At 44.1% G+C, this 103554-nt stretch overlaps 2 protein-coding genes, 1 long non-coding RNA gene and 1 pseudogene across 7 annotated transcripts; 2 read left to right on the top strand and 2 right to left on the bottom strand.

Moving 5' to 3' along the window:
• Positions 1–1103: 1103 nt before the first annotated feature.
• ACOT9 (acyl-CoA thioesterase 9) lies at positions 1104–40781 on the top strand. Of its 2 annotated transcripts, none has more exons than XM_070067191.1 (15): positions 1104–1284; positions 7460–7557; positions 11046–11091; positions 14267–14437; positions 14691–14728; positions 23050–23133; positions 24138–24241; positions 29568–29641; positions 36743–36810; positions 38067–38178; positions 38344–38434; positions 38736–38821; positions 39254–39341; positions 39893–40043; positions 40488–40781. In XM_070067191.1, exons 1-15 carry the CDS (start codon positions 1265–1267, stop codon positions 40574–40576), a joined length of 1320 nt encoding a protein of 439 aa, XP_069923292.1. In that variant the 5' UTR covers positions 1104–1264; the 3' UTR covers positions 40577–40781. The 2 variants fall into 2 exon arrangements, with proteins under 2 accessions (XP_069923292.1, XP_069923293.1); XM_070067192.1 differs by having other exon boundaries at positions 1122–1284; positions 7257–7557.
• Positions 21319–21959, bottom strand: LOC100346916 (protein mago nashi homolog 2 pseudogene; annotated as a pseudogene).
• Positions 40782–44316: 3535 nt separating the features above from the next.
• LOC138847695 (uncharacterized) lies at positions 44317–88508 on the top strand. Of its 2 annotated transcripts, XR_011385632.1 has the most exons (5): positions 44317–45082; positions 51508–51559; positions 80548–80670; positions 81742–81809; positions 88361–88508. It is a non-coding gene; the product is annotated as an uncharacterized lncRNA (long non-coding RNA). The 2 variants fall into 2 exon arrangements; XR_011385633.1 differs by lacking the exons at positions 44317–45082; positions 51508–51559 and adding an exon at positions 80064–80217.
• Positions 63875–82571, bottom strand: PRDX4 (peroxiredoxin 4). Of its 3 annotated transcripts, none has more exons than XM_017349935.3 (8): positions 82470–82571; positions 82053–82262; positions 76459–76576; positions 74009–74125; positions 70985–71107; positions 67834–67964; positions 66922–66956; positions 63875–63986 (listed from the first exon to the last, which is right to left on the bottom strand). In XM_017349935.3, the coding sequence occupies exons 2-8, from the start codon at positions 82255–82257 to the stop codon at positions 63936–63938; spliced, it is 780 nt and encodes a 259-aa protein (XP_017205424.2). In that variant the 5' UTR covers positions 82258–82262; positions 82470–82571; the 3' UTR covers positions 63875–63935. The 3 variants fall into 3 exon arrangements, with proteins under 3 accessions (XP_017205424.2, XP_008270671.2, XP_008270670.2); XM_008272449.4 differs by lacking the exons at positions 82053–82262; positions 82470–82571 and adding exons at positions 64547–64593; positions 79617–80032; XM_008272448.4 differs by lacking the exons at positions 82053–82262; positions 82470–82571 and adding an exon at positions 79617–79848.
• Positions 88509–103554: the final 15046 nt, after the last annotated feature.

Below are 103554 nucleotides of genomic sequence, written 5' to 3'. Positions count from 1 at the left end.
CTAATTCTGCCTGTAAAAAAAAAAAAAGGCTGTTATATTTGAGGAGTCTTTACGAAGTTCATGGAAAATGTATATTATGAAAAAAGTATGTATGGATTTCAAAATTTTTTTGCACCAAAATAAACATATCTTTAAATTTTATTTTCCAGGAACTTAAGTCCCCTTGTAGTCTCAGAAGACCACCTTTTCATTCTAGTAACTAGTTTTGTTCTCTCTTTAAGTCTCTTCACCACTTTTGAAATTGCTGATTTGTTTTCCTTCACTATAGAGTAAGCCCCTCGTCATCCAAGGGAAGGGATTTTTGTCTTGGTTTTCTTTTGCATTCTCTGTAATTGTGCCTGGCTCAATGCAAACCGCTCAGAGAATCAGGTCTCCAAATGAAATCATCTACTCTGGCCTTGAGGCTCTCTGGGTCAGCCAAGATGTCCAGCAGGGGGCAGGCCGACAACAGAAGAGGAAGTTTTTTCTCATTAGGTCAGTGGTTCGCAACGTTTGCTTACACTAGCATCACCTTGGGCACTTTCCGACAACTGCACCCATGACTAATTAAATCAGAATTTCCGGAGGGGGGCCTTGGCAGCAGTATTTTGGAAAGCTGCCCAGGAGATTCCAACGTGCAACTAAGGGCAAGAACCAGACTGGGAGCTGAGCCACAGGGATTAAGAATAACGGAGACAAAATGTACAGGGCTGACTCGCGCCTAGCTTCCAAATCACGCCCTGCTGGTTCTGCGTGGGTCATTTACTCTACAACGGCGGAGATAGGCCGGTTCTAGGGTGGGCAATAGGCCCTACGCAGCTGATTGAGCGGGGAAACTGCGCAGAGGCGGACTCAGGTTCCAGCCAATGAACGGCCAGGGACTGCCAGGCTCAGAGTGGCCCCGCCCCGGAGGAGCAGCCCCTCCCTCCTGACAACTCGTTCACCCTCAAGAGCGGCCCCGCCCCCGGAATCGCGACTCCTCCGTGGCCCCGCCCGCTCTCAGCGTGGCCCCGCCCGCTCTCAGCGTGGCCCCGCCCGCTCTCAGCGTGGCCCCGCCCCAGGAGGGGAAGCCCCGCCCACCGGACAACCCACCCCTCCCATCTCAGGAAGAGCGGCTCCGCCCCCGTGCAGCGTGGCCCCGCCCTCCCGTAAGGGCGTGGTCGTGGGGAGCGAGGTTCCATCTCGTGTTCGCGTTCGCTGGCGTGCATCTTTATCGCTCCACTTACCCTTTGTTGACCGGCGCGTGGGGCGCGTTCTCCAGCAGTTGGCACCGCGGCTTGGCGCGATGAGGCGGGCGGCATTGCGGTAGGTAGCAGGGCGTGGGAGGACCTCGTAGGACGCTGTCCAAGGGCGGTTACGTCCTCCGTCTCTGCTGGGAGCGGGCTGAGGCGGAAGAAGCGGGCAGGGGCGCGCTGAACTCACGCCGTGGGCATTTGAGTTTTCGGGGTAAAGGGCGCCCGCCCACTGCGAACCCGCCCTGACACTGGTCTGTCGGCTTAGGGCGGGGCACCCCACTCCACCTTAGAGACGTCTAGCCCCGGGTTTGATCTGCAGAGTAAAGCCTCACTTTTAGGGGAGGAAGCTGGGTGTTCCCTGAAATTCCTTTCTCTTTGCTCATCGGCGACGTGGTTGGAGACGATTGTGGGGTAGCGCCTGGGCAGAAAGCTCGTATTTGCAGTCCCACCAGACCGCTCCCGTCTTTGCCTTTCTTCAGAGAACACTTTTAGGGTTTAGCACTTGACCCACTTGGAATCTAACCTCAATGTGTTGTAACTTGGGTAGAGATTGCAGGGTATGTTTTGGTTGTCAGGGCCTTTAGGGTCTGTGTGACTAGGTTTCTGGTGCTAATTTGAAACTTTTCCTTTAATGAGTAGCAAGGCCTTTGTAAAGGGGGTGGTGGTGTTTTAATTGGACCACTTGGTCTGTAATCTTCCCAGCTGGCACAATTAAGGACTGATGGCTTTAGACTCCAGAGCTGTGTCGCTGTCCTCCACGCATGCCCCTCCCCGCACTTCTGCCTTTCCAAGTTCGTTCTTCTTGGCTGGGTCTCAGGGTGCTACACCTGTTCCAGTTTCTGGAGGCATCTACTGCCAGTGGGCCTTCCTTGCCTCTAACCCCCTACCCTCGGTGTAGCGCAGAGTTCCGATCCACATTGATCCCGCCAGTTCTCTTGCCCTTGGGTCTCTCTGCGCTCTCCCTCCACATTCTATCTGTGTCTATATTTCTATTTCTGTGTATCTTTCTCTCCCCCACGGTTCCTAGAGTCCTTGCTATCTGTTGAAAGGGTTCTCTGAATTTCCCTTTCTCTTGCTTACAGACAGCACTTTAAAAGAACAAAGCTTTGCTACATTATTCGAAGACAGGCTGAAAGTCATTGCAAGAAGGAGCTCAGTCGACTTTAGTTTGCATTGGCTGTATTGTGAAAGGCCTCCCACAGCCTCCATGGTCTGATTCTGAAATCTGGGAGGAACTGACCTCCCTCAGTTTGGAGGCTCTCCTTTGCACTAAACCCTGAGAGCCCTGAGTGCTTTGCTCACGAGTCCATGGAACCTGAAACGTGCTGTGGCAGTGTCTAGTGAAAGTTCACACATGAATACAGACACTGTGTAAGGATTAGGTTGATGAGTGGGCAACCTTCACAGCTTTTTTTTCCCAGACTCACAAGAGGCACCTGAGTTCATTTAGTCTCTAAATTGAAAATTGAGGTATTGCCTTAGACGGGGGTGGGGGGTGGGGTGGGGGGGTGGGGCATATGAGTGGCACTGCCTGTTACTGTCATGAAAACTTTTTCATATTGGGACTCAAGATGAAGCCGAGACATTTCTTTTCATACCTCCACGTGACTTGTGTGAATCTGCAAGCAGACCATGAAGAGGTTGGGCTCCTAGGTCTCTTGTTAATGGAAACGTTCAGTCATGGGGTCCTGGGGGCTGAGTGTCCCCAAGGCCGCTTAACGGTTCTTCTAAAGACCTAGAAGTTTTGATGTGAGACCCCTGAGAGCTGTAAGGGGATACGCCGCTAACCCCCAGGTACTGAGGTGTTGATGAAACCATTCTCCCGTCTCTTCACCCAGGTGCTCCATCTGCAATCACGCAGCACTCAAGGATGAGCATATGTTTTGAGAAATGGACAGTTAGGTGATTTCTTTGTGATATAAACAGAGATCTAAACAAACCTACCATGCACCTAGGCCACATGGTATGTTTGCCCCTAGGTTACAAGTCTGTACAGCATGCTACTATGCTGAATACTACAGGCAGCTGGGATGCAATGGGATTTATCTAAACACAGAAAAGGTACAGTAGAACAAACTATAAAGATTAAAAAAACGGTGCACCTGTACAGGGTGCTTACCATGAGTGGAGCTTGCAGGACTAGAAGCTGCTCTGGGCAGTTAGTCGGTGGCAAGTGAAGGGGAAGGCCAAGGATGTTAACGATGCGCTTAGGTTACACTAATTTCAAAACATTTTTTATTTCTTCAGTAATAAACCTTAGCTGACTGTAACTTTTTTTTTTTTTACAAAGGTTATTTATTTGAAAGAGAGAGAGAGACAGAGACAAAGATCATCCATCCACTGGTTAACTCCGCAGATGGCTACTATAGTCAGGGCTGGACCAGGCTGAAGCCAGGAGCTTCCTTCAGGTCTCCAAGCTCTTGGCCATCTTCCACTGCTTTTCTCAGGCCATTAGCAAGGAGTTCGACTAGAAATGGAGCAGCTAGGACTTGAACTGGCGTCCATATAGGATGCTGGCATTGCAGACACAGCTATACCCACTACATCACAGCGCCGGCCTCCAACTATAACTTTTTTTACTTTATAAACTTGTAAATTTTGTAGACTTTTGAACTATAAATACTTAGCTTAAAACACAAATACATTATACAACTGTACAGAATATTTTCTTTATATATTACTCTGTGCTTTTAATAAAAAACAAAAGATTTCATTTATTTATTTGAAATTCGGAGTTACTGAGAGAGATTGATCTTCTGTCTGTTGATTTACTCTCCAAAATGATTACAGTGACTGGGGCTGGGCCAAGCCGAAGCCAGGAGCCTGGAACTCCATCTTGGTTTCCCACATGGCAGGGGCCCAAGTACTTAGCCATCTGTTGCTGCTTTCCCATGTGCATAGCAGCAGGGACTTGACCTGGTGCCCATTTGGAATGCTGGTATTGCAGGCGGTGACTTACCCCACTGACTCACAGCACTGGCCCCTGTAGACTTCTGTTTTGAAAATACTTGATATGTGGGGTCGGCGCTGTGGCACAGTGGGTTAACGCCTGGTCTGAAGTGCCGGCATCCCATATGGGGGCCTGCTCAAGACCTGGCTGCTCCACTTCTGATCCAGCTCTCTGCTATGGCCTGGGAAAGGAGTGGAAGATGGCCCAAGTGTTTGGGCCCCTGCACCTGCGTGGGAGACCCAGAGGAAGCTCCTGGCTTCAGATCAGTGCAGCTCCAGCCATTGCAGCCAGCTGGGGAGTGAACCAGCCGATGGAAGACACCCCCACCCCGCCTCTCCTCTCTCTGTAACTCTGATTTTCAAATAAATCAACCTTAAAAAAATAAAAAAAAATTTAATCGTTACTTTGACTTTTCTGTTAAAAACTAAGGACTGAGTATTGTGGCACGCTGGGTTAAGCAGACTCTTGGGATGGCTGCATCCCATATCACAATGCTTGTTTGAGTTCTGGCTACTCTGCTTCTGACCCACCTTCCTGCTAATGCATCCCTGGAGGGAGCAGATAGTGGTTCAAGGGCTTGGCCCTCTGCCACCCATATTGGAAACCCGGATAGAGTTCCAGGCTCCTGGCTTCGCCCTGGCTCACCCCTGGTTGTTGTGGACATTTGTTTTGCTCTGCCTTTCAAGTAGATGAAAATAAATTAACGTTTTTAAAAGAAAAATGTTAAATGTTTAATATTTAAAAAAAATGAACACACACACGCTAGCCTAGGGCTACACAGAGTCAGGATCATCTTCAGCAGGGTCTTGCACTTGCACGTCTTGTCCCACTGGAAGGCCTTGGGGGCAGGAACAGGCCTGGAACGGGTATCACCTGTGATAGCAACGCTAGCTTCTGGACACCTCCCCAGGGACCTGAGTCCCCACTTGAGAAAGTGTCATTCTTTTCAGAAATACCTGGTGATTTGCATGGTTTGTTTCTTTTTTTTCATCGTGGATTTGCTTATAAACAGATAATGCACTATGAACATTCTTTGTTAATGAAAACCTTTCTGTGTTGGGGTCCATGTTCTAAAACCCTTTAAGGAGCTGATTGAGGTCTGCTGGAACTTCTGTACCATTTCACTGAATTTTCTTGGGGGTTCTTATGCATTTATCTTTCCTTTTGCCTCTTTTTCATTTATTCCTTCACTGGGTGATAGGAAAATTTTAGCTCCAGTATAATATTATGGGGATACCATTGTGTATGCAGTCTTTTTTTTATGGTGAAAAACATATTTAGAATGAGCCAGCTGGACTCCGTTCAGATGATCCCAATTTTGTTGGCAGCGTCCAGAGCATCGTAGTCAGGAGCCAGCACACACACGCCTTCTTCTCTCGGTCAGGGCTGATCAGGTGTTGACTTTGGCCACATCAGTGTCATAGAGTTTCTTCACAGCTTGTCTGATCTGGTGCTTGTTGGCCTTGACATCCACAATGAACACCAGCGTGTTGTTGTCTTCTGTCTTCATGGCCGACTCAGTGGTCCGGGGAACTTGCTGATGGCATAGTGGTCAAGCTTGTTGCTCCTGGGGGCGCTCTTCCGAGGGTATTTGGGCTGCCGTCGGAGGCGCAGTGTCTTGGGCTGCTGGAACATGGGCGATGTGCGGAGCTGCTTTTTCTTGTGGCTGTGGACGCCTTTCAGCGTTGCCTTCTTGGCCTTCAAGGCCTTCGCTTTGGCTTCGACTTGAGGAGGGGCAGGAGCTTCCTTCTTCGCCTTTGGCGCCGTCTTGGTGACAAGTGTATATGCAGTCTTTCATGGACCAAAACATCATGCCACAAATGACTGTATATAAAAGGGTAACCTCAAAAAGTTCATGGAAACGTGGAATTATAATTTATTTTGGTACAGAGACTTTGAAATCCATGCATAATTTTTCATAATATGCATTTTCTTGAACTTTTTGAAGGCCTTCCCCATAAGGGAGGTAGCCTGAGAATGTGAAAAGAGCAACTTACATGTGCACGTGTGTGTGTGTGTTGGGGGGGGCAATTAAAGGAATTGGGTTCTATCTAGACTTGACCAGGAAATGCACGCTCCTATTTCTGTTCTTTGCTACTAGACTAGTTGACTTGATGAAAGTCAAGGATTTGTTGTAGCAGCACACATGTGCTGTCAAGACTACATTTTTTTAAAAGATTCATTTATTTATTTGAAAGGCAGAGATAAGAAGGAGAAAGAAATCTTCCATCTGCTGGTTTACTCCCCATAGGCTGCAATGGCCAGGGCAGGGTCAGGCCGAACCCAGTAGCTTTTTCTGGTCTCCCACATGAGTGCAGGGGCTTGGGTTATCTTCCACTGTTTTCCCAGGCGCATTAGCAGGGACTTGGATTGAAGTGGAGCAGCCAGGACTTGAACAAGCACCCATATACCATATACCACAGCGCTGGCCCCTACATGTAGATTTCAAAATATTTTTGCCTGAATGCTTTTATTCAGGAGAAATTTTTATATGATAGTTGGAGCCCTAAAGAAAATTAAAAATACACTTTTCCTTTTTAAATTTTTGGTTAATCATAACTTATCCCTGTATTAAGTAGTGAGAATTGATGAGAGATTGGAGCTAGGAGGAGTGGCAGGCAGCATGTGTGGTTGGTGACCTTCAATGCCTTGCCTTCTTCAGCTGTGCCTCACCAGTCAGTCTTTAATCCGATATACATGTGTGTTACAGCGATATGATAATGTGTTTTTGGGAGCCAACAGTTAAACAATAGTGAACACAAATCAATGTAAACAATTTATTGTGGGAGAATCAGTTAGATTTGGATAAATAACTTCTGTTTTATTCTGTTGGAGATCTTGGAAATTTCTACTTAAGTCCAATAAATTCTTTGAGTCTGGGAATGGCTAGTTCAATGTTCAAAGTTGAATCAGTTATAATTGCACTTATCTTGTTTATTCAGGAAATACGGTGTGATAATCAAGAACAAAATAAATGTTCATAATTAATTTGCTTAGTTGTTTACCAAATCGATTCAGGGCTTCCGTAGCTGGTAAAATAGAGCAAGAATCAATCCATTAAACCTGTTTGCCATCTTTCATTTACTTTGTAGATAATTACTTAATCGGTCTCTGCTGGCAAGAAATGTTGAGTTGGAGAGAAGACTGTGGACTAACCTCGTATGCAGACATACGTACACTTGCGAAGCCTGACACTGTGGTGTAACCACATGCTCTGGGAGGAGGCGGCGTCTTCGGAGCTGTCAAGGAAGACGCTCTGGAACCTCTTCTAAGTGTGTTTCATCTTGTTTTATAGGCTTGGCGCCTTGAGCAAGGGGCTGCTTCCTCCTGGCAGAGGGCTGACTCAAGGCTCTCAGGACCCCAGGAAGCAGGGAATCTTCCACATTCGTGAAGGCAAGCATGGGTTTTCTCTCTTATGTCCACGTGGTGACAAACTGTTGTAATTTTTGGGAGATGTGTTATAGAATGATAGTGTAAGCTGAAGAAGCAAACATATGAAAGCTGGAAGTTGTATAAACATCTCATTTATAAAATGACCAGGGTAGCTGCATAATCACTTTGAGTAGAAATCACATTCAGAATTTGAGCTCCTGGTCCTTGGAGCCTTGGGGACTAAGCTCTTTTACGTGGTTTCTACTTCCTGTGTGTGGGTGCTGAAGGGATGGCAGAAAGAGATCTCTGGTGATGGGCCTGTTGGTCGTACCAGCCAAATGCTCCTAGTCCATAGTTTTCTTAGAGGGACTCTATCCATGCTTAATTGGAGTTCATTTCAGTTACTGATATTGATATATGCAAACTGTGGATTGCTTTTATTAATATGGGAGTATTAACTATAATTAAAAGAGTGACCTTTCAAGGATCCAAATTAATATATGGGTATGTGTATTTACTCATGTATATGTAAATGAAGTTTAAAATTCCTTCTTGGGGCCGGCGCTGCGGCTCACTAGGCTAATCCTCCGCCTAGCGGCGCCGGCACACCGGGTTCTAGTCCCGGTCGGGGCGCCGGATTCTGTCCCGGTTGCCCCTCTTCCAGGCCAGCCCTCTGCTGTGGCCAGGGAGTGCAGTGGAGGATGGCCCAGGTGCTTGGGCCCTGCACCCCATGGGAGACCAGGAAAAGCACCTGGCTCATTGCTCCTGCCATTGGATCAGTGCGGTGCGCCGGCCGCAGCGGCCATTGGAGGGTGAACCAACGGCAAAGGAAGACCTTTCTCTCTGTCTCTCTCTCTCACTGTCCACTCTGCCTGTCAAAAAAAAAAAAAATTCCTTCTTGGAAGGCACCTGCCACTCTCTGTATAATGACCAAACTGGTAATAATCATTTTTTATGTCACGGAGCACCAGTAATTGGTGTACTGTTTAGGGTACTTTTTTTCCGTTCTTTTATTTAATGAAGTCTGTTGCTCATAATTTCAACAAATAAATTTTTAAAATAACTCTGCCTTTCAAAAAATTTATATAGGGAGAGGGAAATGGGGAGAGAGAGAGATAGCTGTCTTCCATCTGCTGGTTCACTCTGCAAATGGCCACAATAACTGGGGCTGGGCCAGGGTCAGGCTGAAGTCAGGAACACCATCTGGTCTGTTGCTTTCCCAGGCACATTACCAGAGAGCTGGATCAGAAGTGGAGCAGCTGGGTCTGGTGCTGTGGTGTACCGGATAAAGCCACCTGTAGTGCTGGCGTCCCTTATGGGCGCCGGTTTGAGTCCTGGCTGCACCACTTCAGATCCAGCTCTCTGCTGTGGCCTGGAAAAGCAGTAGAAGATGGCCCAAGTCCTTGGGCCCCTGCACCCATGTGGGAGACCCAGAAAAAGCTCCTGGCTTTGGATCAGTGCAGCTCTGGCTATTGTGGCCAATTGGGGAGTGAATCAGTGAATAGAAGACCTCTCTCTCTCTGCCTCTCCTCTTTTTTTATTTAAGATTTATTTATTTATTTGAAAGTCAGAGTTACACAGAAGGAGAGGCAGAGAGAGAGAGAGGTCTTCCATCCGCTGGTTCACTCCCCAGTTGGCTGCGATGGCTGCAGCTATGCCGCTCCGAAGCCAGGAGCTTTGCTCCAGATCTTCCTACGAGAGTGCGGGGGCCCAAGAACTTGGGCCATCTTCTACTGCTTTTTCAGGCCATAGCAGAGAGCCGGATCAGAAGTGTAGCAGGCGGGACTCGAACCAGTGCTCATATGGGATGCCAGCACTGCAGGCAGCAGCTTTACCCGCTATGCCACAGTACAGGCCCCTCTGCCTCTCCTTCTCTTTAACTCTGACTTTCAAATAAATAAATAAACCTTAAAAAAAATGGAGCAGCCAGGACTTGAACTGGTGCTAATGTGGTGTGCCAGCATTGCAGGTGGTGGCCACAATGCCAGCCCCCAAAATCTTTAAACTCATGAGGAAAAAAGATCAGAAATGATATAAATTTACTAATGGGTCAATTTTGTAACTTTTTGTGATTTATTTGTAGTTAGAGTATGCACCAAATTTATTGTGTGTGCAGATTTATTATGTAGCCATATAAAATGCTTGTTAGTCTAACTCTATTTGGTTTTTGGATCAGTTTTTTTTAAAGATCTATTTGTTTGAAAGTGTCACAGTGAGAAGGAGAGACAGAGATCTTCACTATGGTGGTTTACTCCCAAGATGGCCACTACGGCCAGGATTGGGCCAGGCTGAAGCCAGCAGCGAGGAGCTTCTTCAGGTCTCTCACATGGGTACAGAGGCCCAAGCATTTGGGCCATCTTCAGCTGCTTTCCCAGGTGCATTAGCAGAGAGCTGGATTGGAAGTGGAACAGCTGGGACTTAAACCAGCACTCAAATGGAATGCCAGAGCTGCAGGCGATGGCTTTTCCTGCTACTCCACAGCACCAGCCCTGATCAGTTAGCTATTGAAAGACCAAGGATGACTATATTTCCTATAACTGGAATATCTATTTTGAAATGATAGTAGAAACACATGAATTAAACACATTTGAGGTACTATAGATTTGGTTTTTTAGTTTCGAATTACTATTATCTAATTGATTTTCCTTCTATTCATATAGCATGTTCATCTATACATGTGAATCATGGTGTGTATGGTAATTAGTATCGACTTTTAAGTGCTTGAGTTTTATTTTAAGCTAATTCATTCTTGTACTTTTGGGCAATGGGCATTAATTAAAATTATATAGCATTCTTTTCTTGAGCTAAGTCTTTGCTTCATTTTTCTGCCTTAAACTTTTCTAACAAGGAGGATAGTTATAAATATATAAGAAATCAGACTCAGGTTTGGAAATGAATATTAGTTTCTATACCAAGTAATTTGATCTACTTCCTGTGAGAAGAAAAAAATTAAGGTAGGAGGGATCCTGTTTGTAATTTCTGCATCATAAAGGGCTTCTTCTACTGCCACTGATAAAGCCCCAGTGGGTGAATAATTGAAGTTCCTTTTTTTTTTGTTTACATAACCCCCAGTGACTGGCACAGAGGTGTTCTTTTCTGCACTAGGCTGGTAGTGTAGTTGTTTCAGGTTTTCAAGAGTAGAGGCTGATCCCTTCCCTGAGCCATTTATTGTGGCATTAAATGGAGAATCTTGGGTCTTAAGATCTTTTGAGTGCATGAATCACTTTTCACAGTTCTTGAGCTCATTGCCACAATCCAGGTCTCATACGAAGATACTTTAAAAGTTCATGGAAAAATGGAATTTATGCATTTCTATTGGTGCCAAAATTTTTTTTGATGCAAAAAGTTTTTTCATAGTATGTAAAAAATGTATATTCTGAGGAAGTGATACATAGATTTCAAAAAAATTTTGGCACCAAAGTTCATATTTTAAATTTTGTGTCCGTGAACTTTTTGAAGTGCCTTCATAGTTCTCTGTTTGATGGAGTAACCTTTTATTTTTGTTTCAGTTCGAGATAAGTTGCGGGAGATTGTAGGAGTATCCACAAACTGGAGGTATGTATGCTGGTGTTTGTTCTTTCTTCCCCAAGGTGTTTTATGTTAGGCTGTGTTTAGATTCAGTTGACGGGGAGCCCTGTGTTTGAAGATGGATTAAGTTCTTTGGAGGAAAAGATCAGTATTGTAATGTACTCAGCAGTTGTATCATTATTAGAAAACAGTGGGACTTACAGATACTGTGTGCTTATCCAGGGACATCCAGATGCATTACCTCACTGAACCTCATAAAGAAATCGGTGACATGCTTATGGCATCTGTTCCTATTCCTTTTTTTTTTTTTTTTTACACATGATGAAACAAACTCTCAGATTAAACTATTTGGTGTCAGGGATTGGGATTGGAATCCAAGTCTCCTGGTTTTTCTATTTTTACAACTTGACCCCTCTATTGTTTCTTGTCCATTCACAATTAACCAGGTGTCCTATGTTACCTTTCACTGTCTCTCAGTATTTCCCTACTGTAAAGTGAGATCATATCCTTCTTTGTGCCTAGAATTTTGAGGCTAAAATGAATGAAAACAAAAGCACAAATGATCATGACATAAATTTTTCTATTGTTGGTACGGAAATTAATGACTTATTTTTAAGTCCTTTTTTTAAAATATGGAAAATAATTTGTAAAAGATTTATGTGTTTGAAAGACAGTGTTAGAGAAAGACACACACACATATATGCAGAGAGAGAGCGAGCAAGAGAGAGAGAGAGAGAGAAATCTTCTGTTTGCTAATTCACTCCCCAGATGCCTGCAATAGCAAGGGGTGGGGCAGGCTGAAACCAGGGGCCATCTGAGTCTCCCACAGGGTACAAGGGCCCAAGTAGTTGGGGCATCTTCTGTTGTTTCCCCAGGTACATGGCAGGGAGCTGGATCAGAAGCAGAGCAACTAGGATTCGAACCAGCGCTCTGATATGGGATGCCAGTGTCACTGACAGGAGCTTGGTACACTGGGTCACGACACTGGTCCTTTTAAGTTATTTATATGGAAAAACTTACTGAAAACTTGAAAGAATACTTATGTACTCACCACCTGGATTTAATTGTTAACATTTTGCCAAATTTTGCCAACATGCATACATTAGCGAAACCATTTCTAGGGAAATTATAGATAAGATGACATTGACTGAAGCATGCATCTCCAATAAGTAAATACGTTCTCTTACATAACATAATCAGCTTTCATTATCTCCAACAAATAAGACATTGTCTTATGTAACACAATTGACAGTAATTCCCTAATAGTAAATGTAATGCTCATCTATATTCAGATTTCCTCAACCATTCCCAAAATGTCCTTTAGGGTTTTTTAAAAATCATTAATGGGGGCCGGTGCTGTGGCATAGTGGGTAAAGCCTCCGCCTGTGATGCCAGCATCGCATATGGGCACTGGTTTGAGACCAGGCTGCTCCACTTCCGATCCAGCTCTCTGCTATGGCCTGGGAAAGCAGTGGAGGATGGCCCAAGTCCTTGGGCCCCTGCACCCGTGTGGGAGGCCCGGATGAAGCTCCTGGCTCCTGGCTTCAGATTGACCCAGCTCAAGCCATTGCAGCCATTTTAGGGAGTGAACCAGCGTGGAAGACCTCTTTCTCTGTCTCCCTCTCTCTACCTATAACTCTGCTTTTCAAATAAATAAATTAAATCTTAAATGCTCATTAAAAAAAACCACAAAGCTAAAAAAAAATAGTTAAAATCCAATGAAGGATTGCATGGTACATCTGATGGTTTTGATTTTGTGGTCTCCTTTAACCTAGAATAGTTGACAGTTACTGCCCACCCACCCCCAAACTTGTTTGTGTGAGCTTGACTTACAGAGATTTGTTGTGAGCTTGACTTAAAGAAGGTGTTTTTCTTGAGAAGATTCCACGTTTCACATTCCTCATTCCTGGTACCATTTTACTCGTAACTGTCTCCTATATATTTTTCGGCTAACCATTTCTGTCAGTAATATGTAATAAGATTAAGGTGAGAAAGACATTTTAATGAATGATGTCAACAATTTATTCCTTGTCCCTTTGTCTCTCTTATACCTTAATCCTCTCTTCTTTTTCCCCTTCTTGTCTTCTCTTTTCTTTTTAAATATTTATTTATTTGAAAGAGTTACAGCAAGAGAGGGAGAGACAGAGGAGAGAGATCTTCTATTTGCTGGTTCACTCACAAGATGGACCCAGTGGTTGGAGCTGGGCTAATCCAAAGCCAGTAGCTTCCTGTGGGTCTCCCACGTGGGTGCAGATCTTCCACTGCTTTCCTAGGCGCATTAACAGGGAGCTGGATCGGAAGTGGAACAGTTGGGACTCAAAGCAGAGCCCATGTGATGTGCCGGCTCTGCGGGTGGCAGCTTAGTCTGCTGAGCTGCATTGCTGGCCCCATCCTCTTTCCATGTTCGCTTCCTCTTGGGCTTTTGTTCTGCCTCCCATACTTCCTTCAGCTAGAGTTCATTTTTCCTCCTCTGTCTTTCCTGCAACTGAAGGCAGAGAGAAGCCCAGAGAAGGCAGAGGGACTCTGAGAATAGTCCAGATGAGAAACAAGACTGTGGAGTTGAGTGGCCTTGCTGTTCTTTATCTCTTGTGTATACCATGTATCCATCTCTGTATTTCAAATTTGGTTTCACTTATGCTATTCTTTGAGTAAACTTTTTAAAATTAATTCATTTATTTAACAGGCAGAATTAGAGAGGGAGAGACAGGTCTTCCATCCACTAGTTCATTCTCCAAATGGCTGCAATGGCCAGAGCTGGGCCAATCCAAAGCCAGGAGCCAGGAGCTTCTTTGCGTCTCCCACATGGGTGCAGGGGCTCAAGCACTTGGACCCTCCTCCGCTGCTTTCCCAAGCCATCAGCAGGGAGCTGGATCCAAGTGGAGCAGCTGGGACTTGAACCGGTGTCCATGTGGGATGCTGGCACTGCAGGTGGAGGCTTAACCTACTAACGCCACGGCGCTGAGTAAACTTTTTGATGAGGGCAAATAGATGGTTCATTCGAGTCTATCACTTTAAGTCCATTCTTATCTACAAGCCTAAGAAATGTCACCAGGAATGTTCCGTTTCACCAAGTGGCGGCTGGGTAGGGAGGAGGGAAGAGGAGATGAAGTCGGTCCAGACCTTTCTTTGCGCCTTTCACGGTGTCCCCGAGTTGGGGGGGGCACCGTTCCTGTGTGTCTGAAGCTCGCGTTCTTTGTGTCAGGGACCACGTGAAAGCGATGGAGGAGAGAAAGCTCCTCCACAGCTGTCTGGCGGACTCGCAGAAGGGCCTGCAGCCCAGGAGGATGAAGGACAGCTACATCGAAGTTCTCTTGCCTTTGGGCAGCGAGCCTGAATTACGAGAGAAATACTTGACTGTTCAAAACACTGTAAGGTAACGTGGCACTAGTTTTGTATTATTTGTGTTTAGTTTTTATTTTTAAATCAACTTTTAGGATGCAATTCACACACTGTAGAATTTGCCTGTTTAAGATATACAACTTTCTGGTGTTTACTGTGTTCAGAGAGACATGCAGCCGTCACTGCAATCAATTATAGAACATTTTCAGTGCCTCAGCATGTGTTTATTTTTAAAAGAAAATCGTCATGACTTGGATTTAACTAATAGTTTGTGCTCTCTTTCACAGATTTGGCAGGATTCTTGAGGACCTTGACAGCTTAGGAGGTACTGATAGTATTTTAGTATTTCTAATAGATACAGTATGTATTGGCTCCTGTGATGAAAAGACCTTTTCATTGTTTTTTTTTTGTTGTTGTTGTTGTTGTTAAGATTTTATTTATTTGAGAGGTAGAGGGCAGAGGGCAGAGGGCAGAGAGAGGTCTTCCATCCTCTGGTTCATTCCCCAAATGGCTGCAACAGCTGGAGCTGAGGCAATCCAAAGCCAGGAGCTTCCTCTGGGTCTCCCACACAGGTGCAGGGTCCCAAGCACTTGGGCCATCTTCTGCTTTCCCAGGCCACAGCAGAGAGCTGGATTGGAAGTGGAGCAGCCAGGACCGGTGCTGGCGCCCACATGGGATGCCAGCGCCACAGGCGGAGGATTAACCTAGTGCGCCACAGTGCAGGCCCTGACCATTTCATTCCTACCCTGTACAGATGAAGTTATTCTAAAAGCTTAGAAGAAGGGTGTTACTACCTTCGAATTGTCCTAATTTATTTCTCATGAATGTAGATTCCAGTTTTTAATGGCGTTATAATCTGAATGTACGTGCTTTCTAATAATGTTTAGAAAATAATCTTGGGGACCGGCACTATGGCTCACTTGGTTAATCCTCCACCTGCGGCACTGGCATCCCATATGGATGCTGGGTTCTAGTCCCGGTTGCTCCTATTCCAGTCCAGCTCTCTGCTGTGGCCCGGGAAGGCAGTGGAGGATGGCCCAAGTGCTTGGGCGCCTGCACCCGTGTGGGAGACCAGGAGGAAGCACCTGGCTCCTGGCTTTGGTTTGGCACAGTGCTGGCCGTAGCAGCCATTTAGGGAGTGAACCAACGGATGGAAGACCTTTCTCTCTGTCTCTCTCTCTCACTGTCTGTAACTCTACCTGTCAAATAAAGAAAAAAGAAAATAATCTTGAAGATAAGTTGAAAATATATTATAAAGAATTGTTCTTCCCTGAATTACCTGAGAATAAACTGCTGACACAATACCATATGACTCCCAAATATCTTTTTAAAAAAGATTTTATTTATGTGAAACGTAGAGTGACAGAGGGAGAGAGGGAGACAGAGAATGAATATGAATCTCTCTTCAATCTGCTGGTTCACTCTCTAAACGACCACAACAGCTCGGGCTGTGCGATTCTGAAGCCAGGAGCCTGGAACTCCATCTGAGTCTTGCACGTGGTTGTCAGGGGCCAGAGTACGGCGTCGCAGGCAGTTGCTTAACCTGTTATACCACAATGCCAGGTCCCCAGTATCTTAATGTGAATTTCCCACAAGCAAGGACATTATTCCATATAACTATAATACAACCATCAAAATGGGAAATTCACACCGATACATTATACTGTCTAATCCTCAGATCCCCTTGAGCTTGTGCTAATAGACGTTTATGGCAGAAAGATCCAGTTCTAAATCACTTGTTGCATTTAGTTGTCATGTCAGTGTTACTTTATGAATCTTCCCTTGACTTTCATGAGCTTAGGAAAGTTCCAGGCCCACTCTTTTTTTCTTTTTAAGATTTATTTGAAAGATTTATGGAGAGGCAGAGGCAGATGAGAGAGAGGTCTTCCATCCACTGGTTCACTCCCCAGATGGCCACAATGGGCAGAACTGAGCCGATCTGAAGCCAGGAGCCAGGAGCTTCTCCCACGTGGGTGCAGGGGCCCAAGGACTTGGGCCATCTTCTACTGCTTTCCCAGGCCATAGCAGAGAGCTGGATCGGAAGTGGAGCAGCTAGGACTTGAACCGGTGCCCATATGGGATGCCAGCACTGCAGGTGGTGGCCTTACCCACTATGCCACAGTCCCAGCCCCCAGGCCCACTCTTGTGGATTGTCCCTTACTTGGGCTTGTCTGATGCTTCCTCATGATTAGCTCCAGGATATACATGTTTGACAAGAATGTCTAGGAGGGATGCTTTGTTCTTTCTCTTGTTTTTAACTTTGGGAATGGAAAAGAGGAGCAAGTGGAAGAGAGCAGGGCATACGTCAGCTCTTGGTCTTGGGGTAGCATCTGCAACTCAGTCCCCAACATCCAAAAGAAACAAGCATACCAACAAGCCAGAACCATGCTTTTTGTCTTATTGCATACTATCAAGGATAGGATTATTATTGCACCACTATCAAGTGGTGGCATGATTTTGATTTGTCCCATTATCGATGATGTAAACTTTGATTACTTGATGAAGGTGATGCGTGCCGGACTGATTTTTTTTTTGACCTTTTAACATTAAATTTCTTTTCTTTTTCTTTTTAGTTTTTTTTTTGAAGATTTATTTATTTGAAAGTCAGAGTTACACAAATAGAAAAGGAGAGTTAGAGGCAGAGAGAGAGGTCTTCCATCTGCTGGTTCACTCCCCAGATGGCCACAATGGCTGGAGCTGCGCCGATCTGAAACCAGGAGCCAGGAGCTTCTTCCAGGTCTCCCACGCGGGTGCAGGGGCCCAAGCACTTGGGCCATCTTCCACTGCCTTCCCAGGCCATAGAAGAGTTGGATCAGAAGTGGAGCAGCTGGGATTAGAACCGGTGCCCATATGGGATGCCAGCACTACAGGTGGCGGCTTCACCCACTAAACCATAGCTCCAGCCCCTAGCTTTTTTAAAAGCAGTATTTTTCATTTTTTGACAGGCAGAGTGGACAGTGAGAGAGAGACAGAGAAAAAGGTCTTCCTTTGCCGTTGGTTCACCCTCCAATGGCTGCCGCATCCGGCGCACTGCACTGATCCGAAGGCAGGAGCCAGGTGCTTCTCCTGGTCTCCCATGGGGTGTAGGGCCCAAGCACTTGGGCCATCCTCCACTGTACTCCCTGGCCATAGCAGAGAGCTGGCCTGGAAGGGGGGCAACTGGGACAGAATCCGGCGCCCCGACCGGGACTAGAACCCAGTGTGCCGGCACTGCTAGGTGGAGGATTAGCCTATTGAGCTGTGGCGTTGGCCCTAAAAGTAGTTTTTAATAGATCCAGCGTGATTTGTAGATACACTTTTTTTAAACTTTTATTTATTAAATATAAATTTCCAAAGTACAGTTTATGGATTACAATGGCTCCCCCCATAACTTCCCTCCCACTCGCACCCCTCCCATCTCCCGCTCCCTCTCCCATTCCATTCACATCAAGGTTCATTTTCAATTATCTTTATATACAGAAGATCGATTCAGTATATATTAAGTAAAGATTTCAACAGTTTGCACCCACACAGAAACACAGAGTGTAAAATACTGTTTCAGTACTAGTTATAGCATTACTTCACATTGGACAACACATTAAGGACAGATCCCACATGAGGAGTAAGTACACAGTGACTCTTGTTGTTGACTTAACAAATTGACACTCTTGTTTATGGCGTCAGTAATCTCCCTAGGCTCTAGTCATGAGTTGCCAAGGCTATGGAAGCCTTTTGAGTTCGCCGACTTCAATCTTATTCCGACAGGGTCATAGTCAAAGTGGAAGTTCTCTCCTCCCTTCAGAGAAAGGTACCTCCTCCTTTGATGGCCCCGTTCTTTCCACTGGGATCTCACTCGCGGAGATCTTTCATTTAGGTCTTCTTTTTTTTTTTTTTTCCAGAGTGTCTTGGCTTTCCATGCCTAAAATACTCTCAAGGGCTCTTCAGCCAGATCCGAATGCCTTAAGGGCTGATTCTGAGGCCAGAGTGCTATTTAGGACATCTGCCATTCTATGAGTCTGCTGTGTATCCTACTTCCCATTTAGATACACTTTTAAAAAAAAATGATTTTATTTATTTATTTGAGAGAGAGAGTTACATACAATGAGAGGGAGAAACAGAAAGGTCTTCCTTCTTGTGGCTCACTCCCCAAATGGCTGCATTGGCCAGAGCTGCGCCGATCCGGAGTCTGGAGCCAGAAGCCTCTTCCAGGTCTCCCACATGGGTGCAGGGGCCCAAGCACTTGGGCCATCCTCTACTGCATTCCCAGGCCACGGCACAGAGCTGGACTGGAAGAGGGGCAGCCGGGACTAGAACCAGTGCCCATATGGGATACCGGTGCCACAGGCAGAGGATTAACCTACTGCACCATGGTGCCAGTCCCTGTAGATACACTTTTATTTATTTTTTTCTTGCTGGAAACCAGATGACATTTATTTTTTAATTCTACATTTATTCCACATCTTGAGAATAACAAAACTAATACAAACTTTGCCAATGCTACTAAAATAGTTTAAAAACTTTTGCCTGTGTATTCACCATTCTCTTCCCATTTTTGATGGTTGCATCATATCTGTACTTTTTTTTTTTTTAACCCTCAGCCTTAGTTTTGATGGTCACCACCAATCCATTTATCTGTCTAGTCTTCCTGGTTTTCTAAAGTTTGTTGTTTTGAAGAGTCCTTAGAAAGGCTTTTGAAAACAACAGTTCTTCTTCTTCTTCTTCTTCTTTTTTTTTTTTTTTTTTTTGACAGGCAGAGTGGACAGTGAGAGAGACAGAGAGAAAGGTCTTCCTTTTCCGTTGGTTCACCCTCCAATGGCTGCTGGGGCCGGCACACCACGCTGATCCGAAGCCAGGAGGCAGTTGCTTCCTCCTGGTCTCCCATGCGGGTGCAGGGCCCAAGCACTTGGGCCATCCTCCACTGCCTTCCTGGGCCACAGCAGAGAGCTGGACTGGAAGAGGAGCAACCAGGACAGAATCTGGTGCCCCAACTGGGACTAGAACCCGGGGTGCCGGCGCTGAAGGCGGAGGATTAGCCTATTGAGCCGTGGCGCTGGCCAAGTTCTTCATTTTTTACATTCAGTAATAGTTCTTGCCTTATATTGAACTGTAAATTTTGCTAGATGTAAAATCTTTTGCTCACTTTTTTTCCTTTATTATCTTAAATATGCTACAATGCTTTCTTGCAGCAGAAGGCAATGCTGTTACAAACAAGTGTTATGATTTTCTTTTGCTTTTAAAGTCATGGGTTTGTTTTTGATTTTTGTCTGGATGAATAAAGCCTTCTGCTTTTTCATTTAGGGTTAAATAATTTTATTAAAATTTTTTTCAGCATTGGGATTTTGGAGTAAATATTCTCAGTTGTGCTCTTTGGACACTGACATCAATTTTTCTTTCAAGAATACTTTTTTTAAGTATAGTGTTTAATACTTATACATTTCCCTTTTAATTTTCTTCTACAAGGACTATTATTCATATGTTGAATATTCTTTGTCTTTATTCTCAATGTATTTTGAAGTTTATATCCTTTTCGCTTTTGTGTTAAGAAATTTTATGTAATACTGATTTGCACTTGTGTTTTTCCTGGTTTACTCGTAATATTTGAATGTAGATAAACTTTTTTTTTAGTCTTTTTTTTAATTTATTTTTTTATTTAGTAAATATAAATTTCCAAAGTACAGTTTATGGATTACAATGGCTCCCCCCCTCGCCATAACTTCCCTCCCACTCACACCCCTCCTATCTCCTGCTCCCTCTCCCATTCCATTCACATCAAGGTTCATTTTCGATTCTCTTTATATACAGAAGATCGATTCAGTATATATTAAGTAAAGATTTCATCAGTTTGCACCCACACAGAAACACAAAGTGTAAAATACTGTTTCAGTACTAGTTATAGCATTACTTCACATTGGACAACACATTAAGGACAGATCCCACATGAGAAATAAGTACACAGTGACTCCTGTTGTTGGCTTAACAAATTGACACTCTTGTTTATGGTGTCAGTAATCTCCCTAGGCTCTAGTCATGAGTTGCCAAGGCTATGGAAGCCTTTTGAGTTCGCCGACTTCAATCTTATTCCGACAGGGTCATAGTCAAAGTGGAAGTTCTCTCCTCCCTTCAGAGAAAGGTACCTCCTTCTTTGATGGCCCCATTGAATGTAGATAAACTTTTTAAGAACATGATGATATTCCCTTCCTCCCTTCCTTCCCACCCTCTTTCCTTCTCCTTTTTTAAAAATTTTTTGAGATAACATATCTTAAAATTAAGTTACAGTACATTGAGATTTAATGCTATAACGAGTACTCAAACAGTATATTTCATTTTGTGTTTCTATGGGGGTGCAAACTGTTGAAATCTTTACTTAATGTATACTAAACTGATCTTCTGTAAAAAAAAAAAAAGTATCAATTCCCAACTTGACTCTCACTGGGATTAAACATGACAATAGGTCTGATCTGATTTCATCATTATTTAAAAAATCATCTATTATTTTCCACTTTCTGTTTCTGTGTGGGAGCAAACTGTTGAAATCTTTACTTAATGTATGCTAAACTGATCTTCTGTATATAAAGAGAATCGAAAATCTTGATGTGAATGGAAGGGGAGAGGGAGTGGGAAAGGGGAGGGTTGCGGGTGGGAGGGACGTTATGGGAGGGGAAGCCATTGTAATCCATAAGCTGTACTTTGGAAATTTATATTCATTAAATAAAAGCTAAAAAAAATTAAGTTACAGTAAAAAAGCTTAATACTTTCCATCAGACTTCTTTTTTTTCAGGCTTTAATATGTTTTTTTGGAGAAAAATTTCAACAAAACATGGCTTTTATTTACAGAATTTAATGTGTGAGGGAACTGTCCAGCCCACTTGGACCCAAGTGAAGATAACTACTGAGCCTGTTTGTGTATTTTCTTATTTTGAATTTATATACAAAAAAGGTTTTTCATATTCATAAAAATCCCAATATTGTAATGCCAAACCCTCCCTTATCCACCCTCAATTAAATATATAAACAGCTTCAAAAGTACGCAATTAAATTGGTTTACTCTTGAAGTGTAATCCAACGAGACTGAAAACTAAACATTTCAGATCCTGTACCAAATAGTAAAATACATGAAGGCCTTCAGGATCCTTTGACTGATTTACATCAATAAGAGAACCTATTTTTGATGTTGTAAAAGAAATGTGTTCATCACCAATACCAATTTCAAGCTCCTGTCGGCCAACCCTGTCAGGAGGAGGTCACCAGGCATCATCTTTTGAAATTTCACTGTCATCAGTAATCCTCTTCAGTTCTTCCATTACACTCTTGTGCGTATGAGCCTCTTTTTCTGGTCATGACATCATTTTTATAATTACTATTGTTGGCATATCTAAGCTTTCCGTCCGGCCGAAACTCGAACTCCAGAAACTCCTGTCCAGACTTGCCCTTGTGCCCTACATAGTAGCGCAGGTAGAAATCACTAGCCATAGACATCTTTGCTCCCAGAGAAGCCTGCCCAAAGCCTGGCCCCAGACTTCTTTACTAGTAATTTACTCTGTTTCCCTTTAAGGAGGTATCATTAGATCTTACCAGAATAACCCATTCCTTATCAGACTTTTTTTTTTTAAAGAAGGCTTTTATTTAATGAATACAAATTGCATAGTTACAGCTTTAGGAATATAGTGGTTCTTGCCCCCATACCCGCTCTCCCTCCCCTACTCCCGTCCCACCACCTCCTTTTCCCAGCCCAATCAGACTTTTTTTTTCTTAAAAAAGATGTATTTATTTATTTGAAAGAGTTACACAGGGAGAGAAGGAGAAGCAGAAGGAGAGAGAGGAGGAGGGGTGGAGAGAGGGAGAGAGGTCTTCCATCTGCTGGTTCACTCCCTAGATTGCCACAACAGCCAGAGCTGTGCCGATCTGAAGCCTGGAGCTTCTTCCAGGTCTCCCATGTGGGTGCAGGGGCCCAAGGACCTGGGCCATCTTTTATTGCTTTCCCAGGCCATAGCAGAGAGCTGGATCGGAAGTGGAGCAGCTGGGACTTGAACTGGTGCCCATATGGGATGCTGGCACTGCAGGCAGTGGTTTTACCCACTATGCCACAGCACTGGCCCCTCAATCAGACCTTCAATTTATTATTTTTAGATCACGGTGAGCTCAGGGATTCCTATTTTGTTGAATGGGTTATAATATGTTATTGTCATCTATTTTTATGTACAAATCATCCCAGAACTGTCTCAGTCCCTATTAAGCTACTCTGTAGGTCATTTTTTTCCCCAACGTGTGCTGTTCATTGTTTGGGCATTTACTATCTGGTGCAGTAAGATGTTTTAGGTTCATCTTGTACTTTCCTCATATAATCCTAAGATCAGCCAAATTTCCAAGGAACCCTGGATCTTTTTAGTGATTTCTTACTCTGATTTGGGCACGGTATCTCTGTAGAGGGGTGACAAACCCCTTGGCAGGCCTGAGCTTTGATGTTTGGTTTCCTCACTGAATCTAAAACTGAGAGAGCAGTCAGATTAGGGCATCTCCAAATCTTTTCAGTATACAGAAGTCTGTTCTAGAAAAATACCACTAGTGGTGTATTGAGAATTGGTTCTTGAAAGCAAGATGAAACGTTTTACAGATTTCAGGAGTAAATTATAAATGCTGCGGGATAATTTTGTTCCTCTTTCCCTACAGTTCTCATTTGTTATATGCACACCAAAATTCCTTCCGCTAAGATGTCTCCTTTATCAATAGTTACAGCCCTGGTGGACAAGATTGGTAAGTGATATCATATTCTATGCATCCTTAGAATTCTTTTTTAAATTTATTTATTTGATAGGCAGAGTAACAGAAAGATGGAGGGAGAGACAGGGAGGGAGGGAGGGAGGGAAGGAAGGAGAAGGAAATTTTCCATCTGCTGGCTCGTTCCCCAAATGGCTCGAATGGCCAGGGCTGGGCCAGGCCAAAGCCAGGATTCTGGAATGCTCTCCAGGTCTCCCATGTGGGTGCAAGTACCCAGTCACTTGGGCCATGTTCCGTTGCTTTCCCAGGCACATTAGCAGGGAGCTGGATCGGAAGTGGAGCAGCTGGGACTTGAACTGGCGTTCATGGGATGCCGGCATCATAGGCAACAGCTTAACTCGCTGCACCACAGTGTCAGCCTTGAAGAATTCTCTTTTGCTTTTAAGGATTTATTAGTTTATTTGGCAGTCAGAGTTACAGAGACAGAAAGATCTTCGATCTGCTGGTTCACTCCTCAGATGGCCTGAGGCAGGCCAAAGCCAGGAGCCAAGAGCTTCATTTGGGTTTCCCACAGGGTAACAGGGCCCAAACACTTGGGCCATCTCCTTTTTTCCCCAGGCTATTAGCAGGGAGCTGGATTGGAAGCAGAACAGCCGGGACACAAACCAGTGTCCATATGGGATGCTGGCATTGCAGGTGGCAGCTTTACCTGCTATGCCACAGAGCCAGCCCCCAAGAATTCTTCTGTTATTGTGAATTTTAATGTACATGCACATCTGAAAATATCTGTGATGTACCATACCAAGATACTGGTTATAATTAGGTGGGAGGATTTTGCATGATTCTATTTTTATTTTTATATTGTTGGCATTGTCTACATTTTCCAAAAAGACATGCAAATTTCTTTTGTTTGTGAAAAATAGCCATTTTAGTTGTGAAGACAAGAAAGAAATATAGTAGAATTTAGCAGAGTTTCTAAGGAAGTTATACAGAAGATTTTTTATATGGCTTGAACCCAGATTGATTTTCTGTTTTTGCAGATTTGTGCAAGAAGAGCTTAAGCCCGGAGCAGGACATTAAGTTCAGTGGGCACGTTAGCTGGGTAGGGAAGACATCAATGGAAGTGAAGATGGAAATGTTCCAGGTCTGTCTGCCCTCTGGAGATTGTCTGTTCAAAAACCACCAGCTGGTCTACATGGCAGGGGAAGCTTATGGACTTCTATCCTGAGATAAGTGTATAGCTCACACTTCTGCAAAAACGATTGAAATTCATGGCATACAGGTGGCAGGTGGTTCATATCTACCTCCTGGACAAAGACTGACACATTATTTGGTGTTTACATTTAATATTTATTACTTTCTGATCAAATACAGCTCCATGTTGAGGTGCTTGTCCTGGTCTTGTCTAAGAGAATTTCACGGAAGTCTGGTTATGTTAGGGGTGAAGTGGGTTGATCTGGGTGTTTAGTTTCCTGGGGCCACTGTACCACAAAGTGCCACACAGACTGGTGGGTTAAAAACAGCAGAAAATCACTGTTTGAGTTTGGAGGCTGGCAATCACAAATGAAGTTGTTGGTCTGGCCATGCTCCTTCTGAACCCTGGACGGGAGACTGCCTCCTGCGTCGGGTGCTTTGCCAGCAGTCCGTGGCATTCTGTGGTTTGCAGCTAATGAGCGTGAGCATCTGCCTCCACCCTCACGTGGCCTTCCCCTCTTACATGTCTCTGCGTTTCTCATTAGGACACTAACATTCGACGAAACCCCTGCTCCCCACTCCACAGTGACCTCCTAATAACTAAGTATGTCTCTTTTGCCCAGATCATAATTCCACATAAAGTCACGTTCACAGGTATGGGTGTTAGAACTTTCATATACCTCTTTTGGAAACCCAGTGTAACCTGTATCAGTTGTATGGACTGTTAGAGCAGTTAGGAATGGCCCCTCTAATGTGCAAAAAGCTGAATAGCTATGTTAAATAAATACATTTGACAAGAAAAGTACCTCAGAGATTAACAGCACAAAAACCAAGTCATGCAGAGAACGTCCAAGATTTCCTTTCAGGAAACTGGCTTACAGATGACTGATTTGGTCAAGCCAGCATTTCTAGTAGACCTATGATCCAGATACACTTTTTTTTTCTGCTGTGAATTCGGAAGCATTTCACCTTTTGATGAAAAACACAACCTTCAGGCTTGAGGGAAAACTCTGGGGCTTGTTCTGTAGTAATTAAAGTTACTTGCCGGGGCTGGTGCTGTGGCGTAGCTGGTAAAGCTGTCGCCTGCGATGCCGGCATCCCATATGGATGCCAATTCCAGTCCTGGCTGCTCGACTTTCGATCCAGCTCTCTGCTGTGGCCTGAGAAAGCAGTAGAAGATGGCCCAAATCCTTGGGTCCCTGCACCTGTGTGGGAGACCTGGAAGAAGCTCCTGGTTTCGGATCAGCACAGCTCCAGCTGTTGCGGCCAGTTGGAGAGTGAACCAACAGGTGGAAGGCCTCTCTGTCTCTCTCTCTCTTCCTCCTCCGCCTCCTCCCCCCTCCCCCTCTCTCTCCCCTACCTCCTCCTACTTTCTCTGTGTAACTCTGACTTTCAAGCAAATAAATCTTTAAAAAAATTCTTGCTGGCACCGCGGCTCATTAGGCTAATCCTCCGCCTGCAGCGCTGGCACACCGGGTTCTAGTCCCGGTCGGGGCGCCAGATTCTGTCCTGGTCGCCCCTCTTCCAAGCCAGCTCTCTGCTGTGGCCCGGGACTGCAGTGGAAGATGGCCCAAGTGCTTGGGTCCTGCACCCCATGGGAGACCAGGAGAAGCACCTGGCTCCTGGCTTCGGATCAGCGCGGTGCGCCGGCTGCAGCGGCCATTGGAAGGTGAACCAATGGCAAAAGGAAGACCTTTCTCTCTGTCTCTCTCTTACTGTCCACTCTGCCTGTCAAAATTCTTAAAGTTACTTGCCAAATAGATAATTTTTTTGTTATTATCTATAAGCAATTGAATTCTTCAATTGCCATATTGATATAACTGACAGTAATCTAGTTTTTATTTTTTTTTTTAAAGATTTATTTTGAAAGTCCAAGTTACAGAGAGAGAGGGAAAGACGGAGAGAGAGATCTTCAATCTGCTGGTTCACTCCCTAGATGGCTACAATGGCCAAGGCTGGGCCAGGCCAAAGCCAGGAGTCTCATCTGTGTCTCTGATGTGGGTGGCAAGAGCCTGAATAGTTGAGTCATCTGCTGCTGCTTTTCCCAGGCCAGGGAAGTTGGATACGAAGTGGAGGCCCCAGGACTTGAACTGGTGCCAATATGGGATGCTGGTGTTGCTGGAGGCAGCTTTTTCTGCTATGCCACAATGCCAGCCTCAGTAATACTGTTTTTAAAACATCATAAAATTGCTGGAGATGCTGCTATGATTTGTCTGCACTCTTTTTGGAATAGTCTTGGTTAATTTCTAGTTTGCTCAGTGCCAGGCATAGGTGATTCCTGGCACAGGACCTGCCTTCTAGAGAATCTTGACAGATTGAATCTTGGACAAATAGGCTGAAAAAGATACAGGCATTACTGAGAGAGAAAGCTGCCAAAAATCAAAAGCTGATAACAGAATCAGTGTCAGACAAGTAAAATCTTTTGTTTTAAATTCACATTCTTCATTGGCCACTTGACTCCTAACTGCTGACTTGAGTGATCTTTATTCCAGAAAAGTGACTAGGGTGAACACACTGCCTCGGGTTTGGGTAGACCTAGGTTTTAATCCCAGCATTGCTGCTACTTAGCTGTGTACTCGGGGACACTACTGAACTTCTCTGAGCCTCTGTTTTTATCATGTGAAATGTGGAAATAGTAATAGGACCATGTTATATGGTTGTGGTAAAGGGTGAAATGGAAGGAAGAACCCAGCTCTTGGAAATTGCTGAAATTCTTGGAGCAGTGCTGTCATACGGTAACCACTGCTGGTAATAATGTTATTTTACTGTCAAAACAGTTGAGGTGATCCCAAATCTGTCTTCTGCCCCTGACCTTCCCCTTGGCCCTGTGTTTTATTCAAGTCCTCAATGTCTCTCCTGTGAACACGTTGACTATCTTTTTAATTAGTATGCCTTTCTCTAGTCTGTTGTTTGTTGATTTTACACATTTTTGCATAGTAAATCTTCCAAAAGCTGTTCTTGAATCATAATTTCTCTTCTCAAAACCACTCAGTTATCATGTTGTGTAGATTCAAGTTTAAACTCCTTGGATGAGTAGGGATCCTAGCTGCTCTCTGTCTGTATTCGCACCGCTCGGTCTGTATTCCCACCGCTCGGTCTGTATTCCCACCTCTGGGTCTGTATTCCCACCGCTCAGTCTGTATTCCCGCCTCTCGGTCTGTATTCCCGACGCTCGGTCTGGATTCCCACCTCTGGGTCTGTATTCCCACCGCTCGGTCTGGATTCCCACCTCTCAGTCTGGATTCCCGCCTCTCGGTCTTTATTCCCGCCTCTGGGTCTGTGTTCCGTGTGGCTTACCGTTTTTATGCTTTCCTTAGTGCTCACTGCCAGACACCGCGTGTCCAAAGAACAGGGAGTTACGCATCTTTGTGTCCCCACAGCTTGGTGCTAAAAGATGTTCATTATAGTTAACTGATTTGAACAGTGAGTGAGTGAATGAGTATCTTTGCTTATGCATTGTCCTTTGCCTAAAATTCCTTGTTCTTTGCTTTGCGTTTTCACACCCCACTGTGCTTCAGGGTCACCTTCCCTAATCCTTCCAACTTACAGAACCTGTTCCTTCCCTGGGACTCCTTCCCTGCACCTGGCACTTTGTCCTGTAGAGCTGTTTACAGACCTGCCTTTTCCTTTCTACTGTACTACACCCTCCTCTACAATAGGCCTTGGGTTCGAGTCTTAGCCCACTTCCTGAAATTCACTTAGCAATTACTAAGCACCAGTTCTGTGCTAGGCATGCAGCAGTGAGCCAAACAGGCAAAGTTCCTTGCTCTTACGGTTGACATTCTAGCAGAGCTCGGTAATGACCTGCCTCACTCATTCACTGGCCATCACTGAGGAAGTATCTGCTCTCTGCTAGCCTTTGGTGCTGATGCTAGGGTTGCAAATGCGAAGAAAAGTGCTCTTTGTCCTCAAGGAGCTCCCAGGAAGATAGCTCTATAAATGCAAGATTATGATATATTATTGTGGTTGTTTCTCAGCTGTAGGCATTGTGTGTGGGAGAATTCTTTGTTCTGTAGGCTTTTCTCCTGCATTGCCAGGCATACAGTCCCCTAGCCCCCCTCCACCAGTATGGCCCCTAAATCATGTGACCCACCCCCCAAACCACCTCTGCACATTTCCAAAGGTGTTCTACGAGAGTGGCGTCCGCCTTTCTTACATGGAGAGTCACTGTGGAGGGAGGACTTGACTTCCATTAAGGTGGCTGAAGATGAAGGAGGGAGTGAACTATGATCTTGGCCTGGGGACTAGGGGTGGGAGAGGGGAAAGGGAGTGTTCTGAAGAATGAGGCTGGCGAGGGAAGGCATCAGCAGAGGCGTGGATGGAGGCGGTCAGCAGCCCGCTGTTTGCCAGGGCCATGGCTGGGGGAGAGAGTGCAGGTGTTGTGGGCAGTGTCTGCTGAACAACCGGAGGGGAATCCTGGGCTCTGTTGTAGGGGAGTTGTGTGCCGTGCTAACAGATGAGCCCAAGAACTGGCCTAAAGGGAGGGATTATTGAGAGGTTTCAATAGGGCAGTGGCTTACTGAGGTTGGTAAGACTTGCCAGAGTTGAGGGCGAAGGCAGTGAAGTTGTGAACAGGTGGTAGTGATGAGGCTTGTGGCATCTGTCGAGAGAGCTGAATACACTCGCAGGTTAGAAATAGATTCTGTCACTACCTTGTGATGCAACTCCCCTAGAAATACAGACTTCCAGGAGATACATAAACACATAGAAATCTCAAAGGCCTGCGCATTATAAATATTTACCTTGATCCACAGGGTCATTCCCGGATCTTTCCCCTTCTTAGGAGTGCCTGTGCTCAGCTAAGGAGGCATAAACCTGTGCTGGCAGTTGGCATAGCACAGTTGCTGGAAATCCTAGTGTCTGTGAGCACAGGGGGAGGGCCGCTTGGATAGGTATGCCCTCAGGAGGATACGTAGGCCCTGAAGGATTCTGTATGGTGTGGGCAAGTTGAATGCTGACGATGCAGGAGGTCCCTCTGTGATCCTTGCCCCTGGGTCCCTAGTTATGTGCAGCTCCGAAGCCTATCCCAGCACTTCCCACCAGTGCCCTGTTTGAGTTTTGAGGTGGCTTTCTCCTCCTTGGTGGTACTGCCATTCTCAGAGCCTAGCACTGCGCCTGGCTCAGGGAAGGCCCTTAGCAGGTGGTGGTTAGTGAGCGTACTTCTATGTTGCTAATTTCACACTTCTCCAAGCATGCATGCTATCTGTTAGAGTTGCAGTAGATTTTCCTAGAACATGTATTTCTTACATTTGTATTTTCTTTCCTTTGTTTTTCAGTTGCATGGTGATGAGTTTTGTCCTGTTTTGGGTGCAACATTTGTGATGGTGGCTCGTGATTCTGAAAATAAAGGGTAATTAGTATTTTTTCATAATTCTTTATTTTGAAGAATTTCAAAGATGCATAAAACTAGAGAGAGCGCTATAATGCATGCCCCTATACCCACCATCTGGTCCTTTTATGTCTTTAAATATTTATTTATTTGAAGACAGAGAGGAAGAGAGGGAGAAAGAACATCCATCCAGTGGTTCACTGCCCAAATTGCCATAGCAGCCAGGGCTGGTCCAAGCCTGAGCTGGGATGCTGCTGTTGCAGGCTGCGGCTTAATTTGTAGCACCACAATGCTGCCCCTGTTTTTGATGACTTTTTGAGGAGCACTGGTTGGGGACTAAAATGCACTGATTGAGGAGTGCCTGCTGTGTTTCTCATGGTGACCCTGGGGTTTCGAAGGGCTTATGAGGTGGAGTACATAGGTGGCAGCTGTCCTTGTCCTTGTGACATCACAGCAGTGTGCTTTTTTTTTAAAGAATTTATTTATTTAAGAGGTAGAGTTACAGAATGTGAAAGGGAGAGACAGAGAAGTCTTCCATCTGCTGGTTCACTCCCCAAGTGGCCACAATAGCCAGAGCTGGGCAGGCCTGAAGCCAGGTGCCAGGAGCTTCTTCCAGTTCCCCGACGTGGGTGCAGGGGCCTGAACACTTGGGCCATCTTCCACTACTTTCCCAGGCCATAGCAGAGAGCTGGATCAGAAGTGCAGTAGCTGGGAGTCAAACCAGCGCCGATGTGCTATGCTGGCACTGCAGGCCGCGGCTTTACCTGCTACGCCACAGCACCAGCCCCACAGCAGTGCACTTCTATCAGCAGGACTTCCCTTGTGGATGTCATCACCTGGTCATAACAGTGTCAGGTTTTTTTTTTTTTTAAAGATTTATTTATTTATTTGCAAGTCAGAGTTACACAGAGAGGGGAGAGGGGAGAGAGAGAGAGAGAGAGGTCTTCTGTCCGATGGTTCACTCTCCAATTGGCTGCAACAGCAGAGCTGTGCCGATCCGAAGCCAGGAGCCAGAGCTTCTTCCGGGTCTCCCACATGGGTGCAGGGGCCCAAGGACCTGGGCCATCCTCCACTGCTCTCCCAGGCCATAGCAGAGAGCTGGATGGGAAGTGGAGCAGCCGGGTCTCGAACTGGCGCCCATATGGGATGCCGGCATCTCAGGCCAGGGCATTAACCCACTGCGCCACAGTGCCGGCCCCCAACAGTGTCAGTTTTAACATTGTGGTCATATTTTTGTTCATCTGTTTTTTTCCTTTTTTGTGTATCTTTATTTAAAAAAAAAGATTTATTTATTTGAAAGGCAGAGTTAGAGGGAGGCAAGGAGGGAAAGAGAGAGAGAGAGATGCTGGTTCATTGCCCAGATGGCTGCAATGGCCAGGGCTGGGACATGCTGGAGCCTAGAGCCTGGAGCTTCCTCTGGGTCTCTTACATGGGTGCAGGGACGCAAGTACTTGGGCCATCCTTCAGTGCTTTCCCAGGCACATTAGCTGAATCAGAAGTGGAGCAGCCAGGACTGGAACTGGTGCCCATATTTGATGGCGACCCTGCAGATGACAGCTTTACTTGCTATACCAAATCCTAGCCTCTCTCTTCCTGTGTATTTAAAAAAAATTTTGTCAGGTAGCAACTGCATATCTTTATTGGGTACAGTGTGATGCTTTGAGATATTTATACATTGTATATTGATCAAATCTCTTGTCTTTAAAGAAAATATATAGTATTTTAAAGTAAATCCCAAATATAATGAATTTCACTTCTATTTTAAAATTATCTGTCTGTCTAGAATTATCTCTATCTATCTATCTGTCTATCTAGAATTATCTATATCTGTCTGTCTGTCTGTCTATCTATCTATCTATCTATCTATCTATCTGTCTGTCTACCTACCTACCTGCCTACCTACCCGAAAGGCAGAGAGACAGCTATCTCCCATCCACTGGATCACTCCCCAGATGCCTGTGACACCTGAGGCTGGGCCAGGCCAAAGCCAGGTATAGCCACTTAGGTGGTAGGGACCCAAATACTTGAGCCATCATCAGCTGCCCTCCAGGGTACATGTTAGCAGAAAACTGGAATCAAAAGTGGAGCTGAAAAAAAAGTGAAGCTGAGACCTGACCCCAGGCGCTGTGATATGGGGTATGTGCATCCCAAGCAGTGTCACTTTTTAAAAAAATTTATTTATTTATTTGAAAGAGTTACACAGAGAGAGAAGGAGAGGCAGGGAGAGAGAGAGGGAGAGAGGGGTCTTCCATCTGCTGGTTTGTTCCCCAGATGACCACAATGGCCAGAGCTGGGCTGATTCAAAGCCAGGGGCCAGGAGCTTCCTCCAGGTCTCCCACGTGGTGCAGGGGTCCAAGTACTTGAGCCATCTTCCCAGGCCATAGCAAAGAGCTGGATCAGAAGTGGAGCAGCTGGGACTTGAGCTGGTAACCATATGGGATGCCGGAGCTGCGGGCAGCAGCTTTACCAGCTATGCCACAGCGCTGGCTATTAATCTTTTTTTTTTTGACAGGTAGAATTATCGACAGTGATAGAGACAGAGAGAAAAGTCTTCCTTCCGTTGGTTCACTCCCCAAATGGCTGCCACGGCCAGCACTGCGCCCATCTGAAGCCAGGAGCCAGGTGCTTTCTCCTGGTCTCCCATACGGATGCAGGGCCCAAGCACTTGGGCCATCTTCCACTGCCTTTCCAGGCCACAGGAGAGCTGGACTGGAAGATGAGCAACCGGGACTAGAACCCAGTGCCCATATGGGATGCTGGCACCACAGGTGGAGGATTAACCAAGTGAGCCACGGCACCGGCCCCTATTCTGTCTTTTTTTTTTTTTTTTTTTGACAGGCAGAGTGGACAGTGAGAGAGAGACAGAGAGAAAGGTCTTCCTTTTGCTGTCGGTTCACCCTCCAATGGCCGCCACGGCTGGCGCACTGCACTGATCCGATGGCAGGAGCCAGGTACTTCTCCTGGTCTCCCATGGGGTGCAGGGCCCAAGTACTTGGGCCATCCTCCACTGCACTTCCCTGGCCACAGCAGAGAGCTGGCCTGGAAGAGGGGCAACCGGGACAGAATCCGGTGCCCCGACCGGGACTAGAACCTGGTACGCCGGCGCTGCAAGGCGGAGGATTAGCCTAGTGAGCCGCGGCGCCGGCTGCCCTATTCTGTCTTTAAGTTAACTGATTCTATTCTCTTTTATCTCAAGTCTAACACAGAGACATCTAACAAGTTTTAAATTTGGTTATTGTGTTTTTCAGTTTATAATTTTTTTAAGATTATTTATTTGAAAGGCAGAGTTACAAAGAGGCAGAGAGAAAGAGAGAGGGGGAGGGAGGAAAGAAGGGAGAGGTAGGTCTTCCATCTGCTGGTTCACTCCTCAAATGGCCGCAACAGCCGGAGCTGGGCCAATCTGAAGCCAGGAGCCAGGAGCTTCTTCTGGGTCTCCCACACAGGTGCAGGGGCCCAAGGACTTGGACCATCTTCCACTGCTTTCCCAGGCCATAGCAGAGAACTGGATTGGAAGAGGAACAGCTGGGACTTGAACTGGCGCCCATATGGGTTGCTGGCCCTGCAGGTGGCAGCTTTACCCACTATGCCACGGTGCCAGCCCCTAAGCAGTATCTTGACCTCAGTGCCAAACACCCATCCTGACATTTCACCTTCAAATACTCAGAGTTTCATATAGGCATCTTTTAAAAAATAGCTGCATTACTGCCATCATGTTTAACAAAAATAATAGTAAATCATTTACATGTTGTTATATTCGATTTTCCCCAAGTGTCTTTTTAATAACTTGTTTAAAATCAGTATACAAATAAGGTCCATATATTACATTTGATTTTTGTGTCTCTTAAGTCTTTTTTTTTTTTTTTTTTTGTTAACAGCTTTATTGAGATGTAATTCACATTCTACACCATTTACCCGTTGAAAAATGTGGAATGTGATGGCTTTATGTATTCATAGAGTTATGTAGTGTCTTGAATCTGTTTTAATCCAGAATAGTGTATTTCTCCACTGTCCCCTGATTGCTTCACATGATTAAATTATTAAAAGCCTGTATGCCAGTGCATTTTCTGTTGCTATAACTGCATTGCACAGAGGGGTTATAATTGATAGCGAGCGGAGATTTATTTCACTCACACGTCCAATAGCAAGGTGCTGGCATCTGGTGAAGGCCTTCCTGTTAGGCCATGAAAAGGTGGAGGACACCTCAGAGCCAGAGCAGGCGCGCAGGCTTGGGTCTCTCTTCCTCCTCTTAGACAGCCGTTCATGCCATCCTGGGGCCACATCCTTGTGACCTCATCTACTCTTTATTTTTTTTTAGATTTATTTATCTTGAAAGAATTACAGAGAGAGGGAGAGACAGAGAAGTGTTCCATCTGCTGGTTCACTCCCCAGATGGCTGCAGTAGCTGGAGCTGGGCTGATCCGAAGCCAGGAGCCTGGAGCTTCTTTCAGGTCTCCCACGTGGGATAAAGGGGCCCAAGCCCTTGGGCCATCTTCTGCTTTCCCAGGCACATTAGCAGGGAGCTGGATCAGAAGTGGAGCAGCCGGGACAGGAACTGGTACCCGTATGGGATGCCACAATGCTGGACCCTTTTTGGGGGTTTATTTTATTTATTTATTTTTTTACCTCATCTATTCTTAATTGCTTCCCAAAGGTTTAATTACTGTTGATATATGAATTACATCTCCAAATACCATTAACATATGAATTTAGGGATTAAGTTTCCAACTTTTGGGAGACAAGCTCAAACCATAGCAGGCTGGATCAATTGTTTTATTCAGTCCTCCTTTCTGGATTTGTCTTCTTACTTGCACATTGCTTTAAAAAAATTCTTTTAAAAAAATTTATATGGGGTCTGTGCTGTGGCATAGCAGGTAAAGCCACTGCCTGCAGTGCTAGCACCCCATATGGGTGCTGGTTCAAGTCCCAGCTGCTCTACCTTCAATCTAGTTCTCTGCTGTGGCCTGGGAAAGCAGTAGAAAATGGCCCAAGTCCTTGGGCTCCTGCACCTGCATGGGAGATCTGGAAGAAGCTCCTGGCTCCTGGTTTCAACTCGCATAGCTCCAGCCATTGCGGCCATCGGGGGAGTGAACCAGCAGATGGAAGACTTGTCTCTCTCTGCCTCTCTGTCACTTTGCCTTTCAAATAAATAAATAAAAAGAAAGTGGATTTAAAAAAAATTTATGTATTTGGAAGGCGGAGTGACAGAAGGAGGTGAGGAGGGAGACACACACACACACACACACACAGGTCTTAAATTCTCTGATTCACTCCCCATATGACTGCATCAGCCAGGTCTGGGACAGGCTGAAGCCAGGATCCAGGAGCTCCATCTTGGTCTCCCAACTAGTTAGCAGGAGCCCAAGTACTTGGGCCATGTTCTGCGGCCTTCCCAGGTACATTAATAGGGACCTGGATCAGAGGTGGAGCAGCCAGGACTGGAGCTATCACTCTTGGCTGTTGAGAGCATTTGAGGAATGAACCAGCAGATGGGAAATCTTTGTCTCTCTCTCTCTCTCTCTCTCTCTACCTTTCAGATAAATAAATGGCTACTCTGTGATGTGAGCGATTAGTAAGTCTTACCGTTGGGACTCCTCGCAGCTGACGTGCTGTGGCTGTTGGCTGGTCTGGGCTCCATTTCCAGCCCTGAAGGCATCACTTTAAGGCTCTTTCCCAGCTCACACATCTCCGTTCTTCCGGCTGCCATTTCAATTCTTTGTTTTCTTGTTGTTTTATCAAAACTTTGGATTTTACCACAGGGAGGTACTATTACTTAGTTTTTTATTTTGAAAAATTTGATGCTTGCAGGAAAGTAGAAAATTAATCCAATGAATCCCCACATGCCCTTTCTAAACTCCACAATTAACATTGTACTACAGTTGGTTTATTCTGTCACTCTTTCTAACAGGGTCATTCTCCACCATAACTTCAATGTCTACTATATCCAAGAAATTAACAGTGATCCAATTCTGTTACCTAATGTATGATTCATATTCAAATTTCAGAATTGTCTCTTAAAATGTCCTTTTTAACTTTTTCCCCTGTTAGGATCTGACCAAAGATCATGTATTTGCATCTGGCTATGATGTTTTTTAAGGTATTGTTACTTACTTGAAAGTCAGAGTTACAGAAAGTAAAGGAGAGACAGAGGGAGAGATCTTCCATCTGCTGGTTCATTCCCCAGATGGCTACAGTGGCCGGGGCTGGGCCAGGCTGAAGCCAGGAGCCAGGAGCCAGGAGCCAGGAGCTTCTTCCAGGTCTCTCACATGGGAGCATTCTCTGCTGCTTTTCCCAGGCCATTAGCAGGGAGCTGGATCAGAAGTGGAATAGCTGGGACATAAACCGGTGCCCATATGGGATGCTGGTGTTGCCTGTGGAGGCTTTACCTACCGTGCCACAACGCTGACCCCTACCATGTTTCTTTTTAGAATAGTTACCCTACCAGTTTCTCTCTTTTTAAAGAGATTTATTTATTTGAAAGGCTGAGTTAAAATCACAGAGAGAGAGAGAGAGAGAGAGAGCAGCAAAGAGAGAGCGCTTCCATCTGTCTTGTTGACTCCCCAGGTGACCACAGTGGCTTGGGGTTGGGCTAGGCAAAAACCCGGAACTTGTTCTAGATTTCCCATGTGGGTACAGGGGCCCAAGCACTTGGACCATCCTCAGCTGCTTTCCCAGGCACATCAGCTGGGAGCTGGATCAGGAGTGGAGCAGCCAGGTCTGCAACCGGTGCCTGTATAGGATGCCGGCCTCTCAAGTGGTGGCTTAATCTGCTACATCACAATGCCAGCCCAACACTTTATTTTAAGATGTAATTTTGGAGAATCCAAGCCAGCTGTCTTGTAGAATGGTTTACAACCAATAATGGGACTTTTTCCTCATGGTTAGAATCAGGTTCAATATTCTGGAAGCAGCAGGATCCCTTACATGGTGTGAACTTGTGCATGTATGGCTAAGTCTGTATCTGGAAGACTCCCCTGGTTGTTTCCAGTGTCCATGTGTTAGGTGGCTAGTAAGCATTACCCAAAATGAAAAGCAGACGATCTTCAAAGTGGTGGGGTATTGTCCATGTTCAATTTTTTTTATTAGAGAATGACACATCTTCAACTCTATTTTTGTTCTCTTTAGGCCAGCATTTGTAAATCCACTCATCACTGAAAGCCCAGAGGAAGAAGAACTCTTTAGACAAGGAGAAGGTATATTAATTTCTTCCTAATAAAATTAGTTTTTAAAAGTTATGCTTAAGTATTCATTTCATTTATTTGAAAGGCAGAGTTAGGAAGAGATTGGTTTTCCATCTGGTTCACTCCCCAAATGACTGCAATGGCCACGACTGTGCCAGGCTAAAGCCAGGATCCTGGAACTCCATTCGTGTCTCCTACATGGGTGGCAGGGGCTCAGGTATTTGAACCATCCTCTGCTGCCTTCCCAGGCGCATTAGCAGGGAGCTGGATCAGAAGTGGATTATCTGGGACTCTAACTACTGTTCATATAGGGTGCTGGCATCACAGGCTGTGATTTAATCCCTGGTGCCACAGTTCTGGCCCCAATAAAATACTTCTTAAAATACTGAAAAAGAAATTACTTAACATTATATATGGGTACCTGTGTGTGGCACAGTGGGCTAAGCCACCGCCTGGGCTGCTGGCATCCCATATGCACACCAGTTAGTGTCCTTCATGCTGTAGTTCCAATCCAGCTTCCTGCTAATGCATCTGGGAAAGCAGCGGGAGACAACCCAAGTACTTGGGCCCCTACCACCCACGTGGGAGACCTTGACAGGGTTCCAGGCTCTTAGGTTTGTCATGGCTGAGCCCAAGCCATTGTGGCCATTTGAGGAGTGAACCAGTGATGGAAAATCTCTCTGTAACTCTGCCTTTCAAGTAATAAAGGATAAGTACCTGGCTCCTGCCATCGGATCAGCGCGGTGCGCTGGCCACAGCATGCCGGCCGTGGCGGCCATTGGAGGGTGAACCAACGGCAAAAGGAAGACCTTTCTCTCTGTCTCTCTCTCTCACTGTCCACTCTGCCTATCAAAAAAAATCCTTAAAAAAAAGATTACATATGAATGCTATACCATTCAGATGTTTTACTCATGCCAAGAATTTATTGAAATTAAAATACCTTCCCTTTTGTCTTTTGGCGTCCATACTTTGAATGATGTTATTGATCAGACTGTTTATTCAGGTAATTTGTTTGCTCATTTTTAATCAAATGGAAAACGTGTCTGGTGGGTGACTGCAAGTCAAGGCTCTGGCTCCCAAGTGGTGTCACACTGAGCTAACGTTTCCATCTGAGAGCGAGGACTCGGGGGAAGCTTCATATGGCCTCAGCAGCCTTCTCTTAGATGTATGTGTGATTTCCTGTAGGATTTTGTAAGGTCTACAGGTATCGCAGGGCAGCACTAGTGTGTCCCTTCCTGAGCCTCGCTCTTTGTTCTCCTGTGTTGCAGTGAACAAGGGGAGACGGATTGCCTTTAGCTCCACATCATTACTGAAAATGGCTCCCAGCGCTGAAGAGAGGACTACCATACATGAGATGTTTCTTAACACGCTGGATCCAAAGTAAGTTGGGCTGGTGAGATTACAGATTGGCAAAAGACGCAGTCCTTGGTTTTCTGTAGAGCCACACTCGCCTCAGTGTATTGGGAGTTGTCTACGAGTGTTTGCTTGTTCCGCATGTGTGAAAGCCTGGCACTAACGGGGTTTCATTAATCTCCATTTATGTAGGACAATAAGTTTTCAGAGTCGTGTTTTGCCCCCTAATGCAGTGTGGATGGAGAATTCAAAACTGAAAAGCTTGGAAATTTGCCACCCTCAGGTATTATAATTTCATGTGAAATCTGAATAGGATAATTTGCAGTTGTGACACGTGTGTACGATGTGATGCGTCTTAAAGCTGACCTCTGTCCCGTTACCATTCATTCCTTTGTTCTGAATGTGAGGGCCACCGTAAGTTTGTATAAGGTCTTCAAAAGGTTCATAGGAAATGGAATCAAAAGATCAGTTTATTTTGGTGCTGAAACTTGAAATCTGTGCATGCTTTTTTCAAAATATGTATTTTCCGTGACCTTTTTGAAGAACATTTGTATTTATTAATGTTTACTTTATGTCCTATATAGCAGCGGAACATTTTCAATCGAATCTTTGGTGGTTTCCTTATGAGAAAAGCATATGAACTTGCGTGGGCTACCGCCTGCAGTTTTGGGTGAGTTACACTTGGAGTTAACTTTCAAGAAGCAATTTATACACCCCCACCCCTGAAGTCAAACATTTTGGACCTGTCTGGATGCGTTTGGGAATATGTTACAGTTTTAGGTGAATACTACACTGATACTACCTGGGTTTGATCTTGGTTTTAGAAGGCCATTGCTCTGACTTTGTAAATTAGTTCTTTAAAGAGCTAGAGAGAAAGATACGGTGATAATACAAAGAAGAGAGGAGAGAGAAGATAGAATGATTCTGCCCCGATCCGGTCACGGTGGTATTTTCTTACCATTCCTTTCTGGAATGATCATTTTCTCTTGTCGAAGTTGCTTCTTGGTTCATTTTTTGTTTTACTTCAGCTGGTTGTTGGAGAAAAAAATGTGAGATCATGTGAATTTTTCCGTTTACCTCAAATTCTGCCTTTGCCTGACAGTGGTTCCAGACCATTTGTGGTGGCAGTGGATGATATCATGTTTCAGAAACCGGTTGAAATTGGCTCACTGCTGTTTCTTTCTTCACAGGTAGGTGTGCAACGAGAGATAAAATACCATTTTTTGGTCACTGGGGCCTAGAACAGAAACAGAAACTTCTATATTGTGAAGCCTCTGTCTCCCTCCCTCCCTCCCTCCCTCCCTCCCTCTCTCTCTCTTTCTTTCTCTCTTTCTCTCTTTCTTTCTTTCACAGGCAGAGTGGACAGTGAGAGAGAGAGACAGAGAGAAAGGTCTTCCTTTGCCGTTGGTTCACCCTCCAATGGCCGCCGTGGCCGGCGCACCGCGCTGATCCAATGGCAGGAGCCAGGTGCTTATCCTGGTCTCCCATGGGGTGCAGGGCCCAAGCACTTGGGCCATCCTCCACTGCACTCCCTGGCCACAGCAGAGGGCTGGCCTGGAAGAGGGGCAACCGGGACAGAATCCGGCGCCCGGACCGGGACTAGAACCCGGTGTGCCAGCACCGCAAGGTGGAGGATTAGCCTAGTGAGCCGCGGCGCCGGCCTGAAGCCACTGTTTTTCTTATGACTGCCTCCCCCCCGCTTTAACGCAGCTGACTAACCGCAGTGTCTGCAATCTCTTAGGTGTGCTTTACTCAGAACAACTACATCCAAGTGAGAGTGCACAGTGAAGTGTCCTCTCTCCAGAATAAAGAGCACGTGACCACCAATGTCTTTCATTTCACATTCATGTCGGAAAAAGAAGTGCCCTTGGTTTTCCCCAAAACATACGGAGGTAAGCAACAATTATGGCTTGTCCCCGATGCAGGGAAGAACCTCTAAAGGAATTCTTCCCATTTTAGGTTGTTGCAGGAAGTGCGTCAGTGTCTTTCCGCACAGAGCATCTTTAGGTTTTACCTTTGAGCTTCTGTAGCCCTGCAGGCCAAATCCCCTTGCGCCTCTCAGGCAGCTGTTGGTGCTCTGGCATCTGGCTGCTGACTGCAAGGGCTGGTGCCGGCACAAGCAGCCACTGGGAGCCAAAGACTGGTCCAGGCAATGAACACGGACCGGCGTCGCGGCCTGCTCCCTTGGGAGTGTTGCTTCTCCCCTGGACAACAGCACATCCCTGTCACTGGTTTTGTGTTGTCATTGCTGCCCCAGTGTGTCCAAATAGTCACATGTGTGTAGGATGTTCTGAGTTTCTGTAAGTTTCTCCAGGGTTATCTTTCTTGTGTTTCAGAGTCCATGTTGTACTTAGACGGGCAGCGTCATTTCAGTTCCATGAGTGTGCCGGTGACCTTGAAGAAAGACCAGGTTGTGGAGCCATAGGAAAACCTCATTGAGAACCAGCACTCCACCTGCGGTGACGTCATGGCGGATGAAGGCCTGATCAAGTGTATTGGTTTTAGTGTTGCTTCTTATCCTCCATAGAGGAGGAGAATGTATTTAGGGTTCAGGATAATCAGAAAAGCAGAATGAAAGAGTAGATGGGACTGAGAGGACAGAGTTTTTAAACAATAAATACTTGGAAAAATTTTTTTAATTGTGAGCTTTCCATGCTGCCTCTTGTCTGCTAAAGGAATTAGGGCAAAATGCTTTTTTTTTTTTACACAGATGTTGCATTTTTATACACATACTAAACTATCCTTATATAAGGTTTCCTACTAGGGTATTTGAGTAACTTTTTTTTGAGATTTATTTATTTATTTGAGAGGCAGAGTAATGGAAATAAAGAGGAAAGGATTGAGGGAGGGAGGCGGGGGGAGAGAGAGAGAGAAAGAGAGAGAGAGAGAGAGAGAAAGAGAGAGAGAGAAAGAGAGAATTGATCTTCTTTCTGTTGGTTTACTCCAAATGGCCACAACAGCCAAGGCTAGGCTAAGCTAAGCTAAAGCCAGAAGCCCAGAACTAAATCCACATTTCTTATATGGGTAGTAGGTGCCATTTTCCATTGCTTTCCCAGGCATATTAGCAGAGGGCTGAATCAGAAGTGGAGCAGCCAGGACTTGAACTGGTGCTCATATGGGATGCTGCTATTGCAGGTAGTGGCTTAACCTGTTGTGCCACAAAGCTGGCCCCTAAGGAGCAGGGGTTTGGTGCAGTGGTTATGATGCCACCTGAGGGGCCTGTGCTGTGGCATAGTGGGTAGAGCTGCCGTCTCCAGTGTCGACATCCCATATGGACATTGGTTCGAATCCCGGCTGTTCCACCTTCAATCCAGCTCTCTGCTATGGCCTGGGAAAGCAGTAGAAGATGGCCCAAGTCCTTGGGCCCCTGCACCTGCATGGGAGACCCAGAAGAAGCTCCTGGCTTTGGATTGGCACAGCTCCAGCCGTTGTGGCCAATTCGGGAGTGAACCAGAGGTTGGAGGACCTTTCTCTCTTTCTGCCTCTCCTCTGTGTAACTCTGACTTTCAAATAAATAAATCTTAGAAAAAAAACATGGCACCTGAGATGCTTGCATCCCATACCAGAGTGCCTTGGTTCAAGTCGTGGCTCAGATTTTGGTTCTGGCCTCCTGCTAATGTACACCCCGGGAGGCAGAAGATGATGGCTGAAGTGCTTGGGCCACGTGGGAGACCTGGGTTGAGTCCCTGCCTTCGGCCTGGTCCAGCCCTGGCTATTGCTGGCAATTGGGAAGTGAACCAGCATATGCAATCAGTCAGTCTCTGTCTCTGTCTCTTTGCCTTTGAAATAAAATAAAAGGTGGCTAATGGGTTTTGTTACTTGGAGAGTTTGTTAATGTGTTAAGTGGAATACAGTATGTAGAGACCTATTGCATGCTGCTGTATACATTATATATTAAACCATTTGTTGCTACACAGTGAGCCTTTTTCTAGATTTTTTTTCTTTTATTATCATAAACTGTTGGAGTAGATATCCTAAATACCTGAAACATTTGAACCCCCCTCTCACCCCCTCCCCCACACATTATTTCCTTAGGAAAAATGTGAGGTGAGCTATCTAGATCAGAATGTATTAGTCAGCTTTTGTTACCACGAGGAAATACTTAAGGCAGTTGATTAACAGTTTCTGGAGGCTCCAGTTCAAGATTGGGTGGCCTCACTAATTTGGCTCTGTTAAGGGCAGAGGATGACAATGATGGAGTGCATGCAGAGGAAGGATCACATGGCAGGCCAGGAAGCAGCATGGGTGGACTGAAACTCAGGCTTTTGTAACAATCCTCTCTTGAGAATTTAGGAGGTCACATAAGAACTACCTTCTGACATAAACATGTTCCCAGTGACCTAAGGGCCTCCCACTAGGTCTCGGCTCCTCTAATGGTTTCACCAGCTTCCAATAGCACTACCCGAGGAACCAAGCATTTTAACACATGGGCCTCTGGGGGAAACATTCAACGTTGAAATTAATATCTAAACCCTAGCAAGTAGTATACACATGGAAAACTTTGAATATATTTCACAAAACCCTCCAGAACTGTTGTACGTGTTTATTTAATATTATTTCCCTGAACTTTGTTAAATGTTTTCTTTTAAAAACATCTTGGCCATTTGATAGATGTAAAGTGACATATGTTAATGCCTTTCTTGGAAATCTGAGATTGAACTTAAAGTGCTTATTGTCTTTGTTAAATTGTTAAAGTAATTTTGGATATATGAATCTGTTAAAAATTTATTAGAGCATTCTTATCTGCCAGTTCACACCCCAGATGCCTGCAGTAGCCATGGCTGGGCCCAGTCCAAGTCAGGAACTGAATCCAGGCTTTCCACTTGGGGGCAGGAACCCAACCGCTTGAGCCATCAACTACTGTCTCCCAGGATACATGTTTAGTAGGAAGCCAGAACTGAGAGCAGAGCAGAACTGGAACGCAGGCACTCCAGTATGGGATGTAGGTGTCCTAACTGGCGTCTTCAATGCTACACCAAACATGTGCCCCTGGATATCAGAATTCTAACCCAGAAGTTGTTTATGAATCCAGATATTGTAGAAATTTTTATTTTTAAAACCTTTTGTAGGAACAGATTTCATGTATTTTATAGTTATAATTCTAAGAAGATAACCATATTTTCCTTCCTCCCTATTTCTCCATCTAGTCTATAATCACAGGTTTAATGCACCACTCACCATAATATTCAGCCAGTAAACAGTACAAAGACCATGATTCCACAGGAGTATAAACAGGTGCTAAAAATGACAATCATATCACAAGATGTCCGATTCATTCCCATACACTTTTTGTATTCTGTATTAACTGTCACATATCAGATAAAACAATTCTTATTTTGGGACTGGCTTATTTTACTAAGGATAATGATTTCCAGTTGCATCCATTTTGTGGAAAACGGTTAAGATGAAAAACTGTAAAGGATCCATAGGTTCTGGATTATTAGTATTTTGTCCCTCTTTCTTAACGAATCAAATATATGAGGCCTTTTTATTTAATTTTCTTTAAAAATTTTGAGAGGGAGGGAGGGACAGAGATCTCCCATCTGCTGGTTCACTCCCCAAATGCCTGCAGGTAGCTGAAGCCAGGAGCCCAGTGAGTGTCAGGAATTCAAGTATTTTGTGCTTCCAAGAATGAGCATCAGCAGGAAGCTAGAATGGAGAGCAGAGCTAGGACTCCAGCCCAGGCACTGTAATGTGGAATGCAGGTGTCCAGTGACCTAGCTGCTGTGCCAACGTCTGCCCCAAACTTTTTAAATGATTTTCAGATTCTCAACACCTGCACAGCTTTAATGCTTTGGGAAATAAACATTCTTACATGCCACAAAATAAAAGGAAAAAAGCAGCAGTACATTACATTTCATTGATCAACACAGAACATTTTTTAGTTTCTAACAAATAATATGTGAAGCCCAAATATATCACACCATGGACTGCTTCCTTCTTCCTTTTTTGGTCATGGACTATTCTGGGAAGATTTAATTAGAGAACTTTGAGTAGTTCTAATGGTCTATTTTTTTTTTTTTTTGAGAGGCGGAGTGGACAGAGACAGAGAGAAAGGTCTTCCTTTGCCGTTGGTTCACCCTCCAATGGCCGCCACAGCGGGTGTGCTGCAGCCGGCACACCGCGCTGATCCGATGGCAGGAGCCAGGTACTTTTTTTTTTTTTTGACAGGCAGAGTGGACAGTGAGAGAGAGAGAGAGAGAGAGAAAGGTCTTCCTTTTGCTGTTGGTTCATCCTCCAGTGGCTGCCGCGACTGGCGCACTGCGCTGATCCGATGGCAGGAGCCAGGTGCTTCTCCTGGTCTCCCATGGGGTGCAGGGGCCCAAGCACTTGGGCCATCCTCCACTGCCTTCCCTGGCCACAGCAGAGAGCTGGCCTGGAAGAGGGGCAACCGGGACAGAATCCAGCGCCCCGACCAGGACTAGAACTCAGTGTGCCGGCGCCGCAAGGCGGAGGATTAGCCTAGTGAGCCGCGGCGCCGGCCAAGGAGACAGGTACTTATCCTGGTCTCCCATGGGGTGCAGGGCCCAAGGACTTGGGCCATCCTCCACTGCACTCCCTGGCCACAGCAGAGAGCTGGCCTAGAAAACGAAAAGTAAATTACTCTTAGAAAAATATTGCTTTGATGAGAAGATAGATTTAGGTCTGTTTTAGACAAATTTAGCTAGTTTGTGACTAATCACAATTATTTCTTAGAGGGCACTGTTTTTGAGAAAAACTAATTTTTAATGTTGTTATTTAAAAAGCAGAGCAAGAGAGTTTCCATCCGCTGGTTCACTTGCCAACTGCCTGCGACAGCTGCGACTGGGCCGAACCAAAGCCAGGAACCAGGAACTCCACCCGGATCTCCTACATGGGTGGCAGGGATCAAAGCATTCAGTCTGCTGCCTTCTAGGGTGCATGAAAACAGGAAGCTGGATCAGAAGCAGAGGTGGGCCTCGAACACATGCACTCTGGTATGGGATGCAGGCATCTCAAGCAGTGGCTCGTCCTGCTGCACCACAATGCCCACCTCTCTAAATTTTAAGCTAGCACCAGACTCAGACCCTTAATCACCCAATCAATACTGACATAGATGCCATCAAGTGTCCAAAGTTTTAATAGAATTTCCATTACAAAATTTGGATAAGAAAACCTTAATGACATAAAAATCTTTACAAACTTAAACTAGAATTAGCTCTAGGACATTTTATTATTTTAAATTTTAAAAAATGACGTCAGCAGAAATGTTCTTGAAAACTGGCTGTTCCACTTCCGATCCAGCTCTGTGCTGTGGCCTGGGAAAGCAGTAGAAGATGGCCCAAGTCCTCAGGCCCCTGCACCCTCATGGGATACCTAGAAGAAGCTCCTGGCTCCTGGCTCCGGATCAGTGCAGCTCCAGCTGTTGTGGCCATCTGGGGAGTGAACCAGTGGATGGAAGACCGCTCTCTTGCTCTTGCTCTTGCTCTGTCCCGCTCTGCCTCTCTGTAACTCTGCCTTTCAAATCAATCAATCTTTTAAAAAAGAAAAAAATAAAAGGCAGAGATATTGAAAGATCCAATCTGCTGGTTCACTTTCCAAATGAATTGTTAAGAAGCTGGGAGCCAGGAAGTCAATGCAGATCTCTGTAGGCATGATGGGGACCTAACAGCTTGAGCCATCAGCTGCTGTCCCCCAGCCGCCTACATTCCACAGGAAGCTGAATAGGGAACTGGGAGTGGAACCCAGGCATCTTAGCCACTAAGCCAAATGCCTGTCCCTAAAATGTTTTCTCTCTATCTGGCAAAGAAAGAATGAGGGGCCGGCGCCGCGGCTCACTAGGCTAATCCTCCGCCTAGCGGCGCCGGCACACCGGGTTCTAGTCCCGGTCGGGGAGCCGGATTCTGTCCCGGTTGCCCCTCTTCCAGGCCAGCCCTCTGCTGTGGCCAGGGAGTGCAGTGGAGGATGGCCCAGGTGCTTGGGCCCTGCACCCCATGGGAGACCAGGATAAGCACCTGGCTCCTGGCTCCTGCCATCGGATCAGCGCGGTGCGCCGGCCGCAGCGCGCCGGCCGCGGCGGCCATTGGAGGGTGAACCAACGGCAAAGGAAGACCTTTCTCTCTGTCTCTCTCTCTCACTGTCCACTCTGCCTGTCAAAAAAAAAAAAAATAAAATAAAATAAAATAAAAAAAAAAAAAAAGAAAGAATGAGGGAGAATACCCCGCCAAAGCATACCTGCTACTCCATTCCAGAGGTAGTTTTGGATCATCCATTCAATTTCCCGTGCCCCCAAACTCAATTTATCCTGCCCAGCCTCATCCCAAGTCTTAACTCCTTTTGCATAAAAAAATCTAATTTCCTTTCAGTTAATTTCCAGTTTTCTAGAAAGCAGGTTTGTTAATTTTATTGTTCTTAATTCATTTTAAATAAAAGGAAATTCTATATTAAAAAATTCAGTTAAATTCAAGATGAAGATTAGATTACTTCAGTGTTGTGGAGGATACTTTTCCGCTTCTCTAAATATGTAGGAAAGCATGGAGAAAACCTACACTTTAGAGTCTGCATAGGTTCCATAACTAATTGGTGTAATACATCCTTGATTTGATTATTATTCATGAAAAGAAAAAACCCCACAAAGGCTGTAAAACATGTATTTTTGGGAAAGAGAATGATACTTGAAGGTTTCTTGCAGTTGGCCAAAACACTTTAGAATTTTTTTTTTATGAATCTGAATAAAAAGCAACTCAGGACTGGGGAATAGCAGACCAAAAGAGGTATGGTAGACTCAAGGCATTTTTATCCCTCAGCGGACCGCCACAGTGCATCACAGTTACTAACAGTGGGAAGGATAGGAACCCCTATACATCTGTATACTCTTCCGTGTAATCAGTCTTTTAAAGGCAGTGAATCCAGCTACTGAGCAGAAATTAATGACATTTATCCATTCTATTCTAGAAAAGAGCTTCACAGTCTAGCTTTACAAGATAACGGAACACTCCCTTTACCCACACCACCTTTTCTGTGTCTCTGAAACACTTAAAGACTACTTTTCTACGAATTACCAGCTTCCGGAATGAACACTAAGAGGCACATTATGGCTGTTTCTGTTATCTTTAATGACAATTAGATCCGTAGGGTTTCCCCCATTAGCAATAGCATGCTTCAACAGGATCTTCAAATCACGTTGCTAATTGTCATCGGTTGAACCTTTCTGAGATTCAAAGGCTTTGACTTTTGAAGTCCCAGCCTTTGGATTCTCCCTCTGTGCATTTGCAAGAGAGGAGGCAGCACACAACTGGTATTCATCCAGGGATCCTTTCTGGCGGTTTGGCTTCATTGCTCTTCTGTTCTCCTCTTCCTGAAGTTTTGATGCCAACAGCCAGTCTTGTTCTTCCTGCTTGTGTCTTTGGGCAAGTAGACACTCCGTGGTGATCAGTCCCTCGAGATATTCTGCTTCGTCTTGAGCTGAGGAGGAACTTGATGACAATTGCCTTCTTTTTGCAGAGAAGCACGAATCCTTGACATCTTTAAATGGAGGTTCTTGATTTTTTCTTTTGGCAACGGCTTTCCGGGCGGTGCATGAAGACTCTTTATTTTCTTTCTTAACTGTATTGTTTCCGGTTATGTGTGTGATCTGTGACACAGAGGCAGCAGGTTCTCCCAAGGAGGGAACTTTGGTTTGAAGTCCGTCTCTGCCAGGGTTGTTCGGTCTCATTGTGATTCTTCCCTCAACGCAAATTCTTGTGTGATAAGGGTGGTTCCACAGCAGAGATGGGCCTGCGGAAGAAGTTGCAGCCTGTTCCGCAATTTCATCGCTGATTCGCGGAGGACGTGTTGGCATATCTTTTTCAAAATCCGTGTCTTGCCACGCAGGGTTGTTCTCATTACTCCTGTCACTTTTCTTCCATGTAGGGTTCTTGATTTCTTGTACACTTGCAGCTTGGGATGTTGACCCAGATTGAGAGGTTGGTGACAAACAGGCCTGAGTATCTCCGATGTTTCTCTTTTTGCCTTTGCATTTCCTTGGCGAAGTGGTTGGAACTGGTTCAGGTTCTGCTGATTGTGGGGGAGAGGTCGTGTTGCTCGTCCCACAGGTACTGGTGGTATTCACGTTTGGCTTTGTTCTTGGCGCCTCCCTTTTCGGTCTTTGTTTCGGCTGGTTCTGTTTTCTTCCTGCTTGCCGTCTTTGTTTTTCTTCCTCCTCCAACTGTCTCTGGACGTAGTCTTCATTGGCTTTGTTCTCTTCTTCCTGGGTGAATTGGCATTGTGCCTCCATCTTAGATTTTTCTTCTTCATATTCTCTTCTTAGTTCTCCTGGTTCACTTAGATGCACTGGATGACGATCATTAATTATTTCCGCTAATTCTTGCCCAGATTCCCTAAGCCTACACTCCATTGGATAGCGTTTCTGAATCAGTTGCCATAATTCAAGATTCACAAGGGAGTTTTTTGCAGCGTGGCGTCGAGCCCATGAAGACATTCGGCGGCGACAGAATGGACAGCAGAGGTTTGCCTTTTCGATGGTTAACTGAAAGCAAGGCTTACAAAGAGTATGTTGACAAGGCAGAGTTACAGGCTCAATCAGGATTTCTAAACAGATCTGACATTGGCAATCTGACAGAGATGGTACGCAGTCTTTCGGAACAGACATTATAACACACCAACTTCAGCCTCCTTACCAGGTTAGGGTGCTCACATAGCCCTCCGGATGTCGACTGCCTGGCTGCGGCTCTGGTAATACCGCTACTTCCGCCTGGGCCCCCAGATTTCCTGTTTATGGTTGCCGTGGGAATGATTGTGAGCTCATCAGGTCCCCCAGAGTGTAGGTGTCCAGCGCAGTTGCCTGAGATTGTTCCGCTGCCCTGCCCCTCCCCCACTGCTGTCACCAGTACCACCCCTGCTAAATGCCAGCCTGGAGCTTCCGAGAGAGAGTTGGAGATTGTTTTGTATTGAACAGTCTGTGCTGAGGACCCGGTTTTACTTCAGGCCATTTATTACCAAGTTCTTAGGCTTATTTTATTTGATTTTTCCCATAAGCTGTGATGCCCAATTTATTCAAAGCTTGGAACTATTTTTAACTTTACTAAAACTTAGAAAAATATTTTAAATTGACAGATGATGATTGAATGTTTTTATTTTTGCTTAGCTATTCCTTCATTATGCAATCTTTGAGGATAGTGTCTTTATCATTGCTTTCTTTAAAAGTGTTCACTCCTCTTTCACATGCTTTGGATTGTGTTGGGTGTTTTCACATGAGGTTGTATCGCTCCATGGTCACCAAATACTCTGTCTACGTATTCCCTTTTGTACCTGCTTTTTCTCTGGTATGATCTGCCTTCTCCCACCTCTTTGAATAGAGCCCGGAGCTTGATTCCTGAAGAACCAAAGCTTTCACCCCATTACCTTTATATTTTACTATTTTATTTTCCATGCTATGAGTCTGTACAATTTGTTTTTAGAAAGAGTACTTGATTCTGTGGGATGCTGGGCTCCTCTGGGAGGTTCTTTTGTGCCATGTGGAATTGGCTGGTACCTCAGCTGGGGTACTTAGGATGGGCTGGGGGGTTCTCTAGCAGGCTGATTGGATATCTTTTTAAAAATGTGATGCTCGGGGTTAGCACTGTGGCAAAGCAGGTAAAGCCACTGCCTGCAGTGCCGGCATCCCATATGGATGCAGGTTCGAGACCTGGCTGCTCCACTTCCAATCCAGCTCTCTGCTATGGCCTGGGCAAACAGTAGAGGATGGCCCAAATGATTGGGCTCCTGCACCCATGTGGGAGACCTGGGAGAAGCTCCTGGCTCCTGGCTTCGGATCAGCCTAGCTCCAGCCATTGCAGCCATTTGGGGAGTGGACCAGTGGATGGAAGACCTCTCTGCCTCTCTGTGACTCTGCCTTTCAAATAAATAAATATTTTTAAAAAGTGATGCTCCAACTTTTAAATATTTATTTATGTATTTCCAAGGCAGAGAGACGGAAACAGAGAGAGATCTCTGATCTGCTGGTTCGCTCCCCAAATGCCGTCAGCAGCCAGGGCTGGGCCAGGCCAAAGATGGGAGCCAGGAACTCCATCTGGGTCTCCCATGTGGGTGGCAGGAACCCAAGTACTTGAGCCATCACCACTGCCTCTCAGGGTGCACATTAGCAGGAAGCTGGAATCAGAGCCAGGACCCAAACCCGGAACTCCAATATGGAATGGACCATCTGAAGCCGTATCTTAACTGCTGTGCCAAATGCCTGCTCCTGGTTGGATTTCTTAAATGGTGGCTCGAGGGCTCTGAGAGCTGTCATATAGATTCCCAGGTCTTAGCCATGCCATCTTCCTGCCTCTCAAAGCCATTTTCATAGAGGGAATTCACAGCGTTGGCGCTGAAGCTGTCGAGGATTAATAGTGGGAAAATGGCATCCGCTGGATATTGAGAAGTTACTGGTCAGAAAACATAGTTTCAAGAAAGTCATGGTGTCTTGGTTTAGATGGTGAGGGGCCAACTCATTTCAAGCACCCAGATGTCTTTCCTTTGGTGAATTCCTTACTGGTACCAGCAAGATGCTCATTTTAAAATGTTTTATTTTTTATTTTTAGAAAACATGCATTTGAAAGGCAGAATTACAAGGGGGGAGGAGGAGAAAGGCGGGGGAGAAGGAGGAGGAGGTCTTCCATTTGTAGTTCAACTCCCAAGTGGCTACAATGGCCAAGGGTGGGCCAGGCTGAATCCAGGAGCCTGGAACTCCATCCAGGTCTCCCATGTTGGTGGCAGGGGCCCAAGTAGTTGGGTCGTTAGCAGGGAGCTGAATTGGAAGTAGATCATCTGGGACTTAAAACTGCTGCCCACATGCTCAACCCACTATGCCACAATGCTGGTCCCTAAAAGTTTTGTTGATGTGCAACATTGGAAAACACTGGAAGGCGGAAGCCTCCTTGGGTGTTTCATAATGCATGTTACCTTACTAAGGAGTGAAAACAGGGCCATACAAAACCCACTCAACTTTTAAAATCAGCTTTTGTGAAACCTTTTTGACCTCAAACCTATTTTTTTAAACAACTATTAACAAATAGCACTAAGAACTTTTATGACTTTTGCAAATCTGAGATCATACTTTGTTTTTATTTTGTAGCATGAAAAGACAGTCTAGTGTATTGTCCAGCCAGTAAGTTTCCATGCTTCTTTTGCTATGAGGGGTCAGATATTAGTGTTAAGTGTCTTACAACCAAATTTAGGATGACACTTTAGATCTGACTGACCTTCCTAGCTTGTAAGGGTTGACAGTCTTGCTTTTTAACAGGAGTGTAATTGCTTGCTGTCACTGTTGATATTTATAAAATGTTAACTCAGAGCAATGCATTTACTTTTATACAAATTCTGAATAACAACATTTTAGCACCATGCTCCTCTTTACAGATGAGAAGTAAAGGCTGAAAGGAACTGCATGTACATCAGGAGGATGGTAAAGGTTAGTTTGCATTTTGGTTTATGGAATACAGGTTTGTGTTCTTGATTTGTGTTTCTGAGTAAGAGTTTTGCTAAAATTCAGTAATGCTTTGAGATTCTTTATTTGGTTAAAGACCACAAGCTAACTTAATGTTAGAGAAGTATGGTAGAAACTTGGCAAAAAAAAAATCTCTTATGAGATGTAATCATTGGGGCAGGTGTCATGGGTAAAAGCCACCACTTGTGACACCTACATCACATATCAGAGTACCCATTACAATCCCACCTGTTCTGCTTCTGATTCAGCTCCCTGCTGTTGCACTTGGGAAAACAGTGGAAGATGGCCCAATTGCGTAGGCCCCTGTCAGACCCATGGGAGACCCGGACGGAGTTCCAGATTGTTATCTTTGGCCTGACCCAACCCAGGCTATTGTGCCATTTTGGGGAGTGAACCAGTGTATGAAAGATTCATTCATTCTCTCCCCCCTCCTTTCTCTCTTTCTCTCTTTCCCTCTCCCCCTCTCCCTCCCTCCCTCCCTCCCTCCCTCCCTTTCAAAAAACAAACAAAACACTGCTCAACCAGGACCACAGAGCCCTGCTGAGCACTGAGGCGGATCCGGAGCCTCTGTGTGCAGGCACTGGTTGGTGAAAGGGACTGTTCACTTCTGGGTTTTATCAAATTTTGGCACTGAGCTCCAAAACAGTCCTGTGATGGAGTCTGTGCCGTCTGCCCAAGGTTGCAAAAGGAGTGACAGGCAGCCCCTTAGCTACTCAGGCCCTAGGTGTGTCACGAGGCACTCCTGGGGCTCAGTCACCTGGCCAAATGCAATGGTAGTGGTGCACACCAGCTCGGCAAGAAGCCCAAGCAAGTGTTGTCCTTATTGCGGCAATCCAGAGACTCTTGCAGGCAGTGGCCCAGTGATGGTAGCTCTTAAGATCTGCCCAGTGTTAGGTTTTACCAGCCTGCGGTGGGAAGTGACCAATTGGGATCAATATCACGGGTGGTGAAAGAATTCACCAGAGCAGTCAGGGAGCGCGAATAAAGGCAGAGTTACTGAATACTGGAGGGAGCAGTGGGCAGGCCAGCCAGAGGCTGCGTGTTGGGCAGGAGCTACAATTTGAGAGGCGTATCTAGGGCAGGCAGCTTCCTCAGAGCTCTGTTGAGTTTCCCTTTCTTGCAGTCCAACAAGTTTTTCCACCAGTCAGGAAATTTGCCTTTTTGGACGGAGCTGAGATTTCACTGCTGTTGGCTAGGGACTTTCCCCATCAGCCTAGTGCCCCAGGCGGGTCACACACAGCCCACCACTGATTTCCAAGTCACAATTTCTTGGCCCCTTGCTGTTTGCTCAAGGTTGGAGGAAGGTGGTAAAGGCAGCCCCTGGCTGCCCAGATTGGCCCCAGGATGGTCATACCTGGGTCCCACAGTCCTTAGGCCCCACAAAATCCTGGGGTTACCATCTAGGCCTACCTGAGGCTGGCAGTGGCACATAGCACAATGAGTCTAATGTATGGGGCACTGGTGTCTGCTTGATGCCAGGCAAGTCTAGAAGCTCATTCTGGGAACACTGGGTGGTAGAGGTTTTTGGCCTTTACCAGGTGCTGGATTTCAGCACAGTAGGCCTGGCTTTGAGCTCCAGGCCATGGTCCTAAGCTCCCTCTCCCTCCTTCTCCATGTGGCTGGAGTTTTCCTTTCTCCTGATGGTTGAGGGAGCGGTGGCAGAGGCAACTTGGCTGCGGAGGTGCCAAATAATCACCCCATGGAACAGGTAAGGGCCTGGCGCGGGGAGTAGTGGGCTTGGCCCTGGGATTCAGTTCACTCTCCCTCTCCCATATGGGAGCTGTCTCTCTACACTGCACTCCTTGGAGTTGGGGGAGGGATGACACAGCAGCTCCTTCCTTCTTGTTCTCTTCAGTGTAACTTTTCTTAGGATTATAACAAGACAAGCTATTGTGATCTCTCACCTGGCTTCTGCAGCTCTGGTGAAGGTGAGTCTGTGTGTGTAGCTGTTCACATTGATGTCTCTGCAGCTAACCAGTCACTGGTGCGTCTTACTCAGCTGCCATCTTGGAAAATTTCCACCTCATTGGAAAATTTCAATTCCTAGATGTTTGGTTTCTGGTACCTTATTTTGCTCTTTAGGGGAGATCTTGATTTCTTGGAAGTTCTTTTTTTTAAAAGATTATTTTATTTGAAACACAAAATTACAGAGAGAAGGAAACACACACACACACACACACACAGAGAGAGAGAGAGAGAGAGAGAGAGAGAAAGAGAAAGAGAGCAAAAGAGAGAGAAAACATGCTTCCATCATTCCCCAAATGGCCACAATAGCGCAGTAGTTGAGGCTGGGCCAGGCTGAAGCCAGGACCCAGGAACTCCATAATCTGGGTCTCCCACATAGATGACAGGGGCCCAAGCACTTGGGCAATCTGCTGCTGCTTTCCCAGGTGCATTTGCAGGGAGTTGGATTGGAAGTGGAGCACCCGGAACTCGGACAGGCTCCCATTTGAGATGCTGGCATTGCAGGCAGTGGCTTACCTGCTAAGCCACAGTGCCAGCCAGCCCCTCCTTGGATGTTCTCAATGCTTGTTGGGATACATCATCTACACATTGAAGGCTTAGTTATACTAATCTGGCTTCCTTTGTCATTGTCTTTGTAGCAATTCTGTTCAGTCCATTGATTTTCTCTGAGCCTATGGCTTCTTTTTCCTTTTCTGCACCAGATAACAGCCTAAGTCACAGTTTGCCCCAGGTCCACTATCAATATATTTTTATTGAGTCAGTCATATAATTCCCCCCAAATTCAAATTTGTCCCAAATCTGCAGTTGATATATTATTGAGCAGGGTGAATGCCTAAAAAGAGGTAGTCTATCCCTACAGGCCTCTTTGTGGGCCTGTGGTAGGTTCAATCTCAATCTCCTTGTCCTGTGTCTGTCAGTATCATGGTGCTAGATCACATCTGTGGCCTGAAGCCCGGCAAGACCAGTGCAGCCTGGGAGTAGGAGCAAAGCTCACCTGCTGTGGTCTCTCTGTTGCTCTGAGGGGCTCCCTGCCTGATGCTACTCGGTGATGTTGGCTGAGGTAAAAGACTGCTCAACCAGGATCACGGAACTCTGTTAGGCCCTGAAGCAGGCCCAGAAACTCTGGGGACAGGGACTATTTTAAGATATGCTAGGTTTCATCAGCCTGGAAGTGATTTCCAAAACGGTCCTTTGTTTCCTTGTGTCTGGCCAAGGTTGGAGGAGAGGTAAAACAAGCAGCCCTTTAACAACTCAGGCAGGTCGCAGGTGGATCACCCCTGGGCCTCACAGTCACCAGGCTCTGTGCCGTCTTAGGAGTGCACCCTGGCCATGCACGAGGCTGGTAGTGCTGTATGCCAAAACAGTCCTGTCTTAGCAGAGCGCTGCTTTCCACCTGACGCTAGGGCAAGTTCAGAGACTCTACCCACAGGCACTTGCCTAGAAATAGGAAATCATTAGGATCCGCACAGCATTTTGCTTTACCAGTCCAGCAGAGTCTCAGGACAGAGTCCTGTGGCCCTTTGCTGTCTGCCCAAGGTAGGAGGAGTATGATAAAGGCAGCCTCAGGTTGGTCACACTCGGGTCCCACCGTCGTAGGTCCCCACAAGTCTGGAGGGTGTCTGTCTAGCCTGCTGGAATCCTGCAGTGACACAAGCCAAGGTGAATCTGAACCCCTGGAGCTCAGGTTCCTGATCCTGGGGGAAGTCTAGAGGTTCAGTCTGTGAGTACCAGCTGGGGGTAGAGGCCTGTGGGCTTTGTCATGTGCCCAGTCTCAGGGTGGTAGGCCTGGCTTTGAACTCCCAAGGTGTGGGCCTAAGCTCCCTCTCCTGACTTTCCATGTGGCTGGAGTTTCACGTTCTGCTGGCAGTTGGTGGAGGGATGGCAGAGGTCATTTGACTATGGAGTCTCCAAATACTCCATAGCCGTGGGTCTGGTGGCCGGGCTGGGGGCTCAATTCCATTGAAATTTTTTTGCAGTGGGCCTGGCCCTGGGATTCAGTTCACTCTCCTTCTCCCAAGGGGGAGGTTTCTCTTCACACTGCACTTCTTATTTTTTTTTTTTTAAGTAAGATACTTTAAAAAAAAAGATTTCATTTGAGAGGTAGAGTTATAGACACAGAGAAAGAGGCCTTCCATCCACTGGTTCACCCCCCAGATGGTCACAATGGCTGGAACTGAGCCAATCTGAAGCCAGGAGCCAGGAGCTTCTTGCAAGTCTCCTGTGCAGATGCAGGAGCCCAAGAACTTGGGCCATCTCCCACTGCTTTCCCAGGCCATAGCAGAGAGCTGGATCGGAAGAGGAGCAGCCAGGACTAGAACCACTGCCCATATGGGATGCCAGTGCTGCAGGCGGAGGCTTAGCCCACTATGCCCCAATACTGGCCCCACACTGTGCTTCTTGGAGCCAGGGCAAGGGTGATGCCATCAATTCTTTCCTTCTTGCTTTCTTCCATGTGACTTTTCTTAGGATTAGAACAAGATGAGGCATTGTGGTCTTTCACCTGGCTCCTGTAACTCTGGTGAAGGTGACTTGGTGTGCATATACTTGTAGACATTGATGTCACTGCAGGAAGGGGGTTGTCGGAGCCTCTTACTCAGCTGCCATCTTGGTTCTGTCAAGGAGATGAATTCTGTCATCCATTACCAGTACATTGGTATTGTCACCCTATGTATCTTTGTATGACAGCAGACATTTAAAATCTAAATCCTGCACTTTTGGAAGATGTTCTTGAAATGGAAGAAGCATAGATTTTTTTTTTAAAAAGATTTAAACAATTTTTTAAAATTATTATTTTCATTGTACGTATTTATGGGATACAATGTGATAAGCTGGTACATATATTCAAGATATGATGATCAAATCAAGTTAACATTTCCATCTCCTTAAAGATTAAAACAAAAATTTTGGTTAATAGTTAATAATTGTATATCTGTATGGAATAAAGTGTGCTACTTTAATAAATATATATAATACATATTGATCAAACCAGGATCTTTTTTTTTTAAGATTTATTTTTGGATTTGAAAGGCAGAGTTACAAAGGGAGAAGGAGAGGGGCTGGCGCCGTGGCTCACTTGATTTATCTTCCGCCTGCAGCACCGGCATCCCATATGGGCACCGGGTTCTAGTCCCGGTTGCTCCTCTTCCAGTCCAGCTCTCTGCTATGGCCCAGGAAGGCAGTGGAGGATGGCCCAAGTGCTTGGGCCCTGCACCCGCGTGGGAAACCAGGAGAAGCACGTGGCTCCTGGCTTCAGATCGGTGCAGCACCGGCCGTAGCAGCCATTTAGGGAGTGAACCAATGGAAGGAAGACCTTTCTCTCTGTCTCTCCCAGTCTAAATCTGTCTGTCAAAGAAATAACAAAAGGAGAGGGAGAGGGAGAGATCTTCCACCTGCTGGTTCAGTGGCCAGGGCTTGGCCAGGCTGAAGCCAGGAGCCAGGAATTGCATCCAGGTCTCCCACATGGGTGCAGGAGCTCAAGCACTTGGGCCATCTTCCACTGCTTTCCCACATGCATTAGCAGGGAGCTGAATTGGCAGTGGAACATCTGAGACAAAAACCAGCGCCCAGTTGGGATGCTGGCATCACAGGCAGCAGCAACCTGCTACACCACAATACTGGTCCTGATTTACCTCTTATCATTACTGTATGTTTGGAGCCTTGGAGCTCCTGTCTTCTTCTAACCAGTTATCATAATATGCATTTTCCCTGTCTTTTTGAAGATCCCTTCATATACTTGGATTTTAATTTTTTTTTGCACCAAAATAAAGTTATCTTTTTATTCTATTCTCCACAAACTTTTGGAAGTACCCTGTAGCATAATGCAGTGGAGTCTCAACCATGGGTTAAGGATGGCTGAAGTCTTTTTGCCATGTCTTTCAATTTTCCTTTTAGACTAACATTTTTTGCTGCAGTTGTAATTGGTTCTCTAAATTGCGATTTTTTTCTTGTCCATCCCTTGGCAAAAATAATGGATTTTCTATAAAATAGGTAACAGGAAAGAGGAATTTAAAATATGGATTTGGCTTGGGGGCCAGCATTGTGTCATCTTGGGTAAAGCCACTACGTGCAATGCCAACTTCCCATATCGGCTCTGCTTTTAGTCCTGGCTGCTCCAGTTCTGGTCCAGCTCCCTGCTAATGGTCTGGTAAAAGCAGCAGAAGGTGGCCCAGGTGTTTGGGCCCCTGCCACCCACATAGGAGACCTGGAAGAAGCTCCTGGCTCTTGGCTTCGCTTGGTTCTGCCCTGGCTGTTGAGGCCATCTGGGGAGTGAGCCAACATATGGAAGATTTCTCTCTCTCTCTCTCTCTCTCTCTCTCTCTCTCTCTCTCTCTCTCTTTCTCTCTCTGTGTGTGTCTGTCTGTCTGTCTGGTCTCTTTCTCTCCCTCTCTTTCTGTCTCTATAACGCTGCCTTTCAAATAATCAAATCTTAAAAAAATAAACCTTAAAAATAGGAATTTAGCAACTTAAAAAGTGGGTCTAAGGGTTGCAGTGCTTTGAAATGAAACTGTTGTGAGATCATTTGACCTAAGGGGATACATCTGAGGTGGGTTTGGGCATCCTTTGGTCCAGCCAGTGGGTTACTGGGCAGTGTGACTCATGAAAAATTGTGCTGGCCTGAGTTCTGGGAGCTGGGTGCAGAATTATTCTCTTCAGGTTTTGTTTGCTCTTCCATTAAAGGAGGGGCACCCTTCTTGTTCCAGAGCACACCGCGCTGATCCGATGGCAGGAGCCAGGTGCTTCTCCTGGTCTCCCATGGGGTGCAGGGCCCAAGGACTTGGGCCATCCTCCACTGCCCTCCCGGGCCACAGCAGAGAGCTGGCCTGGAAGAGGGGCAGCCGGGACAGAATCCGGCGCCCCGACCGGGACTAGAACCCGGTGTGCCGGCGCCGTTAGGTGGAGGATTAGCCTAGTGAGCCGCAGTGCCGGCTCTGTGTTTTGATACCCATGATCCAACCCCCCTCTATTCCCCTTCCCCCTACTCTTCTCAATCTCTAGGAATCACTCTTCTAAGTTCAGACTATTGTTTTTTTACTTCCACACATGAGAGAGAACATGTGATATTTGTCTTTCTGTGTCTGTTTATTCCAATTTACATAATGTCCTCTGGGTTCATCTATGGTATCGAAAATAACAGGATTTCACTCATTTTAAATGGCTGAGTAACATTCCACTGTGTATACATACACATTTTATTTATCCATTCATCTATTGGTGGGCACCCAGGTTGATTCCGTGTCTTGGCTGTTGTTAATAGTGCTGCAGTGAACACAGGAGTGCAGGTATCTCTTTCTATACTGATTTCATTTCCTTGGGATATATACCCAGAAGTGGGATAGTTGGATCACATGGTAGCAAGATTTGTAGTTTTAGTTTCCTGAGGAATCTCTGTACTATTCTCCATAATGGCTTTATTAATTTGATATGCCACCAACAGTGGCATATCCACATCCTTACCAGCATGTTATTTTTTTGTCTTTTTTATGGTAGCCATTCTAATAGGAGTGATATGACACCTCACTGTGGTTTGGATTCATATTTTCCTGATAGCTACTGATGATGAGCATTTTGTGTGTGTGTGTTTGTTGGAGATTTGTATTTTTTCAGTTGAGAAATGTCTATTCAGATCCTTTGCTGATCTTTTAAAAAAAACTTATTTATTTGAAAGTCACAGTTACGGGGGAGGGGGAGAGAGAGAAATCGATAGATCAGGATCGAGCGAGAGCTACCATCTACTAGTTCACTCCAGGTTGGCCATAATGGCTAGGGCTGGGCCAGGCCGAAGTCAGAAGCCAGGAGCTTCTTCTGGATCTCCTACACAGGTGTTAGGGCCCCAAGCACCTGGTTCATCTGCTGCTGCTTTTCCCAGGCCATTAGCAGAAGGCTGGATCAGAATTGGAGCAGTCAGGATTTGAACTGGCACTTGGATGTCAGTTTCATAGGCAGCAGTCTTACTTGTTATGCTGTCCCCTCCTTTGCCCATTTCTTAACTGAGTTATTTGTGTCTTTTTATTGTTGTTCTGGCTGTTACTCCTTTATGAGATTCATAACTTGCAAATATTTTCTCTCACTGTTGGTTGTCTCTTCATTCTGCTGATTGTTTCCTTTTTTTTTTTTTAAAAAGATTTATTTGTTTATTTGAAAGGCAGAGGTAGAGAGAGAGGGAGAGAGGGAGAGAGAGAGAGAAATCACCCATCCATTGGTTTGGTTTGCTCCTCATATGGCTGCATTGGCCAGGGCTGGTCCATGCCAAAGCCAGGAGCTTCTTCTGGGTCTCCCAAGTGGGTGCAAGGGCCCAAATACTTGGGCCATCCTCCACTGCTTTCTCAGGCTATTAGCAGAGAGTCAGATTGGAAGTGGAGCTGTCAGGACACGAACCAGCACCCTTATGGGATGCTGGCATTGCTAACAGCCGCTTTACTCACTACGCCACAATGCCCACCCCTCTGATTTTATATAAGCTTCTTGGTTTGATATAATCCCCTTTATCTATTTTTTTGTTTCCTGTGTTTTTGGAGCTTATCCAAAGAATCCTTGCTTATGTCTGTTGTCTTGGGGTGCTTCCCCAGTGTTTTCTTCTTCTGGTAGTGTCAGATCTTTCATTTAGATCTTTGCTCTGCTTGATGTGATTTCTGTATAGAGTGAGAGGCAGTGGGAGAGTCAAGTAGCAGTCTTTTGTATATGGGTATCTAGTTTTCCCAGAATCACTTAATGAAAAGACTGTCTTAGTTTTAGTGTATGTTTTGGGGACTTTTGTTAAATTGACTGTGGATGGGTGCATGGATTCATTTACTCTTTTAGTTTAGCCTGAAAGGGGGCTTCTGGACTTGGCAAGTCACTGTGAGGTTTCCATATGGTGAGTGAGTGCTATCTCTGGTCGGGATATGGTGCAGTGCACTCCCTTTAAAAGAAAGCTTGAAAATCTCGTGTCTGATGTCAAGGCTAAAGAGTACAGATGGCCAGGGCTTGAAGTTAATTCTTAACATCTGTCTAGCCTTGGCCACATACTAGTCTCCTAATCCTAGTCAGTTAATTCTAAAGTATGTACCATTTCCCAGCAGATACTTTTGAGAGAGGAAGACCAGTCAGTGCTTTATCGCTTGAGGTTGTGTCATAAGTACAGTAGTCCCTCCTTATCTGCAGGGGATAAAATTGCTGGATCCACTGACTGTATCAAAATTATATATGTACTGTGTTTTTTCCTATATGTACATATCTTTCATAAACCTTCTAAATTAGACACAGTATGAGATTAGCAAAATAACTAGTAAGAATATATAATGTACTGTATTAAGTAAAATCAAGGTCACTTGAACACAAGCACTTTAATACTTTGATAGTCGACACAGTTACTAAGTGACTACTGGGCAGGTGGCATATACAGCGTGGATATGCTGCACAAAGGGACGATTCACATCCTGACTGGTTCAGAGTGGGATGGCTCCATATTTCATTACTCTATCAGAATGGAATGAAATCTAAAACTTATGAGTCGCTACTTATGAGTCGTTATTTCTAGAATTTTCCATTTAGTATTTTTGGACTGTAGTTGACTACAAGTAACTGAATTGTGGAAAGCAAAACCTTGGATAAGGCAGGCTACTGGGCTGTATTTTTTCGTAAGGACTACTAACACATGATATGATCTTCAGTGGAGAAGTAGGAAATGGGGGTACAACTCCCATCTCCTGTGGAATCCTCATTTACCCTACCTTTCCTTGTAGTTTCTGGGAGCCTCTGCAAGTGTTTGTGCATCTAGCATTTGTTTCACTGTATTGAAGTTCCTTCTTTTACATATTGGTTGTGTGTGTGTGTGTATGTGTGTGTGTGTGTGTGTGTGTGTAAGAGAGAGAGAGAGAGAGAGAGAGACTGACCGACCCATCCCTTGCCCATTGGTTCCCTTCCCAAATGTCTGTAATATCTGGGACTGGGTCCAGGTCAAAGCCAAGAGTGGGAACCTCCATCCGGGTCTCCCACGAGTGGCAAGAACCTAACTCTTTAAGGCATCACCTGCTGCCTCCAGAGTGCACATTAACAGGAATTTGAAATCAATAGCAGAGCTGGGATTTGAACCCAGGCATCCTGATAAGGGATACAGGTGTCCTAAATGGAGGGTTAAAGGCTATGCCAGACCTCCTGCTGCACAGGTAGCTACTAAACCATACTTGTCTTGTTGGCGTCTCTCTGGAGATGTCACTACTGACATCTCGGGTCAGGTAATTCTTTGTTGTGGGTCTGTCCTTTGTATTGCAGGCTGCTTAGCAGCACCCCTGGCCCCTGCTTATTAAATGCCAGTAGTGCTTCTCCAGTTTTGACAACTGGAGACATCTTCAGACATCAGCATGTCCCATGGATCCAAAATCTTTCCTCTTACCTACGCTGACAAACATCTTCTGGGAAGTGCATCCTAGTTAGGTCGGGGCTTGTCCTCTCCAGAAGCACAGGGGAGAATCCCTTCAGAAAACTCTGCCGTCTTCTGGAAATGACAATGCTAAATTACCTTTAGGGTACAATTTCAGACTGTGGACTTTCAGAGGTCAGCTCTTTCAGGGGCTGGCTTAGTGGGTAAAGCCACTGCCTGTGATACCAGCATCTGATATGGGCACCAGTTCGTGTCCCAGCTGTTCCACTTCTGATCCAGCTCCATGCTAATGGCCTGGGAAAGCTATGGAAGATGGCCCAAGTTGGGCCCCTGCTACTTATGGGAGAGACCTAGATGAAGCTCCTGGCTTCGGCTTGACCCAACCCTGGCCATAGCAGCCATCTAGGGGAATGAACCAGTGGATGGAACATCTCTCTGTCTCTTTCAAGTAAATAAACTTTAAAAAATGAAGTCATTTCTTTGAAAGGATAATTTGCAAATTACTGAGAAAAGGGTGCAATTAGTGCTATTTTATTCATAGGCTATTTTATCATTCAGTTGTTATGAAAAGCAGTGAGACAAGGTATATTTTCACCTATTACTACATTATTGGCACCTGCAATAGTAATCAAACACTAAGCTCCTTGAAGGAAGAAATTTGTTATTTGGTCACTGGTGTATGCCAAGTATTTACAGTAGATGATCAATAGTTGCTTAATGTTGAAACATTAATAATCAGCTTTATTTGGTGGATCTAAAAGTAGTTGCCCTTCTTGTACAAAGACCTAAAATGAATAGTAAAGAGGCTGGGAAAGCTCCAAAGAAACAAAACCATCAATCCAAAGGATACTGACTCATTGCATGAGTAAAAACTTTGTAATCCTTAGATGGGAAAGAGGAAATCTGAGAACAGGATGCTGATTACATTGGATGTTTTTGATTGACAAGATTACCATAGCTGTTTAAACATCAAGTACTAGCAGTCTTCAACTTTACTAATAGATTGGTTTCTAAAACTTTTCATGTAAGCTAGCATTCAGAAAGTACTTTACTTTAGAAAAAGTTAGGCATGGCAGTTAGTTTCCCATATCTATCTTCAAATACCTAGCACCAGAAACCTCCCATTTGTGACAGAACAGCCAGGAGACTAGGAAAATCCCCATCACTTCCAGCTATGGCCTCCCAGGGCAGCAGAGCTTCTTGTGAGTATTGAGAGAGGCGAAGAGCATGGAAGACAGGCTGAGGGATATCAGGTTCCCTAACTACATGGCATATCTATGGATAACTACAATAAAGTCATTGTCTTGTTAGGGTGGCAAACAGGATAATGAGTTCAGCTTTGTATATGGTCATTTGTTAAGAGGTAGATATATGTATTTAGTGATTCAACTTTTGTTAAATATAAAAATATAATCACTATGAATTTAGTGCAGGTTGAAAATACGAATTTAGATAAAAGAGGAGACTGGGGGTTTTGTTATCACAGAACAGTGAGCTATCCCTATCAGATATGTGGAAGGTGACTGTGTTCACAACTGGTTCTTTACTGCCACTCTCAAAGGTGCAGAAAGCTGAGCCACAGCAGAGCCTTATGAGCTCGGAAATTAGAATTAGTCTGTCTGGGTTCAAAGTCTGATTTTCTCTTTTCTAGCTACCTCTGTGACTCTGGAAAATTTATCTGAGCTTCATTTTTCTCACCTGTAACTTAACTCAAAAAGAGTTGCTATACTAAACAAAACAACCTAACATCCTTAACACAATGACTAGTACAGGCATGTACTTCATAAATATGTTACTGTTGTTGTTTCTAGTTTCATTCAATCTGACATTTCTTACTTTGGAAAGATAAAGGATAACTGCCTGTCTTTTGGTATTGTGTTTAACTTGAACACTAAATATGTTGGGGTTATAGCATGATTTTATATTCTCTAAGAAATTACTACTGCAATGCCATGTGGTGGTGAAATGGTGTTCTTTATTGAGAACTTTCAAGCATCATGCCTTGATGAAGTATTTTCAATTCAGTTTATCGAAATACTTCAGTTTTCCAGCTGGATCTGGGATTATCTGTTAAAACAAAACAAAAAGCAAATTATTCATTTTAAAAGCCAAAGTATACATCAGTAGTAGTCTGACATTAGTTGCTCATGTCTTGACTAAAGATAATGATTTTTTTAAAAAAAGATTAACTTACTATTTGAAAAGCAGAGCAACAGAGAGGGACAGAGAGAAGCAGAGATCTTCTATCTGCTGGTTCATTTCCCAAATGGCCACAACAGCTAGGGCTGGGCCATTCTGAATCCAGAAGACAGGAACTCCATCTGGGTTTCCCACGTGGGTGGCAGCAGCCCAAGTACTTGCATCATCATCTGCTGCTTTCCCAGGTACATTAGCAGGAAAGTGGAATAGCCAGGATTCGAACTGGCACTCAGAGATGGGATGCCAGTGTGATAAGCAGTGGCTTAATCTGCTGCATCAAAACACCGCTCCCAAAGATTATTATACACCAAATTATATTATATATAGAAAAACGATTTGTCCTGGTTAGTAATCTCAGCTATCCTCCAAGGCAAATAACTTATTTAATAAATTAACATCTGTACTCAGGCACTGCCAAAGTTACTTACAGCTCTTCTCTTGGCCACCAGGATTTCATGGCATCTTCAGGTTTGATCTGGTTAAAATCAAACACATTGAGAGCATGGCTACAGATGTTAATGTATTTTAAAAATCATTTGCTGATTAAATGATGGTAGGTCACAAAAACCTGAAAAGGGGGCAGTGTGTTCACTAAAGGTTTAACAAATGAAGTTTTGGGAGGTCCAGAATGCAGCTTTTTAGCCTCAAACTACAAAGTAAAAACAAAAGACAATCCTCAAAAACATCATCAAGCATTACTTTCAGTAACTAATCAGTGAGTGAATAAACACTCTGAAAGAAAAAGTGCCCCCTTTAAGAGTGTCATGGCCAGGCCAGTGTTGTGATGCAGTAGGTTAAATTGCTGCTTGTGAGGCTGGCATCCCACATGGGCACTGGTTCCAGTCGTGGCTGCTCCACTTCCAATCAATCTAGCTCCCTGCTAATGCACCTGGGAAGGCAATGGAAGATGGCCCAATATGCCTGGATCAGTGCAAGCAGTTGTGTCCATTTGCAGAGTGAACCAAAAGCTGGAAGATTCTAACTCTGTCTTTCAAATAAATGGCTCTTTAAAAAAGTATCATAGCTTTAGAAACTTGTTAGACTTAAAAATTGCATAACAGAATTTGGCCTCACATTAACTATTTTACTTGTTATGGGTAAAGCATACCTGTCTATCTTTCTAACTAATAAACATACTATAATCCACTAACTTTAAAGCAGTTTCTGATGGGTTTGCTAAACAGCTTTGCCTTTGAGATCAACATTGATGTTGTACTATCATCTTACTCTCATCTCTACATAGATAAGACAGATCTCAAAGGAGATTTGTAGTTATGCAGTAAAGGTACTTTGGGCACCAGATACTTTAAATTATAAATTAGTCATTAGGTTAGTTTACATTTATTGATCATAGAGGCTTACAGATAGAAATATGAATCAAAAGGTGTTGGCTGAAAAAACAATTTACGAAGTCTTAAAAATCAAGTCTTATTTAAAAGTGAACAACACAGCTAAGGTCCTTGTCCTCAGAGTTGCATTTTAATTCTAATTATTATTTTTTTATTTGAGAGAGAGAGAACATGGGAGGGAGGGAGGGAGGGAGGGAGGGAGGGAGGGAGGGAAAGAAGGAAAGAAAGAATGCTCTCCTATTTGCTGGATTACTCCCCAAATGACCCCAATGGTCACAGCCAGGCTAAAGCCAGGAGCCAGGAACTCAATCCAGGTTTCCCATGTGGGTGGCAGGGACCTAAGTCTTCACCTTTCACTGGCTGCTGTCCAGGGTCTGCATTCTTAGCAGGAGGTTGGGACCAGGAGGCAGATCCAGGACTGAAACCCAGGCACTCTGATGTGGGATATGGCCATCCCAGCCAGTGTCTTAACTGCTAAGCTAAATGCCCATCCTAATTCTTATTTTAGATTGTGATAAATGCTTTTAAAAATGGTTCAGTGGGCTAGTGCAGGGGGTGGGGACGAAGTGGTGAGGAAAATCTGAGAAGACACTTGAGTTGAAATGTAAATGAAGAGAGGGAGCCAGTCTTGTAGAGAACAATGCAGAAAGAATATCAAGGGAAAGGCTCTGAGGCAGGAAGTAGCTTAGCATACTCAAGAAAGAGGAAGGGGCAACAGGTTAGACAATACATTTCTACCTCTGATGTCTATGACATCATTTGTTTTTCTTTTGCTAAGGAATTAAGTCTTAGGGTCCTATATTTTCCTACTATCCTAAGATAATGATGTCTTCTTCCAATGTTGTAGTATTTTTCAATTTCATTAACTATAATTTGTGTAAAGCTTTTGATTTTTAGAGGATACATATGTTAATTAAGAAGAGATTCAAATAAGTTTCCAAATTGTCTTCTGGACTGAAACTACATCAGAGACTAAATTATACAGCTTCACTACATGAAAGAATGCACCTATTTCAGTCCTTTCTTCAAACGACAAGGAGAGAACTACTTTCAGTGTTAATTAAGCCATATTTTCTCGAAAGCATTCTACTATACAGAATTGTTTTGTTTGTCACTATTTTCTTGGCCCACAATATAGGAAGAAATTCTGTATGTGACCTCTAAATTTATTCTGCCTTCCATGGTTTTTCTTGAATGGTGCATTTTTCTATATATTTAGCTTTAAAGCTGATAGCATTATATTCTATATTCTGCTTTTTTTCAGTTTGAGCAACTTTTCCTATAGTCCAGAAGATGTCTGTACTTTGATTTCTCCTAGCAATGTTTCTGCTTCATTTACAGTACCAGGACAATTCTATTACATGGCAAGATTATCCTAAGGTGGTGGTGGTGGTGTTTTTTTTTTTTTTTTTGCTTCCAGTCATCCCATTAACAGAAAAATCAATATAACTTACTGTTTCACTACCAGGTTTCCAACCAGCAGGGCAGACTAAAAGGAGCAAAAATAGGCAAAAGATAGTTAAAAACAGAGTGTAGTTCTTTTTAGTAACTCTTGACTTTTTCTATCTCCATATAAAAGTGAAATTAAGAGACTGTATTGTTAAGAACATTTTCAGATTATCAAGCACCTTTTACCAATTTTGTTTAGTTACACTTACAACATAAGAAACCAAACTGAATGTCCTTTTAATGAGGCTGGAAAATCTGGGGATCTGGTCAACTAAAAGGCTTGGATATGGCAAAAGTTACTCCAATTTCCCATAAACTTCCACTGTGCATGCCTGCCCATGTATATTACAGTGTTTTGGATCGAAGCCATTGTTTGCTGCTTGTCAAAAGAGATGTGAGGATGTGCCCTAACCCAGGGACTGAATGACATTTTTAAAAGGAATATATAATATGTTCTATTTTTAGCAAACTCCCACTTTTTCCATTTAGTTACTGCTAAAACTTGGAGTAAAAGGATGGCCTGATAGATTACCACTGTGATACTGAATAACCCTGAGGATTACGTCATTTAAAAGCTAAATCCAACAATACAAACATGCAAATAAGACTTACATCGCTGAATGTTGCCAGACTGCCACAATTTAAGTTCACAGAAACATAATTTGAGAAACTGCAATTTTCTCTTTGATCTTATCCAAAAGTACTATGCAAACAATAAATACTTTTGCCTCTTACTCAATAAGTAGGCTATTAACTAGTGATATTTGTTAAAATCACTTGAATAACTTGGTGTGCTAAAGAGGTCTCCTAATAATTTGAAACCAACTAGAAGACTTTGGAACTACCCAAATTACTTTTATGATTAGAAAAGTAATTATGCTGCCATTTCTCACATTAAAACAATCAAGCAAAGGTACCTTCTCCATGTTTATCAGTGTACTGGAATGCTTGAACCAAACGCAGTGTCTCATCCACTGATCTACCCACGGGAAGGTCATTCAGAGTAATCTGTCTTAGGACTCCTTTGTCATCAATAATGAAGAGACCTCTGTAAAGACAAGTTTCAGTTACTGTAAATCCCTGTATCATCCACACAGAAGGTTCCATAACGAACCAACAACACTATCTACCTACTCTACTGGTATACACACACCCCCGTATTCCCATCTACCATATAACTTGGGATTATCATTGTTAAATGATAGCTTTAAAATGTTATTTTTGGCTATGAAATGTACTGTAGTATTTACATCTGCTTAAGATAACCTGAATTTAGGGGTTAGTGCTGTGGTGCAGTAGATTAAGGTGCCACCTGTGACACTGGCTTCCCATATATCATCACTGGTTCAAGTTCTAGCTGCTCTGCTTCTGATCCAGCTCCCTGCTAATTAATGTGCCTGGGAAAGCAGCAGAAGATGCCCAAATGCTTGGGGCCCTGCACCTATGTGGGAGACCCAGAAGAAGCTCCTGGCTCCTGGCCTCAGCCTGGCCCAGCCCTGGGCATTTTGGCCATCTGGGGAGTGAATCAGCAGATGGAAGATTTCTCTCTTTCTCTATCTCTCCTTCTCTCTTTGTAGCTCTACCTTTCAAATAAATAAATAAATAAATAAATAAATCATAAAACAGATAATCTGGCTTTAAAAACTACATCTATGTATTAGTTTGAAAATAGAAAAATTTTTTAAAAAGTACTTGATTCAAGTAAAACAAAATAGCTAATATAGCATTAGATAATTTTACTTGTTTAATGTTCACATAATTCCAAATTCTTTTTTTAAAGATTTATTTATTTATTTGAAAGGCACAATTATAGAGAGGCAGAAGCAGAGAAAGGGAGAAGAGACAGAAAGAGAGATATCTTCCATCCGCTGGTTCAGTCCCAAAATGGCCGCAATGGCCAGAGCTGAGCTGATCTGAAGCCAGGAGCCAGGAGCTTCTTCCGGGTCTCTCATGTGGGTGCAGGGCCCCAAGCACTTGGGCCATCTTCTGCTGCTTTCCCAGGCACATTAGCAGGGAGCTGGATCAGAAGTGGAGTAGGTGGGACTTGAACTGGCACTCATATGGGATGCTGGCACTGCAGGTGGCAGCTTTACCCATTACGGCACAGTGCTGGCCCCAATTCCAAATTCTGAAACTGTCTCAGAGGACTGGGGTTGCGGCGCAGCACGTTAAACTGTAGCCTGTGATGCTTGCATCCCATATGGGGTTAGGCTCTAGTCCCCGCTGCTCCACTTCCTTTCTAGCTCCCTGTTAGTGTGCCTGGGAAAGCAACTGGAGATGGCCCAAGTGCCTGGGTTCTTGCCACCCACACGGAAGACTTGATGGAGTTTCAGGCTCCTGGCTTTGGGCTGACCTAGCTTAGACCATTGTAGTCATTTGGGGAGTAAACCAGTGGATGGAATACCTCTCTCTCTGTCTCTCTCCTTCTCTCTGCAACTCTGCCTTTCAAATAAATAAAAAACCCCAAAACTGACTCAGTCTTTTTAGTGGTATATTTATTCTTTGAGAATGAACATATTTATTAAAACAGAAAACATCAAGGACTTGGCAAGTACAAAAAGAGAAATTTGCAGTGATAATAGTATAAGCTGGAAGAAGCTTTGAAAACATTATGTTGCGTCAAAGAGGGTAGTTAGCCAAGAGAACATACTGTATGGTTCCATTTATATGAGATGTCCAGAATAGGCAACCACAGACTCATAAGGGAGATTAATGGGTGACTGGGGCTGAGAGAAGGGGGTTGGGGGAGACAGGGAGAGGCTGCTAATGCATATGCACTTTCTTCCTGGAGTAATGAAAATGTTGTAAAGTTGTAATGGGAGTAGGCATTTAGCCTAGCAGTTAAGACAACTGCATTCTGTAGTGGAGTATCTGAGTTTCATTCCTGGCTCAGTTTCTTGACCCTGGCTTCCTTCTAATATAGGCCATTAAAGGCAGAGGTGATGGCTTAAGCATCTGATTTTCTGCCACCCACATGGGAGACTTGGATCAACTTTCCAGCTCCTGGCTTCAGCCCTGGTCCAGTCCCAGTTGTTCCAGGCATCTGGGGGAGGGAACCAGTAGATGGGATCTCTGTATGTCTCTCTAATTAGAAAAACTGTGGTGATGTGTACAACTCTGTAGATAAACTAATAACCAATGAATTTTATTTTTTAAATAAAGATTTCATTTTAAGAATTTTAATGTATTTATTTTGTGTGTATCTGAGAGACAGAGTTTGTATGTGTTTGCAAGTGCTCCCCCATCCATTGGTTCATCCCCTAAATGCTCGAAATGTCTGGAGTGGGCCAGGCCAAAGCTAGGAACTCAATTCAGGTCTCCCACATGGGTGGCAGGGGCCAACTACTTGAGGCATCAATGCTGCTTCTCAGGGTCTGCATTAGCAGGAAGCAGGAGTCAGGAGCCAGAGTTGGGTTTTGGACCCAGGTACTCTGATGAATTATATCTCAAATCTGTTACGAAAAACGGGATTTAAAATACTGACACGTTCACATCAAACATTTAAGAAGCCTACTGGCACTGCAAAGCAAATCAATATAATTATAATGAAATTATAATTTTAGGCTAAAATTGCCCTGTTTTCCTAAGAAGTCTATTAGCATTTGTTAGCTCAAGTAACCCAGTAAGAGCTGCTGGGTAAAATATTTAGTCTTTCCCACAAGTTTGCTAAAAATACGATATTTCTATTTAGAAATAAAATTACTGGAGTCATTTTGAAAAACAAATGGACAAGGAGTTGCAGGACCTGGATTCAAGTTTGGGCTCTGCCATTAACTAATTACATAACTGGCTAATTTTATGGAACTCTATGAATCTCTTTTTTCTGTAAATTGGCAGGAATGGTCAAAGACCTCTGAATAGTCTTCCAGCTCTAACTAGTCTATGACACTAATGTAGTTTAAGTAGGCACTCAACAGTTACTTTAAAAGTTTCTACAACATTTTTGCAAACAGAGCAAAATGCTTCCTGATCAAAGCATATATCTCCTACTTCATTCAATAACATCCATTTCAAGGAGGATTATAAACATTCTTGGATTTGTCACAATGTAAAACCACTAAACGATACCTAAGAGTGTGGCCTGAGTCTTCAAGATAAACGCCATAGTCCTTTGAGATCTGATGGGTCAGATCTGACAGAAGTGGAATCTTTATTGGCCCAAGTCCTCCTTGTCTTCGAGGAGTATTAATCCTGTAACAAACAGAATATGTGCCTGTCAGAGCTAAGTAAGTGGTAGATATTAAAACAGTCAACTCTTTCTCTTCATTTGCATGTGCTTACAGAAAAACACACAACACACACATTCTTTCTCTAACAAAAACAGGCTAATATGCTTTCTATTTTATCTCCCCCCCCACTTAATGATAAGCACTAAGTATTGATATATATATATATATATATATATACACACACCCCTTTTTAGTGTATGGAGTATGATATTTTACTAATGTCTAATAAGACATTTAAACTGTATGCACTTACATCCTTATAAGTGTGTACTTCAAAAAGTCTATGGAAATTGGATTAAAAAGAATTTATTTTGTTGCAAAGTTTGAAATTCATACATTTTTTTCATAATATACATTTCCATGAACTTTTTGAAGACCTCTTATATTCTTATCCTTGTACATCTGTCTGGTTAATTTCTTTTTTTTTTTTAAGATTTACTTTATTTATTTGAAAGGCAGTTACAGAGAGAGCAAGAGAGACACAGAGAAAGAGATCTTCCATCCACTGGTTTACTCTCCAAAGGCCACAATGGCCAGGGCCGGGCCAGAGAAAAGCCAGGAGCTTCCTCTGGGGCTCCCACGTGTGTGCGGGGGCCCAAGGACTTGAACCAACACCCATATATGATGCCTGTGTTGCAGGTGGCGAATTTACCTGATATGCCACAATGCTGGTCCCGTCTGATTAATTTCTAAAAGTGGAGTTGAAAGATCAAAAGCTATGCACTGTCATAAATACAACCTTAGAATTGTGATCACCAGACAAAACCTTGAGAGACAGGCAGGATACAAATGGATGGCATTTTAATATTGTGTGAGACAAAGAAATGCAAAGTCCACTTGAAGCAGCAGAGGAAGTCATAATCTCAGCTGCATCAATCTTCAAGTGTTCTTTTTTTTTAAAATAAAATTATTTATTTATTTATTTGAAAGTCAGAGTTACACAGAGAGAGGAGAGACAGACAGACAGAGAGACAGAGAGGCCTCCCACCTGCTGGTTCACTCCCCAATTGACCACAATGGCCGGAGCTGTGACTATCCAAAGCCAGGAGCCAGGAGCTTTTTCCAGGTCTCCCACATGGGTGCAGGGGCCCAAGCCTTTGCCATCCTCTGCTGCTTTCCTAGGCCATAGCAGAGAGCTGGATCGGAAGTGGAGCAGCCAGGACTCGAACTGGCGCCTACACAGGATGCTGGCACTGTAGGCAGTGGTTTTACCTGCTACACCACACCCCCAAGTGTTCTTATGTAACTTGAAACCAGGGGCTATGGGCTGGTGTCCCAAAGGGAGGGCACTGACCCAGGAGCTAGAAAGCAGGAAAATACTATTTCAGCCTCAGTTCTGACAATCAAGTAGAAATTTCTGGTTTATATGAAAAACTACCCAGTTGAGAACATATTCCCAAAATTTGGGATGATATAACTTTTTCCTTAGTGAACATGGATTTTAATCCTAGGAAGATTTAGAATTACTACAGAAATGATGAAGAAAGTTAAGCCTATAGTTTTAATATGTTTATATTAATAAATTACCAGTATATATTTGTATACTGCATTATTTAAAATGTTTAAGGTAATCTGGCATACAAGAACATGGGAAGGTTTGTCTAAAAATTGAGATACTTAAAAGAAGGAAATCAGAGATTAAATATACAATTGAATTTTAAAATAACTTAAGGAAATTTAATTATATCTCCCTAATTAAAAATTTTTATATACTCACACATGTATGTGTATGTGTATAAAATTATTAAGAGAAAACCTTGGGTTTTTAATTTGTAATGTCAATGAATTGGAACTCATTTACAACTCAAGTTGTAAAATCAAAATAATTCTGGGGGCCGGCACTTTGGTGTAGTGGGTAAAGCTGCCACCTGCAGTGCCAGCATCCCATATGAGCACTGGTTTAAGTCCCGGCTGCTCCACTTCCAATCCAGCTCTCTGCTATGGCCTGGGAAAGCAGTAGAAGATGGTTCAAGTCCTTGGGACCCTGCACCCCTGTAGGAGACCTGGAGGAAGCTCCTGGCTCCTGGCTTCAGATGGGGACAGCTCCGGCCATTGCAGCCAATTGGGGAGTGAACCAGCGGTTGAAAGACCTCTCTATTTCTGCCGCTCCTTTTCTCTCTGTGTGACTCTGACTTTCAAATAAATAAATAAATCTTTAAAAAAAATTCTGAATGGTCTTTATTGTGTATAAAATTTTCAGCACAAAATGGTGGATATATTAGAAACTCACATCAGCATGTACATTTCAAATTCTGACACAAGCTGCCTGTCTACTCTCTAGAAATGCTGACCCAATTATGTGGGTGCCATATCTTAATTCCTGTTAACATTGTATGCATTTTTTTTCAATCTTTTAAGTCTTGTTCAATCAGATAGGGAAAAATGATATTTCTTATTTTAATGTGCAGTTCTTTGTAACTAGCTAAGTGGAACATGTTTTTAGGATTAATAAATTTAATTTTCAAAAATTTAAAGATTAAAGTTACTCAATTTATCATAATAATCATGCAATTCAGTGCTTTTTGCTGTGGACATCATTGATGTTGGGGAGTAAACCAGTGGATGGAAGGTCTCTCTCTGTAACTCTGTCTTTCAAATAAATAAATAAATCTATTTAATGCTTGGGCTCCTGCACCCACGTGGGTGACCCAGATGAAGTGCATGGCTCCTTAGCTTCTGTCTTGCCCAACACTGGCCATTGCGGCCATTTGGGGAGTGAACCAGCAGATGGAAGACTTTTATCTCTCTGCCTGTGACTCTCTCTCTCTGTAACTCTGCCTTTCAAATAAAATAAAAATAAATCTTTAAAAATAAAAGAGTAAATCCATTCCTTTTTCCTACACATTAAGTGTAAGATACTAACCAGGCCAAATGGGTAAACTGTGAATCAACAGAGCATGCCACCACTTCAGTATTTATGGAACTGAATTCTTCAATTCTGTCGCCGAAAGCGATAATTTCAGTTGGACAAACAAATGTGCTGTAAGTTAAAAAAAAAAAGTCAGCATTCTCAAACTAATCATATACTAAATGATTTAATTTTTACAAACATCTTTATAAAAATTCACATTAAGAACAATTTTATGTATGAACCTTTTCAAGATGGAACAGTCTAAAAAAGATTGTCCTTGGTCAAATATTTAATTACAGAAACATGTATTACAGAGTTCCCAAATACATCTCAAGAAACCTTGTTCTTGTTCTAACTTAATGGATTAGTGGTCAAGCCATGTTCCTTGAGCCTTAGGGCAGCCATGCCTTCATTTTATCAGACAGTACTTTATATGTCCTGAGCAGCCACTGATTTACCTTCACAGCCTCATGTTGGAGACTATCATGTAGGAACTGTAGTAGGGACTCCTTATGCTCCTTAAACGGCTATTTACCATGTGGCATGGCTGGTTCTGGGTAGTTTAACAATGAGCATGGGTGTGCTGGTATATACTGACTGAACGTTACTCTCTCTATATGTGTGTATATATATTGGGTGGCAATGAAAAATGTATTTTCTACTGTGAGTCATAGTCAAAAGAGTTTGACAAAGACTTAAGGGACAAGTTTCTAGGGGAGCCCAATATAGGATTTTTAAATGTTAAAATTTTAAATGTTACTACATTTTAAATGTTTCAGTTGTTCAACTATAGCACTGTCACGTACAAGCAGACATTTTGAATCCAGGATTATGTCCCTGGGATCTTGGGCTATGTTATGTATTTTTTAACATTTTCTAAAAGGTAGGAATGGTCAGCCTCTGCCTTCATTCCTATCATTCCAAGAAATGCTAATCAGAGACACATTTGCCCATGTCTTAGTAAAGAAAAAGTTCTGATGGAAGACTGAAGGGTTATATCTGTTACCTTCCCCTTTGTAAACTGTTGGCAAATGCTGAGAATTCTCCTGTCTCTAACCAGCCCAGTACAGCATTGCAGAGACAGGAGAAAGCAGCTGTCTTAGTCCCTTGCTGAGGAAGAATGTGGCTAACAACCATGTTCTGATTAGATACAAGTACATCTTTCTTGTAATGGAGTTTTAAATAATACTGGGGAAACACAGAGCATATTTTTCTATTAATCTTAAAAATTTGAGGGTTAGCATTATATATAACATACATGTTGACTTTCTGTTTTTTCAGCAACATGAATTTAGAAGGCTTGTCATTTTTTATATCTATTAAGATTTCTCCTTCTGGTTTCTATTAGAAATCAACTTACATTATACTTTTTAGCTAGTCAAGCCACACAAAGAAGGAAGTTCTTAGTAATTTAAGACTTCATTATGCAGGTTCATAACTTGTTTTAGTCCCAGTGTACTAATATTTAGGGGAATTTTTCCTATTTGGCTTGGACCAACTTTGGTCCACAGGCCATATTTTTCCAGTCAATTTTTTCCTTGGTAGATAAAAGTTTTAACAGAATACAGCAACAACCATTTGTTTATGAATTGTCTACAGCTGCTTTTGTGCTTCCTGCATAAAGATAACTACAGTGCTAAAATATTTTGTTTACTCTCCTGCTGACCCTGGCCTAGAAACAGCCTATAGAAATGAGCTTAAAGTATACCCTCTCTGTGAGTTTAAATTTTATCTACATATTTCTAGATTAGTCCTACTGGAAAAAGGCACAGTGTGATAGAGACAAACGATAAAAGTTGGGGTCACTCTCTTTTTCTTTTTGGTCTTGTTTCACTTTCGTGGGATTTGAAAAACTCAGAATAGTGTTTTTAAAAATAAAATCAAATTCTCCATGTGAATAAAGCTACAAGAGTATTTGAGTTAATCTTCTTACCATCTGCAAAAATGCTCACTGTCACAAAAGAACCCCCCCAACAATGACCATAAATTATATTAACAGGTATTACTCCTTAAGCAGGATACAATATTTTCAGAAAATGTTCAAATCCCAGGAAAGCGACAGATTCAGCAAAGAATAAAAATGGCAAAATTATAGTTAAGTAGAGAAAAAGGCTTCTTATTTTTCTAATTAACAGAGACACATTATACAGAATTATGGCAAAAGTTTTGCTATTAAATGCTTCCTAAAATATTATCAGTCTACTTTCTTACCATAATAGGTATAGCTTAATGAAGATATTGCAGTTTGTCTCTAATTACATTATAACAATCATGCAGATATAAGTATAGAGTTCAATAGGTTATGACTCTGAAATATATGGTAGATATTACCTTTCAGAATAAATTCCTCATATCAGCTTGCCTTTTTAAGAGCTGAATAAAAGAATTTCTGTTTGATATTCTTGCATAGTGAATGGTAAAGACTAAGGTTCTGCTGGCTGCTATTTGCATGTATTACTTACAAATCAAGTGGGTAGAAGAAAAACACCAAATATTTCCCACGATAATCAGTTAATTTGAGCTCCTTGAATTCTCCATTTATCACAGCTGTTCCTTCCCAATAAGGTGCTGGCTTGGAAACTAAGAAAGAAGATAGGATGATTTATAAATACTGAAAAAGTTGGTAGAATGGCAGAAGGACATTTTTTGAAAATCAGGCTTCTAAATCTTTGGACCTCTTCGTAGTCTGGTGAAGCATACAGACTTCCTAGAACAGTGTTACTGAATTCATAAAAAATATATAATTACAACCAATTACAGTGAAATGCAATTATCAACTATTAAAAAACCCAATTGCATAGTACATGTGTTCCTTTTATTAACACTTTAAGATTACAAGGTCTAGCACTGATGTAATAACTCAGATAATGATGAGCATAAATGTTTCAGGATACCTACAATAGCCTATGTAGCTTGATACCTGTGATTCTACTGGCAACGGCTATAACCAAGTACTGCTGAATTTTGCATGGTCCCTTACCAATGTCCACATTGGAAGGAAATGCTACATTTCAGTTGTGAGTTAGTGAAAAGACTTTTTTTCTGTTCACACTCACAGATCCTCTATATTCCATCCCTGCCTTAAATCTGACTGGATTCTTCACTGCAGTCCTTCCAAGTTATCAATTTCCTACATTTCAGGGCTTTTCCTTTCTCTAATGTAGTCTTTCAGATGTACTAATTTAGTTTTCCCAGCTTCTCACCCACACAGGGAAGACCTGTCATGCATGAGGCTACACTGGAGGAGGAGAAAATCTGCAAATATGTCAGGCCAGGAGGGTACAATCCTTGGCCAGGGTAATTTTCCCAGAGTGCTTTGAAAGAAGAGACCCCCTACCCTTAAAAAGGTTTCAAGTGACCTGATGGAAATGGAATACTGTCATTCTCTTGTAAGGGTATACTGTAACTCTACCCACCACACTTTGATAATAATGGATCTTTATGCTCTGTTGACACATTTGCACTTAGATTTTCAAAACTATTACATACACTGGGTTCAATACTTGCATTCAGGTTTGGCAAGTATTTCCTAGAAAGTAAGGCTTATACAGGTACTTTTGTATAACAGCCAGCATTTAAGGTCACTCTGAAAATAAAGACAAAATGAAGATGAATTTGTCTGTGAAGTTAATGATTACTTACCATGAGCCAGCAACCTATCTCATAAATAATCCTGATCCGATTAGGTAAAGGCCGGGTGGAAGAATCAGACAGCAGAAGGGTATTAAAGTATACACACTTCCTATACATTACTTAAAATGCTACTCAAATGAGAAGTTAATAATAATAATAATAATGTAACAATCTGCTACAGTGACATGTCTTAATGAGATTAGCATACAGGGAAACACTTATCTGAAAACATTTTGTTCAGAAAATTGATTTTGGAAATTTTAGGTCCTTTATTTAAGAACTACATTTTACGATCTGTAAATGTGATTCCCAAAGCAACCCCTTGCAGCTATTAAAAAATAAAACTGCCCTGAATGTAAGTTATATAATTAACAAATATTCTGATAATGCATACAAGTATTAAGTTGAATACTGAAATCTCTTTTATCCATAATCCCCATCAATTTAGCAACCGTTAAGATTCTGATATCTTTTCTTCCAGTCTTTTTTAAAAAACACAGATTTGGAGCTTGTTGCAGCCCCTCCCCCCACTTCTTAAGGAAACAGTAAATATGAAGTTTTTCATGCTACTAAAACCTACTTGAATATATGGCATTAATGGCTCCATAATATTCTATTTTATGAATAAAATATGAATGTTTTATTTCTAGATAAGCCTACATGTGACACAAAAATGTAGCAAGTACCTAAAATCTAATAAGGGAAAGCTATTATCACTATTATTTGCTTCCATTAGCAGTTTTGGAGTGGATCTGTTGCTATGGGAGATATAGGTAATGTCAGTAAACACTTACCTGGAAGGTATATATCAAAATGTGTATTACCAATATGACTTAGTAATATTATGACTTAAAAAGTGCATGACTGGCTCTCTAAAAACAAAAATCCAAAAGTAGCTAACTTCCTGCAGGAAAGAACTGCAAATGTTTAAGAAGGCAGAAGAGTTTTTCTCATTTCTCACTCCCACTCCATCCTAAGTCATAAGAACATCCCATTTAACCCTGGGGATTTATAATCGTGAAAGTACTATTTCCTTTTTCACTGAACACTGGCAGGGGAACATGCTGTAACTGAATCACAAAAGCCAAGTACACGCCCACAGAACATCGAATGATCGCTAGGAAAAGCAGGTTACTGACAGCAACTAAGGGACACTCTTTCTAGCTCGTGGTCACCTTTTTTTTGGCTCATCTGAACATTCAGATGCAGCAGGCCACAACCTTCTCAGTATCTACTTAGTCTGACGTGTCCTTCCTGAAAGTGGCCATTAGCTTTGTACACTGGACAGAAACGCAAATAAGCAAAAGCCAAATTGGCAGGACACAAATTTGCCAAGAGATTTATCATCAACCCAAACGCGTTAGTTCCAACCTCCTTTTTTTCCGTTTCCCTCCAAAGTACACCCTCTCACAGGCTTTTCATTTCTGACAAACACAAAGACTAGCCATTAACTATATTGCTTTCGGGGAAGGTGGCTTTTAATAATCTTAGTAAGATGCAACAACAAAGGAAGACCAGTGAAACGTTTGGCTTCCTGAGCATTTTGTTTAACCAGTTTTCTGTTTTAATCAAACTTTCTGTGAATCGTTATCCAAAGTCTCCTTCCCTCCTTCCCAGAAATACTCGGGAAAGGATGGGACATGCCGCAGGCACTTTGTGATGTTTAAGGAAGTGTTTCAGTTTGCACAACATCCTTGATGCCAGCAAGCCGGGGACTAGGGCCACCCTCTTTCCTTCATCTGCGGCTTTTGGGGTAACCACTACCGCTTCTAAAATCCGATTATGGAAACCATCCCTTTTGTCCCCATTGGAACTCCTCTCCATCCTCCCGCTTCCTAGAAAAGAACTAGGCCCGCCCAGGGCCTGGAGGCAGCTCAGGGGGTGCCGCCCAAGCCCAGCTCCCCACCCCCCCACGTAGCGTTCGGGGTACACGTGTCTCCGGACTCTCCCCACCTCTCACCCCCACCCTTGGCAGAGCACCACCTACTCTTGGCTTTGCTTAGGTGCAGGGAGTGGTCTGCGACTGATACCCGGGACGCTTCCCCCGGGTACACTTGTCCACCCGCATAGAAGTGGCACTCCTCTTCGCGAGTCCGGGGCCTCTCCTCAGCCTCCAAGCCCCGCAGAGCCACGGCCAGCAGCAGGAACAGCAACAGCAGCTTTGGGCTCCAGCCAGGGGACGGCGTCTTCTCGGGAAGCAGCTGCAGCGGCGCCTCCATGACCACGCGAGTGCAGAAACACGTCCCTTGGCGCGAGCCTGGATTCTCCCGCCGCCAGGCAGCGATAACCGCGTGCACGATACCCGCGCGCGAGCTGGGGCGCGGCCTCGCGAGACCCGCTCCGCCCCCCTCCTTACCCCCCCGCCACGTGGGCACGGGTCCCGCCTCCTCGCTCCCAGCCGCCGTTTGCGCCTGCGCCCTGAGGCAGCCCAGGCCAGAGCGCGTCACCCAACTGTGAGCAGGGCGGCTCTAGGCGTGGCGAGTGGCCGGTTCCCGCGCCCCAGCTCCCAGCACTTGTAGGCATCCTTCCTCTCACGTCTCTTCCTCAAAGTCTCACCACTGAGCACCATCTCCTCAAAAGCTGCAACTGTACGTCTAATAGACTTTTTAAAAGTTACTGTGAAACAGTTAAAATTATTTTTAATTGAAAACTCATAATTGGTATCATATATGGATTGCAGCGTGGAATGATTCAGTCGAGCAAATTAGCATATGTGGCACCTACAGCGGGACATTTGAAATTTACTTGGTTGTCGACTATAAGGATCCTGTTGGTTACAGGAGGCTGCTGGGGGTGGGGGATGGGGTGCGGGAAGGAGGGAGGCCTGAGAAAATAGGGAGGCAGAGATTGCAAATTTTCAGGTAGGCAGAATAAATTTTGAAATGTGCTAGACATTGACTTGTTTACTTCCCTTGCAGTGGTTTGTGTGAACAGTGCCGTGACTTTGCCCTCTGGTTGGAGCCCCTTCAAGTCCTGGGAAAACTTGGAGAAGATAGATGTAACCATTTCCTCCACCACGAAAGGACACACAGGAAGTTTAGGTAACTTAATCATGTCCCAGAGACGTCTGTTTTCCTTTTTTAAAACCAACGCTTGACAAGTTCCCTGAAAAACCTTTTCTCCCAGCGTGGGGTTCTTGCAGCTTTTGACCGCTACCCCATTACCAACACCTGGCCTCTCCCAGGCCTGGCCCAGCTGCCCCGCCCCTCCCAAGGTGGGCCTCCCCTCCCCCCAACACCTGACGTTTGCGCCTGCGCTCCCCCCCCCCCCCCGCCCAGGCTGTCAATCAACTGGTAGGCTCTTGTGACGTCAGCGTCTACTGGACTCCCACCCTCAGCGCTTAGACCCCGCTGATTCTCCCAGGCCCTCTTCCGCAATGTTTTGCGCTTGTGCCCTCGCCTTAGCTCTGTGTTAGACCCTCCCGTCCTTGCACACCTGTCGCTTCACAGAGCTTGGTTGGTGAGCGGCTTTCGGCCTTGTGCACTAGGAACTGTTAGACCCTCTCTCCTCCCGCCACAAAGCGCTCCCATCCCACGCCATCTCCTCCAAACTGGAAAGGAACCTTTCTGCCTCTGAATGGCTTGCATTTTATTCCTCTAACAGGCATTTATTCTTTTTCTTGCAGCGATCTGTGTGAGAAATGCCACTACTTTCCTCTAGCCATAACCCTTTTCAGTCCTGGGGACACTTAGAAAAGAAGGTCTAACCTGCAGAGCAGTATCTTTAGACCATTTCTTGTCTTCCATCAGGGAAGGAAACACAGGGCAAACGGAGTTTGGCAGCTTAGACCTGTTTCAGGGTGTGCGTTTCTTAAAACCAAGACTTGAAATGTTCCCAGAAAACCCTCTGTTCCAGCATATGGTTGTTCCAGTTTCTGACAAGTACCCCACCAGACCCCCAGCGTCTCCCCCCAGCTCCACTATCCCCATCCCTACCCCTCCTCCCCACTTGTTAGGATGGGAGCTGAGGATTGAGGGAAGAGACACAGCACACAACAGAGAGGCGCCATCAGCACTCTATGCTCCCAGGGTCCCCTCTGTCTTCATGTGAGCTACTGTCACCTTTTCTGAATCCCGCTGAAGCATCCTAACAGTTTGTTTTTTCCCTGTTAGGTTGTCACCTCCCTGGGACTGAAATCAGTTTCTGATTTGTCTTTGTTTCACAAAGATTCTGACACATGGTAAGCATTTCCTCTTGTAAGCACTTGATTTTGTAAATAACACCAACTATTCAAACAGCCTGTCTCAACAGTTTCAAGTTGCTTTCATATATGTCCTTGCTGCTCGTGACAACCCTTTGAGGCAGCTAGAAAATCTGCTCTTTCTAAGCTTATCCCTCATCCTAGTTCTGCCCATTATCTGCTCTGCTTTTTGGCTCCTACTTCCTGTGGGCAAAGAATAAAAAAGATGAAGCTTGTCCTTACCCATAACCAGGTCTGGCAGTTCTTCAGATTCTGGGGGCCCATAGGAGTAGGTAGGAGTCCTCTGACGAGGTGGCTCGCGCTCGCATTCTTCTCCTTCCCTGGCCTCCTGCTCCACATGGAGAGGGAGCGGGGCCCTGGGGGCTCGGGACTGAGTCCCAAGGATTCGGTTCAGGCCTATGCTGCGGGGTCGGCTTCGGTGATCCATGGTGACTGTTGGACAAATAGCCACAAAGCTCAGTGAATTCTTGGCCCTGAGCTGGGCCTTAGGTTTGGACCTAGGCTAGGGAGCTTGGGGAGAATGATATGTCCTGACACCTCTTAGCTCTGGGCTCAGCAGAGGTGCCCCAGCTAGTAGCAGGGATCCCCCCCACCACCATGTGGGCCCCAGTGGACCTGCTGCCCACTGGAAAGACTCACCTGCTGGGCCGGCTCCCACGCACCTACTGTGTAGGCCTCAGTCCGTTTGGCAGCTGATATTGTGAGTGGTGGCATCTGTGACTCCTCTCCTATTATGCTGTCATGGTGACATCCACACATAAGCTTGAGAGGGGGGCCCTGCCCTCAAGGCACTTACCATTCAGCTGGAGTCAGTTGCCCATATTAATAATACAGAATAATTAGACACAGATGAGTGATTCAGAACCCAGGGTATACCTAAGAAATACCCGGGGAGCTAAACAGTCAAGTGAGGGGACCACAGCCCAAGAGTGGCAAGTCAACAGATCCTTGAGGTGGCAAGTATCTTCAGTTTCATTCATGGCCATGTCTGGTTAAGAACTATCACATCATATGGTGGTTAAGAGCACAGGTTGGGGGCTTGTGTTGTACAGTGGGTTAAGCTACTGCCTGCAATACTGGAATTCTATTTGAGTGCAGGTTCCAGTTCTTGTTGCTCTGTTTCCTATCCAGCTCCATGTACATGTGCCTGGCAAAGTGTCGCTCCCCCTCTTCGTGGAGGAGCAACACTGAACCCTGCGCTGTTCTTTCGTCTGCTCGGCCCTCCCCGGGTTTGCTGCTGATTCTTCCCGGGTTGGCTACTATCCCTTCCACCTCCGTGGAAGGGCAGTTCCCCCTGCCACATTCCCCACTTCCGCAGGGGAGCGGCACACCGCCGGCCGGCTCTCTCGGGGGCTGCACAGGTGTTCCCTTAGATGTTCCCCTTAGATGTTCCTGGTGCATGCCGTCTCTCTCCTCCTTTATAGTCCTCCTCTGCCAATCCCAACTCGGCTGCCCACACGCCGAGTACGCTGCTCTCCTCCAATCAGGAGCAAGTCCTACAGTTTATTGGTTGAACTGGAGGCAGCTGTGTAGAAGCTGTTTTCTTCTCTCCCAGCGCCATATTGTGGGAGAGCAGGTGCATAGAATAAGTCTTAATTCCAGTAACAGTCTAGTCCGAGTTGCTCCCCACAGCAAAGCAGCAGAAGATGGCCTAAGTTCTTGGGGCGCTGCCACCCACATGGGAGACCTGGATGGAATTCTAGGTTCTGGCTTTGGCCTGGCCCAGCTCCATAGGTTGTGTGGTCAACCATTTCTAGGTTCAAACTCAAGCTCTTCCACCTTTTGGCCTTGTGACCTTGGGAAACGTGTTTAAACTTATTGAACCTCAGTTTGGTCATCTGCAGATAGAATACTTTCTATGTGTTGTGAAACTGAAATAATGAGATAAGTGTCAAGCCTGACTTTGAATCTATGCCAGCCTTAGGGCCTGAATTCTAGTGGATATGGTAGAAGTTGCGCTCTGTCACTTTGGCTCCTAGGTCATAAAAAGGATAGCTTCTGTCTTATGCTTAGATAATTCATCCTGGGAGACTTTTTATCAAATTTTTATCAGGTAAAATTTACAAAGTATTATTTTTTCATTTTAAAGTGTATAATTAGGTATATAGTCATAGTATTATGCTTTGTATGCACCAATTTTTTTTTTTAAAAAGTGATCCATGTATATTTTATTTTTAAAATAAGTTTGATTGTTTGAAAGAGTGACAGAGAGAGCGAGTGAGCGAGCGAGAGCGTGAGCAAGCTTCCATCTGCTGGCTCACTCCTCTAATGATCAAAACTGCTGGAATTGGGCCAGGCCCAAGCCAAGAGCCTCAAACTCCACTTGGGTCTCCCACATGAGTGGCAGGGGCCCAAGCAGTTGGGCCATCTTATGTTGCTTTCTCAGGTGCATTAGCAGGGAGCTGGATTGGGGGTGGAACAACCAGGACCCAAACCAGTGCTCTGATGGGATGCTGATGATGCAAGTGGCAGGCTAACCTACTGTGCTACAATGCCAGCTCATATGTGTGTGTGTGTGTGTGTGTATTAATATGTATTATATATTTTAATGTATGTTATGCATTTTGATAAATCTATATTTTCCTTATTTGGAAAGGAGAGAGAGGTGGAGATCAATCCACTCGTTTACTTGCCTTCAACAGCCAGGTTTGAACCAGGCTAAAGCAAGGAGCCTAGAAGTCATTCCAGGTCTCCTATGTGGGTAGCAGTGACCTAAGTACTTGAGCCAACATCTCCCTGCCCCCCAGGGTGCACATTAGGTAGGAAGCTGGACCAGAAGTGGAGCCAGTACTTGAACCTAGGCACTCTGACGTGCGATATAGGTGTCCCAAGCAGGGGTTTAACCACTGTGCTAAACATATGCCCCTATACTCAAAAATATTTAATTCTAGAACATTTATATCACCCCTAAAGGAAACCTCATGCCTTTCAGTCACTCCCAAATTTCCCCTTCTTCTCATCTTCTGGAAACGTCTCATTTACTTTCTTTCTCTATAGATTTGCTTCTCCTAGACATTTCATATAAATGGAAGCATGTGACGTGTGGCCTTTTGTCTTTGGTTTCTTTTACTTAAGCGTAATGTTTTCATGATTTTTTTCAGCGGCGTTAAGTGCATTCACACTGTTGTCCACCATTGTCCAGTGCTTTTCATCTTCCCAGACTGAAACTATACCCATTAAACAATAATCCCTAGTTTCCCCCTATCCTCAGGTCCTGCAAACTAACCTTTTCCTTTCTGTGTCTAGGAATTTGACTACTCTAGGTACCTCTTATCAGTAGAATCTTACTGTGTTTGTACTTTTGTGTATGGCTTTTCTCACTTAAGCTTAATGTTTCCCAGGTTGGCCCATGTGTAGCATTTTTTGGTACTCCATTCCTTTTTATGGTTGGATAGTGTTCAATTTCTGGATATACCAATTTTACTTAACTTTTCATAAGTCAATGGCTATTTCAGTTTGCATTGTTAGACTATTATGAATAATGACACTGTGAATGTTAATTGCATGAGTGTGTGATTATACATTTTCAGTTCTTTTGGATACATATCTAGACTGGAATTGCTGGCCATGTGATAATTTAGTGATTAACATCCTGAGGACCCGATGAAGCGTTTTCCACAACAGCTGCTCTATTTTCCATTCACACTAGCAATGTATGAGGGTTCCAATTTCTCCATATTCTCTTCAATACTTGTATTCATTTTTTTTGGTTATAGTCATCCTAGTAGGTATAAGGTTGATTCTCATTGTGATTTTGATTTTGATTTTCCAAATGACTAATGATATCAAGTAGCTTTTTTTGTGTTTATTGGCTGTTTGCATATGCTGTTTGGAGAAATGCCTACTCATACCTTTTGTCCATTTATTAATTGGGTTGTTTTTGTTGTGGAAATGTAAGAGTTCTTTATATGTTCTGGATACTAAATCCTTATCAGATACATGATTTGCAGATTTTCTTCTCCCATGAGTTGTCTTTATATTTTGATCATGTCATTTGCTGTAAGAAAGTTTAAATTTGATGAAACCCAATTTATCTATATATTTGTGATTGCTTGTGTTTTTGGTGTCATCTAAGGGGGCTTAAAAAGTTTGTGGAGGGGCTGGCTCATTGGCTCACTTGGTTAATCCTCTGCCTGTGGTGCCGGCATCCCATATGGGCACCGGTTCTAGTCCCGGTTGCTCCTCTTCCAGTCCAGCTCTCTGCTGTGGCCCGGGAGGGCAGTGGAGGATGGCCCAGGTGCTTGTGGCCCTGCACCTGCATGGGAGACCAGGAAGAAGCACCTGGCTCCTGGCTTCAGATTGGCGCGGTGCTGGCCGTGGCAGCCATTTGGGGAGTGAACCAACGGAAGGAAGACCTTTCTCTCTGTCTCTCTCTCTCACTGTCTATAACTCTACCTGTCAAAATAAATAATGAAAATTAAAAAAAGTTTGTGGAGGGGCTGGCATTGTGTCATAGTAGGTTAAGCCACCACCCATACCGCCAGCATCCCATAAGGGCACAGGTTGAAGTCCCAACTTCTCTACTTCTGATAGAGCTCCCTGCTAATGCAACTGGGAAAGCTGTAAGGATGGCCCAAATGTTTGGGCCCTGTACCCACATGGGAGACCTGGAAGAAGCTCCTGGCTCCTGGCTTTGTCCTGGCTCAGCCCCAGCTGTTGCAGCCATTTGGGGAATGAATCAGCAGATGGAAGATCTCTCTCTGTCTCTCTGTCTCTCTCTGTAACTCTGCCCTTAAAATAAAATCTTTTTAAAATTTGTGGAAAATATAATTGAAAAATATTCATTTTTTTGGCTAGTTCTGTGGCATAGTAGGCTAAGCTTCTTCCCTCAATGCTGGCTTCCCATTTGGGCACTAGTTCTTGTCCTGGCTGTTCCTCTTCTGATCCAGCTCTCTGCTGATAGCCTGGGAAGGTAGAGGAGGATGGTCCAGGTGCTTGGGCCGCTGCACCCATGTGGGAGACCCGGAAGAATCTCCTGGTTTGGGATTGGTCCAGCTCTTGCCCTTGCAGCCATTTGGGGAGTGAACCAGCAGATGGAAGACCTCTCTCTCTCTCCCTCTCCCTCTTTCTGTGACTCTGCCTCTCAAATAAATAAATAAATCTTAAAAAAGGATAAGTTTATAAAAAGTATGTACTTTACATGAAAATTTTGAAACTCCCTTGTATTTAAGAAGCTATTGTCTAAGCCAATCCTTTTAATAGTTTTATATTTATTTATATTCAGGTATTTGGTCCATTTTGAGTTAGTTTTTGTGTACAATGTGAAATGGAGATTAGGAATACTTTTTGAGCCATCATTGGAAGGCAGTAGTAACAGGACAAACATATTCCTATTATCAAGCTAAAATTCTAATGATGTTCAATATATTTGTCCGTGGTCAAATACATGTCTGTATGTAAACTTGACCTCACAGTTTCTGGCCTATAATTGGGACTTAGAGAGTATGGAGATTATAGAATAAGGGTGTCGCTCCCCCTCTTCGTGGAGGAGCAACACTAAACCCTGCCTAGGCTTCATATCTGAGTCACGGCACCATTATGTTGCTCCCCCTCTTCGTGGAGGAACGACACAGGACCCTGCGCTGTTCTTTCTGTCTGCTCGGCCCTCCCCGGGTTTGCTGCTGGTTCTTCCCGGGTTGGCTACTATCCCTTCCACCTCCGTGGAAGGGCAGTTCCCCCTGGCCACATTCCCCACTTCCGCAGGGGAGCGGCACACCGCCGGCCGGCTTTCTCGGGGGCTGCACGGGTTCCCTTAGATGTTCCCCATAGATGTTCCTGGTGCATGCCGTCTCTCTCCTCCTTTATAGTCCTCCTCCGCCAATCCTAACTCGGCTGCCCACACGCCGAGTACGCTGCTCTCCTCCAATCAGGAGCAGCTCCTGCAGCTTGTCAAGTTGGTGAGAGGCAGCTGTGCGGAAGCTGTTTACTTCTCTCCCAGCGCCATATTGTGGGAGAGCAGATGCATAGAATAAGTCTTAATTTCAGTAACTTAGTCCAGTCCGGATGCTCCCCACAAAGGGGATGCCCTTGCATGGTTGATAAAGTTGCAGTGTCCTTGGGCTTGGTGATATGGAGGAAATCCTTATGTGGCAGCGTCCTGGGGGCATTTTCAGGTTCCTTGAGTGATCCCAGAATGCAGACCCCTGCCATATCCAGAGTCTTTTCTCTGGCCACTTAGACTCTCCTTAGTTCTTAGTACTTTTTTGACTCATTCCTAAGTTGGAGTCCTTTCAACCCTCTGGGTGGCCCACATAGCAACTTACCTTTTTAAGACAATCTTGGGCTTTTATGGAGTCTGCATTTGTTCCTTGGAAACACAGAATTTTCTGCGTTTTTGGGAATTTCAGTTTATATCAAGGCTTCCATTATAATATCTCCTCTGTGGGGAGACAGCCTCTGGACTTGACTTGGGTGAGTGAGACAGTAGTTCTGTGGTCCTCAACCTATAGGAGACATAAACCAAGCTTTCTGAAACATTTTGTCATTTGCTTGAGGTAATGGGGGAAGAGCATTTGTTCCTCTAATTTCAGGTAATGTCATCCACCAAGTTGTGAGGCCATTCCAAAAGCTTCTGGAGAAGCTTCTGTGGGAAGAAATTGAAGCCTCCCACAAACTACCAGCACCACCTTGCCAGCCGTGACTGCACCACCACGGAAGCAGATCTCCCAGCTTCAGTCAGTTCAGATGACTGTAGTCCAGTTAACATCTTTTTTCAAAGTTTTTATTTAATGAATGCGAATTTCTTTTTTTTTAACTTTTATTTAATGAATATAAATTTCCAAAGTACAGCTTATGGATTACAATGGCTCCCCCCCCCATAACTTCCCTCCCACCCGCAACCCTCCCCTCTCCCTCTCCCTCCCCCCTTCCATTCACAGCAAGATTCATTTTCAGTTCTCTTTATATACAGAAGAACAGTTTAGCATATAATAAGTAAAGATTTCAACAGTTTGCACCCACATAGAAACACAAAGTGAAAAATACTGTTTGAATACTAGTTATAGCATTAAATCACAATGTACAGCACATTAAGGACAGAGATCCAAGCCGGCGCCGTGGCTCAATAGGCTAATCCTCCACCTAGCGGCGCCGGCACACCGGGTTCTAGTCCCGGTCGGGGCACCGGATTCTGTCCCGGTTGCCCCTCTTCCAGGCCAGCTCTCTGCTGTGGCCCGGGAGTGCAGTGGAGGATGGCCTAAGTACTTGGGCCCTGCACCCATGGGAGACCAGGAGAAGCACCTGGCTCCTGCCTTCGGATCAGCACAGTGTGCTGGCCACAGCGCACTGGCCGCGGCGGCCATTGGATGGTGAACCAACGGCAAAAGGAAGACCTTTCTCTCTGTCTCTCTCTTTCACTGTCCACTCTGCCTGTCACAAAAAAAAAAAAAGAAGGACAGAGATCCTACATCCTACATGAGGAATAAGTGCACAATGACTCATGTTGTTGACTTAACAAATTGACACTCTTGTTTAATGAATGCAAATTTCATAGGTACAACTTTAGGGATATAGTGGTTCTTTCTCCCATACCCACCCTCCCACCCTCACTCCCGTCCCACCTGCTACTCCCTCTCCCATCCCATTCTTCATTATGATTCCTTTTTAATTAACTTTATCTACAGAAGACCAACTCTATACTAAGTAAAGATTTCAACAGTTTGCACCCACCCCCATACACAATGTATAAAGTACTGTTTGAGAACAAGTTTTGCAGTTAATTCTCTTAGTACAACTCATTGAAGACAAGTCCTACATGGGGGAGTAAGTGCACAGTGACTTCTGTTGTTAATTTAACGATTGACACTCTTATTTATATGACATCAGTGATCACCCGAGGCTCTTGTCATGAGCTGCCAAGGCTATGGAAGCCTCTTGAGTCCACAAACTCTGACATTATTTAGACAAGGCCATAATTAAAATGGAAATTCTCTCCTCCCTTCAGAGAAAGATACCTCCTTCTTTGATGGCCCTTTCTTTCCACTGGGGTCTCACTCGCAGGGATCCTTCATGTAGGATATTTTTTGCCACAGTGTCTTGACTTTCCATGCCTGAAATGCTTTCATAGGGTTTTCAGCCATATCCGAATGCCTTAAGGGCTGATTCTGAGGTAAGAATGTTACTTAAAGCGATTGTCTTTCTATGAATCTGCTGTGTGGACTGCTTCCCATGTTAGACATTGCCTCCTTTTTAATTCTGTCTATTATTACCAGGCACTTGATCCAGCTGACATCTTGATGTTAGCCTCGTGAGATGCCCAAAACCTCCAGCTCAGCCTTTCCTGAATTCATGACCCACAGAAACTGTGAGTTTGAGAAATTTTTGTTTAACTGCTGTTTTTCTGAAATATAATTCATATACATTAACTTGACTACTTTTTAAAATGTGCAGTTCAGCGATTTTCAGTATTTTCACTTAGTCAATGATGATCAATATCTTCAGAACATTTCCATCACCCTAAAATGATTGCCATACTTCTAGCAGTCACTCAATTCCCTATAATCTGACAACCACTAATCTACTATCTGACTGTATGGCTTTGCCTATTGTGGAAATTTCCTATAAATGGAATTGTACAATATCTGATCTTTGAGAATGATTTCTTCCATGCAGCATAATGTTTTAAGCCTTGTTCATGTTGTAGCACATCAATGCTTCATTCCTTTTTGTAGGTGAATACTATTCTAGCACAGCCTGTCACCTAATTGGTGAGTGAGAGGGGCAATCAGGTCCTTACACTAGCATTCCATGATAGGATAGATAAGGTTCTGGGGATCCATGGCACATGGTTTACTATGGTCGAGTCAATAGGTTGGCAGAGATTCTTATGATCAGGTACCACAGAGAGGGCAGGTTAAGAGAATCATAGCTTCCTAAGATTTGGTAGTGCATCCCTGTCTACATGGTGAGTGAGTAGGGAGAATAAGAATTCTTCCATGGTATAACCTCTTTCAAGGAGTATGGGCCAGGTTAGGGGTAAGAGAAAATAGATTCTCTGTGATCCAATAGTGTATGCCACTTTGTGTAAAAGTTTAGAGGTTTAGGCAGCGGGGAGTGAAATTACCTGTCAAAAGTACATTTTTTGTGACCTCCAAGAACCTGAAAGCCTGTGCAAACTTGTGCTTACTGGTGCCTGTTATCCCCACACTATGTCCCCCTTTTCCTTATGTTCTAAAACTCCAGCCAAGGAGAGTAGATGGTCTTCTAGAGCTGGTGTTATAGTGTCTGTGTGAAAATATTCATAACTTGTGTTTCTGTAAAAAGTGTCTAAATGCCACTGATAGAGCTTTTAGTGAAAAAAAAGTTAAAAGTGATTTTGTCATGGGGAGGCCTTTGTGCCAATTCGTTTTATGTGCCATGTACTAATTAATAATTGCAGATTTAAAGTGAGTTACATGTTGAATGTTCATGTTATATTGGTGAAAAATTTCTCTTATGCCCAATGCTTTTTTATTAAAAAAGATTTATTTATTTGATAGATAAGTAGGGGGAGGGGGGAAGGAGGGAGGGAGGGAGGGAGAGAGAGAGAGAGAGAGAGAGAGGCAGGCTTCCATCCCCTGGTTCATTCCCCAAATAACTGTAACAGCCAGGGCTGGGCCAGGATGAAGTCAGGAGCTAGGAACTCTGTCTTGTTCTTCCATATGGGTGACAGGGGCCCAAGTACTTGGGCCATGTTCCTGTACCTTCTCAGGTGCATTAGCAGGAAGCTCTATCAGAAGTGGGGAAGCTGAGGCTTGAACCAGTGCTCATATGGAATTCTGGCATCACAAATGGTGGCTTAACCTCACTGTAGTATGCTGTCAATTTGATGGTCAAGTTAAAGATGTCATTCCCTATGTCCCTGGATGTATACCAACTAGAGAAAGTTATCCCTAATAAAGTTCAGAGCCCATCTGCCAGTTATAATACCTGAAACAATGTGACTTCCCTCAGTGAATCCCATGCTTAGCCAAAGAACACTGTTTTACAAGCTAAAGCATTCTGTGTTCCTTAGAGAACAGTTGATGCTACAAAATGGATGCAAAAGTTTCCAATTTGTCTAGCAGTAAAGGAGGGAAGGCCACATGGGGCTGAATCCTACCTGTTTTTCACTGATTAATTCCAAGGTATTTTAAACCTCTTTTCTGTGGAGAATGATAAGGTTATAGCTCCTTTTGGAAAAATGCAGGTGAGATCATGCAAACTGACTATATGAGTATGGAACATTTCCTGGGGGCAGTATCAGACCTCATTGATAACATCTTGGTGACATAAAGTCTGTTGTGCAGTAATGTACTGAGGTCCACACCTACAGTGAGTGGGAAAGAAGTGATACTAAGGATATTCTCAGGCAAATGTACAATGAGACTATACTCTTATATCCTTGGTTCCTTGGCTAGCAGTTGAGAGACCTGCCGGTTATGCTGGAGGCCAAGGAGTGAAGGTCACTGTGATGTGGGCAATGAATTGATTTTCATCCAGGCTCTTGTCTCCTGCATAGATAGAAATACTAAGCAGAAACTGGTATTGTGTGCAAACAAGAATAGTTTATTTGGCCGTGAGGGAACAAACGCACGTTCATTTGCAAGTGTGGACCACCCTATGCAGAAAACTATACGAGATGAGTGGGCCATACACTTGCCCACAAAATAGAGATTAAAGGGAAATTAAAACAATTAAAAGGAAAGAGAAGGCCTGTCCAAGAATAGGAAGGTGGGAGAGTAGAAATGTTCCATTTGTGCACTGAAAAGATGAGCACAGTACCTTCAAGTGGAAACAGAATGTTCTGTCTTCCACTCCTTTTATAATCTCTGCCTCCAGGTCCTGGATGTAACAGGTGCATTATGGGAAGGTGGGTATCTTTTATTGACCAGTAGGGGGTGGGAAGTGTGGTAGAGTCTTGTGACTTCTGGCTCTGCAGACCTGATTAGTTGTTTGCCTATCTGGCTCCACAGACCTAACTAGCTGTTTACATATTTATGCCACATCAACTTGATTATCTTTTGATTGACCCCATGTTCCAAGACAGTGTGGTCACAACCACAATGCTAATCACAGAAGGAGGATCAAGAGACTTAGACCCCTTTACTGAGATATGAACTCTTGGGACTAATGTTTATTACATTTAGCACACTTAGCACCACCTTTCTATTTAGTTCTTTCTCCTTTTAAGAACAAACAGGTCTAGGGAAGAGATCATGGTCCTTGAAACTGAAACTGAAAGGATTTATGCATCAAGAGGAACTTCTACTGTATTGGTTTAGATTTGAATTGTGGTGCTTACCTTGGAAATGCTCCCCTCCCCCAATTCACCGTGTTACTCTTAGACTGACTCTTGGGCAAGTATCCATTCCATGGACTGACAGTGTGGACTGGTGGCTGGCAGGGGAACAACTACATCATCAAGTCCTAGCCTCTATGATGGCAAAAAAGATAATCAGATGACTGTACAAGATGCACCTTCTATTTGTGTCCCATGTTGATCCCCATGGATAAGGTTCATTTGAGAATGAAAATCCAATGGAATTAATAAGCTTATTAGACATTCCTAGCCCTTATTGGGATAATTGCCACCTTGATAGACTATGCAGCAAGGCATGGTAATCCAAGTACAATCAGAAACTGGACCCAAATCCAAACTTAGTGTTTCCAGCGAGACTTCTGTATGTCATGTCAGACTGCCTGGGTTTGAGTCATAGCTGTGCGTCTGAAGATGATGGCTCAAGTGCTTGGGTCCCTGCCACCCACTCTGACATGGGATGCCAGCATCCCATGCAGTGGCTTAACTGTTGCACCAAACTCACACTATTCCCCCTCCTCCCACTCTTTTTGTTGTTATAGTTTTGTGACGTCATTTGAAATTAGAAAGTGCAATGTCTCCGGCTTTGTTCTTTTGACTCAAGATTGCTTTGGCATTCAGGGTCTTCTGTGGTTCTATATAAATTTTAGAATTTTCCCCTTCATTTCTGTAAAAAATACCATTGGAGATGGACAATTAACCTAGTAGTTAACATGCTTGTTAAAATGTCCTCATTCTATATCAAAATGCCTGGTTTCAATACTTAGCTCTAGCTCTTGTCTCCAGCTTTCTGCTAATGCAGACCCTAGGAGGCAGAAAGTCATTCAAATTGAATTCTCAGCTGCTTCTTTGGCCCTGCACAGTCCTGGCAGTTGTGGAAATTTAGGAAGCAAACCAATGGATGAGAGCTCTGTCTCTCTGCCTCTCAAAAAATGCCATTGGAATTTAGATGGGTGTTACATTGAATCTGAGGATTGCTTTGGTAGTTTGGACATATTAACAATATTAGTTCTAGCCGGCGCCATGGCTCATTAGGCTAATCCTCTGCCTGCGGCGCCAGCACACTGGGTTCTAGTCCCGGTCGAGGCGCCGGATTCTGTCCCAGTTGCCTCTCTTCCAGGCCAGCTCTCTGCTGTGGCCCGGGAGTGCAGTGGAGGATGGCCCAAGTACTTGGGTCCTGCACCCACATGGGAGACCAGGAGAAGCACCTGGCTCCTGCCTTTGGATCAGCACAGTGCGCCAGCCGCAGCGCGCCGGCCGTGGTGGCCATTGGAGGGTGAACCAACGGCAAAAGGAAGACCTTTCTTTCTCTCTATCTCTCTCTCTCACTGTCCACTCTGCCTGTCAAAAAAAAAAAAAAAAAAAAAACCAACAATATTAGTTCTTCCAATCCATGAACATGGGTTTCTTTCCATTTATTTGTCTTTTAAAATTTCTCTCATCAGTGTTTTGTAATTTTCAGTGCATTATAAAGACTTTTATCTCTTTAGTTAATTTCTCAGTATTTTATTTTTTATTGCTAAATAAATGAGATTGTTTTCTTAGCTTCTCTTTTGGATAGTTAGTTGTTAGTATGAAGGAATACCACTAATTGGAGTGGGTGTTCAGCCCTGAGGTTGAGATGCCTATGTCCCAAATCAGAGTGCCTAGGTTTGATTCCGGACTCTTTTCTAACTGCAGCTTCATGCCAGTGCAGACCCTGGGAGGCAGTTGTGATGTCTCAAATAATTTGGTTCCTGCCTCCCATGTGGGAGACCTAGTTTGCAGTCCCAGTTCTAGGTTCCAGCCCCAGCTATTGTGGGCATTTGGGGGAATAAGCCAGCAGATGAGATTGATCGATCAAGCTATCTATCTATCTCTGCCTTTCAAGGAAGAAGCTTTCTATAAAGGAGACACTACTGATTCTTCTATGTTAATTTTGAATGTTGCAACCTTGCTTAATTTATTATTTCAAATGGCTTTTTTGCTTTCCAAATTTGTGAGCTTATTTTAAAAACATTAATAATGTTGATTAATGATAGTTATACACATTTATGGAGTATAGTGTTATGTTTCAATATGTGTATCATTATATTTCTTTTTTTTTGACAGGCAGAGTGGACAGTGAGAGAGAGAGAGACAGAGAGAAAGGTCTTCCTTTTGCTGTTGGTTCACCCTCCAGTGGCTGCCACGGCTGGCGCACTGCGGCCGGCACACTGCGCTGATCCGAAGGCAGGTACTTCTCCTGGTCTCCCATGTGGGTGCAGGACCCAAGGACTTGGGCCATCCTCCACTGCACTTCCGGGCCACAGCAGAGAGCTGGCCTGGAAGAGGGGCAACCGGGACTAGAACCTGGTATGCCAGTGCCGCAAGGCAGAGGATTAGCCTCGTGAGCTGCAGCGCCGGCCTGGGTAAGACAAACTTTTAAAAACTCTGTCATTTGCTTAATGGAAGGATGGAGTTCTCTTTGTCCTCTCTCCTCTATGTGAAAAAAAGCCAATTACTCTTTTTCTCAGGGTCCACATACCATATAGAGAACCAAATTCTTTCTTCTTCAGGTTGTAGAGATGCAGGCTAGTCACTAGCTAATCCCCTTTTGTATATTTTGTCATAAGCAGTCCTAGCTCCAAATTTTGTTTATGCGTGCATCAGACAGTAGTCTCTATACTCTTCTGTCTCAGGGCGATAAGTAAAGCTTACTAAAGCTGTTGTATTTGCATCATCCATCCCATAATCCATTATGAGTTTCCAGTCATACAAGTCAGAGTACTACAGAGAAACACATGGTGAATGATGGGTGGTATCAGCTTCTTCCAATAGTGGGTGTCCTAAGAGGAGGAACCTTTGTCTTGGTGAACTTAAACATACACATATAGGCCATGTAGGGACAGTCTTGTAGCATAGTTTACCTGAGTATGGAATATGCCTAGAGATTGTCCTGGAACATGAGAGGATATGAGGCTTGTGAGGAATTCATCAGAGGCATGTCCCATTCATCTTTCTTAAAATGCTTTTTTTAATTTTTTTTAAATTTTTATTTATTTATTTATTTTTTGACAGGCAGAGTGGACAGTGAGAGAGAGAGAGAGAGAGAAAGGTCTTCCTTTGCCGTTGGTTCACCCTCCAATGGCCGCCATGCCGGCGCACCGCGCTGATCCGATGGCAGGAGCCAGGTACTTATCCTGGTCTCCCATGCGGGTGCAGGGCCCAAGCACTTGGGCCATCCTCCACTGCCTTTCCGGGCCACAGCAGAGAGCTGGCCTGGAAGAGGGGCAACCGGGACAGAATCCGGTGCCCCGACCAGGATTAGAACCTGGGGTGCCGGCGTTGCAGGTGGAGGATTAGCCTAGTGAGTCGCGGCGCTGGCCTGAACTCCTTTTTTTTTTTTTTTTTTTTTTTTTTGACAGGCAGAGTGGACAGTGAGAGAGAGACAGAGAGAAAGGTCTTCCTTTTTGCCGTTGGTTCACCCTCCAATGGCTGCCGTGGCCGGCATGCTGCAGCCGGCGCACCGCACTGATCCGAAGGCAGGAGCCAGGTGCTTCTCCTGGTCTCCCATGGGGTGCAGGGCCCAAGGACTTGGGCCATCCTCCACTGCACTCCCTGGCCACAGCAGAGAGCTGGCCTGGAAGAGGGGCAACTGGGACAGAATCCGGCGCCCCGACCGTGACTAGAACCCGGTGTGCCGGTGCTGTTAGTTGGAGGATTAGCCTGGTGAGCCGCGGCACCAGCCTAAAATGTTGTTTTGAGGCATTTTCTTTTCTACTGCATGGTCTTTGAAGCACAGGACTTTTTTTGCTGTTCCTCCTCCCCAGAATGGAGTTACAGAGTAGGAACCACTGTAATGTCCAGAACATTGGTGTACAGTCACAGACCATGTTGCTAAAGTGGTGACAAGGATATATATTTAATCCCTGTCCCTGAGACATTTTCTGGTTTATATAGGTGTTTCAATGGGGGAAATACCCACAGATGTAAGAAAAGCATCCTTTTGTTCTTGCTCCCCTTCTGTGTCGTGGAGATGCTGAATCTGCATATTTTGATTTGTGGCCATGTTCATAGATAATCCTAATCAGAGTTGATCTCTTGTGAAGTAATGTGCTGAGGCCCATTCCTACAAGGAGCACTAAGTTGAGGGCCATCCTTCCTTAACTGAAACCAGAGGCTTTATTCACTGGTCAAGGCATGTTAGATACTTTATAGTATGCAGATTCTATCTTCTCAGATGTTATGGGCACTAGAGCCAAAAGTCACTGTGGTTCCTGGAAGCCCCCCTTGGTGTAGTATGGATGTAACTCTCACATTGTGGACTGATATGAGCTTAAGGGTGGACATTTTTGAGCCAATACAAAGACAAGTTGTTGTCGCTGATACTGACTGATACTGCTGGATATATTCTGGTAAGAGTTGTATTAAATATGTTAAATTCTTCTCTTGATTGTAAGAGGTGCTTCTAGTGGGGAAATGCTATGATTAGAACAGTAGTAATAGGACAAGTAGGCAACATAGAGCTAATTGGCCTTCCCTAGTCCATCTACAGGGTATCTGTAAATCAGAGTAGAGTTCTAACTTGTGGGGCTTGAGCGAGTTTAAAGAGGCCCCTATAGCAATCAAGGATTAAATGGAGACACATGTGCTTAAAGAAACAGGTCCTCCCTACAGTACACTATTTGGTCCATGAAAAAGCTTTTGATATGTGACACCTCACTGTGCTATATTGTAAGTTCAGTGTGTCATCTGTCCTCCTTGAACTTGTCCTACCAGGTAATATAATAGTCACAGAGTCCTTTGTGAAAACTAGGGGGCCCCGGTTTCTAGCGGTGGACATGATACTGCTTTATTCATATCTCAATGCATCCAAGAGATCAAAGCCTTTTTGCTCTCACAGGGTTTAGATTGCATATATGGTTACCATGTTCCCACAAGGGATCTATGCTTTGCTACGATTTCTTACATGTGCACAGTTGGGACCGAAAGCTCACCAGAGTTGTGTTAGTACCTTTACATGGATGATGATATCGCAGATGGGAAGACTACTTAGTAAACAGGGCTGGAAGTTTTACTCCTAGGAATAAGCACTTAAGTACTCAAAGTTTTGTGAACCATGCGAGACTGATTCTCAGAGATTAAGAGAGTATGATGATCTTAAAATCCCAGAAAACAAAATGGAACAGCTTATAAAAGACTTGTCTAGTACTGGATAAACTTCGTACCTCACATAAGGATCCTGCTAATTTTATTACACAAGATTACTTCAAAGGTGGCCACTTTGATCAAAAACAGGCCTAGGAACTCTCAAGTGAACTGTGCCAAACACCTTTTCAAGAAAGCAGTTTGCCTGTGTAGCACTTTTTCGAGAGTGTCATCTGATATTTATGTAGACTGGAATCTGTGGCAAAAGATGCCACCTGGCAGTGGCTTCCTTTGAGAATTGTTTGTGGTACTTGTGTGAAACCACTGCCTGATATGCCCTCTTTGAGTCTTCTGCTGACCTTTTGGTGGGTGCTGTTGATGTTGAGAAAGCAACTGAACAAGAACTGTTGTTATGCCCTGACTTCCCTATCGATGGGTCCCAAGTGAGAACACTAACAACAGGGGTATTGCCCAAAAGACATCCATTTTTAAGTGAAGATGTAAACCAAGCATTTTCAGAAGTGTGTAAGATGTCCAGTGGCCCCAATCCCCTGCCAAATGAGGGTGTGTTAGATGAAGGAACTGTGTCAGTGCCTCTGTCTTCTCTTGACTCTGTTACATCCAAGTTCCTGAAGACTCCTAAATAGCTTTTTTTTTTTTTTTAAAAAAAGGTTTATTTATTTATTTGAAAGGCAGTTACAGAGAGGCAGAGGTGGAGAGAGAGGTAGGGAGGAAAGGAGGGAGGGAAGGATGAAAGGGAAGGAGAGAGGGGGAGGGAGGGAGATGTCTTCCATCCACTGGTTCACTCCCCAAATAGTTGCAATGGCTGGAGCTGTGCCATTCAGAAGCCAGGAGCCAGGAAGTTCTTCCAGGTTTCCCATGTGGGTGCAAGCAGCTCAAGGACTTGGGGCCATCTTCCACTGCTCTCCTAGGCCATAGCAGAGAGCTGGATTGGAAGTGGAGCAGACGGGACTCAAAGAAGTGCCCATATGGGATGCCGACACTGTAGGTGGTGGCTTTACCTGCTATGCCACAGTGCCGGCCCTCCTAAATAGATTTTATAAATGTATCAACTAACTTAAAGGAATATGGAGTGCTTGCTCCTGTACATGGAACATGGAAATTTGAGCAATAGGTGGAGTCTTGGCTGTGTTCCTTTCTATGGAAAACAGCCTCCAAATGCTGTTACATTTTGGCTAGATATTGGGTAGGCACCTATGGGCTGATAGTGTGGAATTATGCCTGACAATGAGTTGACTGGATGATCTAGCCTCAGTCTGTGTGGTAGCAAACATGATCAGATGATTACACAGGACAACTTCTGTTTGTGCCCCATGTGATGTACACAGACAAGGACTCCTTAAGGATCAAATAGTATAATTAACAGATTCATCATCCCCTATACTACCCAGGACCACGACCAGTTGGATGGACTATGTAACAACGCATGGTAATTCGTCTATGATTTGGAACCTGGTCCAAAATTAATACCTAGAAATTTCAGTGCTTTGTATCTAAGGAAGCCTGACAGATATGCCCAATGTTCCATCTGCACAGTTGAGTAGAGAGGGAGTCCCTGGGTACCATAGATAGAAGTTCTAGATCTTGTACCATCCTCTCCTGTCAAGGGTACTGCCAGGCATGGGCTGCAGTAGATTCCTTTTGTGATTATGACACTGTCAAACCCACCCACACAGGTGATGGTGGAATTCTATGCAAGGACTCTTAGTTGGACTGCTTTTATATGTGGACCTCATTGATGGCATTGAATCAAATAGAGAGGCCAACCTTACAGCCAAGTATACTAGCAGTGGGAAGCTCTCTGGAACATTTGCTGTTAATGCCTTGTATCTACACAGACAGCAAGTGCCATTGAAAGGTGGCATAGATCCTGAAAGAAGAAACAGAAGTGGAAAAGTGGAAATTGTTGCTCCCAGTGGTGCAGACATCTAAGAAAGTCGTTTTGGGTTCTAAATCTGGCATTCCTGTGGAGGGGTACTCCAACCTAAATCTTTCAGGAAGACTGGATAGACTGGATAGAGCAGACCCATATCCATGTAACACATCTCATTACAATTTTCTTCCTATGTTCACTTTTGATTAACTAAGGTCCTTGAATTTTCATGTTACAAAGAAAAGTTGGGATATTAGAGACTCTGACCTAATTACTTCTTAATCTACCTAGCCGTGCTTGTTGCCTATTGACAGTTACGGATCATAGTGGTAATGATGGTCCATATGCAAGGTCAACTAATAATGTTTCTTGGTGTGACCGACATGTATGAGGGTAGGAGATGTTCTAGGATGATATAAGATGTGTAAGGAAGGAATTGATGAGCCACAAAGGTGATCAGGTGATCTGGGATTATATGTGGGTAAGACAGGATTGCAAAAAAGTGGATAAGTACAGGGAGTGCTCATATTGACATCCCTACAGTTGTACAGATCCATGAGTTCTTTTCCTCCCTCAGGCCTTCTTTTCCGTAAGACCAATGTTTCCTTTACCTCATGACTTTTATGCTAACCTGTTGTTTATCTTATTTCTGTGATAGTTGCTTCGATGGCTAGCATATTTCCTCTCATCCTCTAAATTTTGGTGTTCTCTAAGGGTCTTTCTTGAAACTCTTTGTGTCATGTCCTTCGTTTTGCTAGATCTTACCAGTGTGGAGATGATGTCTCTGTCCATGTTTCCTGTCTTGACCTTTTCTATTTGTTCTAGCTTCTTACTCAAATATCTGCACCTGTCGTTTCTCATAAAATTCAGAATGGGAACTCTAGGGCTGGTATTGGGTTGCTATCTTGTTACTCTTCCATCTTAGACTGTTTTTTTCTTCACATGATCAGGGATTTCTCACCACCATGTCCAGCCCCTAGGAGGAGAGTGTCAAGGGCAGGGGACTAAGATCTGTAACAGAGGTCCTGACCATTGTTGATTAACAAATAGCCCCATCCTCATGTAGCTTTTTTTTTTTTTAGAAAATTTGTGTATTTGAAAGATACACAGACAGAGACACACATATACACACACACAGTGAGTTCTTCTGTATTACCTTGCCAGCCTTGTGATTGTATCACTTTGGAAGAAGATTTTCCAGCTCCAATTAATTCATATGCCTGCAGCCCTGGTACATATCTTGACTCTAATTTCACGAGATAGACTATACCATAACTAGCCAGCTCATCTGTTTCTGAATTAATAACTTATACTGTTATACTTAAACTGTGAGTTTGATGCATCTTTATTATTATTTTAGAGTTTTTTAAAGATAAAATTCATGTATATAAACTTAATTATTTTAATGTGTATAGTTAAATGATTTTTAGTATAATCACAGTGTTGTGTAAAAATTGCCACCATCTCATTCCAGAACATTCCCATCACCCCAGAAATGATACCTCATTACCTCTTAGCAGTCACTCTCAGTTCCCCCTTCTCCTCATTACCTCACAACCACTAATGTATTTTTCATGATTGTATCTGTTGTGGACATTAGCTACTCATAGAATCAGGCAATATGTTGTCTTTTGTGAATGGCTTCGTTCATATAACATAATTGTTTTGAGTATTATACCACATATCAATCTTTCATTCCTTCTTATTGATAATATTCCACTGTATAAACATTTTCTTTATCCATGCATCAACTAATAGAATTTTGTTTTTTCTTTTGGCTATTTTGAATAATGCTGCTGTGTACATCTGAGGATAAGTTTTTGTATGGACATATGGACATCTGTTCAGTTTTCTTGGGTATTATACATAGGACTGAAATTTCTGGGTCATATAGTAATTTTGTATTTGACTTTTTGAATACCTGCCAAAGTGTTTTCCCCACAGTGGCTGCATTATATCCTGTCAGCAGTGTATTAATATTCCAGTTTCCTCAAATCCTTGCCCACGATTGTTAATGTCTTTGTTTTTTGTTTATATTCATCCAAGAATGTGTGAAGTAATATCTCTTTGTGGTTTGGATGTCCATTTGTCTAATGATTAGTGATATTGAGCATCTTTTCATGTGCTTTTTTTGGCATTTAAAAAATCTTGTTAGGAGAAATGTGTATTCATATGCTTGTCCACTTTTTACTAATTTTAAAAAATTTATTTATTTGAAAGGCAGAGTGACAGAGAGAGAGAGAGGGAGGGAAGGCGGGAGGAAGGGAGGGAGGGAGGGAGCGAGGGAGGAAGGGGGAGAGAGAGAGAGATTGATTGATTGATTTCATTTACTGGCTTACTCCCCAAATCGCTGGAACAGCCAGGTCTGGGTCAGGCCAGAGCCAAGAGCCAGGAATTCCATCCTGGTCTCTCACATGGGAGGGGCCGAAGTACTCAAACCATTTTCTGCTGCTTTTCAGGCATATTATCAGGGAGATGGATTGGGAGCAGAGCAGCTGGCACTTAAAAAGTGTTGCTCTAATATGGGATGCTGGCATTGCAAGTGACATGTTAACACATTGAATCACAATGCTTGCCCCTTGTCCACTTTTAAACTGGATTGTTTGTCTTTCATTGTAAAGTCTTAAGAGTAGTTTCTGTATTCTGAGTATTAAAACTTTATCAGATATATGATTTGAAAATACTCTCCACCATTTTGTGGATTGTGATTTTACTTTCTTGAGACTGTCCTTTGACACAAAAGTTTTTTAATTGTGATTTCCAATTTAAATATTTTTCCTTCAGTTACTTGTGCTGTTGGTATTATCAAACTCTTTTATAACACAAGGCTTCAAATATTTACAACAATTTTTCTTTCAGTGAAGTTTACAGTTGTTAAGTAGGAGAAATGAAACAGGAGAGGGGGAACCTGGTTGAGGTTCAGGATTCTTCATAGATAGGTATTTTTTAGGAACACACACCCACACATACATACACACATGGATGATGGGAATAGGGAAATGAATTTCTTCAGAATCTCTGTAACCAGGTATGTGTAAGATGCCTCCTGTAAGATGTACAGTTCGGCACACACTCACTCGGACTTACCCCTGATGGTAAAGCTAGAAATGTGCCATGGGACTCCAAACCCATTAAATTGGCAGGTACCAATGCCATCTTACTAGTTAAAGTGATCAGTTTCAGTTCATAATTGATCATAAAGATAGGATTAAATGTCAAAGGGATCACATAAATAAGACGAGTGTCTGCTAATAATAACTGATAGAATTAAAAATGAGAGAACGATCCAACTTGGGAAGCAGGATACACAGCAGACTCACAGAATGGCAAATACCCTAAACAGCACTCTGGCCTCAGAATCAGCCCTTAAGGTGTTCGGATCTGGTTGAAGAGCCCATGAGAGTATTTTAGGCATGGAAAGCCAAGACACTCTGGCAAAAAATGAC

This window comes from Oryctolagus cuniculus, chromosome X (assembly GCF_964237555.1).
Source record: "Oryctolagus cuniculus chromosome X, mOryCun1.1, whole genome shotgun sequence".
NCBI classification, from domain to species: Eukaryota; Metazoa; Chordata; class Mammalia; order Lagomorpha; family Leporidae; genus Oryctolagus; species Oryctolagus cuniculus.
Note: the sequence above shows the minus strand (reverse complement) of the source record. Positions and strands in the feature narration are given on the sequence as shown.

What these genes read in the sequence shown, in the direction of transcription:
- ACOT9 (XM_070067191.1), top strand. Translation starts at nt 1,265, where the DNA reads ATGAGGCGGGCGGCATTGCG. An exon ending in ATGAGGCGGGCGGCATTGCG is followed by an intron (nt 1,285 to 7,459) that starts GTAGGTAGCAGG and finishes CTTGTTTTATAG; the next exon opens with GCTTGGCGCCTTGAGCAAGG. An exon ending in TTTCCCCAAAACATACGGAG is followed by an intron (nt 40,044 to 40,487) that starts GTAAGCAACAAT and finishes CTTGTGTTTCAG; the next exon opens with AGTCCATGTTGTACTTAGAC.
- PRDX4 (XM_008272449.4), bottom strand. Translation starts at nt 79,848, where the DNA reads ATGGAGGCGCCGCTGCAGCTGCTTCCCGAGAAGACGCCGTCCCCTGGC. An exon ending in CACTGATAAACATGGAGAAG is followed by an intron (nt 66,957 to 67,833) that starts GTACCTTTGCTT and finishes TGCTCCTTTTAG; the next exon opens with TCTGCCCTGCTGGTTGGAAA. An exon ending in GGAAACCTGGTAGTGAAACA is followed by an intron (nt 64,594 to 66,921) that starts GTAAGTTATATT and finishes GATTTTAACCAG; the next exon opens with ATCAAACCTGAAGATGCCAT.